Source organism: Pleuronectes platessa, chromosome 1 (assembly GCF_947347685.1).
Source record: "Pleuronectes platessa chromosome 1, fPlePla1.1, whole genome shotgun sequence".
Classification (NCBI taxonomy): domain Eukaryota; kingdom Metazoa; phylum Chordata; class Actinopteri; order Pleuronectiformes; family Pleuronectidae; genus Pleuronectes; species Pleuronectes platessa.
This window is the reverse complement of record NC_070626.1, coordinates 2,512,003-2,639,639: the sequence shown is the minus strand read 5'-3', so window position 1 is coordinate 2,639,639 and position 127,637 is coordinate 2,512,003. Positions and strand designations below refer to the sequence as shown.

General features: G+C 41.2%; 3 protein-coding genes across 9 annotated transcripts; 1 reads left to right on the top strand and 2 right to left on the bottom strand.

The window, feature by feature from the left end:
• Positions 1-7,031: 7,031 nt before the first annotated feature.
• LOC128461185 (gap junction delta-2 protein) lies at positions 7,032-9,139 on the top strand. The gene has a single exon (XM_053446034.1). The coding sequence runs from the start codon at positions 7,720-7,722 to the stop codon at positions 8,923-8,925; it is 1,206 nt and encodes a 401-aa protein (XP_053302009.1). The 5' UTR covers positions 7,032-7,719; the 3' UTR covers positions 8,926-9,139.
• A 956-nt stretch (positions 9,140-10,095) lies between these two features.
• On the bottom strand, positions 10,096-44,642 carry sh3gl3a (SH3-domain GRB2-like 3a). 7 transcript variants are annotated; one of them, XM_053446466.1, is made up of 13 exons: positions 44,439-44,642; positions 30,670-30,833; positions 30,234-30,506; positions 22,500-22,568; positions 22,115-22,187; positions 21,817-21,960; positions 21,088-21,221; positions 19,485-19,643; positions 18,764-18,867; positions 15,983-16,107; positions 15,790-15,849; positions 14,896-14,961; positions 10,096-14,514 (listed from the first exon to the last, which is right to left on the bottom strand). In XM_053446466.1, exons 4-13 carry the CDS (start codon positions 22,506-22,508, stop codon positions 14,312-14,314), a joined length of 1,077 nt encoding a protein of 358 aa, XP_053302441.1. In that variant the 5' UTR covers positions 22,509-22,568; positions 30,234-30,506; positions 30,670-30,833; positions 44,439-44,642; the 3' UTR covers positions 10,096-14,311. The 7 variants fall into 7 exon arrangements, with proteins under 7 accessions (XP_053302441.1, XP_053302359.1, XP_053302520.1 ...); XM_053446384.1 differs by lacking the exon at positions 30,670-30,833; XM_053446545.1 differs by lacking the exons at positions 22,115-22,187; positions 30,670-30,833.
• A 15,543-nt stretch (positions 44,643-60,185) lies between these two features.
• Positions 60,186-77,159, bottom strand: bnc1 (basonuclin 1). Its single transcript, XM_053423840.1, has 5 exons — positions 76,800-77,159; positions 68,151-68,253; positions 66,476-66,711; positions 62,865-64,951; positions 60,186-62,450 (listed from the first exon to the last, which is right to left on the bottom strand). The coding sequence occupies exons 1-5, from the start codon at positions 76,812-76,814 to the stop codon at positions 61,649-61,651; spliced, it is 3,243 nt and encodes a 1,080-aa protein (XP_053279815.1). The 5' UTR covers positions 76,815-77,159; the 3' UTR covers positions 60,186-61,648.
• Positions 77,160-127,637: the final 50,478 nt, after the last annotated feature.

Here is a 127,637-nt window from a genome sequence, read left to right as displayed (position 1 = left end):
TGGAGGCTGTCTGGACATCAGCTTAAGGCAGTGATTCTCAAACTGTGTGGCGCGCCCCACTGGTGGGGCATGGAGGCATAATAGATGATAATAGATTAAAGTTTTTAGCAGCATTGATGAGGGTAAACATTTTGAAGGATAACTTCAATACTAAATGTCAAGCAGTCCTGCTGCAATCATAGTCTATGGTCAGCAGCCAGCAAGATCATGATCCGCTTTCCAGATCGGATCCACTATAGTCCAGTCATTGTCCACTGCCGCTTATTAGGATCAATCATCAGCCGCCGCCTCGGTCGTGGTCCACCACCATTATATGATGCCAACGTGACACAGGATCCGCCATTACCACTACGATCAGCCCGCACGATATAGAATCCGCCATACTGGATCCACCATTGCGACCTCTGATGCGCGATCCACAAATCGTAATCCATGGTGCGGCCACAGCGGGCCCGGATCTGCGGGCGATAAAGCAAAGGGACTTGGGGAAGGGGTCAAGTCAGTAACATGTACTGATGAGATATGACTTACTTCAATGTGATAGGGATGAAGAGGAGGAAGGAGAAGCTGGAAAGAGAAGCTCTGTGTGTCATGTGTCATAAATTCCCTTTTCGTCATCTGGGGTTTTTGCCTTGTAATCAATGATACAATGATACAGGCCGAACTTCGGGGTACACTGAGGCTCAAGGTAAATCTGACTGGCTACTGGTTTGTATGGTAGTACTATGAAAACCATTAGGCCCACTCAGTAGATTAGCCATCAACAGTGATGCCGGTAACGCGTTACTTAGTACTTACTTAGTAACGCGTTACTCTAATCTGAACACTTTTTCCAGTAACGAGTAATCTAACGCGTTACTATTTCCAAACCAGTAATCAGATTAGAGTTACATGTCCAAGTCACTGTGCGTTACTATTTTGGTAGTTGTGGATAAACCGCTTGGCACGTGCCGCGGCTGGGGGAGCAGTCGCCCTGTTGCCCTCCTCTCCAAAGTAACTGTGGCAACACTGGCCATCAATACCTCTATGCCTTTTTAAACTAAACGCTTCCCATTTTATAACATAGAAAAAGTAACGTTTTGCAGCACTAATTAGCTCTAACTATAAGCTTTATCAAAAAGGAAGGTTTTGAGCCTACTCTTAAACGAACAGATGGTGTCTGCCTCCTGAACTGAAAGTGGTAGATTATTCCACAGGAGAGGGGTTTGATGGCTGAAAGCTCTGGCTCCTACTCTACTTTTAGAGACTTTAGGGACGACAAGTAGGCCTGAATTCTGGGAGAGGAGTGCTCTAGTGGGTTGATAAGGTACTAACAGCTCTTTAAGGTAAAATGGCGCCATATTATTCAGGGCCTTGAAGGTGAGGAGGAGAATTTTAAATTCTATTCTAGATTTAACTGGAAGCCAGAGTAGCGACACTAATACTGGAGAAATGTGCTCTCTTTTTTTTGTTCTCGTCAGGACACGTGCTGCGGCATTTTGGACAAGCTGTAGAGTCTTTAATGACTTACTGCTGGAGCCTGATAGTAATGAATTACAATAGTCCAGTCTCGATGTAATAAAGGCGTGGTCTAGTTTTTCTGCATCTTTTTGTGAAAGGACATGTCTAATTTTTTAGATATTACGCAAGTGGAAAAAGGCTGTCCTAGAAATTAGTTTTAGATGTGAATTAAAGGACAAATCAGGATAAAAGATGGTCAATTGTGTCGAATGCTGAACTGAGATCTAACAGAACGAGGACAGACACAAGTCCCTGATCTGAAGCTATTAGAAGGTCATTGGGGACTTTTGCTAAGGCTGTCTCTGTGCTGTGATTGGCTCTGAACTCAGACTGAAGTCTTCATATATATTATTTTCGTGGAGAAACTCACACTGATTGAATACAACTTTTTCTAAGATTTTAGACATGAAGGGGAGATTAGATATTGGTCTGTAATGGGCTAAAACCTCTGGGTATAGGGTGGGTTTAGATTAGTGTAGATTAGTGAGTTCAGAGCTTGTTCACGTGAAGCAGCAGGTCAGGGACAAACAAGAGACGGTGTTCAAAAACCAAGTTGAAAAGAAAGTACGATGAAGCCTGTCTTACTGTTGGGTTCACAGTCAATGGGGTAGGACATGAGGAGTGGATTTTATGTCTGAAAACTCTATGAGACCCAGCAAATTAAGAAGACACTTACACCACAGTCACATGCATGTGTTCTTTTTGGTTGAGGTTTATCATCTTTGTAACAAAGTTATTATAATTGAATAAATGTTTTCTCTATTATTGAAAAAGTACAGACTGATGGAGGAATGTAGTGATAAATGCTCCCAAAAGTACTTCAATTAAGTTGAATTTAAGCAAAGTTATGGCACTATTCTTTGAAAAAAGCGACAAAGGTCACAAAAAGTTGTTTGAAAATATTTTTTATTGCGCATCAGAAATTCCTGAAAATAATGTGGATTTAATGTTCATGTGTATGTTATGTAAATACACATGTTAAACTTGGCCCATTTTGTTGGGGCTGGGGAGAGGGTGGGGCATGAAAAATATTCTATACCCAAAGAGGGGCATGACAGAAAAGTTTAAGAACCACTGGCTTAAGGCTTTACCTGTACAACCTCATCATCATGATCCTGCTGGGATAATTATACCTTGTGTGTGGCACCATTAAATGGTGTGGCTTGGGCAGTCAATAAATTTGGAAGAAAATGATTTGATGTTATTTAAAATTTATATTATTAATATTAAATAATGACTTTAATTGACATTAAAGCTGCCTCGGGGCAATATAGACAATTTAATGATTACGTCTCATGAAAGTACTAACTACAAATTTGGAAAACTGATCATATTAATAATAAAATTAATAATTAACCACACAAACTAGGCGTAATTACTATATATAGATATGCAGATGTGTATTTGAGTATGAGTGTGCTGGCCACAATTAAACAAAAGACCACCTGGGCAGATGAGTGTGTGAGGTGTTGGTGCCAGCTCAGAGAAAGTAGTTAAGTGCATGCGTATTCTATGAAGAGCATAACATAATTTTTTTTTGCTTTTAAATAACATTACCAAATAGATAGATAGATGTACTTTATTGATCTGAATTTGGGAAATCACAACAACACAAATCAAACTTATAAAATATAACATGAATATAATTCAACAGTCCTGTCCATAGCCTAGTGTAATTACCCCAGTTCTGTTACCAGTTCATGAAAATGGGAAAAGGTCCTCTTTGAGGTACTGTTTGAAGTCCAGTGAAGTGGTCTTGCTGGTTGTGGCTCCTGTTGTTGTGCATCTGCTGGTCACAGACTTTGTATCGTGGCCAATTGCAACTGCTGAAGTTCTTAGGCAGGCTATCGCGTCGCAAAAGCGAGAAAAGAGCGGGAATAGGGCTTTTATTGTCCTGATGACCACATGGGTCATGGGGCCCACAGTGATCAATAGTGGTTGAAAGTTGTTACCAGCGGTAGGTTAAAACCTAGGTGTGAATTTGAAGCACCCTGGGAGACTGAGCTCTGGAAGTTCTCCTTTGTCTCCATGTGGTTGCAGGATTTGGCCCACCTACAGTTCACAAATACTAGGTCCCAACAATCCTGCAACACCTGATCCTGGGAAAGTAAACAATTTTCTAGGAGTAAAAGCAAGATATACGGTTACTTCAAATAAAGCAGTTTATATCAATCAATCAATCAAATTGTATTTGTATAGCACATATTCACGATTTGTCTCATAGGGCTTTAACAGGGTGTATATATATATGTATATACATCATGCTCTTATGTCATTTTCATCAGTATTGAGGTGAAAAGCCTTCTACCATTGCCTCCATGATCTCTCTCGAGGAACTCAGATGCAGAGATTTCATATAGATGCTAAGCACAGGATCCCTCCAGTGTATGATGCTTCTGAACTCAACTGGTTTATGAGGAGTTGCCATGTTTGTATGTTTTTTGTCAAAAAGGCTATTTTAATAGACACGAGTACGAGATGCTGTATGTTGGACACCTGATGATATGGAAACCCCTTACACTGTACTAATTATTGTCTAAAGCCCAGATCAGTTCAGATCAGTTCCTTTATCAAGATCAATTCATTAATTATTCTCTGAACCATGCCACATCCTTCCAAAAAGTTTCATGTAAATATGTTCAGTTGTTTGTGTGACATTTTGCTAAGAAACAAACAAACCAACAAACAAACGGAGAGGGGTGGAGGTAATTAATCAATAGTGAATGCTCAGAGACCAGAGTGACTACGAATTTTCTGATGTATAGGAAATGTCCAATGAAAATCGTTGGGCATCTATATCATGCACAGACGTACAATAATATCTGTGGACCCATATTCCAAACCCAACAGGAAGAAAGCCATTTTGATTAATTTAGAGGATTAATCAGATCAACTTCAAATTTCTTCGGTGCAATCTAAACACATTGATGGTTAAAAGTAGCAGTCTTCCTGAGTTTTTGTCAGAGGGCGTGTCTGTTACATGGTGTCGAATTTGAATGTTTGCCAACTTCAGTGTACATGATTTAATCTGCACCAAACTACACATGTTTGAGAGTCCTAGCCTGAACACATCTTCATGCTAATATTCAGTCATGGTCATAGCACCCCCTATTGGCAACAAGAAATTACATGTTTTATGCTGGGATGTACTCCTCGTAGCAGGTTGACCAGATCAAGCTGAAATCTGGTCAGAAGACCCTTTAGACATGGTTGATGAGAGGTAATGCATCTTGTGAGTTTTCATTGAAGCTTTCACTGTTGATCCCCGAACTTTCTGGATTCACTGACTGCGGTTGTAAATACGTTTGTGTCATAGATGTATACGAATTGTGGTTCACAGCAGAATTTCAAAGCAGATGAAAGGATCTTTCACCTGAGTTTCAAGGAATATCTGTTGAATTTATGTCACAAAATTAAATGGTTGCAAGACTTCCTGTATGCATTTCAAAATAAAAGCAACCCAATGTTTCTGTTGACCGAATCCATTCCTTTGTTTAAGAAAAGGGGTTTTATTGTGAAATATTTGCAGGAGCAGAAAATTCGTGGCTTTAATCTTAATAGTACTTATTTGAGCACAAGGGACTACTTTTATATAAGGAATATTTATGGCCATATTCAAATCAAAGCCTATATGTAAAAACATTTTGCTGCAGTGACAGCCCCTCTGCAAAACATATTGTTGAACTGTGAAGCTACATATTGTGCATTGAACAGATGCTTATAATATTCATTGATATTAATGTGAATATTGTGCATTGAATAGATAAAGTTGCATTACAATAATTATTTGTGTATATTTATGCTCGTACATTGAGACTTTAACATAAATTCCCTAAATAATAAATATGACTCTCCTAAGTGTTTTTTTTCGAAGATATCAGGGTGGTAGATCTCGCCTTACATTCAGAATTGAAAAGTGATCTTGGGCTCGAAAAGGTTGGTGACCACTGCCCTAAACCCAACAGGAAGTCAACCATTTTTAATGTAATGTACTTTTACGAAATCCTCCTAAAGGATTATTTGGATCAGCTAGAAATTTCGCCTTGACACAGGAATTTCTTCCAAATTGACTATAACATATTGTCCAAACTGCACAAAACTTCACAAGACCAGACCCTTAACAGTGGGATGAAAATATCTTGTGAATGTTGGCCATTTTTGTTGAACGCTGTTGATATGGCAACACAGCGAATGTTGATCATATTTTGTACATTTGATAGCATTATTGGGGAGGCTAAACATACATGAGAACTCATGAAACTTGGCAAACAAAGCGGAAATGACAAATTTTTAATTCCAATATGGGTTTTGCATATGATAATGGCAAAATAGTTTGATAGCGCCCACTACAAAATTTCAAAGAAAAAAGCCCCCTGGCAAGATAACTCTCATGTATCAAAATCAGTTTATATATCATGGCCAGACTTATAAAATACATAACAGGATGTGAAATTTAACTTCAAGCACTGTGCAAATGTATAACGCAATACCAAGCGGTGTCAACCAACCTCCAGCAACAACAACACAACTGCAGCACACCACGATGTGTGTAACTTGCTAGAGCAAGGCCAAAGCTGCTTACAGCTTTCATTTTTCATTTAAGTTGTAAAAGTGTATGATGTTTCCAAATTCAATGAGTAATCTATTATATTATAATGATGACAACATTGACCAAATTAAACAAATTAAACTAGATTCATGATTTTTACTATAATCGGTCAGCCTTACTGGCAGCAGTCCTGCACATTTCTTAACAAGGATAAAACTATAGTACAAATGCATCTTAACAAAAATAAACATAATTACAGCTGCTAAATGCACAACGATGCAGACAGTCTGTGGTAGTGTGAGCACATTGCTCTTACATGTTAGGTTGGTTTTGTTTGGCTCCACCAGCTGATGTAGGTTCATTATTCCCTGTGATGAGGATTTATATCTTTTGTTAGTCATTCAGTATCATTTAGCATGGTGCTAGGTTCATTATTCCCTGTGATGAGGATTTATATCTTTCGTTAGTCATTCAGTATCATTTAGCATGGTGCTTTACCCCGATATAAAGTAAACAAGCTTCTTAGGAGACTGAAAGCCCTTAAGTAAACTTGAAGTTACCGTAATAACCACAAATCCTGCTTTGTAGTACAGACCGCAAATGTCTTCAGGTTCCAGTGACTCAACAGATGAGGGTTTGGACCAGTCCAGTTTTTTTAGATTAGTAGCAATGTGATTCTGAGTAGTGATTAAGGCAGACAGATGTCGACATGTGAGAGAGAGGAGGCTAGCTGGGTAAAAAACTTTTTTATTTCACGCTGCACCAAACATTTCTGCTCATGTCATAAATAGAATGTGAGCAGAGCTCTGCGACAGAGAGACTCAGACGGAGCTTTCCAGGACTGTTTGATGTAAGGAAAGAGGTCACTGAGTGTTTTATCTTAGGGACAGGATGATTTGATGCTAGTAGACCTTTCAAGGGTCTTTTTTTAAAACAAAGATAAGAGGACTGGCAAGTGGTTGGAGAGGAGCAGTCAAAACAAGCCCCTGGAACAGAAAACCTCATGAGACACCAGACTGAACTGCCTTCTTCTCAGTTGTCTAAACTTCAGTTGTGTATCCAGAGTTGATCTATTTTTGTGTAAAATAATGTCTGTTGTCCTGAACGCTATATTAAGTAGTACTGCTCATCATCCAAAATATGCGTCTCCATTAAAGGAAGAGCCCATTTGCTTTCAGCGGACTAATCATTGAAGAATGCTCTATCAGTCAACACTATCAGCAGGTCCTGTGGTACAGGATGGCTGATGTCTCTCAGTTTTAAAATGGATCCTAAACGCAAGAGAGAAGTGGACACGCCAAGTGACTCATGTCAAGTGGACATCCTTATCTGTAAAAGATGGGATGGCTTTTCTTTGCAATGGCTCAACTGCTTGCAAGGCAGGAAGGCAGGGCTGGCAAACACTCAGTCAGAGAGGACTGCTGGCTTCAGCTGAGGAAGGAAGGTGCTTTAATTGTAGATCCTTTAGTTTAAGAATTGAGAAAAAAATGAAAAACAGAGAGTAATGTAGGTTAAATTGGACAGTTCTCAGGGTGTCTGTAGTATAGTTTAAGTTTGAAGCAGGACCACGATAGGGCTTCAGGAGAAGGAGGGGTGGATCAGTAGAGAGCAGACTGTTCTACTCCAGGCAGCTTGTCCCTCCACGAGGCAGCCATCAGCCACAGGCCACCATGACGGAGTGGACCCTGCTCAAACGTCTCCTGGATGCTGTCCACCAGCACTCCACCATGATTGGTCGTTTGTGGCTCACCGTTATGGTCATCTTCAGGCTGCTCATTGTGGCCGTGGCAACTGAGGACGTGTACACCGATGAGCAGGAGATGTTTGTGTGCAACACCATTCAGCCAGGATGCTCCACTGTCTGCTATGACGCGTTTGCGCCCATCTCGCAACCTCGTTTCTGGGTGTTTCACATTATCAGCGTCTCTACGCCGTCCCTCTGCTTCATCATCTACACCTGGCACAACCTGTCCAAAGGGCCCCAAAACACCACCCTAAGGTTGGGGCAGGGAACAGGGGATAACCCAGGGCAGGGACGCCCAGATGTATGGCGGGACAGCGGACTGGAGGCATATGATCGGAGCTGTGACTCAGATAGCTGCTCCGTTCGCTCCCATAAGCATTTAGGACACAGCCTGGCAGATGTGCTGGAGGGAATACCCACCCAGAACCTCCAGAGGGGAGACCCCAAGATCATAGTGACCTTAAGCCAGGCCCGAGCTTGCCCATTTAGAGAAGGGAACGCAGCTGGTCATGTCGTCCCTGGAGGGGTTCTCTCCAAATGTTACATCTTCCATGTGTGTTTACGTGCTATTCTGGAGGTGGGCTTTGTCGTGGCCCAGTGGAAGCTGTTTGGCTTCCAGGTGCCGGTCCATTTCCTCTGCACCTCAGCCCCCTGCAGCCAGCCGGTGGACTGCTATGTCTCTAGACCCACAGAGAAGACCATCTTTTTGTGCTTCATGTTTTGTGTGGGAGTTTTCTGTATCCTTCTCAACCTGCTGGAGCTCAACCACCTGGGCTGGAAGAAGATCCGCCAGGTGTTAAAGATGAGGGAGAGGACAACCTGGGGAGGTTGCCAAGGTATGAGGGGGGGATATGAAACCTTTCCCCCAGACAGTCACTCTCTCACATCCTCTTTAGGCTTCAGAGATGTGACCAGCACCACCTCTCTCCCCACATTAGACCTGGTGGTGGGACACCAGCCGGACTGGACTTGTGCTATGAACTGTAGCAGTATAAGGGAGCCTGAAGAGGTCAGAGAGACTAAATTGGAGCAGCCAAAGAGACAAGACTCCCATAAAGGAGAGAGGCAGCCTCTGAAGAGTATAAGGCAGAGCAGGGGGTCCAAGCAAAGGAGTGCTCAGGTCTGGATTTAGTCTATGACTGAGTGGAAGACTGTTGCTGCAATCATTTGTTTAAAATCATGGATCTTACTGTAGAATTCAAGGTAATTTATTGTAATGGATCACCCAAATTTCTTACTTGCCCATAGATAACTGAAACCGTGGAGATAGACTACTTTGATAAAAAATATTGTGGAGGTAAATGAAATCGAATATGTGTTGTTCACAACAACGAAATATCACAGACCTGTTCAACAGTAACGTGTCTTTTGAAAAATAAGCTCTTTTAACAAGGACAATCCAGGGACAGTGCTTTCAACTGTTTTATAGATTTAAAAGTCGGGAGAACTAACCCTGTATTTTATGTAAAAACTGGCAGACTTAAAGCAGACCTATTTAAACAACTTACTATATCAACCACACAAAAAAGTGGCTGTCCATTAGGTCTTTCATTCCCGAGAGACAACCTGAATTGGACACTATCCTGTAAACAGATATTTAATTTAACATTTCAAAAGGGACATTGTGGAAATACCAGAGTGCTGCTGGGATACTTGTTTGCTGGGATGCTGGGTGAGTCTTAAAGCCTCAACATAACAAAATGTGTGACTGTTTGTGTTGACCATAGTGTGTACAGACTCCCTTTAGAGGATTATCAATGATGAGAAGGTTTATCATTTAAGACTATGTATCCCAAAGTTCCCTTTTTTGCAACCTCCTAATACAATGAAAATGTATTATACCTCATCACAGGTTCCATGATTTTGGGGCAGGTGTATCTTTTTCAGATTGTTTAATTTAAATTGGTTTCAGAGACATCAGGTTATGAAATTCAGTTTCGAATCACACAGAAATGAAAACACACACATCTGAGAATTGTCCAATAACTGAATAAAGTTTTGTCTCTGAGTATTTTGCTTTTGCTTTTTTTGTACACCAGCAATTGTCTCAAGATTCACTTTGGAGTTTGATTTAAGGTACATTTTATGGCCACAAATATGTGGACACCACATACATAAACCCTGGGTTTTAATCTGATACTATATCAGGCCACATTTATCTGGTTTTAGCATCCCCACCAGATATTGGGATGTGGCTGTAGGGAACTCTCATTCCAACATTATGGGTGTGTCCACATCATTTTCGCCATATAGGTAAATTTATGGATAAATATGCATGTAAACAAAGAGCACATGCGCTGAATACTTGCTTGTCATTTATTTACTCAATATACATATTAATATATTAATTTACAACATCTATAAAACACTATTTGCATTAATTATGCTACTGAAAAAAAATATAAAGCAGAACTGCGCAGCCATTTTCCTTCACCTACAAGTTGGTTGTAAAATGAGACTCTTGTGGAAAGGCTATCAGAGGTACAGTGTTCTTGTTTTAGGGTATAAACAAGTAATTCATAGAGAAACTGTAAAACAAATAATACTTTAAAACAGTGTAATCTTGCTTCCAGTCTCAATTCTAAAAAAGTCAAACACTTTGGAAATGAAGCTCATATGGATTCTACCAGTTGTTCTATAGAAGCTACATTTATAGAAAAAATCTCTTCAAACAAGTTTTCCCCTGTTATATTCTAGAGACTGGATGCAGGATTAAATAATCTGATGACCTTTCTTTTCTGTGAAGTACTGTGACTGTGATGCAGACAGCACCTTGTGCTAGGAGCTGCCCAGTATCCACAATCCATGATAACAATCTTTAGAAAGTAAAGAAGTAATTATCATGCAACACGTTGAACATTTTAGCAATTGCAAGCCAACAGTAAGTATCCAATACATCTTATTTATTTTCTTTCCATTAAATATAAACTAACATTTTTCCATTTACAATAGAAGATGAAATTATATCACATAGAATAAGAATGTAGTCCATCGAGTGCATACTGGGACAAACACCCAAACCTGAGTTTAGGTCTGAAGTTGTGTCTTTTCACATAGTAAGTATGTAAAGTAAGTAAATCAAAACTATGGAGAGGCACACAAGTCTGGAGGGAAAAGAAGGGCTCTGTCATAATAATATTCTGAGTACTATTCAATCTCAAATCGAAGCTGGTATTCAAATAAGAGTTGAATAAATAAAGGCTGCTCACTAGTAAAAGAAGCTAAAAGTTAAAGTGTGGTCAAAATACCTGTGCTGAGATGAAGCAATAAATACACCAGTAACACAAAAGAGTAATGTCACACCCACTACTCAGCTGAAAAGTTGTTTTTTTAACAGAAATACTTTTCATTTACCGGTACTCATTAATCCCATTCCCCTCTGCTTTGCTAGTTTTGAGAATGGACTGTCTTTGCTGCTCAAAACATTGAATGTTTCAAAGCAGGGAGTCGACAGTGCTCTCTACACACGACTCTCTGAGATAATACAATGGTTATAACTTAGGCAAGACTCTCTCATGTTGTTTTGTGCTGGTGCTCTGTGGCATGTTCTGGGTGGCTCCAAATACTACAACACCCATGAGCCTTTGCTGCTGTCGATTGTTGGTCAGAGTCAAAATGATAAATTGATCAATAAATGAGCCAAAATCTAAACAAACTGATATAAGCTGTAAATTATAGAATTCTGAACAGAGTGATTTTTAAGGACTGTGATAGTAATGCAGTTTTTGCACAAATACAAGGGAGTCGCACATTTTTGAAAATAAATTGTACAAAGTCCTTTCTAATGGCAGTTGTTAAACTTAGTATAGGAGAAAATAAACTATGAACTTTGAGCAGCTGGACAGTTTTTAATGTAAACCTGCTGAGAGAAGCTAGCAGCAGACTTCACTTTGATATATCACTAATAGAGTTATTGCTACAGATTATCCTACAGATAAACATTGTAAACTTTGAATACAGGAACATATAACAAAACAAGAAATGTTCTTCCTAAAATATGATTGAAAAAAAAGAAACATATGAAACAGGATACCATAGATAAAGAGCTGTCATTTTCTGCAGCAGAGGTAAATAAAAGCTTCCTTTCCTCCTTTGAGAGCTGACGTTAATTAAGCTCTTGCACCTTCATGTCTGATAGCATTTAACTCACCACATCTATTAAAGGAGAGATGACTGCTGGTTATCAAGTGTTTTACCAATGTATGCCACGATGGGACTTCCTAAATTAACAGCTTTATCAGCATGGCCACGCAGTTACTGTAGGCCTTTACTTATCTACTGCTTATCACTGGCTAACAAGAGCTGGACTGAGTCTCACAAGGTAACTGGCTCATCTACTTCCACAATTTGTATATGTCAGATTTAAGAGTTTTTCTACATTACAATGATTGAAATGGTAGATTTATTATAGAATACAAAAAAAAACTGTTATTATAGAAATCTAAGTATCTTCCATTTGGACATCACTTATATATCTGAGAGTGATTTTAACCACATCGAGATCAACACAGAGTGCAATGCTGAATAAGTGTAAAAACTTCAAACAAACAACAAAAAGGTGCATGTACATATATCTTTTGTAGAGAGAGAGAGAGAGAGAGAGAGAGAGAGAGAGAGAGAGAGAGAGAGAGAAATAAGAGCACAGATGGCGAACAGACAGTCAGATAAAGACAGAAGACGTGAACAGTAAGGTAAAGAGTTACAACAATAGAGGAGAACTAATATACACCATCCTGCTGGAGTGTGAGGTGATTGGTGCAAATGTTCACAAAACTATAAAAAAAAATCTTAAATAAATAGCAATGGAGTTTTGAGTGTACATATAGAGCCAGCTAAAGACAGCACACATCCATAAGTTTTAAATCCACATTTTACAGGATAATTTTGGTTCAGAACTATTTGGATGCTATATTCATGATTGTTGATCTTTTCTCTCATTTAAACTTACATGTAACTTTGTAGCTACTCAGATCGGGGAGCATGGAAACACCGCTGCCACTAAGTCCGAGGTCAAGAATTAGCTATCAGACGCTGAGACGGGCCGTAAAACAAGATGCTGATTATTTGGAGGTAAAATGTCATGCTCCAAAACTGCAAGTCAAAGTTTACAACTGAGAGTGTGGATGATTATTCTACCCGAATCCTTCATTTTTTTCTTCCTAGAATGTTTGGTTATCCTATTTGGTTATATATTTGTTTAACACAGCATTGAACCAATTTTATTTGGCTACTTGAGAAGAAAACTCAACTTATCGAGCTGAAGGGAGCTGCAAGTGATGGTGATAATTCTCTGTGGGGTCATGAGTTGTCGTTTGACCAATTGTTGATATAAAAATATCGATTGGATATTTAAAACCTGTTTGATCATCGGTCCTGCTCTCACAGTAGACTGATTTAAAGCAGTGTCAACGCATTCCTGATCTCACCAACTAGCTAGAATAGGTAACTCAGCCATGTGTCTGCCAAGTGCTCACAAAGCATCCTGAACAGTTAAAGTAGTCTTGTGTATGGAACATAATACTGAACATAAAATGCTTCTCAAAATGCAAAACAACTTCAGGGAAATGTGGGACTCTGGCAGCCATACTGGTGTCTCAATGGGCACTGGGTTGCAATGTATATATTTATTTGTATCTATTGTTTTTCACTCTTTTTTTACATACAGGGCAGCCTTCGACTCACATCCCCTTTTTAAAGGGCCTTGTTCACCCACATTAAAACAAATCATATCTGCTTAATATCTTTTATTTGTGATATTCACGTTCTTCATTGTATATGGAAGATGGCATAAATCTCAGAAACTAAAATATATCAAGATGTAGACAAATACAACAATCTGGGTAATTGTGATGATCAAACTGATTTGATCTGTCTAACCGCTTCATTCATTGGGCTAAATCTGTACTGTAGGCTGTAAGCTGTGTGTGTCCACGACACTTCACACTGTCACTATGAGTGGATTTGTAATGCAAACACCAACCTTTTAAAATTGGATAACTAAAATGGGATTAAAATCCTGGAATGTATATGATGTTCCTAATGTGACTATAACACAAAAGTAAATAAAGCCTTTCATGTAGTGGTTAAACGATAGTCATATTTTCCACTGGTGCACGTCAAGCAAAGGCAGGCAGACAGCCTAGTGCGATAAACTTCTCTCACCTGAGGGAATCATGGGAGGGACGACAGGGTCTGACAACAGCTTGACATCTTGACCTTGGTCCGACCTGAAGGATACAACGGATCCCACCAGGCAGAGTGTCGCACTTAATGGCTTGAATTTCACTTGGTTTCAGTTTCGTGAATGTTAAAAACTAAAATATTTAACGTCATCTGATCTTACGTTGGCTTGGGACAGACCTACTAGCTCTCCCGCTCCGAATGAAAATCAGCAGACCAAATATTCCCTTCAGCTTCAGGTTGATCCAGCTTTGTACATTTTCTGGTCAGAGTTGAGCTGAGGACGGAGGCTGAACATGATGAGGCAAGACAGAGTCGGTAAAGGACTCGGGGGTGAGTCACTGAGGGAGGGAGACGATGACCTCTACGTAGTTGATGGGAAAGAAGCCAGATTCGCCACAGATCATGCCCTCATACCAGTTCTCATCTATCTGGTTGGTGAGGATGATGATGTCACCCTCTTTGAAGCCAAGCTCGCCCTCATTCTCTGGCTTGAAGTCGTAGAGGGCGCGACAGCACGGCTGGTCAAGCACCTCCGACTCTGCACCCAAACAAAGGAAGAAGATAAGATTATGCAATAACCTTTTCACTCGTGCATAATGATGAGTAAAAACTTCTTCCTTAGAATGTAAGTATTGAGGAGGCTGCAAATAAGGATGTCTTTCACTATTGAGATATACATGTATATTCGTATTTATTCAAATGATTAGTCTCAATTACAGTGTCTGATAAGATGTCTTTCAATTGTTAAAACAAATGACTTTGAGTTTCATCATTCCTGTTTGACAGTTGAAAACCCCGAAACCTTGGGACCAGCTGAGACTAATCAATTATCAAAAGTGCTGCTGGGTAACTTTCTGCTTATTCATGTTACTAACCGATACACATGTGTGTCAGTGCTGAGTCAGGGTGTGTTACTCACGCTGCAGGTTGCCATTGGTAGTGGGGCTCTCAGGCCATGACAGTACTACAGTGGTTATATGATCAACTGGGTGAGATGAAAAGACAAATGGAGATGGTGTTGAGCATGTGACAATACGAAACAAAGTACAAACTCAGGGCTGGATGAAGAAATCGTCTCTTATAATCTGTAGTGCAGTTGTTCCTTCTGACTTTTACCAGTGGAGGGCAGCAACATTTTATAAATACTGCCATGAGATAGGAGACAATGAGCCCATCGATGTTTTTCCAAGACAAAGAAAAATAATCTTGTGGTGTCTGAAGACCAATGTTGACAGGGCTTTTGACAGGGCCCAAACCCTTTCAAATTGTTTAATTGAGGATCTCAGACTTAATACATTTAGTGTCCGTTTTTAAACCATCCATCAAAATGTACTTTTTCCAAATGATGTTTACTTAGCTGTAGTTCTTATTTATATTTCTTTTACCCTTTTCTTTTGCCATTACTTTAAAAGTATGTATTATTTTATCTGCTGTCATTGATTTAGATATTGTAATATATCAATTGCTGTCTTTGATGACATGTTTTGTATTCTCGTTTTTTTTTTTACTTGTCCTCTATATAAAGCCCTTTGTATCTGTTGCTTTATAAAGTTTGTCAGGAACTGGTGTGAGTGGAGCAGACAAGATGTTATTTGTCAGTTTGCAAAGATGAAAATATTGTTTAGTGTACGTTTTTATGTACATTTAGTGAGTGAAGAAAAACACAGCTAATGCATGTGTTGTTGATTTGATATATGATCCAGCCACTTTAAATCTGGATATAAGTATTATCAATGCCAGTTGGAGGGAAGCACATGATGTAGAATAAGAGCCCAGAGGTTAAAGCCCTGGAAATTAATGAGAGGGATCACACCTGAACACTGTCTAAAAGTACACCTACTTTTCCCATTAACTGTTTGGTTGATCTGGATATCTGAAAGGGACAACAGAAAAAAAGTCCACAAAAGTCCACACAAAGTACACAATGGGGATAGTGATGAAATTTACAGTTACAGAAAGGAAAAGAAAACACAAATAAAACAGAGACAGATATGTGGCAGCTGTACCGGTGGATTTAAGTGAGGAGCTGTATGCCAGGCCGTTGTGCTGACTGTTGTCCAGAGTGTTTGTGTTGCTCCTTATCGCATTTGGCTTGAATTCTCTCTTGGGACGGCAGTTGGCTGTTGATATCCTATGGGGAGATGATAGCAGAGTGAAAGAAATAAAGAGCTTCAGGCAAAACAAAGACAATGAAGAGATGCTTTCCTGATTCACAGGATTATGTTTTTCTTTTAGGAGGCTCCAGAATTTTCAGAGGTTCTTGAATGAGCTCAGAAGAACTCAAAGATCATCTGGACCTTTCTAATGTAGGGGTGTGAAATCTGATGTTTTTAAATTGTGATCTATCTTTTTCTATTTTATAAGCCCATTGTAAGATCATGATTTTTCAGCACAGAGCATTATACAACATGGATCCATGATGAATGATCGCTTGCTAGTGGGCTGTGCTGATTGACCAATGATATCTATCATAGGGTCTCTTTCATGTGAAATGTATTTTAAAATAAATTCAGCGTAAGTGAGAAACATATTGAACCACCATAACATTAATGTAGGGACATAAGAAAGCGAAAACAATAAAAAATATGATTTTCTGCCCTTTGGTTTGTAATTTTTTTTTTATGGGAAAATAAACGACACGTGAAGTTTAAAATGTTTTGCAAGAGGTATTAGGATATTGAATGTTTGGTCAACTGGTTGTAATGAGCAGAGCCAAAAAGCCAATCGTGGGGCGGTGTGGCCTAGGTGGTAGAGTGGTGGTTCTTCAACAAGAAGGTTGCCGGTTCAAATCCCACTATTCCCCATCTGCATGCCGAAGTGTCCTTGGCAAGATACTGAACCCCTAAATGGCCCCTCATAAATGTTGAGTGTAATAATTGTAAGTCGCTTTGGACAAAAGCGTCAGCCAAATGACATGTAATGTAATGTGTGGCTCTGTACAACCACATCGTGGATCGTGATGATGGATCGTAGACAGTGATCCCCTCAATTCGGTTGAGTTCTCAGTTACATGTGGCATCTATTGCACTTCTGTCCATCCTGGGAGAGGGATCTCTCACTTTTTTAGTATTTCCTTACTCTTATTGAGGGTTAAGGGCAGAGGATGTTAAAAGCCATATGAGACAAATTGTAATATGTGAATAAGGGCTATTCAAATACAATTTGATTGATTGATTTATTGAAAACAACTCCAAGTTATGACCATAAACATAACATATTAAAATCAATAACTAAAATGTTCAGTCCCACAAAGTGTCAAAGAATCAATAAATAAAATCAATGCAACATGTAAGTGTCAGCATTTAACACTGATTATAATTTTGTTCCAACAAATTACTTGGCAGCTTGCTAATAAATCACAGACTGAAGCTCTGTCTCTCCATGACAGAGCAGTCCACCCATACTTTCATCATGAGCAGTCATGTTGACGACTGTCATCAGACTTTTTACTCTCTCCCACATGAACTTTGCCAAAGGGGTTTACTGACAGACTGGGATATGAGAGCAGGGCCTGATCTGATTCTAAGTCCTGAAGAACAGTTTCAGTACTTGAGAACATAATCAGACATTTTGATAAACTACTGTTGGGTTACTGACGTCTAAGTACAGTATGTCAATGTGAGTTGCCTTAAACAAAAGATGAAATGAAAGGATTATTTGCAACATACCACATATATTTGAATAGCTTTTTCTGGGCAGCAGATGGGTTTTCCCATGAAAGGACACAGTGAGAGTTAATGTTGAAGCTCTACATCTGAACCTGATTAACAAAGTGACAGGAATCTGGTCTGTTCCAAATAAGGGTAATCTGAATTCATACATCGAGTTGAAATGACTTATTTTAGTCCATTAGTTGTCATCCGTTTCAATAAACATAAATGTGCCATTAGAAAGAGAGCACTGCTTCTGAAGGAAGCTGATCAGAATGGACAAATCTTGAGCCGTGTATGGAGTCTCTTCACTTCAGCGGCAGCCAAACTGGTTACTAAGCAGTAAAAAGGAAAACTGAAAGTCACTTTTTTCACAGCAGTGAACGAATATACTGTCATGATACTTTTTGAATATTCTGCCTCCTCTTCGTCATTACAAGCAGGTCCTCTGAATGGGACACAGATAAACACCTCCCACTAACATTATATGGACTATCCAGTGATGTATCGAAAACCACCATAACACTCTTGAGTTGATATAAGAGAAGATACTGAACTATATGATGACTGAAACTACAGCTAAATGTGAATTTCTTTTGCAAAATGTTTAGGTGTACATGTAGCAGACTTAAGCAAATTGTATGCTTGGTTTTGATTGAATTTAAATGGCAGCAGTATACATAAAATATTAAAGAGACTTTGAGTGAACAATGTGCAAAGAAATATGTGTAACCATATGTGAAAATAAAAAGAATAAACAAAAAGGTTTTTGATGAAAAAAAAAGCTCATTTGGGTTGGCAGCAATACCCAGCACTGGTCATAGCTGCTCTCAGGTCAGTCCCACACATTGATACAAAAAAACAACAGCAGTCAGTGTGGGTCCTTTATATTTGTAAAATGGTGAGTGGTATCTTGTGAGATGGTGCCATAAACCTTGTAACACATTCATTTGAGGTTATTGGCTGTAGCAGTGCTGCCCACACACCTGCTGTCACCATTGGCATTCATGTCTCAACCATTCTGAGTGAAATAAACTTTTTGCAAAGCAGCAGCTGAGTTTGATGGCAGTTTTGTCACAGAGTCAGTACTGACAACACAGTTAAGTTTGTCTTTATAACAGCACACCACCCCCTTACCGCTTCTGCAGCTTTCCACTCAGCTCCTCCAGGATTTCACATGACTTCCGGTGGTACGCTAAGGCCGACTCGATCAGTGCTGACAGCTGGCTCACCTGCTCCACCTGAGCACAGCCAAAACACACACATTAACTTCAACATCCATTCAAATCACATCTGTGACCGTCTGTTCACATTTTCTACATTTCTACTTCTGATAATATACACCATAATTGTTAAGGGGACAAATCTGACGCAAAATGATAAAGTCCTGATTGCAGCGGAAACATGACCCTATCTGCAGTGACTTTTTTGTAACTGGGAGTAATGTCAGATAATCCGGACCCATATTTATCAAGCTTTTAAAAATCAAGGTGAGCATGAGAAACTCCTCCTATCTGTTCGTCCACTGCTGGAAGCTTCACAGCAGGGCTCTCCTCGCAGTTTTAAACATTTACAATAAAAAGAAAGGAAAACAAAAGAAAAGGACATATCATGTGTTGGTTTTGTTTAAATGCAAATACAAAAATGCATAGTTATTCCGTTTTTTATGAAAAAATATGATACCATTTCTAATAATCAGCATGGCTTAAACAATCAATGTATTCATATATTAAATCTTCCCATTGAAGAGTTTTATTTTAAATCTGCCTGCTATTGTGCCGGATGTTGAAACCCTCTCATGTTTGTCAAGTCTCTTGTATTAGCTTTTGGTCCAATCTTCACGTAGTGGTCCTCTTACATCATTCTCCAGGAAGTTGAACATGCTCCTCTCAGCCAGCTCTTTGCTCTCATCAAACTTCTCCATAGCCTGGCGGACCTCCTCATCAGGGATTTTCCCCCGACGCTTCTTCTTATAGTCAAAGTCTAACCGGCGGCCCTCCAGCTTCTTCAGGTGGTGCTGCGGACACAAACAACAACTATAAATGATGATCTCTACACACTAACTGACATGTACCTACAGACTGACAACAAGTCCCACATCCTGCACACGCAGAGAGTGCTGTATTGTCGCATTTGTTTTGAAGTGTATACTTTTTGAAACCTAATGTCATATTTTCTTACTTCTTTTTGCCTCAATGTGATATTGTATAAAACATTGTATGCATTTCATCACACAGCATGCAGTTTCCTATTAATAGTGTCCACAATGCACCAAAGGTCGGTTATTTTAAGGCTTGAGGTTTATGACTGATGAGCTGAAAACAGGAGCACAGTGTGAACACCTGACTTCTTTGGCTCAGTTCAGACAAATTGTGCTGTGAAAGCTATAGTCCACACAGTGCTGCAGTTCAAACAATCACACACAGACTCTTGATCCAGACATTTCTACGTGGACTGTGCTGTTGTTTGTCTTTCGTGAAAGCAGAAGCATTTTAAGACAGCAGATTTTAGCAGCAACTACTATTATCTGTTAACTATTATAACTATTCTATATCCATTTCTATTCACTAACAACTACTGCTATTATCATTTATTGATTAAATAATTATCTTAAGAATGTATATGTATGTAATAATGAAACATTATTTGGTAACAAGTAAGTTCTGGTACATTGAATCAATAATTCAATAATGTAAGGTGCCAACTTTACTATGTGGTGCTGTGAGATAACGTGTGTAGGGATTTGACGCTGTAAAAATAAAAGTGAATTGAATTGAATGCGCTGATAATTCAGCTGAAGCTGATTGGTTATGGTCCAGTTTGTTGGATATTGCCATTAGCAAAAAGTTACATATTAATGCAGTCAAAGTGAGCTGTCAACTAGATTTTATTGCAAAACAAACAAAAGCTATACCCATGTTACTATCAATTAAAATTACTCCAGTGAGTTCAACACAGTTTGACAGATACCAGGGAGAACAAGTTGGATAGGTGGATGATCCTTAGTAATGCAGGTAAGAAATATAGTTGATGTATTAGAAAATAGAAACGTAGTTAAAGCAAGGTCCTTATAGACCAAACTATCCAGCTGTTTATGAAGCGACTAAAAATAAATCTAATCGCAGTTGGTTGATGATATTTCTGTGCTTTTACTTAAGTGAGGTTTAGAATGCAGTTTATGGTATGGGGAAACACACTGTATGCACTCTACATGACATGACAGTGTCATTAAGGCGCTAAATGTTGACACTGATCTAATGGCAGATTTCAAACAGCATTGCAAATGTGCTGCAGTAATCTCTGCCAACCTAAAGTGTTGTCAAACTTCTCCTGTGTTGCAAACACTGGCAGCATTATTAGAACGTTAAGGTAACGTTTTGAACTTTGGACGAAAATCAATAACCTGCCACATGTTATTCAAAAATGTCACCTCATTTCATTTAATTTATATTAAAATGTACCGTGATCTCTTTGAGGTCCTTGTCCTGTAGATTCTGCAAGGGGTCAATAAAGTTTTGTTTGACGTTTATGTCCAGGGAGTCCTTCACATCTGCCATCTGTCTCATGGCCTCACCTATGTCCAGCAGCGCACAGCCTACAGGACAGAAAGACAAACCACAACGTTTCTGATAGCCTGTATTTTTTGTAGCAGGAAAATGTAACACACAAATCATGTCTCAAATCAACCGAAACAATTGAAAGTGGAATTAATGAATAGTGAATGACACCAGAATGTAACAGAGCAGCAGATTGGTGAGCAGGACATGTGTTGTGGAAATGCAGTAAAAACACATATATATATAAACTATAAACAAAAGGTCAGAGTTTGTATCAAAAACAATATGGAAAATATTAGTTTATGTAAAACTAAGTTGAATATTACATTACATTACATTTCATTTAGCTGACGCTTTTATCCAAAGCTACTTACAACCCTTTCAACCCTGAGGGTGCAAACCCAGAACAACAAGAATCAAGAAAGTACAATTTCTTCCAAAATAAAGCAAAACTACAAAGTGCTATAAGTAAGTGCCATTTAAGTGCTACTAAATTGTTAGTTTTTTTTTTTTTTTATTGAATATGACTTATACATGATACTGTTGATGATCATTGTAACAAGCCTTGTTAGTTATAGGAAGACCAGTTTATAAATAGTTATATGAGAAGTTCTGAAACATAAGAATCGGTACCAAAGACGGAGTCCTCTCCCAGTTCATGACCATAGCGCAGCATGCAGTCTCCCAGCAGGCCTTCAGTCTGAGGGTAGCCGGTGGTCTTCACCTGCCCTCGGATCTTAGACACTGTTGTCAGCATGTTGAGTTTGGCTCGAGAAGCTATAGAGAAAAAAAGATGAATATTCCACATGCCATTATTGGGTTTCTTTTTCAAACATTTTTTGTAATAGAGTAGTTAAAAAAAAGAAGAAAATTATGTATTTAACAAAATAATACACAATATGGTTCATGATTGTCTTTTCTTTTCTTTAACCTGGGTTAGGCTGGAGGTACTCTGTTGTTTTGGACAAGATGTCAAACACTGACTTGTTGGTCACCTCAATTTTCTATAGAGATGAAGACAATAAAAATAATTAATATATGTAAATATTGCAGATATTTTTGTCATTTTGAAAGATATTTAGAATATTACATTAATTCAAATCTTCAAATACGTATATATGTTTGTCCGGTGTTTATTTGTGTGTCTGTATCATTTATGTGAGAGCAGAGTAACAAAGCAACAAAGCGGCAAACATTGCAAAACTCCATTTCCATCACTTCTATCTACTTCCATCAGTTAGTTCTGCAGTTACATGTTTTCAACACAGGATGTCACTACCAAATGCAAAACAACACATCCGTCACAGAAAACTCACCCTTTCCATCTCAATGAAGTCATCATCCAGTTTAGTCCCCTCTGCCCCACTGATCTTCTCACTTAGTAGCTGCGAAGAGAGAGCACCAAGAGAATGGTTGAATTGAATAAATATTAATGATTAAAATGAACCCGAGACTGTGAGATGTTCAAATGTCTTGACACTGTCCTTTTTGACCATGACATATGGTCGATATATTGAGAAGAGTACGAGAGTAAGCCTCTAGATTCTGATGCAGTGTCAATCGTTTTCCTAACTTTTGGATAACAACATAAAATAAAATCTCTCTCTGAACCATGCCTTCAAAGAGTAATGCAGAGGTGGCACAGGTTCATGTTCTATTCTAGAAACCAAAGGATTATACTAACCACTATATGCAACCCCCACCCCACAAACACACAATTTAGCAGGGTGATAAAACATACTCCAACAGGATTTTGTTAAAACAACTAAGTTAATCTAAGATACAACCTCACTCCTGTGTACAGGTAAGCAGATACGTCTGCATGTAGTGAATGTTGGGCATGGAAACATGTTCTGGTGATTCAATCCAACCGTTCACAAGTGAGCAATACGCTATCTGAAAGTGAAGCTGAATCCAGCATCCATCAGTTTCTAAATAAATAAATCCAGATGAGTGAGAGAGTTTGGTACTGGTAATTCAGGTCTAGTTGTTAAGGTTAATGTTTGTTGTGGTTAAAGAACTGGTAATATACCACAGTCAACAATTGTTCCATAACAGCATTAACTGTAGTGAGTTGCAGAGTTTTCAAATGTGTGTCACATAGAGTAATGGGACCACTGGGAGAGACCATTCCCTGGCAGTTCTAAGGAGGATTAAAATTCTGTGTGCACAAATACTTTACTAATACTTGGAGATTTGGGGCAGTTGGCCAGTTAGGAAGAAAACTGATTTGCAGTCAGTCACTGATAAACAATTCATGAAATTGACCATGTAACTATCATGGATGCAAGGAAAAACTAATAGAACCACAAGGCAGTTATGCTACTCAGTCATGCAGAATGATGGCTATGCTTTAAGGAGCAGTTTAGTAAACTAGCAGATTAAAAATAGAGTGATGAAGTGATGATGGGGGTTTCACCACAGACTCAGTCCGACTAAAGGTCCAATTAGTAGCTCCCCGAACAGCACAACATTTACAGGAAGCTACAAAGTGGGAGAACCTCAAAATCAATCCAGAATAAAAGACAGTTGAGCAATCACGGGTAGTGCTGAGTGGAAGAGTCAGATGGGACATTAGGCGCCATATCTGTAAAACTGGGATTAATAGAACTGAATTGGAGGGTCTTTAAATTAGCAGCCAGCGTAAAAACAAAGATTCTAAAGTCAAAGTACAACTTAAACGACAACAACTTCAATCTGAGTAGGACTTGTGTAGTCTGCCCCAGAGCAGCTCACCTTTAAGTTATCCCAAAATCAAATCAGACAAAAACATTCTATGCTGGAATCTGAGTGGGATGGCTATAATTTAGATTGTATTGTATCAGGTTAGTATTCCAGCATTTCCTCCAGGATTGTGTATGCGTATAAGTTTGTTTGTTTGACTGCTCACCTCTGTCGCCCTTCAAACGGAAAGTGTCAGTCACATGTATTTAGTAATTAGGATAGGATCATGGATCTGAATTGTTGTGTCCTGGCTCTGCATGTCTCATGTTGTGTGTAGCAGGTGAACTGAGTACCCACAGACTTTTTTCACTGTGTTAAAATGTGTCCCCCATTAACTCTTGAGCAAATCAAACAAACAGATAGTAATTCCTCCAAGTATTGTAGCGGTCCTACTAACTTATGACAACCTGACAGCATCAGGGGTAATAATGAATGTGGTGGAAACCCTGTATTTCCAAATTCGACATACTGCCTTGTTGACATTTATGATGTCTCCTGTCTCATCCAGCTTAAACCATTATGGTTTCAATTCATCTCATCTCTGCTTTCGTTTCTATTTCTCCTCGTGTGAGTCAGTGTGGGCCGGGCCGGATCGAGGCATTTGTGTCAGTGTAAACTCTTCCTCGCTCTCAGACACAGAAGAATGGAGAGACGGAGCACAACTACCAACTCTCTGTTGCTGACATTCTTTTATAAATAAAAAGCAACACAATGTGCAATGTATCAAGGTCAGCCAAATTATTGACTTAAAGGGGACATATTATGAAAATTCCACTTTTGTAGTGCTTCTACACGATAATTTGGGTATCTGGCATGTCTACTGTCCCAAAAACTCAGGAAAAAAACGACTCCCGCGATATGTTGTGGTTCCTCTATGTCAGAAACGATACACTAGAGTGCATCGAATGAGATTACGACCAAAATAAACGTCATAGTCACACCATGCCCATGTAGGGAGTCACGCTACATAGCCTTGGACGAGCGAGCTAATGCTAGCCGGGCTCCACCGGCCCGGTTAGCTCGCGAGCTAACGCTAGCCGGGGGGCCTAGACTAGTGGAGCCCGGCTCCCCGGCTAGCGTTAGTTCGCAAGCTAACCGGGCCGGCTAGCCCGGCTGGCTTTAGCTCGCTGCTGCTACCCGTCATACATTTTAGTGGCCGCATAAAAAAGGGACACCTCTAAACGTTGACTCAACAGTGTGGAAGGAAGCTGCTGCTGCGCCAGCTCAAGCTCCCACTGCTCCCACTGCGGGGCTGCGCTGGGGAGCTGGGGCTCTCGCAGCCAGGCTCACCGGGGGTGAGGGTGGTGGGGCACTCAAAACAGGTCAATCTGAGGAGGGCTGTTTTAGACAGGGTAAAGAGGGTGCTGTTTTAAATGATCCTTGTGGTATTTTGACCCAAACAAGTTTACAGACATTTCATTAAGACCCCAAGGAGCCATATCAACTGTGGTAAAATGGGCATAATATGTCCCCTTTAATGTTTATACATTGTACGATAAGTTGATATAGTAATAGGCCCAATCATGAGATACAATCTATGCTGCAGTCATAAGGGGTGGCCAAGGCTCAGTTCAGCTACCCTAGAAATCCAAACAGAGAACCCTACTGCCTCCATTCTAGTACAAGTGTTGTGTATACGGTATGAAGTGTACAGTGCATAGTAGTAATGCCAGGTGTAGGAGAGTTATAGGGACCAAGTGGGTCAGAGCCTTGATAAAATTAGCAAGCTAAGGGTGTAGAAATCAGACAGCCCAATCGGCTGCCAGACTCTTTCTAGGACAGTGGGTAGGGGGAGACAGTGTGCCGAGTGGAATGAACAGGAAGGTACCACTGTACACCTTTACACGTATGCTGCAAGACCTCTCATTTCACTGAGTCAGATCAGGGGATTGATCTCTATGCGTTAAGCACAGTAATGCTGTTGGTTGCCCCATGTTGCTTTGAAAAATTTCACTTTTACTATCTGGCAAATACACTGCCAGCTTAAACAAGGTATGTCACACCGAAAACACACCCATGACTATACAAGACTAATTACCACACTTCTGAATCATGTTAGATTGTTCAAATGGAGCTCTATGTTTTCCTTTCCATCCGTTCATCACCATGTCCTAAAATGGACCTATGAAAGAAGACAGAGGATTTAAAAGCACAGAGTGTAATTTAAGTTTACTTTACTGTATATATACTACCAAACTGGAATCATCTCAACATCCAAGAATTTGCAGATGCTTTGCAAAAATTACATATTAAAGTAGATTTTTTTGTTTTTGTCAAATTTATTGTTCTGCCACTGTGTAGATTTCTAGATGAAAATTAAACCATGATTCACATTACTATGTACTGTGGAGTAAGAATGGTTGCCTGCTGTTGCATTGAAAGGAGAAAGGGGGAAGCAGCAGTGCTCACTGTGACAATGATATGTGCGTTGGTACATGCTGCAGCAGCAGGTGACAGCTGGGGCAAATAAATGTGCCGTTGGCCCCACTTTTAATCCAGTGATGTCATCTTATCTACACATTAGAGCTGCAATTATCCTGAGCAGCGAATTGAGAGTGAATACAGGGCTCAATAAACTTTGCAAGTATCATTGTAAGTAAAACCATTCCGATCAACAGGGTCTTTGGTATGAAGACTCAGTGCTAACTGTCCTGATCTTTTAAGTCAGATCAAAGAAGCCACAAGCATGGTGCATTCATTCATTGTTTGTGTGACTCCGGTGATAGATCTATGTTTCCTCTCCCTGCACTCTGAACACATGTCTCAGGTCCAACCCGAACCCAGGGTCTGGGGGAGCGGAAGGGATGTTTGCTCCTTCCTTCGGAGAGAACACACAAACACCCATAGAAGAACAATATCTTTGTCTATTTGCTAACAAGGCTAAGTCTAAACAAACAAAATAAGTACCCAGCAGCCAGACCAAGGCTGTTGTTACTTTGTATGTTAAAGGCTAATTTCCATTTATTAAACTCAGTTATTATTCTCAAAGGTTTGGCCATAATTTCAAATTATCATTATTATTAACAGCAACTGTCATAGGTTCAGAGCTATATCTTGCAATTGCAGGTCTGTCAATCTTAAGATTTCTCAAACTAGTGTTAGGAACCGTACTAACTACTCTGAGTATTGATGATGGTCCCTCTTGCAGCCTTTCCAAATTATAAAAACTGAGGAAATAATTTCTTACACAACAGTGATTTTAAGCTTGCTGCACAGGGATGACTGCCCTGCAATGCACCTTGATGAGATTGACACCTTTAAAGACTGGTTTGAGAGTCATTATCAAAAAGAAGGAGATGATACTTGACCCCAGGGATGTGAGAGTCCATCAGTTATAAACTTATTGAGGGGGTGAGCCCTTTTAAATATCTGGGCAAACAGCGGGACTGTGATCTTAAATCGAAATAGAAAGGGCCCATGGAGACCTTCTGGGTTGAGAGCTAGCTCAAAGGCTGCATTTCCTACGCAGACTTAGACTGTTCGGTGTGACCACGGCATCATGTCAATACTTTACGCTGCTGTGTTAGAAAGTATAATTAGATACAGAATGCTAGCACGGTTCGGAACTCTAACAGTCCAGCAAAAAATCCCAAAACGAGAACAAAGTAAAACCGGCTATGAAGGTGATGGGCAAAAAGACCATCTACAAAGATTGTTACGTTTACTTTCAGGCAGACGTTACAGAGCCAATAAGTGTAAGACCAACCACCTCAAGCTCCCATTCATCCCAACGTCTATCTGACTACTCAATAAGTAAATATCTTGCTTCAGCCATGCATCTCAATAACCTTTACACTCTGGTTTTTAGGTATTAATGTCATTTTTTGTTATTTCATCTTTTAATTAGTTATTTTTGTTATGGATGTTTTTTGGAAGCTGGTGAAAGGAAAACTCAGGCAGCAGCTGATGTCTTATGCAAAAGATTTTAATGTAAGTAAGTAATTAAGTAAGTTTATTTACATAGCACCTTTCAAGAGCAAATATCTCACAAAGTGCTTTACAGTGTAAAATAAGCATTTACATGCATACAATTAAGAAACACAAGAAGAACACACAATTAAAACTTGATGCATCAAAATGACCAGAAGGCACAACAATAAAGAAATGCTAGTAACATGAGCAATTGTCGCCCCCAAGTCTGAAGATGTCTCCGACGGCATCTCCATACAGTATATCTCCCTATAGTTGCGTCAGTCATTCTAACTGCTGTTACTCTCTATGTTACATGTAGGTGTTCACATCCTAGTGGATAGTTAAGCTGGTGTCTGTCTGTCTGGAGCATCTGAGTTAGATATGAAAGTTCATGAGCCTAGACACTACAATTTACTGTTGGTTGGCCCTTTATCTTTAGCCTAACCCTGGGTACTGATGGAGAGAAGAGAGTATCTGTGGAATTAGACAGACACTATTCTCCTGTACAGTGTAATTTCTTGAGAGGTCGGAATCGGCTCGTGAGGCGTGGGTGCACAAAGGAAGATGACAAGTGGTGGTTTCTAACTCAAATAATGTATTCAGGTTTTTCAGCAAAAGGTTAACTAAATTCCAGCAGACAGCAGCTAAACAAAACAAACACAGGTGTTTTCAGTTGAACCTCTCTCTCTCTCTCCAGGGCATCAGAGCGATCTCTTACAGCTGGGCAGCAGCCTTGGCCCTGGTTATCCTCCTGACTATGGGAAATGGAGTCACTTAACTGGATGCCATGAAGGGTTGTGGTCTCTGCCGAACTGTATCTCCCCTCAATGACACTCCCGCTCATGACATCACAACAGATTTAATATAATATTACATTATATACATCATTTATAGTGACATATACAGTAATGTTTGAGGATGGCAAAATATATTTTTAGTGTTTTATCATTTTAAGTGTTTTTGGGTCAGGTGTAATATTCAACCCACTTTTAGTCTGCATTATTATTCTGGGTCTTACAGGATATGTCCTTGTGTACTGTTTTTTGTTGTTCGTTGTACAATGCCCTGTACTGCAGCTGCAGACATACTAGGGGCTGGCCAGAGAATCTCCCCAGATTAAATTTGAGGTATTGGTGCCCCTAAGATGATATATCAGTGGTTTGAAGTAAAAAAAACTGCTGCAATGTGTATTTCCATGTTCTCTCTTCTGCCTCTCTCTGGAGCTGCGTCTTGAGCCCCTCCTCTGATTGGTTGACTGTACCTTGATTGACACGTGACCAGGCCTAGCACCTGTCTCATACTGGCGCATTCACTCTGGTTTGGATCACTCCTCAACTTTGCCCAAATTGGCAGGCACCGCACAGCCTTAAAGGTGCTCAGATTGTGATGACATTGATAGGGAGTTGCTGCAGCAACAAAAAAATCTGTCTGCAGTAGGAATGGGACTTTACAGGAGTTTTCATGTTCGACTCTTAATAACGTTATTGAACAATTAATCGATTATTTGCTAAGGCCACCCCATGATTTCCCCCCCACAAATCACCCCCACACGCATTAAGTTCAGACACGCAAGTTTAGTTTTCACAGCGCATTATGCCAATCCGACGGATTTTAACAGGTAGCGATTGCAACGCATCAGTGCCTGGTTACAGAATAGACTTTTGAAAAATGAATAAATAACAATAACATTGGAAAATAATTTTAAAAAGAAATAAACACGGTCTAATGACTTACATCCATCCTTTTAAACGTCAGGCTTCTCGACGCTGGCGGCACTGTAATGTAGCTCTCCGTTGTCAAGGCAGTCCAGCAGTCAGTGGTTAAAGTGACGACAACAGTAGCTAGCTTCCTTTTTAACTCAGCCTTCTTCTCAGCAAACTGTTGCTCCAAACGGTTGGTCAATGTTTTTCTGAATAGAATATGATATCCTGGCTCAATAAAAACCATTAGTATTCGGAAACCCTCGCCGTCAGCCAGACTTAAAGGCAACACGTCTTTGACAATCATATTAACTATGCGTTTGGTAATTTCGTTACCTCGCTTGTCATCACACGTTCTCCTAGCTAGTGTAGCCTGAATGGTTTGCTGCTGGTGCGCTTCGCTGGAATTTACGTTCGGATGTTTATTTCTTAAATAATATATTAGAGGAGATGTTGTACTATGGTAAGTAAATACAGCGTCACAGTAACTGCAGTGGACTTTATCATCTTTTCTTGAGAAATGGTCCCACACTGCACTTCTCCAAGCCCGCTTCATCTTTGCTCATCTGCTGTAGGAAGTCGCGCTCACGCAAGATACCGGAAGATGTTGTTCTCATAATACGCGGGACTAGAACGATTATTCATTAGACTTGGATTTTTATTCGAATGAATTCTTAATGACGAATAATCGATCATCGATTATTCATTACCCACCCTAGTCTGCAGCAATATGGATTGCCATCCATTGCACAGGAGGTGAGAGCTGTTTCCTCCGTGGCAGGAGCGCTCAGGCGTGACACTCGGGCCATTGTAGCTCACACCAGGCAGCTGTCACCAGTGTATCTGGCCCTTGCAAGAGGGATCGAAGATGGGGTATAGGCAGTGGTGAGGTCTCTCAATACAAGCAGTCCCACAACGGAGCAGTCGGGGAATGGAGAGGGAGGAGAGCGCACTGGAGGAGAAGAATGCACTGGAGACAAGCGCAACCTGTGAAAAAGAAAAACCCCAGTTAAAAATGTAAAGTTGGCAAAAAGAAGGAAATAAGAAGACTGAATAAGACTAATGAATGACAACTTAAATTTTCTTTAGGCTTGAAGTACATTTTCTCATAGTTAAAGAGTATTGCATGAAAATAAAAAGAAAGTCATACCTCAACAGCTCATGAGGAATGACTTTGAATTACATTGATGCATGCTTGCAATCCTGAAGCAATGGGTTGTTGCCCAACATGCAGCCAATGGTATTGTGTGATTGCTTCTTGTGGGTGGCTCCAAATCAGCCTTTAGCTCATCCAAAAGCTCCAAAATGGCATTGCTGGATAGGCGATAGGTCTGGATTATTTTTGCTTCTGTCGATCCAAACATGTTAACACAAGCAGAAAAATTCTTCCATGCCTTCTCCTCCTCACGACAATAACTGCAGACATCTGTGCACAATGCTGTGCCGATTAGCATCTACCTTTCAAACATATTAAATATAGACGCAGTCACGATCCCAGCATTTGTTTTCCATCACAACACGTGTGCTAAATGAAAGTATTTGTACTCCTGTGTTATACTAGAAACGCCCGATAAAGCATATTCATTAAGCACACACACCGCGTGTTATTCTTCACACATCCTCAGTGCGCACCGCTAGTAAATCAGCATGCATGTTTTTTGCGGGTGAAATCAAGTTTGCACACGTTTTTACACGTGCAAACCTTTTATTGGATCAGGCCCTAAATCAAAACGGAGATTGTTTTATGAACTTAAGCTTCTAACAAATTAAATAATTAATGGACTGCAAAGATAAGCAGTCTTCTGTTTAGCTTTACTGGTAGGTCTTGTGTAAAATTATTCCGGTCAGGTTATCAGGCATATTTGCCTGTGGACTGTGTAGGTTACAGATTAGAGCTGTCAAAAAGGGATGTTTGATTATGACTTCTTAGTAAAACTGCATTTCATCCATAAGAGAGCAACATGATAATGAATCCTTAATATAGGTAAGTCTCTTCAAAGTTGCAAACAAAAGACCATGCTTGTGAGGATGCGATCAATGAAAGTGACGTTTTGTCATGCAGTGCATTCAGCGGCTCAGGCTCAGATGAGAGCCATATTTGCTGGCAGCAAGATAGTCCAAATGTCATAAAAAAGAAAAAACAAGGTGTGATGCTTTTGAGTGTTCAGTGGTCTGTCAGTCACTGTCAGTTTGTCACAGGTCACAGTCAGGGTGGATAGGAGGGAAAGTGACACTCAATCAAACCACATTGGAGTAAACAGCTGTTTCCCCTCAAAACAATGTGGAATCTCTCTAGGATGTGAATCGGCAGCCAACACATGTATACAGGGACTCTGTTGTTGGGGTTGTCTGTGTTAGCAGAGCCTGTTATTTAACTGAGTATCCCAAAGGTGGTGTACTGAGAAGGAAAGAGGAGGGGACAGATTATCATTGATTCTATAACAATTAAAGAGAAGTAATCCATACAAACCACTTAGAATTTTGTTTGTAATTTTTTTTATTTGACAGATAATTCAGACATTTAGAAGTGAGTTCATCAAAGCTCAAAATTACTGAAATATATTCATAACAATGCATTTTGGAAGGATTTATGACCTTTCATCTGTGTTGATGGAGAGTCTGTTCAGTGGTGAGTGGAATGAGAAATTACAGTCACCCAGTCAATTCCAGCTGATATCATAGAAGTGAATAAGTTCAACAGTATTTTGGTATTAAAGCACAAATATCTTTTGTTAAGGTTCCTCACTTTTTGAGCATTATACATCACCTAAAGCACATTGATATTTCTAATATTGTAAGAGGATGAATTAGTATCACAGCATATCAACCTGAAGTCTCTGTTTGGGTATTTCCCATGGCAGCAGCTGAGTGACAACCTAGGGCTGGTGTTGCTAGGAGACAGACCAGCGATTCCTGTGTTAGCCTACACTACCAACAGGAGGTTATCAAAATATTTATCATACTAACATTGATGTAATAATTTTGATGAGTTATCAAAATTTGCACATTTTAGCAATTGGCCTTTAGTGTTTTAGGCCATTTTTTTCTTGGGTACGGTCAATAAAAGGCTGTACACTTGGCTCAAAAACACACACTTTAGTGTTGTCCAGGTAGCTTTACTGGTTCCCCAATAGTGTGATTGATAATGTCCAGGATTTCCCACATAATTAGATTCCATCTTTGTTCCCGGTGAGAGAGTTTTTAACCTTCCTCAGCAGGCAGAGGCAGGCAGGAAGAACTGCATAACACTGACTCTCCCGGTGAATCTGTCATTGAGGGAGTGCATATGATGGTGGCCTGAACAATCTTTGATTTGTCCAGAATTGAGGTGTGCAGGTCGACCCAAAAATGCAGGAGCAAGTTCAGTAGCAAAACAAAAAGAGTCCCTTTAATAAAAGGCAAATGTTCTTACAAAAACATTCAAAAAATTCACTAACAGAAAAACCCTGGAACCAGACAGATTGCCAAAAGACAACAAGGGGACAGGATCTACAGGAACGCGAGGATTGACAAAAAACTCACAAGCGAAAGATGTGAGGCCAATGACGACGACGACGACGAACTGAAAAAGACTAAGGGAAACACAGAGACTTATATACACAGGGGAAGCATAGAGGATTGACCACAGTTGAAACACATAAGGAACAGGTGCAGGAGATCACAAGGGCGGGAAACAGAACAAAGGCAGGAAATAAAGCTACAGACACACAAGGAGCTACAGGAAACACAGAACTCAGGGGGTAAAACTACTGAACACAAAACTAAACATAAGGAAACACAGGTAATAGTCAATAAAACAAACACAAGCAAAAGGTCCACGATGAAAAGTGTCCAAAACCCCCCCCAAAACGAGTCATCTCAGAGTCCAAAGTCATGAGAGATTGGGCGGTTGTAAGGGTGTTTGTGGAAAAGAGAGACAAGAAAAAAGTAAAAAGCCATATACAATACAGTCTTGACTTCCATCCCCAAAAGGTTTTACTACAATTCACAAAGTACCCCACAAACGACTCCAGTGAAACCAACAGTTGGGTGGTTCCAGCCTCTCAGGTAACCTAAACGACTCCTAATGATCCTACACATTAAATACCTAGGACTCCCAGCAGTCACCTAGAAATGAAGAAGCCTATTGGATGAGAGGTGAAACGTCTTCAAGAAACTCCACCAATTCCAGTTCACCGTTTTTTTTGCACTTGGACATACCTTGACCTAGATGACTGAGACACTGTTAATAGAGCCTTTCATTCAAGATTTACTGTACATAGTTATCTACCCAACTTCACCTGCTTCGCAGCTGTGGCTCAGGACGAAGAGCACGTCAGAAGAGGCAGACTAGAAGACATTGTGTTGTTCGTGTTTCTCGGTCCCAGTCAGGTACGCGTTATGGAAACCACTGCTCTGTTACAGGAAACTGAAGCTGCTGTTGTTGCAGAAAATGTAAATGACTTAAAATAAAAACAGCCCATCAGACAGGATGGCACCACAGTATTGGATTAATCCTGTTCTTCATCATGCTTGGGTTAAACGTGTCATTCCAGGTTATTGCCTCATTAGAGGCCTGTCCTGAGCAGGGACACACCTGTGTATTACGATAATGTCGTTAGATACCAAGTCCTGGCCAGAACTAATGTAATACCTGGTTCTTTCAGTCACGCTGCATGGTATGAATAAAACAAGAAATCAGAATGACAGCTGGTAAACTAGAAGGCAGGATACCACTGCCAGAGGTTGTTTCGGTTAAAATATTAACCATCTCCTGTTTAAATGAGCAACAATGTTTATGATCAATTAATTGTGGTGTACAGGTATCAGACTACAGAATAGTTAAGATTAAACAGACAGCTGCCATGTGTGTTATAAGCTCAATTAAATTTTATTGAAATTATGGATTTACAATTAATTAGCAATAGATGATAATTTGGAGGCATAATAGCACATTGTTTTGTTGCAAGCTACCAATTACAAAATATTAGAGAATGATGAAGCTGATAAGTTAAATTAGTTAGCTCAAAGTTAAGTCACCAACGTCAAAATAGAACTGCAATGCCCATATTCTGTCTCCTGCCTTATTCCTATACCCATTTACCTTCCTAAAGAGCAATGGAAATACTTTTCTATCAGGAACTCTCAGCCAGAAACAAATAAGGTCGGATTTTGCTTCCTCACTCTATTGTCCTATTACTTAAAGGGGACATATTATGAAAATTCCACTTTTGTAGTGCTTCTATATGTTAATTTGGGTATCTGGCATGTCTACCGTCCCAAGAACTCTGGAAAAAAACAACTCTGCCCCAGCCCCCAAGCACTGGGGCACTGGGGCTGTCGCAGGCAGGCTCTGGCCCACCTGACTCTGGTTCAAAACGATATGGTTGCAAGATTGTATCTTTGTCTCCAGTAGCCATATTTCTACAGAGGTAATGGATAGCTAAAAATCTGGGCGCTTCTATCTTGTGAAGGAGGGAGGAGGGGAGTATTGGCATCGCTACACTGGCTTCCAGTTAAATCTAGAATAGAATTTAAAATCCTCCTCCTCACCTTCAAGGCCCTTAATAATATAGCGCCTTTTTACCTTAACGAGCTATTAGTACCTTATCAACCCACTAGAGCACTCCGCTCCCAGAATTCAGGCCTACTTGTCGTCCCTAAAGTCTCTAAAAGTAGAGTAGGAGCCAGAGCTTTTAGCCATCAAGCAACCCTTCTGAGGAATAATCTCTCACTTTCAGTTCGGGAGGCAGACACCATTTGTTCCTTTAAGAGTAGGCTCAAAACCTTCCTTTTTGATAAAGCTTATAGTTAGAGCTAATTGGTGCGGCAGAACGTAACTTGTTCTATTTTCTAAAATAGGAGGCGTTTAGTCTAAAAAGGCATAGAGGTATTGATGGCTGATCTACTGAGTGGGCCACATGGTTTTCATCATACTACCATACAAAACAGTAGCCAGTCAGATTTACCTTGAGCCTCAGTGTAGCCTCAAGTTCGGCCTGTATCATTGTATCATTGATTACAAGGCAAAAAACCCTGATGACGCTAAGACGCAAAGGGAATTTATGACACACGGAGCTTCTCTTTCCAGCTTCTCCTTCCTCTTCTCCATCCATATCCCCCTTCCCCGGAATCCCTTTGCTTTATCACCCGCAGATCCAGGGCCTCTGTGGACGCACCATGGATTAAGATATGTGGATCGTGCATCACAGGTCGCAATGGTGGTTCCAGTATGGTGGATTCTATATCGTGTTGGCTGATCATAGTGGTATTGGCGAATCCTGTGTCGCATTGGCATCAGATACAGGTGGTGGACCAGGAACGCTGCGGCGGCTCATGATGGATCCTAAGCGGCAGTGGACAATGACTGTGGACTAAAGTGGCATCTGATCTGGATGGTGGATCATGATCTTGCTGGCTGCTGACCATAGACTATGATTGCAGCTGGACTGCTTGACATATCATATTGAAGTTATCCTTCAAGATCTTTACCCTCATCAATGCTGCTAACAACTTTAATCTTGATGATGTTTTCCTACACGTGGCATCTATTGCACTTCTGTCCGTCCTGGGAGAGGGATCCCTCACATGTGGCTCTCTCTGAGGTTTCTACGTATTTTTAACCCGTTAAAAGGGTTTTTAGTAGTTTTTCCTTACTCTTGCTGAGGGTTAATGACAGAGGATGTCACACCATGTTAAAGCCCTATGAGACGAATTGTGATTTGTGAATATGGGCTATACAAATAAAATTTGATTGATTGATTGATTGAGGATTGACTCAAAACTGGTCAATCTGAGGAGGGCTGTTTTAGACAGGGTAAAAAGGTGCTGTTTTAAATGATCCTTGTGGTATTTTGACAAAAGTATGTTACAGACATTTCATTAAGACCCCAAGGAACCATATCAACTTGTGGTAAAAATGGCATACGATGAGTCCTTTAATGTATTTAATGCTCGCTGTAAGCTCAACTTATTATTTCTATAAAAAATTCCACAAATGCAATTTCAATGTGACAAAATACAGTAGTAACCATTGTCACAAATATGGACAAATGGCAGAATTGTGCAAGTGTCAACAACAGCAGCAAGACATTTGCTTGAATATGATGTGTTGTAAAATACAAGTGTGAAAAGTATATTAATCTAAGAAAGTAAAGATAATATCCTTGGATAAATACAAAAATATGTATTAATTTAATTTAGTTTTTTCCTCCTAAAAATGGTGAAACTCCCAGAAAACTTAACTCAAAACAATACTAGAGCTTCTGGTATTATATTTCTCTGTTGGGAAATCCTCCATGAGAACACCCCGTTTCTGTGTTTCATGTAACAGGCTCTCATCTTGCACCACAAACATAAGGTGATCCACGTCACCATGAAGACACACACAATGATGATGAGCTGCTGAAATGTTAATGAGCTGAAGAGCTGCCTGCCAGACAACCAGGCGACTGTGGCTCAGTCTCTCAATCACGCTGTCATTAAAGATGGATGGATTATTTTCACTGAGGTGTTGGCTACATTACTATCATTTTTCTGTATCTGGTACAGGGTGCTTGCATCCACAGGTTTTTACTGACGACATGTTAATACAGCAGAACAAGGACAACCAATATTGCAGATGTGCATGCACTTGCAGTGCACCCGGACCTATGGTGATGACATGGTCTGACCTTAGCTTACACTGTACCACATAGAGGGAGTTTGGATTTCTGTATGCTGCCAATTTTAAGCCTCCAATGTTTAAAGTAATACTTGTCAAGTACGAGTAACACCGATTACAAAACTTTCCAACTGGCCCCACCATCTATTTATCTTTTTTTCTAGAAATAAAACCTATTTGGATCATTTTAATGCATCAGTGACTGCCCCCACGTTCATCAAATAAAAGACATATTGTAAAACATAAAAGACATAATGTAAAACAATGTCTCTGGAGTTGGGGGCAATAATCCAGCCAATCCTGTGCTTTGTGTAGATCACAAGACAACGTCATCTCTCTGGAGTACATATACAAAATGATGGAGAAAAACAAAACAAAAACTGCTAACAATACAACGGAGCCAAGTCGTCAAAAGTATGGGATTAGGTTTCAGCATTAAAACGTCCAAGTTAGCTCCCAAAATATACAACGCTGATTTCAAATGACACAGCGGCAGAACATCACTGTGGTACGAACCTGAAGAGAAAACATGTCGGAGCATGTGAAATCAACTTGCAGAAGTCTTCTTTAAGGTTTAAATGTTAAATGTTCACACACTTTCAGAAAGCAAGAGAGAGGGAGACCATTCAGTTGAATTAACACTATCTCTGACTTTAGTTTCAGATATATACACTTTAATTCTGACCAGCCATAATTCAAAGTCATGATATCTACAAAACCAACAGACAATGCGCAAATCACATAGACCATACAATAACTGGTTAGGTGTGTAAATAGTTTTCACACAACTACCTCAGTCTCTGTGTGTGTACCTTACAAACTGCACGTTTGTCCACTTAAACCGCATGTTTTATGTTTCTCACTGAATAAAATCTACCCGATGATTGTAATATTACAACACTGTTTTCTAGCCAATTGCCCTTCATCAACCTTGTTAGATAAAATAAGATGAGATAGGATAAGACCTAGTTTGTTTGCTTAGTCTTTCAAAACAAACCCAAGTGCAATTTGTATCTTGTTTTAGAAAAATATATGAATGTGAAGTTAATCTTTTGTAAGAGTGCTTGCTGGGAGCGCTACACGGAATTATCCATCTATCTATTATCTATAGAGCTTTACAACTTAGATTGCAATTATCAAGATCTGAACCTACATTTCATAACAGTCATTGGACAAGTGTCTAAACCAACACTGGGTAAAGACAACAGAATTTGTAACCTTAGTCAATGTATGGAGAGCCGGAGGAGATGGCAAGGCCCGCTCGGTTGGGCTAGATTCAGTTGGCAGTGCGTAGGGCGAATGAGAGAGACACAGAGAGCAGCAGTAAATTATCGACAGAGACGGTGCAAACTGTTAAAAAAAAAAAGCTTTTTTAAGGTCTAAACATATGAAAAAAAACTAAATGAATACTGTAACAGAATTATTTAAACAGCATTTGTATAGAAACAATTCTGTCTCAAGCTTTTTGATCCATGTAAACGGTTGCAGACACCTGTTGCTAATATTGTTCTCAAACTGCTCCTCCTTCCATTGAAAATCAGTGGAGGAGCAGACATCGGGTCACGCAGGCTTTATTGACTACCTCGACTTCAGGAGTATTAGTCATAAAACAACACAGACAGTGGTGGGCTCCACCTGTACAAATGACTGTGAACTTTGAACATGACACTGAGCCGTGGATACAAGGACAACAACAACAGTGCTGTTATCAAGTAACAGATAGAGGAAGGAGAGGACTGTTTTCTCTCTTTTCTAACTGAAGATTGTTACGTTTTGAAAAGTTGGTTTGAAAAACCAGACATCTGACCAGAGCTTGAAAAATTATCAGCACATCAATAATTAATGAAAATAACCAGAACTGAAGCCCTAGCTAAAAGGTACAACTCAGCCGTCGTTTTCTGCTTCATGCTTGAGTTAAAGCATGAACTCATCTTGACATTGTGTGTACACATACACACACCAATGTATCTAACCTGGCCATACATGATGTTCCACTATCCCTCTAGCCCCCTCTCCACTAATAGTTTAAAAGATTCAGATATGGCTGAAATAAACAGGAAAAGACAATGTTTCCCTCCCCACTTATCTTCCGCTGGTCGAGGGCCATTTATTTATCTGGTCTCATTTCAGGGGGGACTTCCCCTTCAGGAAGCAGGTGAAACACCAAACAATATTTTCACATGCAGTATATGGCAAACAGAATTCGAGAAACGGATCCATTATTAGTTTTTTTGGCAGGTATGAAAAGTCTGATTGATAGTCATAGCTTGTCAGGTCTCGCACCTTGTTTCCACTAGCAGAAAACAGAATTGGCTTTGACGGCTCCACTGCATGACTCAGAGGAGATAACACTGTCCATGAGTGAATATAGAAAGCCCTTCCCACTAAAGGAAAAGCCTGTACATAAATGTGTCCATATAATGAGTACAAGAAAGTGGACAACATCCCATGTTAGACCAACATAGACACCTCCATGTTATCTATTGAAATTACATACAAATATGTTATAATTAATTGTAGTTAATTATATATAATTTCTATTATAAAAAAGAAGAAAACCTGCACGTCTAGGTCCATGTCAAATTACACTGATCAAAGCATGGAGGGAATGACACCACAACAACAGTGCGGAGCAGACAGACACAAAACGGAAGGTGGCAGGTTGACATTTGTCTCATGCACATGGGACTAATTTCACATGTAATCAGATTTTCTCTCTACTGTGAGGGGACAAGAAAGTCATACCCTGAATTAGACAGTAAATCTCTAATGTCTGGCCTGATCTATGATTCAGTCAGATGCTGGTCTAAGGTTGTCAAGGTTGGCAAATTAGCAATTAGAAATTATTTCAAGGGCTTGATTTAAAACCATGCATCAGCTTTACGGGTGTATTTTTTTTGCAGTGTTTCCCTAAGAATTGAAATGCCAATGGCAGGGGCTGCCTGAAGGGTCCATTGAAATGATTCGGCAGTACAACATGAGTATTTGACAGTTGTTCCTTTTCACATATTGACGATGAAACAAAACTAAATACCGCCAGACTTTGGAACAGGGTTCAGCTGAGGTGTTCAGGGTCCTCATATACTGTACATGGGTAACATGGAGCAGCTGCTGCTCAGGGGTTAGAGCGGTCTAACCAGAACGTCTGCGGTTCAATCCTGTCTTCCCCATTCCGCATGTAGAAGTGTCCTAGGGCAAGATACTGAAGTCCACAAATTTGCCACCTCTTCTAGAGAAAATGCTGCAGATAGATTCATTGTCAGATGTTTGTGTACATGGCAAAAAGCGTACGATACAGAGCTTTACGAGACTATAAAAGCGATACAAATAAACCATTTAATCAAATCTAGTTGTCTCTCCAAGCTAATATGTGTTAACTATGCTCACGGTCACAGATCAAAAATGTCCAGCAACCGTTTTTTGCAGACAATAGTTCAGAAGCCAGAGTCTATATCAGGGGTGTCCAAACTTTTTATCCCGAGGGCCACATACAGAAAGAAATTCGAAGGACTGGGCCACTCACGCCACGCCCCCCTGCCCCCGAGCGGACTGTTGACAGTGCGCCTCAATCGCGTCGCTTAGGGCGGGGGGGCGTGGCAGCGTTCTGAGGGTACAGCTGGCAGGTCAGGGGTGAGGTGAGTGCCACCTAGTGTCAAAACTGAGAAGTACAATACAGTGGGCCATAGTCCATTACATTAGAATTAATTTAGCTGACACTTTTATCCAAAGCGATTTACAATCAGTGCATTCAAGGGTAGGGGAGAGCGGGGTAATGTGAGACATCGGGTAATGTCAGACACCCCCTGTATCTAGGCAACGGAACACATTTGTGGTCATGTGATCATTATGTTTCGATCCCCTCCCATTCCCCCCTTGCCATGAAGGATAAGTTGGTGCTGGTGCGGTGGTTAGAATGTTTTTTCACAAAAATTTGATTTTTGCATGTAAAAGTAAATTATCTTGCATCAACTGTTTTGTCAAAACAAATTGATTCAGGTAGAAAAACTTATATCATACATGTTGATGAACTTCCAACATATAAAACCATGTGATTGATGCTAGCTGAAGATTAGCCTGAATTGATAAGAGATGTTGTTTTTTCTAATATGTTGGCTGTGGGGTAAAGTGAGACAAATGCTGTGGGGTAAAGTGAGAAATGTAGCACGAGTTAAGTTTAGTCTTAAACATATTTTAGTGGAATATTACATTACATATGTTTTAATGCCATAAACATTGTAGAAAAGCCGTCATGCCAAGAAACTATACACCAGGAAGACAACCTGGAGCCAAACACCCCTCGCAGAGATGGAGAGTGAAGACGCTGAGGTCATGCAAGGAAAGAAGTCCTGAAGAAAAGCTGGAAGGGATAGAAATATTGACAAGACAACCCTCAAAAGATTCATAAAGAAAAAAGAGAAAGGGCAAGTAAAATCAGTAGCCTGGGGTGCAGTAGCTGAGGCAAAGAGAATATTCACAGATGAGATGGAGGAGGAGCTTGCCAAACACTTGAAACAACTAGCTGACCAGTACCATGGCCTTGCTCCAGTTAAGTGCCGTGAACTGGCATTTGAATACGCAGAGAAAAACAATATCCCTGTCCCTGCCAATTGGACAGAGAAACAATGTGCAGGTAAGCTAGGGTGTGCAAGAGATCACATGAATCATAATAATCATAAATGTGCTTAATTTACCTATTACAACATGTGTTGTTATGGTAGTTTTAAAGTGGAAAAAGTAAGTGGATCACCTTACCCCCTTGATTTCTCTGGTCTGTCTCACTTTACCCCTAAGCTGGGGTAAAGTGAGACACAAGAACCACTTTTTTACAAACAATCATATTTTAACTGCCCTTTGTCCTGAAGACATTCTGATCATTTCCATTGCTAGGAAACATCCTGAATTAATGGAAAATGAGTACATTTTACTGATATATGATTTTAGCTCGCCTAGAGGGGAGCAAATGTAAAAAATGTCTCACATTACTCCGCTCTCCCCTACCCGAGGGTTCTAAAATCACATGATAACAGATGTTATAAGGATTATCTTATTGAAATTGTCTACATTTTGCAATTTTAAGTGAGAACATATGGGGAAAACACCTGTTTTTTAAATTAATATTTGACAAAAAATGTAAAATTGTTATTAAATACAATAGAGGATAACATTATATTCTACATGAATTGCCTTATATATGATTATCTATGAAAGATCCTGGTTCTGACAAGCAGTTACATCATCTGGTCATGTCATTTCTACAGTAGGAATTTGTTGAATAAATTCAGTGAATAATAAAAGTCAACAGGGTCAGTGAGGCTTTATTAAATTGTATTAATTATGAAATAACCTAAGCTTAATAAATTATATTTTACACAAGTTCAATCAATTATCAATTAAAATTACACACAGGTACACATTGTGTCTTAAAATGTGTTATCATGGTGACAACAACTTTACATTAAAGGGGACATATTATGCCCATTTTACCACAGTTGATATGGTTCCTTGGAGTCTTAATGAAATGCCTGTAATATATTTTGGTCAAAATACCACAAGGATCATTTAAAACGGCACCTTTTTACCCTGTCTAAAACAAGCCCTCCTAAGATTGATCTGTTTTGAGTGCCCCGCCCCCCCTCATTCCCGGTGAGTCTGGCTGCGAGAGCCCCAACTCCCCAGCGCAGCCCCGTAGTGGGAGCAGTGGGAGCAGTGGGATCCTGAGCTGGCGCAGCAGCAGCATCCTTCCACACTGTTGAGTCAACGTTTAGAGGTGTCCCGGGGGTCCCTTGCTTAAGCGGCCACTTAAATGTCTGACTGGTAGCAGCAGCGAGCTAACGCTAGCCCGTCTGAGGCCATGTAGCGAGACTCCTTACATGGGCACGGTGTGACTATGACGTTTATTTCGGTCGTAATCCCATTCGACGCACTCTAGCGTATAGTTTCTGACATAGAGGAACCAAAATAAATCGCAGTAGTTTGTTTTTTTCCAGAGTTTTTGGGACGGTAGACATGCCAGATACCCAAAGTAACGTGTAGAAGCACTACAAAAGTGGATTTTCATAATATGTCCCCTTTAATGGAGGGTAAGGGTTACAGTCTCCAGAGCTTCTGGAGACTGTAGCTACTACAAAAAGACTTTGTAGTAGCTCATTTGAAGTCATTCAAATGAGCATTTGTTGACAAAATCAAACTACAGGCTCTAGTCTGTGTGTGCCATTCAGATTAAAGTGTAAAATGGAAAAAACATAGATAATGTAAAAATATTATTTTCATAGGAAGGCTCAACAGAGTTTCCTAAAAGTGACTACAATAAATTACAGTATTTCACGGATATTAGAGAAACACTATTTACTGAGCTTGTCGCTTAACACAAAAGAATGAAACCAAAACCAAACTCAGCAGGCTCCATGTGTTTTAAGGGAGCACCTAGAAAGCCTGTAAGGAAGCCCTCATGCCAAACTTAAGTCTAATCCAATCCATTTCCATCTGTAAAGGAGCTATTGACTAATTTAAAAATGTTCTTAAATATATAATCAAAGCTTGAGTAATGTATGAATCACCAAGAGCCACTGCTCATTTAGACCAGCAGATGATCCAAATTTTATTTTCCAAAAACACATACTAAATGTTACAAGTGGTTCATAGTTAATCACAGCCACCCACCACAGTGTATTTTGGTGGGAGGAGGCTTTAAGAAAAACGAAAAAAAGTTGTCAGGTTTAACAGATGACACCTGTACAACTTAGAACTATTGTGTAACTATCCCACGACAAGTCAACACATTAGACACGGATGATCTGACATCTGGACAGAACAGAGCGAGCAACTGTAATGCATTATACAAAATATACACCTGTCAATGGTCCGGGCAACGAGAACCAGGTCAAACATTTGGTGTGCTACGAGATGGAGACGTGATACATCGATAGCAGAGCCGAACGATCCCCTGGACTTCATTGTGTCGTAAACGCTCTTGAATCACGTTAAACCGCGAAGGTGTGTTCGAGAATATATAAAAATTGTCATATATGTCTAAAGATTTTGGTGTGACGATGTCTTCGTTTAACATGAACTTATCAGGATGAGAAGGATGTGACACACAACACGCACAATTCATCGAAACCTCACCTGAGCCGGTGTAACAGTCCACAACGACCGGATGTAATAATTCACTATTTGATTTGTATTATTATTAATATTATGAAGCCGGGTTCCGTTTGTCGCTCACCGTTAACATCCGATCAATTGTTTTGAACGAGCAGTGAGAGGCGTCTCCTTACCTGACTGGCTTTGTGGAACTGTTTCTTCAGCCCAGCCACAGACATCGTGGACCGTGTAACGTTCACCTCCGGGGGAAATGTTCCGTGGAACCACCGAACCCCAAACAGAGGAAATCTACGTCAAAGAGCCAAGCGAGTGCACTGCTCCGCACTTGTCAGTCAACACTGCAGTCAGACCTGGGGAATCAAGTCCACACCCGGAAAGACGACAACACCGGAACAGGCCTCGTTGTCATAGAAATAAAAGTGCCAAGTCCAGGACAGATTTTGTTTTTCTTTTATGGTATTCATTGGACTGTTTAACTGGTTTTAATTTCAAATTCTCTATATATGGGTAGAAGTTTCCAATCATAGTTCACCTTAACACTGTCTCACCAACAGAGGAGACATCTCCTTAATACACATTCCCCTTCACCATTCACAATTTTAAACATAAAGTACCTTTATATATCTTATTAGATCATCCAAATGTTAAATACATAGACTTTCTTATACAATATATAAGAGATATTGTAATGTTCACTGCAACTTGTAATGTGTTGAAAGATTGCGTACTGCTGTTCCGTCTCTTTTATTCTGAAAGTATATACCGGAAATATGGTTTACGTAGTCTTGCCTCTCTTTTCGAGCGGAGCGGGTTTCCTGAATCGCAGAGATGTCGCCACTTCTCAAAGCCCATTGGCTGACAGGTGCTCGTGCGGAGGAAACGGCGGAAGAGAGAAACGATGACTTCACGAGCGTCACAAATATCTTGACAAACAACTAATGACAAAAAATAACAGGATTAGCGGACCTCTGTGGCTGATATATCAGTTTGACATATGCAGTCTATTTGTCAGTGAAATAGGAGACAGATAGTGACCTAACAAATTTTCAATTTTCAAAATTTCACTGATTATGGATTGTATCACTAATGGTGAACTTGGTATTTAGCAAACCTCTCTATTTGATTGAATATTCTTCAAAGTGCTTGAACACCTACCATTGTCCAGCTTCATATAGATACAGAAGTGTATGTTTGCACACATAATCCTGCCCTGAGAGCCAATAAATAAAATTACTCAAAATATCAGATGGTCGACCCTCCCCTATCTCTCTTGCTAACATGAGCTCCCTCTCACTGACTCACTGACTGGGATGCTAGGCACAGAGGCAACAGCAATATTTCATTAATTCAATAATTTATTTTTCTTTATTGTTGTAGGGTGTTCTCATCCTGTCCAGCTCTTTTTTTTCAAATCTGCTTGAAGTGGTGCTGCACTTTTGGTGGGGCATGCACCGGGGATTTGGTATCACTTTTCAGATGGATTTCACAGATGTTTATGGTGGAATTGGTTCAGGAGTTAGAGTGCGTTGTCCACAAACACAAGGTTGGAGGTTTGATGCCCAGCTCCACAAGTCTAAATGCCTAATGTGAGCAAGACCGTGAACCGTAAGTTGTGTAATTCGTGTGTAAGAGTTATGCTGTATGAATGTGTTTGTGAGAATTAAGACTTGAAAAGGACTATAGTAAGGAGTCAATTCAGAGACAGCACGTAACATCCCATGTCCTCTGCATAATTGCAGAGGACATGGGATGTTACGTGCTTAAATGCATGATTCTTATTGAACAAAAAGCATGTTAACTTGCACTATCCTTATGCTATGGCTAATGAATGTAATCTGCAAGGAATGTCATTACAGACTTTATATGCAGTCCAACAAATGCGTAATGTCACAGTGGGTTGCCACTTTTGTCACACAAAAATCATATCTTTTAGTTCTAAACGCCCACTTAACAACCTGAAATTAGGATTTTTAACTGACTCAGTGAAATACTGTGATTATAAGAGTTTGCATATGAGGAGCTATTGTGTAATGCAATATCATACTAAAAGAGCGGCATTCATAGAACAAGCTCATATATTTGGTGAAAGGTGCACTGAACAGATCAGTTTGCAGTTTATTATAAATGTATGATGTCAGAAAGTGAAAATAATCTCCTTTCCTATCCACTTTTCCTTGACCCCAAAGGAAAATGTCTCAAGGTCAAGGAGAGCTATAATGGGGTATCTGAAAGTAGCAAGGAGAGGAGAACTGTGGAATAAACTACCACTTTCAGTTCGGGAGGCAGACACCATCTGTTTGTTTAAGAGTAGGCTCAAAACCTTCCTTTTTGATAAAGCTTATAGTTAGAGCTAATTAGTGCGGCAGAACGTTACTTGTTCTATTTTATGACACATGACACACGGAGCTTCTTTTTCCAGCTTCTCCTTCCTCTTCTCCATCCCTATCCCCCTTCCCCGGAATCCCTTTGCTTTATCACCCGCAGATCCAGGGCCTCTGTCGCCGCACCATGGATTGTGGTTTGTTGATCGCGCACCGGGGGTCGCGGAGGTGGATCCAGTGTGGCGGATTCTGTGTCGTGTGGGCTGATCGTGGTGGTGGTGGCGGACCCTGTGTCGCGTTGGCATCGGCTCCGGGCATTGGACCAGGACCGCGGCGGCGGCTCGTGGTGGGTGGCGGTGGACGGTGACTGAGGACTGGAGTGGTATTCTGGTCTGGATGGTGCATGGTCCTGCTGGTTGCTGACCATGGACTGTGATTGCAGCGGGACTGCTTGGCATGTCATGTTGGGGTTGTCCTTCGGGATGCTTACCCTCATCAAATGCTGCTAGAGACTTTAATCTTTAATCTTGAAGATGTTTTCCTGCACGTGACATCTATTGCACTTCTGTCCGTCCTGGGAGAGGGATCCCTCACATGTGGCTCTCTCTGAGGTTTCTACGTATTTTTACCCTGTTAAAAGGGTTTTTAGTAGTTTTTCCTTACTCTTGCTGAGGGTTAAGGACAGAGGATGTCACACCCTGTTAAAGCCCTATGAGATGAATTGTAATTTGTGAATATGGGCTATACAAATACAATTTGATTGATTGATTGATTGAACTGTGGTGCTGATACAATCCAACTCCACTAACAAGGGGCATTTATAAAAAACAACAACTTGCTCAGACACATATATGCATTTTTCTCTCTCCACTACTGCTTTGGGCCTGGTGAGCAGACTTTGGAAGGGTCCACTCCATTCGGGCTGATGCCAGTACCTACATATCAGTTACTTAACCAGGACGAAATCCCTGGTTTGCAGTTGATGAAGGGATCCACTAGTTGGCTCCAGCAGGTTGGCTCTGACCAACATGCCTGCAGGTGAGAGTGTGCGCCGCTACTCTCACCAATATGCTCTCTTCTGGTAGTTACGACATGCAACAGTGAGACACCATCATGTCTGTAGTGAGTACAGAGGTGCATTTGCAAAATGGGGGAGACAGGAGAGAGACCTGCGGCCACTCACTCATTTCCTACAGAAATTAGATTTTTTGCTTACATGTGCGAAGACCAATTACACACAAGTTACTGATAGTGGAAGCAGCAAAGCATCCAGGACGATGTTTTTGTAAGGTGTAGTGCGACATTGCCTATCTGTAGCATTGCTTTTCCCACAGTGTATAAACAATGTGGCACCAACACATGGAATCATGGTTCTTTCCTTGACGTAAATACAAGCTTTTGATAGTCCAAACAGCTCAGCCATCGGGCAGAAAGATCTGAATCTACAAAGAGAATGAGATCAGGATAAGACAAAGGTGTATCATGTAGGTTCGGCCATGGTTTTGAGGCAATTTCTACCACTTGAGCTCAGGAATGGGGCTCTCTGTCCCTTTCCGAAGGGAGGAAAATGGAGGGAAGTTGGATAGGCCCTAAAGGAGGACCGCTTATTTATAATGGGTGTCTATGGGGATCTGGTGACATGATACAGACAATACTAAAGGACATTTTTATCGTGGAGGTATTCAACCATTTTCAACCTTAATTAAAAAAAATATATACCTCCAGATCATAACATGCATTATCTCATTGCACTTTACAAAGTAAAGTTAAGACCTTAACAATTATAGAGAAACACAATAGTTCCAACAACGAGCAGCACTGACAACTTTAAAAAAAAAATCTAAATCTGTTTATTGAAGGATTTTCAAAATATATAAATGCTGAATGGACATTACAGAGACAGGAGGCAAACATGAGTACAACAATCAACACCAATGTGTCCAGACAGACATGAATTGGGCAATATAACTTCAGAAAAAAAAGATACAAGGTAGCAACAGAAAAATAAAAACTGAAAAAAAATGCAACGTTATACAGAGAAGAAAGAATATATCAAATAAAATCTTCAAATGGAAAATAATCCCTTCCCAGTCACTGCCAATACACTACAATAATATGAGCACATTGTCACATCTAGAGCCTGCGCTAAAAATAAGCATGAGCAAAGAGTACATAGCGTTGTTAAGCTGCACCTAATGGCCAGGTTTTCACAAAGTCTGGAATGCATTAAGAAAAGGACCCTACACCTTCTGAAATCTCCCACTTGATTGCTTAAGCGAGTATCTAACCTTCTCCAATTTTAAGCAGGACATGATTTCTTCTTGCCATTGTGCGTGAGTGGGGGGGGAAGCATCCCTCCACCTGAGCAGGATCAGTCGCCTAGCTAGCAGGGAGACAAAGGATATAGTACGTCGTTTTTCTGTGGACAACTCGACCTCCGCCTCCATGAGCCCAAAAAGAGCAATCAAAGGGCTTGGTTCCAAACTGATGCCTGACACCCGAGAGAGTGTATTGAAAATTTCTCTCCAGTAGTTGGTAAGGCTCGAACAGGACCAGTACATGTGGATGAGTGAAGCTTCAGCAAAACCACATTTGATACAGTGTGGGCTAATATCAGGGTACATAGATGCTAGTTTTACTTTGGAGATATGAGCCCTGTGCACCACCTTGAACGGAATTAAACTGTGACGTGCACAGAGGGAGGTCAAGCTAACCAGTTTAAGTATGGAAGTCCAGTGTCTTCTGATAGAGAGAGACCCAAGTCTTCCTCCCATGCTGTTCTAAGCCTATCTGTGGAGGCACGTCCTTGTTCGTCGACTTAGGAAGAATTTTTCACTTAGCTGCTCAAAAGATGCCAGGCTGTTGCCTATGAACAGGTCTTTAAAGCGTATGATACCCTTCCTGTGCCATTCACGAAAAGCAGAATCCTGGCAGGACGGTTTAAAAAGATGGTTTGATGCGATGGGGCTCAGAAGAGAGAAGCTGTGAAATCCAAAATATTTCCTAAACTGTGCCCAAATTTTTTAAGAATGTTTAACCACCGGATTTTTTTATTAAGATTAAGATTAGTTAGTCCCAAACACATGCAAAGGCACACTCATGCAGGTAGGGAAATTTAATCTCTGCTTTTGACCCATCTGGTGCAGGACACACAGAGCAGTGAGCGACCATGTACGGTGCTCGGGGAGCAGATGTTGGGGGAGTAAGTTGCCTTGCTCAGGGGCACTAGACAGGGTAGGGAGAGTCTTGGATTTTTGGACAGATCAATCCAGGTTTGTATTTTTTTGTCTTTCTGTGGAGTCGAACCAGAGACAAACCAGAGACCTTCTCTGCCCATAGTCCAAGTTTCTGCCACTAGACCACCGCCTCTCCCCAAAAAATGGATCTGAGTGAGGGAAGTGGGAGTGGGGATCCGAGAAGTGCAAGAATTGACATATTATCATCCGACTGCAGCTCCATCTCTACCCAGTCAGGGCAGTCAGGTCGGCTGTAGTAAAAAGACCAAAACGCAAGACAGCGCAAGTTAGCAGCCCAGTAATAGAAACGAAAATTTGGGAGAGCAAGACCACCAGTAGCCTTGGTTTTCTGCAGGTGGTTCTTGTTCAAACGTGGTCGTTTATCTTGCCATAAATATGAAGAAATAACTGAATCAAGGAGTTGAAAAAAGTATCCAGGGATAAAGAGAGGTAAGGCCTGGAAAAGGTACAAAAAATTTGGTAAAATTGTCATTTTTACAGAGTTAATACGTCCGACAAGAGATAATGACAAGGGTGACCACTGTGTTAATATTTGTTTAGTCTGTTTCAATAACGTGGTAAAGTTGTCTTGGAATAGATATTTGTGCTTTCTTGTAACTGAGATACCTAGATAGGAAAACTTCTTATTCTCAATTCTAAAAGGCAAATTGGCAAGGTCTAAAGCTTGTGCGTTGTTGTTGATAGGAAACAGCTCGCTTTTGTTAAGGTTTAACTTATAGCTTGAAAATTTACCAAACCGACTGAGCAGCGAAAGAGCGGGAGGTAGTGAGAGGGTCGGATAAGAAATAAAAAGCAAAAGATCGTCAGCATATAATGAAACTCTATGCTCCGTGCTATCTCTCCAGATGCCAGATATGTCCTTGCAAGTAGGGAGTGCTGTAGCAAGCGGCTCAATGGCCATATCGAAAAGCATGGGAATCAGGGGGCATCCCTGGCGGGTTCCGCGATGCAAATTGAATGGTCTTGACCGCTGTGAGTTCGTGCGAATTGTGGCTGTGGGGTGTGAATAAAGTAACTTAATCCATGAAGTAAATTTTGGGCCAAAGCCAAATTTGTCAAGCACAGCAAATAAGTACCCCCACTCAATCCGGTCGAATGCCTTCTCTGCATCGAGAGAGACAACGCATTCTGGGATATCTTCAGAGGGAGAGTAGATAATGTCAAGCAGTCGTCTAATATTAAAATAGGATTGCCTGCCTTTAACAAAGCCAGTTTGGTCTTTGGATATGATTGTGGGGAGGGCAGTCTCAAATCTATGGGCTAGGACCTTGGCTACAATTTTAGCATCCGTGTTAAGGAGAGAAATAGGCCTGTAGGAGGCACATTCAGTCGGATCTTTACCCTTCTTAGCAATAAGGGTAATACAGGCCTCAGTAAATGATGGAGGAAGTGAGCCTTCCCTGCAAGATTCAGAGAGGACTGAGCATAACAGTGGGGAAAGCAGAGGAGAGAATTTCTTAAAAAATTCTGCCGGGAAGCCATTGGGGCCTGGGCCCTTGCCTGACTGCATTGAAGAAATGGTTGAAGCTATTTCTGTCTGGGATATAGGTTCTTCCAATCTTTTCGTTATGTCTGATGAAAGACTAGGGATGTTAAGACCACTTAGAAAGTCAGAAATTGCATTAGAATCACTCTGACAATCTGAGGTATAAAGCTGGGTGTAAAAGCTCCTGAATGCTTCATTAATCTGTAGGCGATCTGCAGTTATAAGGCCATTTGGTAACTGGATCTTAGAAATATTTTGTTTTGCTTTGTGACCTTTGAGTTGATTGGCTAATAATTTGTCAGATTTGTCTCCATATATGTAAAACATGGTTTTTACTCCTTAAAAGTGATTGTTCAATTGAGTAGGCGGTGTGCAGATCGAATCTGGTCTTAAGTTCCAACCATTTTTTATACAAATCTGGACACTTAGTCTTAGCGTATTGTTTGTCAATCTCTCTGATGTAGTGGGCAAGGTCTGATGGTTCTTGGTGAGATTTTCGCTTCACTTGTGTGATGTAGGCTATAATCTGCCCCCGAAGGTAGGCCTTAAGAGCATCCCACACAATTAAACAAGAAATGTCTGGAGACATATTTGTAGTAAGAAAAAAGGCTATTTCCTCCTGCATGAATTTGACGAAGTTATCATCCGACAGCAAAGTTGAATTGAATCGCCACTGTCTGTTCCTCTGAGGGAGGCCAGGGAAAGACATGGTCAGCACAATAGGTGCATGATCCGAGATGACAATACTCTGATAAGCGCACGAATGAACCAGTGGAATAAATTCGTTATCAATAAAGAAATAATCGATCCTTGAGTACGTTTGATGGACGTGTGAAAAAAAAGAGTATTCTCTGTCATATGGATGCAAAGAACGCCATATATCACAAGCACCATAGTTAGAGAGAAAATCTTGAATAGAACGGGCTGACCTACTCGCTGTGCTGGGTTTAGTAGAAGATCGGTCCAAAACAGGGTCTAACCAGCAGTTAAAATCACCTCCGAGGAAAAAAGAATATGTATTAAGATCTGGGAGCAATGAAAACAATCGTTCAAAAAAACCTACGTAATCCACATTAGGAGTATAAATGTTTACGAATACTACAAGTGTGTTACATAGTTTACCTGAGACAATCACATACCGACCGAACCTATCAGAGATCACATCATATTGCACAAAGGGAATATCTTGACTGATGAGAATTGAAACTCCCCGGGCTTTTGCTTGGTAAGAGGAGTGAAATCCCTGTCCCGACCATCGTGGGGTGGGAACGGAGGACCCTGTAGCGCCTCCCTGAAGGGAGGAGGGCAAACAGTCTGTGGCTGGGGTGTGAGCTTTCCTTGACAATGCTGCGTGCTCTCCGCAGACATCTCTTGCTCTGGACAGCTGCAATGTGTCACCTTTCTTCCTGTAGTCCACAATGAGCTCTTTGGTCTTCTTGGTGTTGAGAGCCAGGTTGTTGTCCGTGCACCACTCCACCAGGTGCTGGACCTCTTCTCTGTAGGCCGACTCATGGTTGTTGCTGATGTGGCCAATCACTGTAGTACCGTCTGCAAACTTGACAAAGGTACTAGATACATGTACAGGTATGCAGTCATACCTAAAGAGGGAGTAGAGGAGAGGACTTAGCACACAGCCCTGTGGCCAGCGGTGTTCAGGATGAGGGTTGAGGAGGTGTGGTTCTCTAACCTAACAGACTGGGGTCTGTTAGGTTCGAGAACCACACCTCAGTGTGGTGCCTATGTCACTGAGTTTCGTGATCAGTTGCAGAGGGGAGAATTGTGTTGAAAGCTGAACTGGAGTCTATGAACAGCCTTCTTACATAGGAGTTGCTATTGTCCAGGTGAGCGAGTGCGGAGTGAAGTGCTCTGGAGATGGCATCTTCCGTACTCCTGTTCTGGAGGTAGGCGAATTTGAAGGGGTCCAGTGTGGGTGGTAAACTGGTTTTGAGGTGAGCCAGGACCATCCTCTTGAAGCACTTCATAATTGTGGGGGTGAGTGCAACAGGGCGGAAGTCGTTGAGGCTCGCTGCAGTTGACTGTTTGGGCACCGGCATGATGGAGGTGGTTTTAAAGCACGTGGGGACAGCTGCTTGGGCCAGTGACAGGTTGAATATGTCAGTCAAGACCTCAGCTAGCTGCCCAGCACAGGCCCTGAGCACGCGTCCGGGGATGCCATCAGGGCCAGCAGCCTTACGTGCGTTGATCCTGCTCAGTGCACACGTCGATGGAGGAGAGTGTGAGGGGCTGGTGGTCTTTAGTGAGCACAGCCTTGATGGCCGCTTCCTGGTTGTCCCTGTCAAAGCGAGAATAAAGGCTGTTAAGCTCGTCAGGGAAGGAGACATCGCTGTTTTGGGGGGTGGTGTTGGTGGGTTTATAGTCAGTTAAAGCCTGGATGCCTTGCCACATACTTCTCGGGTCGGAGTCGTTCTTGAAGTGCTCCTCGATCCTTAGCGTGTGGCAGTGCTTGGCCTTCTTGATGCCCCTCTTCAGGTCAGCCCTGGATGAGCTGTAGGCCAGAGAATCACCTGATCTGAAAGCGGTGTCTCATGCCTTCAGCAGTAGGCGGACCTCTCTGTTCATCCATGGCTTCTGGTTAGGGAATGTAGTGATTTGTTTGAGGCTGGTGACACTATTGATGTTGGTGCTGATGAAGTCCAGAATGGAAGAGGCATAGGAGTCGATGTCCGTGTGGGACCAGTGTGGCCTGAACGGCAAACGCCCTCCAGTCTGTGTGTTCGAACCGGAGCTGGAGTGCAGTGTCTGCTCCCTCTGGCCACACTTTAACTGTCCTCACTGTGGGTTTCACACGTTTGATGAGTGGTGTGTATTTGGGGAGTAGGAACATAGAGAGGTGATCACACTGTCCTAGGTGGGGGAGGGGGATGGCTTTGTAAGCACCAGCCATGCTGGTGTAAACATGGTCCAAAGTCTTGACTCCTCTCGTTGGAGACATGTTGGTGGAATTTGGGGAGTACAGTCTTCAGGCTGGAGTAGTTCTAGTCACCCGCGACAATAAAGGCTGTCTCCGGGTGTGAAGTCTGTCGTTTGCTAATGGCAGCATGCAGTTCTTTCATTGCCAGCTTAGCATTAGCATCAGGGGGGATATAGGCTGCAGTCACAAATGTAGATGTAAACTCGCTGGGCAGATAGAACGGTCTGCACTTAACCATGATATATTCCAGGTTAGGAGAGCAGTGACTCTCAATGGTGACAGTGTCCATGCACCAAGCCTTGTTCACATAGATGCACAGGCCCCCACCTCTGGTCTTACCGGAGTCATCAGCTGTTCTATCCGCCCGGAGGAGGTAGCGCCCCGTTAGCTCGACCGCGCTATCGTAAATGCTGCTGTTGAGCCATGTTTCTGTGAAAATCATGATGTTGCAGTCCATAATCCATTTGTGTGTGGTGAGCCGCAGCCACAGCTCGTCCATTTTGTTCGCCAGAGACCGAACATTGGCGAGGAAAAGTCTCGGTCTCGGTGAGGAGTTAGCTTTAGCTTAGCTCTTAGCCCACCTCTCAACCCCCGTCTTTGTTTACGATCTCGACGCCGCCTGTGACCACTTCCGGTCGGCGCCGCCGGGTTCGTAGCCTCGACGATCTCGAGATTGAGCCTTGGAAAAGTGGGTAGAAGAACAAGATCCGATGTCTAAAAGATCCTGTTGGCTGTAGACAGTATTCGCAAGACTGTTCTGAGTGAACAGACTTGAAATGGGTAGGCAGATAATAACTATTTTGTTAAATCTGGGGAGACGCTGAGCCTTGCGTTGTGCACGCGCCGCCATCTTGGTATGGCCACTAAATCTAAAATGGCGGGCTTCCTGTTGCGTTTTTCTTAATGCTCCTTGAGGCTTTTTTGTGCATCTGATCATGATACACAACTGTCCTCATTTTCTTGAGGATCGGTGAAGCTAAATTAGTTTTTTTTTAATTTAAATTTTTTATTTTGCCACGCCCATTTCCAAATAATTTACTGCAAAGTTAAGAAACTTTTTGAGCACGTTGAAGCCCTCAAAAAGCCAGTTCACTATGCTCAGAATAATCCTTACAATTTCAATAGGGCCTCCCACCATTCGGGGCTCGGGCCCTAATAATAATAAGAGGTAAATGTTTTTCCTGATATTTTCAATTTATGTTGTAAAGAAGCTTATGAAATCATTACTGCTCAGAGTTCAAGGAATAGACGGATCAGTAGAGCTGTGACTCTCTGTCACCCTGACTACAGCGCTGAGGAGGAACCTGGGGTTGTTGTTATTTTCTTCTATTAATGATGAATAATAGGAGGGTATTAATAGGTAATAGGTTAATAGGATAAATAATAGGCATTTTGTAGGGCTTTCTTATAAACTGTCAGTACAGGCTAGTTAAAAAGCATCTTGGTTGGTGAGATGCACCTTCCTTTCCAGCTTCCGTGATGTCCGTTTTAAAGCTTGTGTCGAATTATACCATGGCTAATCTCCTCTGATTTACTTTTTTCTTTTGTACTATTTAGAAAGGCATCAACTTGTGTGGGGGTGAAGTTTTGATAACTTTCCTGTATTGTTCTGACACATCGCTCTAGAGTTAATATTATATAATTATTTCGTTAAACTAAAGAGTTATGCATAATTCAAATTTCAAAAATTCAGAGTAAGGAGCAGGTGGACAATATATTATAACTAGATGAACTGGTTTGTGGGATTTCCGAGGATGAGGATGAAGTCCCCTTAAAGTCGAGGGTTGAAAGTCAGATTTAAAGGTTGCTGCTCCCCCTCCACCTCTACCTGTGCTTCAAGGAATATGAGTATATATAGGGGAGGGGGGCGTCACTTCATTTAAACCTACCTATTCAGCATTTTGCAAACAGGTTTCAGTCAGACAGAATAAATCAAATTGATGTTCAGTTATCAGTAATATAAGTGCAGATTTAGATCTGAGTGATTTAACATTTAATTTAATAGACTACATTTTATCATTCAATTTTGTGGTTCTGATATAGTGCTTGTGTTACCTTTATTATGTTTGAAATGATTACCCCTCAACTGTTTACTTTTGACTTAATGAATTTATGTGGTCGTGGGGCAGACACAGTTCTATCTAAACTAGAGGCATATCTCTTATCTTTTAAAAACAACAATGGCTAATGCTATTGGCAAGCAGCCATCACCAACAGCTGCTACATTCAATAGTGGGAATATTACACCAGCATTTCATTAAAAAACAACTGTTCAAATGTCTAAACTTTTAAAGGTCTTGCACACTCACAGCAAAATGAGTAACTGCTTGGCCTTTTGGAGGCAACAGAAAATGGCCAAACTCTATATTATTTGTCTGTTTCACAGTTTGTATTTGAAAGCCCTCGTCTGATCCACAAATCGTCCTTCCCATTGCTGGGGTGAAAGAAAAAGATGGGCAGCATTTCCAGATGTTAACCTCCCCCACAATTTTAAAGGTTATGAGACACTTGGGCTAAATCATGTGTACTTTCTGTCCTTCTTGATCCTATGACAGAAATGTTCTGTGCCACAATTTCAGTATTTGATTGTGTATTTTTTATTTCAAAATAATACGTGTGCTGTCAAACAGCATGCTGTATTTATTTCTGCTTTGGCTTTCGAACAAGAAGTCCTTTAAAAGACGACTTAGTTACTTTATTTTTACATTTTAAAATTATTTTTTTTGCAACAATTTGACATACTAACTTGTTATATATCGTTAAATGTACATATTCATAAGGAATATTCTGATGACCAGGATCAACATTTCATCTAATGAACATTCATTGAGGTGAAGTGTTGAGATAAAAACATCAACAGAGGATTGTGGGTGCTTTTGTCCACCATCAGATGGCGGTAGAGGCCTGCAGAGGAGAAGATATTTCCAACAGGAGGGGGCAGTTCCCATTCCTGCGCTGGTGGACCCACTGTGGTGACACTGGTGCATTATAAGATTTTAATTTGTGAACACAGATCAATTAAAGCTGTAGGACATTATTCTAGGCTACAATCCGATTTAATATTTCATGCTGTCTTTCTTAATTGTATAGAACTTCATAGTTTAGGATGTAATAACTGTGAGTAATGTATAAATGGATTTCGTGACAGAACATATTGCGGCACACAGATGATTTTGATGAACATGTCATGGTCAAGAGAAGGAGAAAACTGCCTTGTAAAGTTGAAAACTTGTACTTGTTTTTTCCCTCTGCTTTTACTTCTCTCTACCTCCACCTCCTCTTCCTTTGGTAGAACAAAAGTCATCTGCTGTCCATCTGGCTGCTGTGCAGGACGGTAATACCCCCTTATATTCCTCAGCTTCCCAAGCACCCGTGGACAATCTATTCTGTCCCCCCACCACCCCCCTCTGACTTAACCCAGCTAGCCCCCCCATCCCAGGACCTCGAAGTAGGATCCGGTGTCAGTGCCCCAGAAAGACCCCTCTCTCTGGAACATGTGGCAGGATCAGCAACATTGTTGTTCAGGGGGCTCAGTTTCACTGTTTGGGATTTTCACAGTAATGTGCACATGTCTGCTGATTCCCAGGTGCTGGCTCACGGCAGTAGCTTTTAAGATTGCAACAAGCTAATGTATTCTCACAAAAAGTATAGACGATATTTTGTATTCATGTTTGAATTTTTGGTAATTTTGACTTTGTCAGTTATGATAACAATGCACACACCACCAACAACTACAAGAAAAAGCCACAGAAAAAACCACGGTAAAAACTCACAGCTCTAGATTTTTAGCACCCTTCATTTAATTATTTTGGCTGCTGTAGCAGCTGTTATCTAGTGGAAAAGCTCTGACAATCCCAATATATGCTACCTGCCCAGCACCGAACAACTAACCCTTTCATACTGGACCAAAGACCCAGTAACATCTGGATTTAGTCTTTTGCGTGAAAGGGTGCAGTTTCCAATATGTTTGGTAATTTGAAGTATTTTATTTTTTGCTTTCTCTTTTAAACTGACAGTTTGAAACTGTTTGATGAACTAATCTTATCTAAAGAAAATGTTTTGGGAATTGGAGTGTTATGTATTTGGACTTTAGTTTGTGTCACAGATGTTAATCCTTCCAGTCAGAACACAGTTAAGGGGTTAAGCAGAATCAAAAAAGATCAAGACGAGTCAGTTTCTGGTGATAAATGCATTCAGGCTTCACTGTTCCTATTCTATCATCTTAGACGGGAGGTTTAGCACTTATTCTGTTAGTCAGTGGTCAAAATAAATCTGTCTTGTACACTGCGAGTTTATTTCATCAAACAAATGCAGGGAAGGATGCATGCTCTTTAAAAATAGCCCGAAAGATTCAAATCGCTCCATATACAGATACAGCTCTGTGGAGGAAGTTGAGCAAGTGCACCACCTCTACAGATCAACTGGGTTTTCTGCTGAATATTGTCGCCTACATACAACGTACAGGTGGGACTCAAATAATCCATTGTGCCCTCTGTGAGTGGTACTAGATTTCTGCAACGTATCAGAGAAAGGATGGGGCCACTTGTCAGAACCGTGTTTTTCAGCTCCTAAGTGATGAGGAACAGCTCTGCAAGCTTGCTAATGTACAGTAAATGTGATGGGTGGGTTGAATTGTTGAGTTATGCAAGGCTTTCAGCCCTCTGTAATAGTGCAATACTTTGGCATGTTGCGTAACAGATTTGTCCTCCTCGCTTTTTCAATGTAGGCCCAGCAGTACTTCCACTGTCCTTGGTCCATTTCCATCCATGCCCTTTAACTTTGCATAGCAGCATTACAGCGATTAATACACCTCTTCAGTAACCGTGAGAGCTTTTTTTCAGATCATGTAGTGTAAGCCGTTTTGAGCGAATGTAAATTTGAATAACTGCTGAATGTGACTACCTCGGTGTCTTTTGTTTTCGTGCCGGAATAAAAAAATTAGTAAAATCAAAACAACTATTAAAAACTGTTAATTGCTGTTACTTCACTTCTGTGTCAACATATTTGTTTCAGTGCCCGAGCTCTCTGTCTGATCCGGGCCAGGATATCAGCTGCGGTTCACTTGGACTCAGTCATTCTGTTGACAACTCCCATCCTCATCCTGTTGGCAGTTAACTTATGGCAGGATAACTTGTGCATTTTTTTGTCTCTCAATTAGTTTCTTCATTTCTTAATCTTTATTTGTGTTAGAACTGGATACATCAATTTCAAAACTTTAGGTTAAATTGTGTTTTCAGTGGAATATGACTGGAAAGAAATATTGGTAGGCCTACCTTAAATTAGACGAAATAAGGTAGATTGCTCCAGTAATAGAGAGATAATCTTTATGGAGAGATAATATTTTAAATGTAGTCTGTCAGTGCCACAAAGAACATAAATTAACTTCTGTTCACTACTACTACTGGAGAGAAATAAAATTAAAACTATCTGATGGCTAGATGCAAGTGGCAAGTGAGAGCATATGTTGTTTGTCATTTTAGTGAAAAATAACTTTTAGCTATTTTTTAATCGACTTGATAAGGATATCTTTGGCAGAGAAGCCTGTCTATACAGGCGTAGCTGTCCTGTCAGCAGTCCATTGCTTAATGTGTCCGTTGGAGACTCATCAGTGTTGATCAGCCTTACTGAGTTGTGCAAGGCCTCAAGAGAGTTAGCCTGGATCAGATAATCCTGCTGCCATTATGACTAAGACAACTTAATTTTTCTGCTTTAAGTTAAGGACACACATAATATTGTGTAGCTGTGAGTGTATATATATATATACACACTCACACAGATACACATATATATATATATACATATATATATATATATATATATTGTGTATCTGTGTGTGTGTATATAGATGTATATATGTGCTGAAGCAATGAGCATTACACTTCATTCATAATTATAAACATATAGAAGATTGAAAAGAATGAGGCTTGCAAACATATGGCTTTTTATTTAATTCGAATGAATATTGTAACATTAAATCAAAGGAAACATGAACACCTATCAACATGGGTGGGTTTTTCGCTCCTTTTTTAAACTAATCCAAACAACCAACAAACAGGATCTTAAATTGGGTCCACTGCATTTAAATACAGAATGAAACAAAAAATGCAGAATATAGAGAAAAACCAGAACGGTAAACCGTGGTGAAGTAATCATACAAATACAACACAATTTCTTGTTCACTCATTTTTTATTTTTTTAAAGGGAAAACGTATAATATTAATGGTGAACCTTACCTATTTTATACAGTATATTTTTTTTGGTTTCTTTCAAATAACAAATTACTCTATTCACAGAATATACAATTTAATAAACATTTTGTTCACCCGTTCCTTTAACAGTGTGATCATCATTAAAAATTACATTTTTCCATTGTTATTTCTCAGTGTCTGACTCATTCATAGTATATGCTTCTGTAGTCTCCAAATACAGCATTACTTCCGTCTGTTTGTTTAGTCAGTCAAGATACTGCAAGAAACCCCAAAGACAATACAAGAGCACTGCCTTAATCAAGTCTAGTCCCATGAGCACGTTTCATAATGAAACATCAGCAATATCCAGATTTCTTTCACCCTGATCAGTCAAAGGTTTTTGTTAATATGTTGGTTTATTTTGTGAATATCATTGTATGTTACAATAGAGCCCAAGTCTAAATACTGCTGATAATCACAAAGTAGACGAGAGAAGACTGGCTGGCCTCCTTTTAATACTGAACACCCCTCACACAATATGAGGAACCTTATATACACACCTGTGGTCGGAAAAAATCTTTGGTAAACATTAGCAGTGTGGAACAACTAAAACAGTAAAGACAGATAAGGTCAACACCATACAATAACTTATTGGTCAAGTTCACAACATGAAAGCTTTTTAACAAAGACTCTTTTGAAGACCATTGTCCACACGAATGAAACATCAGATGAAGACGTCACTTCACTACTGCGTTTGATCAATGCATAATGCACAGCTTCACAGGGACAATGTGGACATCTGACGACAAAAAAAACTGGAAAAACAAACGTCTCAGGGTACAGTGACATGATTCAACTCTTATTTGGACAATACAGCCATTTTTTTATGTATAAACTGGGCTATAAGGAAAAGGAATAGGTATAAATCAGTACTGCGTTACAATGAAATATTGAGATTCGCAGACAAAGGTGATTGTTCCAAAAGGAGATTGTGTTTGCTGCAACAAATAAAATTCTGATTGGACTTTCTTTTTTTTGCTCTTGGTTTTTACAAAATATTACATCATGATATTACAGACTCTAAAAAGTGCTAATTGGTTAGCCTTTTTAGGCGCCCCAAAAGAAAACAACAACATCAACAACAACAACAAGACAAATAGAACAAAGGAAATCAGTCATGTGGGAATGATCTTAAGACCCTACTCCTGGTCCATTAGGGCACCTGAACTGACAGCAAGGTTCCTGTGCAGGTTCGGGTTCTGGCTGTGCCTGTTTCTGCTTCTCACAGAGGAGAAAGAAGTATCACAGCCAGGGACTTTACACTTGTGAAGCAGTCGTAGATGGACAGTCTTGTAATGGGCTCTGAATGTGCCCTTGTTGCTATAGACCTTTTGGCAGATGTGGCAGGTTATTGGAGATCCACCCCCACTTCCCTGAAGCCCGCCTTGTCCTCCCACAATACTGCTGAGGGTCCTCTCCCCCCCGAATGACAACTCTTCGCCCCCAGGCCTTCCCATACCAATCCCATCGCAGCTTTCATCACTGTCCTCCATGGGGAGAATTTCCTCATTCTCCCCAATCCCTTCCCTTTCCTCACTGCCGGCTCCATCGGAATCCCAGGAAGATCTTGCACTGCTGCTGCCACGGGGTGGGGCAGAAGAAGAGGTGCTTAGGTCCAGGACAGCCCCATCCTCCCCACTTCCACCCCCTCCCCCTCCTAATCCGTCCATCTCTCCTAAGGGCAATGTCTCTGCACTGTCTGGTGCAGTACACATTTTGCTCATAGGGAAGACCAGACCCATTCGGTTGTGTCCTCGGAAGATGACAGAGGTGTGGCTGGTTGGGTCTCGATGGGGTAGGTCTCTATCCCGGTCCTGGCTGTAGTCCAGGCAAACAGACTCTCTGTCTCTACTGTGGGATGAGGGCAGGTATAGTGTGCTGGCTGGGCTAAAGGATTCTTTGGTCAGTAGCTTGTGGTGCAAGTTCAAATTTGCACTGTGTCTGCAAATAAAACAATATGTGCTTTAAATATATATAATATATAGTATCACAAACCACATAGTGAATGACTTTAATCCAATACATATACAACTCAAGTCATGCTCAACTGAATCTCAACATGCCTTAGGGTTAGGGTTACACACTAGAATATCCAAGAAACTGTTTTTAAGACACACCGGGCACTGAACTACTGTAGATTAATTGATTTCAGTTCCTCCTTCTTGTCAGCACACTCACATGTTTTAGTGACACAATGATTAGAACTGAACTGATGTGATATGACTGATATCCAGTGTCTTCTAGGTGGAACCAAACAGAACTTTCCTAATGATGAGCTAAATAGTAAATCATTTGAGAAGTTTTTAATTCTGAAAATCTTTGCAGGAACAAATAGAATATATGGTTGCTTCTCACCTGTCTCGGCTCCTGCGTGAGGGGAAGGTAGCATTGCAGCCATCCACTGTGCACATATGCATCTCCTTCAGGTGGACATTTTGGTAGTGCATCTTGACACTGTAGGGGTTCTTAAAGGTCTTACTGCAAATTTCACAGTGGTGTGGCAGGTCAGCATCGGGTTCATAGTGAGATAACCCTGAGTCACTATAATCATCAACACACCCATCAGCCTCTTCCCTGACTTGGTCTATGAGCTGGAGAGTGCCCCCATTTTTCACCCTATGCTCACCCTCGTCCCACTTGAGCTCTGAAAATGTGTCAGGTGCATGTAGTGAGTTTGCATGTTCCCTGTCTACCCTTTCTTCATTGGCTTCATGACATAGTAAATTGTTTTCACAGTGGTTCTCCATCAGTCTGTTTTCAAAGGGGGAGGATGCACGGGTGACTACCTGTGTTTCAGCTTGCCTTGGCCTATCATCTTGGTTGTTCCTCTCTTTCATTTCTCTATCTAAGGTATGGTCCAACAGGTTTTTGGGGATGTCCCTCTCCTTTACTTCACAAGTGTAAGCCCCGCTCAACTCCTTCTCCTCTCCACCTGCTCTTGTACACATAGGCCCTTCAGCTTTGATACTCTCACACTCTTCCTGGTCCCTGCTATGTAAGGGAATGTCATCCTCAGAGCTGCTCTCCTTATCTATCCGATCATCTCTTTCGACTGCCTCCTTTTCTATCTTTATTGGCATGCTCGACTTCCGTGACTTTTTCTTTGGTATCGGGTCTGTAATGCAGGGTTCAAGGGCTGTGATGGGTTTGACTGGTACAGAGGAGGACAAAATAGGAAGAGAGGGTAATGTTCCTGGGGTGTTGGCAAGCTCTGCTGGAGTAACTAGACTGCGGTAGAAAGGCAGAACTGGCTGCACTGTTTTCAAGTTGGGAAAGAGGATGCCACTCTGGCCCATGCTGGGGAATGAGCTACTGTGGAGCTTTGAGCCAATATCTACATGGCTCACCATGTAGCTGGACACAGATTTATGGCTTTCTGCAGAGCAGACAGGGATGGGTGTGCCATATTCAGACCTCTTTTCTCCTTGAGAGCTTTCATCAGGTGATATGCTGCCCCGCAGGTCTTTATCACGGTTGTTGCGATTCATGGGCATATGAAGCCGTGGGTTTGGGTTAGCACTATGGCGATTGCGACTGCGCAAGGAGCTGAACACCATATTGCAGCCCTCAATTGTACACTTGTGCTTAATCTTTAGGTGCACTGCATTGTAATGGATTTTCAGTGTGCCTTTATCATAAAACGTTTTCTCACAGGCATTACAATATACACGACCCTTCTTCAGGGAGCCTATACACCCACCACTCCCTGAGACCCCCACACAATTGCTCCCGTTCCTGTCCAAGCAGCGCAGTTTCCCCTCAGGTGACATTTGTGTTACATCAGAGCTCATGGAAGGTGTGCATGGCGTGGAGGGTCCGTCAGAGTAGTTGTCGCTAGTGGAGAAGTCTTCTGCCTCAATCTTTGTGGTGGTGGAGAGGTTGTTGATAAGTTTGTCTCCACCTCTTTCTCGATCAGTTGTGAATGAGAGAGAGCTGGAACATCGCAGACTGCTTTCTGGATGTCGTGAAAGAGTGTTGTCCTTCCCTAGGTCATCCTGCTCTAGATCATCTCGTCTTTGACTCTGCTGCTCCAAGGACCCACAGCATGGCTGCTGGTGTTGTTGGTGTTGCTGCTGCTGCAGTGGCCCTGTTGGTGAGCCTAGAAATGGTGCAGGAACAGAGCCTAATAGTTGGAATGGCAGCATGAAGGCCATGCTATTGATAAAGTTCTCAAAGTGGTGCATGCTGTTACTGCTTAATTTATTGGCTTTGGATGTGGAGAGGCTGGCAACAGTGCGTGGGGTGTTGCGCTCAATGAAAGTGCGGATATCTGAGTTGGTGCGGGTGCTTGGAACCAACACAGCCTGGCCTTCCTTGTCCTGCAGAGCCATCAACTCTACAATGGACTTGGTCTCACCAAAACGCAAAAACTGTTGTAGGGTGGCGATTTCCTCCTCGAACGTCATGATAGCCCACCTGTCTAGTACCTTTCCCGCGACATCCTACAGACAGGGCAGAAAGAAAGGCGACAGCACCAGGGTGTAGGAAAGGGGAGAGGGCAAGGTGATGAAGGAGGAGGAGAGGATGGAGCAGGACAGTGATAAAAAGAAGAAAGAAGAGAGAGCAATTTCATCATTATCATTATAAGTGTCTGTTGGGTTGCTCATACATATTCACAGAGTAGGTTAGATGACACACACTATAAGACAGACTGGCAGAGCAGCTAAATAAAGGAATCAGATAGAGGGTTAATATAAGCAGGCAGTGCAGAACCCTGAGAACCCTCATTAAACAGACACTCAGTGTTTCATCTTGCAGGTCATTTCTCTTCATATAAATCATGTGTGTTTGCCCACTCTGTATCAGTAGAAGCCCATAGAGAACACACACACATCTCAATAAGAACAAGCATAGTATCAGACTTGTAACTCATATGCACACTCCCAAAGGCATACAAAAATAAATATGTACACAAACATACCAGACACATATAGACACACAAGTAAGGGAAGGGTGATCATGAGGCACCTCGCATTGATCAAGTGGGTCCTCTCCCACTTAAGCCAGCAGCAATCACATGTGAGTTCAGATGTCTTTGAAAGTGAGGAGTGGCTTCGTGCCATAACCGTGATTAATATTTCATCACAGAGCATTCATTGGGCGCCTGTCGAGGATTCTGACTCTAGATTTGCCATTAGTTGAGCTAACATGAATTAAACGCAGTCCAACTTGAATACTTGATGATGTACTAATCGAAGTGAGAGCTCATGTTGACATATTGCCTGCAGCTGGCTTGGCTCTGGCTTGAAATGAAATCTGAAGCAAACGACATAATGTTTACAAATCTACTCAGAACACCTAGATGGTGGCACGACAGAAACAGGCAGGCCACACCAGCAGCAAAATAAGACAGTTTGTGGCATAAGTTGCTATATCGAATCCCTACTTTCTCCTGTTTTCATCTATGCTTTCATGATTCCTCTCTTCCCTGGTCCTTCCTTATCTTCCCCAGAAAGTCCCTGTGTTGCTTCCATGATATACTCTCAGTCACTGGGTTCTGTAGTCCAGGACAGACTCATCCTTCCCACTTCCACCCCTCCTCCTAACCCCTCCATCTCTCTTTCTCAAGACCACCCTGACAACGATAGAGCTAAAACACAATGAACTGTTATAATATTCAAATTAATAGCTCGGCATTTTGGTAATCCTTACAAGATTCAGACGATATAATTTACATCAGTTGCTACATGTTCTACATGATCATGTTCTACATGATGTATCTGAAACCCATATATGCACAGAAATAACACAAAGACTAATGTTGCAATTGTTGGGGTTCTTATGTGTTAAAAATTCGATGAAGAACAGTGTCTGAGGTCTGTAGTACTTTTGCGAAGCATCTCTAGCCATGGTGCATGTTGCCTGATTTTTAGTGTTGGGCTTTGTACAGGGACAATGGCCAGTGTACCCGGATGTTGTTTACCTAAAAATTACTTTGAGCACATATCTTTAGAGCTGCTGCATACCTGGAGCACGTATCCTCGAATGTAGTCCTGCAGGGTCCAGTCAAGGGCATTGAGGATCTGGATGACCTCCTCCTGCTTTAGAACAGAGAAGAGCCGGTCCAGGAGGATCTTGAGGCGAATGGGGATGGCTTGGGTTCCAAACAGCATCAGGCTGCAGATGTCGAACACCACGTTGGAGTGCACAATCTCCACCTGGCTGCTCTGGTACATGTGGTGCACCTTAAGTTTGCTCAAGGCTAGAATACGCACATTAAAATTGATAGGATTAGATCACATGAAACTATATCTATCTCTGCACTTACATAAATAGAAGACACAGAAAAAAGATATAAAACAGTTTTTAAGTGTGTGTGGGTGTTCAGAAGAAAAATACAGTTTGTAAATGTAAGAGTAGCCAAGTCATCTGAGCCATCACCCAACAAGTATGAAAACATTGAGTAAGTACTCCCTCAGGTATTATGGGCCATTGGTACTCCATTGTGGCTTATTAGAGAAAGTGCAGTGAGAGTGAGGGTTAGGTTACCCCTTGATAAAAGTATTTGATGTCAAATATTCTTTAGCTGCTAACTAATAAATCAGAATTTCCTTTTTTTAATGTTTGCTGCCCATCATAAAATAGCCACATATATTCATAGAACCAGTGGTACTCTGTAATATGAATGCTTGGAGAATCATTAATTAAGGTAAAGAAAATTCACAAATGTTGGAGTCATAAGTATAATTATAATAATAAGAGATATCTCTTTTGCAGTCTAGTAACAGAATACTTACTTACTAATTAAAAAAACTTTTCTACCTCTCTCTCCCTTTCTCTCTCTCTTTGCGACTAGAAGTGACTGGTTAGAAGATTAATTGTTGTCACACAGAACTACACAAAGTCTTGGTTCAGATATTTAAAAAATATATTTATGTATTTGTCCATGTTTTGATGCGTATGTCTTCTTCTCACACACACACATATATATATAGGACATATATATATATATAGGGCAACAGATGTGGTTCACAAAAAACGGCAACATGCAAAACATTCAGACATGACTGTGTTACAAGAGTACACCAAGATGGAGCCTGATATTTTGATTTTAAACTTAATGTCTACCTGAAATGAATAAATTACATATTTTAAACAGCCCCCACACCTGGTAAATATCTACTATTAATACAAATGTTTTTTTAAATGCCATTACTTTTTGCAAATGCACAATGACCTTATATTTGTATTAAGAGTGTAACAAATTCATGGCTTCATTCAGATCATATCCATCTTGAGTTAATCAAACCAGCCCTACTTATACCATGGGGTGTGATCACTTCATCAATACTGGAACCAAATAGTCACACCACTCAGGAAGTTGGAAGACCATAAAATAGGTGCAGTGTGTATTTGTAAAAAATATATTGATCTTTCCCAAACTTAAAAAAAAATTAGAATTTTGTGTGTAAATTTTGATTGTAATTGTAAAACGTACAATGAGTTTTGTTTCAGTAGTAATGATAGCTCAGCAGGCTACACATTCAGCCATGGTTATAGGTTGGGATGTTGTGGTTCCATTCTCTTGCATCACAATTTGAGATTGTAGATTTATGAATCACAGATTTTAGTCTCAGGTTAATTTAACAGACAGTTAAAAACTTGGGCCATGAAAGTAGAAATTTAGCTGTGAGCTCTCACCGTGTGCTACCCAGCCATGCTTGCAGTTTTCGCACTGCCTTCTTTTCAGCTTTCCGGGCTTAAAGCTGTCACAGTTACAGTTCACCAAAGTGCAGCAGATAGCCTGTAAAAAAATAAACAGAGGACGAAAATTCATTCCCTTTTCATGTAACTGGAAAACAACATAAAAAATCCTCCTATTTTCTTCTTAGATACATTTTTAAATTTTTTAAATTTAAACTAAGACACTGTTATTCTATTGATGTCCATTTCATTTAAATAAGAATATTGTAGATGTTTCATATCATAATGTCAACATTGTGCCAAAAGTCTGCCAGAATACCATGTTGTTGGAGCTGGCAAGTATAAAAGGCCGAAGTTCTAATAAGGAAGAGCACATTTCTACATTTCTGACATTTGAGACTTTAGAGACATTATTAGCCACATTTGATTTTTTTAACAAATTCATATGTTTCATATTTGTAAGGAAAGCTACATGGTAGCTATAATATAAAATCTGCCATTCTGTCCTTCTGTGACTGTGCAGTAAAAGTGGTTGTAGTTCTGCTAATCTAACACAGCTACATGAAAAACGTACGACAGTCAGTTTAGTTGTCCATGGAACTGAGAGTGTGATTGCCTGAAGTATTTTTGCTCTCCCTGTGTATCACTTACTGGCCTGTTGACCCTGTGACAGTAGCTCTAGCATATGCATGTGGATGTGAGTGTGTGTCTGTCTGTCTCTGTGTGTGTGTGTGTGTGTGTGTGTGTGTGTGTGTGTGTGTGTGTGTGTGTGTGTGTGTGTGTGTGTGTGTGTGTGTGTGTGTGTGTGTGTGTTTGTGTGTGTGTGTGTATGTGTGTGTGCGCAAATGTGCATGTGAAATGTGCATGTGAAAATGTGGATGTGTGTCAGTATAGCGAGAACGAGAGGTCTCAGACACACCTAGAAAAGCAAAGCCATCTCAATCAATCAGTGCCTTAGGCACACACACACACACACACACACACACACAGGTCAGAGTACTCTGACTATTGGCTAATGGCCTTTTTCTTTTCCGGAAAAACATGTAGAGAAGCACACTGAAGCATAGCGTGTAGACTGACAGATGGAGACTTGAAGTGAGGAGTTAACAGCAGCATAATAAGTCACATTTTCTGGGTAGCTGCTGACTTGGCACCAACTGCAGTCAAGATTCCAGTGCACTAATACAGTAAAATGACCCCGCTTCCCCCCTCTCTCTCTCTGCCTAAGGACAAAAAAAATCATTCACACACCAGGAACCAGGGGAGAAGCATCATCAGATTTATGATCAAAGCCAGTGTTGTTAGTGTTACATGCTGAAAACCTTGGAGTGGCTGCGCTAAGGCATCTCTTTCCCTCTGCATCTATGATGCATGATCAGTGGGGTTTTAGTATACATGAGCGGCATGCGTAGCTCCTTGCTGGAGCTCACTCCCTCTCCACAGGCGGAATAGGAGAAAGAGTGTGGGTGGGTGGGTAGGGGGCCTCCTCTTTCTCATTTAGTCATTCGCTTGGTTCTGTGCTCGAGGCTGGGCTTGTCCTTGAGATCTGGCATCACATTATTTAACCTTACAATAACCTCTCATCATTAGGACGGATAAACTGACCTGAGATGAAGGTGGTGGCAACTACCTGGCCTTGTAACGTATGGTAGCTCTGGCGTTCAGTCCCATGACATCCGTCTGCATCGCTTTCTCTCTATCGCCCTCTCTATTGGGTGTTATCTCTGACTGGGCAGCTCTGCCTGCTCCGGACAGCCGGGAGGGGTAAAAACCCTTTTGCTCATCTCTCAGCGACATAATCCCATCATTATAGAGCACCAAGAACCAACATGGCCCAATTAGGCTAATCCCATCCCACTGTGGGTACATAAACTGCTGCTACTCCCCTTATGTACATCTCAGGCAGCTTGATCTCACATATATACACATACACACACACACACACACACACATATAGAAGAAGAAGAAAAGATAAGGCAACGCCGGGCAGACCAACAGTACGCTGGCTTTTGGTAATCGAGCCCGCCCATCCCCCCCACCACCACCACCATTCCTCTCTTTACTGTTGTCACAACAAAGCTACGGCTGTTCACACGCATCAGTGAAATCGATGACAAGAAGACTAATTGCACAAAATGATGCGGCTGTGTCAGTCTTTTTGAAGACAAAGCTAACGCTAACACACTGTTGCTTCCTATATTTCATTGATGTATAACAGAGTTGCTAAATGTCCTCCCCACCATCCCCGCCACCAGTACACACCCTCTGATTAGCATTTTGGAAGTACATGTTAAAGAAATTACAAAAAGTGTATGCGGCGGAAAGGTCATCAGTTGATAAGCCATTATTTAACATAATACAATGACTAATATAATATAATTACTTAATATACAATTTATGACTATGTCCCTTTACAGTATCAGCGCAACAAACAAACTGAGATATGGTATGTCAAATTCGATCACTTAGAGCAGAATAAAAATCCATCTCTTTTCTGCTGCTGGTAAAGTTTTTTCCTGATAGACTATATTTTCATGATAATTAAAGGCATGCCGATGAACAGGTAAACACTTTCAGAAACGTCGATCCCCTCTCACCTTTGAGTACATTCTTGACCTCGAGACTAATAATCGGACAGAAATAAAACTAAAATTCCACTTACTGTACAAATATGTCACATGATGAGAACTAAACAGAAAACATGACAACTGAGCATCTTACAAGAAAATATGTGACGCTGAAAAGTGGAGAGAGGAATCCAATGCTGCTCAAAACATTTCAATCAATATCACTGAATAAAAAATACATTTTATATCTGACTGCGTCTGCTCCTAACATCATGAACCTATGCAGCCTTGTCTCTCTCTGAATCTATTTATGTGTATAGTTTCTTTTTGTGTATGAATTCCATGGAACCGGCAGCACTCCTTTGACGAATCTTAAACTTTCTCTTTCTTTATTGTGAATTTCATGTATTCAGTCTCCTTGCGTATGCCTTGATTCTGCCACCGCTCCTCAGTTCCTAAGTGTCTGTCTATCTGTTGCTGTTAAAGGCAACTTAATTGAGAATGTGAACTCACAGGTCACTCTGCAGGATGTATGGAGGAGACTGAAGGCAGGTTAGAGGGAGGAGGTGAGCTCAAGGAAAAGAAGTGAGGTGAACTGAAGGCAGCATTCCAATATCATGACGACCCAATCAGCTAGTGTGCATGAATTAGCCTACCTATCCACACAGCATGGAAATCATACACAGGAGTGAAACATCAACAATGTAACAACTGGCTTCAGTAACAGGTTCGCCATCATAAAAAAGTAAGCTGATGCTGAAATCCCAGTGACAGCTTAAAAGTTTGTATTTATGTGGTGATGTATAAAACACACAGTTGGCAATATGAGTCAAAATCTGAAAGAAAGTTAGAAAAAATTCTATTCACTTTCTAGTCAAAGTGGAACATCATCTCCATCCCATTGCTGGGATAAACACACACACACACACACACACACACACACACACACACACACACACACAATAGAATGAAATAGTCTTGTCTGGCTGTTAAAATAACATTTTGCAATGGGTCTCGAAGAGTCACGGGGCTTCCGAGATTGAGCAGAAATGAACAGCTGCTTAGACAGGGACCGCTCAGGGATCGACAAGGACTTGTTGGCCTAATGCAGTGGAAATTTAATAAATTAGCAACAACCCGGCACTAACTGACACTCAATGGGGAAACAAGCAGTGCTGGTGCCAAAAAGTGAGTAACAACAGTGCTATCAGCAGCTCTGAGGAAGACGGAGATTGATGGCCAAGGGAGGGCGGATCCGATTTTACTAGCTGCCATTAATCAGTTAACAAGACAATTATGGCACAGGGGAAATAAAAGAAGGGAGAGTTTTCCTGTCAGAGAAATATAGATCACTGAACTCCATCACACATGCTATTACCATTTACATTTTTGTACAATTTAAAACTTTAAAAATGTTTTGTTGGAAACAGCTTGATTCCCTAAAAGCACCCATGGGCTGGGATTTCTGCTTGTAACTATTGTCACACCTCATCTAGAACAATTTTGAGTAATTTTTTTCCTTGTCAAACCATTATTGTCCCCGGTCGTAGTTTGAAATACTATTATTTGTAAATAACCTCATGAATGTCTTTTACACATACATACATTTTGCTGATACCATTTTTCTATTAAGGCACCGTTTATTGGGGGGGTTAATTAATTGCAACGTATGTATTTATGAATGATTAATAAATAATTTGTCAATGTTTTGTGAATCAGTTATAAGACATTCATTAGAAAAAAATATTTTCAAAGGTGGTGGATGTTGATTCTGCTAACAGCCTAACTCATTGATTAAGCATCTAGAAATTATTTATAAGCCAAGAATAAAGCCAATTGCTACATTTTATAAATGGCTATTTTATTTTCAACAAAGACACAAAGAAACAGTTATTCATTGAACTTATTTATCAAAAATAAATAAATACATTTTTTAAATACACGCACGGGTTCCAGGTTCTCAAATGTGTAAAGTTTAAATTATTTAATATATTTATATTGCTCAATATAATTTTGGTGTTCATGTCTTTAAAACCCTTTTTAAAAAGTAACCTTAGATTGAGGGAAAATGTAATTGACAAAATTTATTTTTCTGCTGGCTTTTCAATGACAAACCAACAGATAATGAATTGTTACTTTAAACACAATTAACAGAATAACAGCGAAGATAATCACTCTATAAAATACAACAGTTTTTAAATGAGCATGAAATGTTTGTGAACCTAACTTTTCATTCAATTGACTTAGAATTAAAAATGTTATCTTTTTGTTTTTTTGCACATTGCAGCTGTTGAATCAGCACCTTAGTGTTGGTTGACTACAGCGTCATATTCAAAATAAAAGGGAAATACATTTAAAAGAATGAATTCAACAAAAATAAAAAGAGCAGCACAGCAATCAAGAAAATGTTTCACTCTGACACACATTCACACACACACACAGACACACACAGAATAAATAAATATTTTAACCCAGCCAGCACACATAGAAAATACTGAGGAATTTAGTGGGAGGACAGTTCTCCTGGTACCACTCAGATCCTGCTAATAATGTGGACTTCCACCAAAAAAAGCCCCTCAGCAGCAAAACTACACCTGGCCCTGCCGCCGACCACAGGCTGCGTCTGCACCGTGTCTGTGTGTGCATGGTACAAGCAGAGAACAGTCTCATGAATAAATCTAGCCGTGGACCAAGTTCTTTATGTGACAGCGAGGTAGTAAAATGTTAATTGATGACAAGTGTTAGTTAAAGTGAGGTTACAAAACATGAGCTGCTCAGCAGAAAATGTGATTCTGCCTCAGTTTATGATTCAATGCCACTCCACATTGAAAGAGGAAGCACTTAAACACAGAACCAGATAAAAATCATTCACTTGTGATATTGTCTTAAATGAATACATTAAGTTTTACATGAACTATTCAACTTTTTATACACAAAGTCTCAGCTGCAAAGACGTCCAGCCTATGTGTTATTTAACAGCTTCCTTTAGAGTAGGCTACACTGCACGCCAGTACTAGTAGTTCATAAAATTAATTTAAATTAAAAAAGAAAAAGAAAAAGAGAACTAAAACCATGAGCATTCCTTTAACACTGCACTGAACCTGAAAGGAGAAGACAAGCCCAGGAAAGCCTGGGCGAGTGCAAGTAGTGACAGGCTGTGTTTGAGCCTATTAGGAGTCCATACAGCCCAAAGACAGTGTGAAAAACTCATTATTCCAAACTCATCCAGCAGTCAATCACAACCAAGCACACACACACACATGCAAACACACACACACACACACACACACACACACACACAAACACACACACACACACACACACACACATACACACACACACACACATATACACACACTACATGCTTCAACACTCAAGCAGACAAGAATATGTAGCAAATCTTTACCTGAATATCCATGAGAAAATAGTTGGCTTCTTTAAGGAAATTAAAAAAAAATCTTAAAAGACAAAGAGATGAGCTTGTGGGAAAATGGGTGGTGGTGGAGGGGGGAAGAGGCAAGCCAAAGTTTGGTTGGCTTCCTGGTGTATGCGGCTCCCCGTTAGGAACTCTGAGGGAGTGTTTGGCTCAGAGAGGGAGTAAATGAGGGGAACATGTTAGTACACTGAGTCTGAGAGAGTTTGGCTCCCAGCTACGCTCTGATTAATATCAGATCTCCCTCTTTCCTCGCCTGCCTCCTGACAATCTTGTCACATCTGGCTGACAAATCCTCACAAGCCTTTGTGTGGCAGCGCAAAGCAGACGTAAGGGGTGGCTGTTGAGTGTGTGTGTGTGTGTGTGTGTGTGTATGCGTGTGTGTGTGTACGTGTAGAGGTTGGGGGGTATTAGGGGGTAGGCTGGGGCCAGGAGGGGCGGATCACAGCTCAAGGAGACGCTGAAGGGGGTAAAAAGGCTGGAGCAGACACACGCATACACACCCACCCATCCTCTCACGGATGGACCATCATGAACCTAATGAAGCTGACGAGGTTGCAGTCTTCGTCGCCACTGTCAAAACACTACCACATACAAAGTGAATTATAACTCTGTAAAAGATGAGCAAGGGCCCATTTTCTTTTTCTATGTGTTTGTGTGTGTGTGTGTGTGTGTGTGTGTGTGTGTGTGTGTGTGTGTTTTGTGCCCTGGGGCCCTGTAGCAGAGATGAAGAACAGAGAAACACCCATAGAAAGAGATGGAGGTAGAAAGAGGAAACAAAAGATGGAGAGAATAAGATGCGGCAGGAATAGACAGGACATGAGTGTGTTACAGGAACCCACAGAGGGCCATTCAACTCACAACTTATTTCTGTCAGACACACAGACACAGACACACACACACATGCACACAAACACGTGTTTATACATAATGTTAAATCACTGTCATGGATTAATTTCCTTTCACACATCAGAAAATGGAAAAGGCCTGTTTGAAGAACATTAACTGTGTGAGGAAGAAAATACAAACTCACATGGTAAACCTATGGCAGTACTTGATCCGAATTCAATACATGAATTTTCATAGAATAAAAAAAAACGTATTATCATTATGATATATGTAAAAAACTGATTGAAAACCAATATAAAATAGTGTCTATTTGACATATCAAGTTACTGATAATATATCTTTTTTTTAACAACCAAAGAAACATATTAATGATTTTTTCATTCTTCGTTGTGATTATGTAAAAGTTTATGAATAAAATCAAATTCAAAGTCTGTAAGAGAGTAATTCCAAATACCTTTTCCAATTAACTTTAAAAGGAAGATGGGCATTTTCTAAATCAAAAATAACTACATGCAACTTTACAGCTCAGTCACCTTCAGTGAGAATCTCTTCACTTGCTTCATTCATTAAATTTATTTTCAGCACATGTTGTGGAAGTTAAACTGTTTGGATTCTGCACTCTGACATGCAGGGTATTAAACCACAATTGTTTCTCTTCCAACTGTTTAACACACACACACACACACACACACACACACACACACACACACACATTGAGAGATTGTTTGCCTCCACCGACGCCACCACCACCAGCTAATTGTTACATTATGGCTGTAACAAAACATTAAGCTCCTGTTAAATTACATTCCAAAAGACTGCAGCCAGGAGGCTGCGTGAGTGCAGGCTGCTCTGATACTACAGATGGTTATATATACAGAAGGAAAGAGGGACAGACGAGGGGCTGGCAGGATGGAGGACTGACACGCAGGTAAGAAATGGGGGCTGATTTTCAAAAGTAAAAGTACACAATTTAACTTAAAAGGGCGATGAAATAGAATAGAGAGTTTTTACTGATATGCATGCATTGAAGTAACTGTCTTTGTTTATGAGAGTTGTCTGATGGATTCTTGGAAGGCATGTAAGGACATCTCTGTCAACACTGACTGGGGCAAAGACGCCTTCATTGTGTCTTCCTCATCAGTCACACAAGGACTTCAAGTGTCTGAGCTAGACTCAAAGTTATTGAAATGTGAGCACTTTGGATGACTTTAGAAAACTTTTACAAAATCACAAGCTTCATAAAAGGTCATTGACCAACTGTGGCATCAAAGATTCTGAATTCTTGCATTCAGGTATTCTTTGACTGTTCCAAATTGAAATTTAAACTTGGCAAAAATCTTGTAGAGCTGCTTGAAGTGAGGGGACATTTCACATTCGTGAGCTCTAGCCACTTTCTTTATTAATCAAAAGTGTTGTAGAAAAAATGATGATCCTTAAAACTAAGAATCTTAAAAAAAGAATAAGGCCAATAAATCCCAACAAAACAACTTGTAACAACAAATCCTACAATAATTATAGATAAATCACAGAATGACAGAGCAACTAAAGTCAATATGTTTTTTACTCATGAAATGTACAAATCAGATGCACTCAATTATGAAATTAAACACATTGAAAAAAAATTCTAATCTACACAATTTAGAATAAAAGTCTGCACTGCTCCTGCCTGTCACTCCAGTCGACATGGACTGCGTCCAATTTGTCTTTGTTAAGCGTGTCCTGATCATGTTTGCAGGGAGTGTGTGTGAGAAGAGCCCGAGCAGACAGAGAATAGCAGTAAAAAGCCACCTCTCTTACCTCAGCCATTATCATTTAGTCGGATGTTTCCAAGGATACCGTGGAGTTTGCCATTCCTTGCGATTCCCACAAAACAACGGTCTCCAACTCTCCTGTCCGCACAAGTACTAATGCAAAAGAGCCATCACACCCAGCAGCGTCTTGTTCAACAACATAGACACACATCTACTCTGCTTCTCTCTCCTCTCTCACGCAGACACACTCAGCCACCAGCCCTCACCAAAAAACAGAAGTCACTTTGCTTTAACTCTCATTACACACTCATACGCACACACACATCCTCTGCTTTCACTCCTCTCATGTTGTCGTGGACTGGCTCTAAACTACTCAAGATGTTGAGTGTGTGTGTGTGTGTGTTGAAACTGGGCACAGGGGATTGGAATGAGATCCTCCCACTCGGCATTCTCACCTCAGGAGCTGCTTGCTCCCTCCCTAGCATGTGCACACAATACACACACACACACACACATAGAGGTGCGCATGTGCTTACTCTCGCTCTCTCTCTCTCTCACACACACACACACACACACACACAGACTCACGCACACACACACACACACACACACACACACACACACACACACACACACACACACACACACACACACACACAAATACACACACGTCTGCCCCCTCAGAGTCACAGGGCAGTCCCCTCACAGCTGGCTGGAAGAGGGCATGACACTCATCTTTCACAGAGATTTGATCAAAAGGAATCACAAAGGCTGGAGGCTCTCCTAATGCAGTCAGGGGAGACTCTCCCTCTTTTCCCCTCTCTCTCTCGCTCTCTGTCTGAGTAATGCCCTAAATCAACGCTGCCCCTCTTGGTTCACACAGCCCAGTGTGTGTGTCTGGATTCACCTTAACACAGTCCTGTGAACAGCCTCCATAACAAGTTATGCCTTGTGCCGTCAGGAATGTGTCAGTGTCTGTGTTGAGTGTTCCTCAGGAAGAGTGGGACTTCACACATGACAAAAAAACAAATCGCTGTTACCTTTAACCTAAGGTATCAAACCTCCACACCTTTTTTGGCACCATGCAAAATGTTAATATAAAAGCTTTTTGAAGTATCAAAGCATATTAAGCTGGCTAAAATTGACCAGGTCTTGTAATGAATTAAACATTTTTATTTTATTTACATTTGAAAACTTAATCTTCGATTGCTTTTGCAGAAAATAAAAGTCATATATCTTATGTATAATGAGTAATACATTTGTGGCAGGTGTGAAAAGAGAAATTGCAATCAGGTGTGGACTGAAACAACGGCACTGAGCCCCTTTAGAGGAGGTGGTCTCACTCAGGTAGGAGAAGATAGTTTGTACAGGACTGACCAGCTTGATCAAGTTTGATTTGACCCCAGGAACCAGGTGACTTCTGCAGGTATGAACCAAACAGCTCCTGTAGCAGCATATGCTTTCCACAGAGCAAAACTGGAGCTGTGCTTTGTTAAATTGAATGGTAAATTATCACTCAATAGTCTAGATTCCATTCGTTTTCAACTTGAGGTAGGCAATGACTTGTGGCTACCCTGCCTCTGATAGGTTATTTATTTCCTTTGTTGGTTGGGTAGGGTAGCTTTCGGCAATAAGATTGACAACTGGCTTGGAATAGGGAATGAATATTGTGGTGAGCCAATCAGAGGCAGGGTAGGAGTGGTTCTTATGTTCAGAACACAGGAACTTGCTGCTGAAATTCGTGACATTTTTACTCCTTCAAATCGATATTAAAACACAAAGGATTAATTGCAACATTCAGGTCATTGAGGACAGCGATGTTCATCAGACAATGCCTTAAAATGCAGAGATGCTTGTTTATACTCTGTGTACTGTGCATTGACAAGTGCAGTATATTTTTCAAATGGATGTCCATGGATCCAAAGAGACCAATATTCTCACATTCACATGAAAAAAATTGAAGAATGATTATTACTCATTTCAGATTTAGGTTTCCTCATGTTAATGTGTAGACTGTCACAAATAAATCAGATTTTTACATCTTGTCCTTTACTCTTACTTTTGTGTCTTTTTTTCTTTCCACGCTCCCACACACACCTCCCTTTCCTCCATGTGGCAGAAGGAAAGCTCTGATGATTTTCGCCATTAGAGGCATATACTAATCCACAAATTACACAGCAAGTTTAAACAGGTACACCTGGTGTGCTCTATCTGTTACAGCTTAAGGGAGAAAGGGGTGGGGGTGGTGGGATGCCACCAGGTGGAGACACACTTAAAGGTTCACTCAAAAGAAAGTGCAAAACAAACTTAACTTTTCTTTTTTTTCTGAAAAACTCATTTAGCCAGAGAGTATCCACTGACCACTTTTCACACAACCACATTTATATTATTCAACAGATTAATATATAATCAAATTTTCCCCACTTTCTTTCTTTTTAAGGCCGTTGGGGGTTCGATGTCTTGCTCAAAGGTAGCTCAACTGAAACGAAGTGCTGTAGGGAGGGAAGAGTGTTATTTATCCGTTTTCCCCACCCACATTTTCCCTATACGGAACTCAACCTGACAACCCTCCAATCATAAAGCTGCTTCTCTCACCTCTAGGCTAACAACACCCCCTGACTTGACATTCAGAAATTTGCCAAGCAGCCTTGCTAACTGATAAAAATGCAGCAAATGGCCCTTGAAGTTGAACATTAAAACTGCATTACTTTCCACAGGAGATCAAAGCTGTTCTTATTTGTGAAAAGCTCAGAGTGTTATGAGGTTACATATATGGATAAGAGACATCCCGGCAAGGCATATAACGCAAGGTTGGAAAGCCCTCCACTCTCCTGCAGTTGTCCAGGCCAAGCAGATCTGCTTACCAGCCTTGTATTTATTCCATACCTAAGGGATGCATACCAAACACTGCCCCAGACCTGGCCTGGATTAGGTCTGCACTGCTTGTCAGATTGCTGCTCCCTGGGCTGGAGCAGCGCAGACGTATTTGTGCCCCCAGCAAATAAACTCCATGTGCAGCAGAACAGGTCACGCTGCCTACTTACATGTCTGTCATTAGCCTTCCTGCAGGGGAGAGCGAAAGGGGCTTGAGTACTTGAGCAGATGAGCAGCTTTGGGAGAGCAGTACAAACTCTTTACACTGTCTTTATTTGAGAAATACAGCAAGTTTGCACACTTGAAATCTGTCATCTTGCTTTTAATGAGACACTTGGCTGACAGGGACTTTGTTTAACACGAGCTGTGTCACCTCAACCCTATCTCCTAGAATTTATAATTCTTCACTAATTAACAGTGTTTCATTGTGTTAACGACAAAGGTTCCTGAATTGTATTTTGTGTTGAAGTGCTAAGAATATGTTGTTGATTTATGTATTTGACAAATTGCAAACACAGTGACTCTGAACATACAGGTATTATAGTAGTATTATTAGACATCATATCCATGTAGTAGTGTCTATAGAAGTATCCCGGTTCTATTCAGACACTCACAGCTCTTGGTTAATTTAGTGAAAAATCCTAGTCAGGTTTAATACATAAGATCAACCTGTTTATTTACATTTAAATAATACCAACATCTTTAACTGACCTTAAAGAATTAATTATCCACTTTGAGGACCATGCTTTTTTTGCACATATGATCAATTTGTAGTTTTGCATTGTCTAGCTCTGATTTGAGATGATTTAACTATTATCTCTCCTTGGTGACTGTTGTTCAGAACCTTCCCCAACATACACTTGCATGTCTTCACGTGTGTGTGTGTGTGTGTGTGTGTGTGGGTGGGTCCAAGCGGCCTGCCTTTCCTCACTTAAGCTGACAAAAGGCCAAAAGGGGAGCTATCGCCTCCCCTCTCCCAGCAAACGGTCCGTACCATGCTCCAGTCACCACGCCACAGTTTACTTGTCATTCCTCGCTATTATTCAATGCAGATGCTCTCACTGCACTGTAAATCACATAGAGGGCAGATGGCCCCCGGTGTCCTCTTTAAACTGAGAGGAGAAGGATCTAAACTAATGAAGGTTTTTGGTGTGTGACGTGGCTTATTACAACATAGGACTCAATTGTTTACTCACGCGCATGTGGATATTCAGAACGTGATCTAGTCATTTACCAGTGTGTATGTGATTATGCGTGAAGGAGATGGAAAACCAACGAGAACAAAATTGACGAGAGCGCTTTTACCATGTAACAAGAGGGGAGGTCAGGACTGTTCATGTGTGGGAGGTGCAGGGCTTTCATAGAGATTGTTTTTTATATAAAACAGCATTAGTGAAAGCAGCGCTAGGCACGGAGTGCACTTCAAGTGATACCACAAGATCATAGGATATGAGTGCTTACTATGAATATATTCTTCTCTCTGTAGTCAGGAGCAAAGTGTGGAGGACATAAGGGAGCCATAGTGATGGTATCAAGCTCAGTGAACACATGGCATATTGAACATAAAGACATGTTAATTAAGGTTTGTGGATGTCAGTTTTGAAGCAACTACTGATTAGATTTTAGAGGCAGAATCCTTTTCTGTTTCTTTTAAGTCTTACTGCTGAGGTGTTCTTACATTCCATTTTCCATAAATCACTTGACAGTCATTGCCAGTATCTACACCTGAATTACAATGTTTTTGTTGTTCAGATTACCATCAGACAGAGCTTGACCAAATGAGAGTACAGGTTGAAATGTGCCCAAGAGTCATTGAGAACAGATTCTGATCCAATCATGAGCCAAACCACCTCTGGAGGTTATAAGAGATGTATTGTAACTATATGAACACAAAGGTAAATTAAATTGTGTTTTTCTTCACCCACAACAATGAGCAGAAATACACAATTCAAGTGCCTCTGTTCCAAACCAGAGGAGGTAACAGCTAGCAGCTTTTAGCCATTAAATAAATCTATACTTCTGTCTGTTGTTTTTTGTGATTTTGTGGAGGACTTGACGTAAGCTAGACAAATGGATCTGATCTCAATCAAATTAATTTTGACCAGTAAACCAAAAATAACAACAAAAAAACTATACATAATTAGGGTTTGAAAGGCATGTCAATGCCAACTGCAATTTGAGTGTATGTGCACAGTATTTTGTTTTATGAATTTTGTTTGTGCTGGTGGAGCTTGGCTGTGTACGCTTTGTTCTTCATCAAATGAAAGAAACGGAGCAGATGACATAGCACATGACTGTAGCTCCACAGCAGCTCCATATACATCAGAGAATTTGCTTTTTTTTAAATAGTAAATTACTCACAAGAAGTAACAGCAAAATAGATTTTATCGAAAATAAAAGTAACAGACATGACTGAAATTATATAAATAATATAACAAGAGGAATATACAAGTTAAGAAAGTAGAGAAATTTAAATAATTGAATATTATGATATAATACCCTACTAAATCACTTTTTTGTAATTGGTTAAGATGATAATATTGTGAAGTTCAATATGCTTGTTGTTGTTCAACATGACACTGGACAGAGAAGAGATCAGGAGCTCAGATGATCATATAAGGATTTACATCAGTTCTGGACCATGTGACAAAAACAGCTGTTCAGTTTTTTTCTATATTTACATGGATCTAGCCAGGAGCAACTATGGTGCATGTCTCTTCAAATGTTGCCACCACAATGAATTGTGGGATGACATCATAAAGGATGGTTTGATGTTTCCTATGCTAAAGGAGATTAGATAAGAGGTCAAATGTAAAGCTCATTTTCTTATTATTTACAAAACTCCAATTGCTCTCATTAAGGCTGCCACTGAAATACTTCCATGTAAGTTCACTAAATTAGGAAACTTTCTAAGCCAAAAGGTCTATTCCAACCAACCCTAAGTCTCTGACAAGCTAGTGAGCAAATGGGATTGAATTGAAAAGTAGTGGGCAAGTAAAATGACCTGCTGTTTTTCCTTTTCCCAGCTATGTGTCCTTTAGGTTAGGTTAGCCTGAACCCCATATCACTCACCATTATGTGTGAAAAGAAAGAAAGTACACAAGATCCACTTTTAGACAAGTATTACTAGTCTGTGCTTATGTATGTGGCTCTATAAAGATAAACACCAGTTGTCTCTGGAAAGATGACATGTATAATAAAACCATGTGCATGTCTGCTCAAAGTGCCACTGACGTGGTGTGAGGACATCCTTCCACATGGGACGCACCTGCAGGTAAAGGCATTACCAGGAACAAATACACCGCAGCTGTAGGACACATGTGGACACACACATCAGGCTATATTTTCAGATTGAGCTCATGAGGCTTGCTTCAGATGTGAAGTAAATAAACATGCATCATACTGATTTATTGATCTTTGAAATGTGATGAAGAGTCATATGGTTATCAATGGATTATTTAATTCAACCAACAATTCAGCAAATCTTGGTACATTTATTGTTTTTCTATTGATTTGCTTTCCATTAACTAGTCAAACCATTGTTAAATTATTTCAGTACATTTATAAAATCTGAAAAGTTAGTAGCATTCATCTTAACGTAATATATTTTTGACCACCATAACTTAGTATTTAAAAGCAACATTTTAACATTGTGGTTTACAACACACACACATCTTACTGGTTGAGAATAGTGTCTATTAATTGGTCTGTGAACAGTTATTACTATTTTCTAAGGCATCCACAGCTGATACATAACCCTTATTTAGCATTAGCACCACACAAAAAAGAAAATCTTTACGCTATGTAATTTGGTCAACACAAATAATGATAAAAACATTCGTTGACAATATTTCATCCCTAATAAAAGGTGACCAAATTTGAAAATTAAACAAAGAATAAAAGTGTTTGAAACAGAAGAAAGATTCAGCTTAAATGCAGTAAACATACAGGCATGAAGAATCACACTTTTAGCGGCTGATTTGTAAAACAGTAACCTTAATCTCTTAATGTCTCCAGGCCAGTGAATCTAACAGAGACATAATGCAATAGAACATTAACATAGTATGACTGGCCTAGTATGACTATGACTAGTATGAGAAGGCTAATATATAGGTTATAAAATAAAAGAGGCTATGACAAGAACTAAGCTAGGTCAGAAGCACAATGCTATTTATAGCTAGCATATTGTAAAGCAGTAAATAGTAAAATATTAAATTTGCCTACCAGGAGACTAATAGCTTTTTCGCACCTGATAGACAATTTTACAAACCAAGGATCATGTGTAAGGTCTAGACCAAATTAGGTGTGGAAGCGCCTTCAGTATGGTCGAGATAGATGTCCTGGTAGGTATCCTTGGGCAAGATACTGGACCCCAAGTTGTTTGATAGAGAAAGTGCTGCACATAGAAGCATTGTATAAACATGTATGTCAATGGGTGAATAGCGAAAAGTATACTGTAAAGCGCTTATCAAGACTAGACAAGCTTTACTATATAAAAACAGACCTGTGCAGTCTATGGCAAGCAGAGCGGATATATATATTTCGTTTATTTAATGTCTTTGGGTCCCTTTAATTCTGGTGGTTTGTAAAAAAAAATCCCAAGATGTCTGTTTATAAATGTGCTCAAAACGCCAATTATACTAGAATGCTATATTGTAGTCTTTAGCACTCATCCTGTTTATACTAAAGTTTTTGCTTTTTTAGAGGAAATAAAATGTCAGTTAATGATTTTTTTAAATGATAAATCCATAAATACTTTATATTGGTTCAAATTGTGGTTGTGGGATTACCATAATGTAATGTTTGAATGCGTATTGTCAAATGAATCAAATTTTGCATCAGAAAAAGTGTCCTTCCCACTACTCTGGCCATCCCGGCTATCCCATGTTGTTGCGACAGAGCATTCAGCTGGTAGATAGATTGATAAAACTACTCCCTTTTCTCTGATGCTTCATCTGTTCATTCCCTCCCTGGAGTCTGGTATTGATCAGACATGTCCACATTAGAGGGAGCGGAGACGCTTTTATGATAATCCACCAACCCTCCCCGCCAATCGTAATAGCTGCATTAGAAGCTCATCCCCTCTGCACCCGACACCTGGCCCTCGCTCTCTTTGGACTTACTGTTTGCATTACAATGCTGTTTAATGGGCTCTTTAGAGGGGCTGAGGGGGCTGGGGGCAGGGGAGGGCAGGAAACTTTCCAAGAGTTTCCAGTAGATGAGGACCTAGCAAGGAGCCACTAAGAAGGTCCGGTGCTATAGTGATAGATGGCACCAAGTTGAAGTGGAGGGCGGAGGGAGCTGAAAGTGGGGGTCCATTACCTATTTCTGAATGCCCTCTCTGTCTAGCCACGCCGCTCGGCTGTCTGTCTGATGGCTAACAAACTGGGAAGTGGAGCTTTGGATGACCGGACCCAGAAGAGGGGCAATCAATAGCTTTCTCTCTCGCATTACTTTCCAGTCAAGACAATCCAAATACTTTGTAACGCAAATGTAAAGGGTTATTTTACGAATGTGCCAGAGCTTTTACAGGAGTTCCAGGCGGGACACTTGTGCTGGTCGCACCAATGACAGGAATAGTATTAGCAAACCAATAGCATGAGGATCTATACTATCGCTCAACCTCTGCATTATTCACAAGGCTGAGTGCAGCAGAAAGAGGTGGGACTCTCAAGATGCCTCGCTCAAGAAAAAAAAAAAACTCAAGACCGAAAAACCAAAGGAAAAAAAGAAGGACAGAAAGAGCCACCTGGACACCATCAGTCTCAGTGAAGGTAAACATCGCCGACATTCCTCCCGGCACATTGGCCTACAGGGGTCATAGGTCATGATGACAAACGAGTGACCCAGGAGCCCTGAGAGGCCAAGAGAGAAGCCTCTGGAATCTCTCAGCAGGGGGACGAGGGACACAGAGACACATTCACTGGCCAAGGGGCCATGAATAAAAGGGTAGGGGCCTGCAATGTCTCAGGGCCACGATGCAAGACTCAACCTGTGGCTTTTCAAGAAAAGGGACCATTATTTGAACAAATGCTTCAAGAGAACAGCAAATATGTTGGACTCATCCCCAGATCTACACCTCAACCCCCTGTATTCCCCCTTTGACCCATATGGAAGCTAATATTTAGCCATCATATCTTTCAAAGGTCCCCACTTGTTGGCTTCAACAGTGGGCCATTATCGAAGAAAAAGAAGTCTAGGAGTTAATCACCTCAGATGAGAAGAAAGGATAGGAAATGGGTTACTACAACCCCTTAGACAATTTCTAGGCTTAGCCTCTGGGTGTAGTAGGAAGTCAGTTGTAACTTAGGAATGTGGAATGACAATATTTCATGTGTATGGTATGAAGGGCATGTGTGTGTGTGTGTGTGTGTGTGTGTGTGTGTGTGGTGATGGTGATGAGACACAACTGGAAGCTGTGCTAAACTCCCCCCATGTGCCAGCCATCTATACTATAAGCATTCATGTTTGTATTATGCTTAATGTCTGTGAGTCTATTTAAATATATATATAAAAAACATAATTTATAGTGTTGCAGCACAAGCTTCCTCTCACAGAGCTTGAATTGGGGAAAGGAGTTTGTAAACACATTTGTTAACTCATGAAGTATTTTTGAATGATCTTTCTTGCAAAAAGCAGGTAAAACAAATGCAGAAATTCACCTCCTGCAGTCTTATTTAAAGTTACCCTGTTTTGACCTTTGGTAGCAGAATTGGGCTCTTTTGCTTGTCAAATGCCTGTGCTGTATTTATTATCAAATATTTTTTGCATTTATAACAAAAATTATTCCAAAGCTTGATTTGTTGAAGTAGATGCATGTATGTTGTTCTCTTAGTTCATCTGCTATTTGTAAATCAACCCTACACAGAACACGTACACACAGCTGGCAGGACAAATGTGTTGCTAAACACTTAGATTAGCCAGAACTATAACAGCAAGTTAATCCACACTGAGTAACAAGGTATGAACCCTCAGAATATCCAGATGTAAGTGCAACAAGAAGATCATTATCGTAGCAAAATATGGATCAATACATCTTTGCTCTGAGCACCCTTTGTAATGTTTTGCCTTTTGTAGACTATTCCTTCGTCCAAATAACAGCATTTGGCAAAATGTTAAGCCCTGACGGATGCTTGAGACTTTTTCTGACATGAACTTTGGAGGAAGTCAGGAGAATTCGATGCAGACTTTCTGCGGAGATTGTTCTTTACATGTTGGCTCCTGCGGACTTTTTGTGGACCAGCTGGAGGCTTTCAGTTGAACATTTGCATTCACACATATAGCCTCTCTGAAGAAGGTTTGAAGGATCTCTAGAGTTCAGTGCATGGCATAAAGCAACTTTTTATTAGTAGAGTCTAATGACAAACATCATCATACCCACAACGTGTCAGAAAAACAAGATGTATCATACTTTGAATACGCACATAATAAATAGTTGTAGGATCCTTTCATTGTTTGCTTCTGCATGGGGGATTTGTTAACAATAAGACAAATACAAAAGGTTTTGAGCAGCAATTATTGTCTTGGATTTGACACATACTGTATCAGTTCCTGTCAGTACAAAATTTAGCTGTCAAGGACACTGATTTTTGAAAAGAACACCATGACAATGAATCCCTTTTCAGACATTACCGGTGGGTAAAATCCATGGATTGGATGCAGCAGGCAGAGGAAGGAAGTGACATACTAACTCCGCTGCGGAGATTAAGTGATCATGTTTACAGCACCCTGACACCTTCGTCCTCTCTTTTCACCATAAACTATCCAGATATCTTTCTCTGTGTCTTCTTCATAAATGACACTGTTTTTTTACAGGGAGATTTTGGTTTTCTTTTAGTTTTTTCATTATTGCGACAGTAGCGATGTCATTAAACCCCACTCGCTTGCTGTGAGTTCAGAGGAGGATCCCCCTTCTTTGTTCACACATCGAATTCAGAGTTTCTACTGACTTTATACCAGGAAGCCAGGAGGAGAAAGTCTGCAGAAATTGCGGAGCCTTTCACTTGACATTTGCGTTAACACATGCACCTCCTCTGGAGAAAACACGGAGGATCTGCAGCGTTCGGTTGATGTCTTAAAGCAGGTTTAGTAAGCACCTAACTTGTTAATAGTGTGTTAGGAAGGGCACATATAGTGTCTATGTTAAGCATAGCATATAGTCAGCTAATAACACTCTTATCACATTTAACAGTATTTGTTTTTTCTTAATGACCCAGGTTCAGATGAAGTTTTATAGTTATAAAGCCCAAAGGGAGTGCCTCTACCCCACAGAAAAACCTCCTGAAACATCTGTCAGAAATCTGGCCAATACTTCTGCATTATTGTGATGACAGGCCCCCTAACAAAGCCAGGTAAAGAGAGAGAGCATAGGCTGGCATTTCCGATACTTGCTGGAAGCAATTGACCATTCACAACAGAGTGGGCCAGCTGGCCAATCAGAGCAGATTGGTTTTACCTTAAAGAGACAGGATCTACAATCAATTGATTTAGACAGAGGATGAAAAGAGGTGCCACAGCAATGGAAAGTATGAGGAAAGTGAAACCTAAACCCAAATTAAGATTATGAATCCGATTATCACCATAATTTGTCTAAATCAACTGTCCTTGAGTAAAGGCACAACCAGTTCCAAGTCTGTCTCTGTTTAGCTGAGCCTCAGTCTGACCTCTAGCCTCTAACATTAAAAGCCTCCTTTTTACTGGTACTGTCATTCAATGTTATCTGATTGTGCAAACAGATGGCAGAAGCTCGTAACACTTTTAAAAAGGGTACACAAAAATATCAGTAGTTACCAAGGACAACCACATAGAAGCTAATGATGAGTAACAAGGACGGATTAGACCATCATTTTTTGTCAATTTGTTATTGTTGCTAGCCTACTTACCTCCAGTGACTCATTGTATGAGTTCCATTTCTAAATTCCACTTTGATTACTTTGATTATTCATGAATATTTAAAAAATAAATTAATCTTGCTCTAAGTATTGCTGTTTGAATAAAGAATACTGTTTTAAGACCTACGTTGTTCATTTCATCTTAATTTACAAGCTGTAGTCTATGCCTCTCCATCTATTTTCAGTTTTTAACCTTTGTTTGTGGGTGCGGTACCCTGCCAAACCCCAGTAATATGTTGCTTTATCACACTGGTGAGAAAAAATCCATATCGTCCCAGCTGTTATCGAAGCAGTGGTTAATTGATGAAAACAACCATGAAAACAGAAGAAGATTCAGACTCAGAAGATGTACCTGCTGACCCGCTGACCAAAGCAAGTTTGCTCATTAGGAAGTACTCAGTGACTACTCTGTATGGTGTGTCACTTCTACTAACTATCATATAAAGGGTGGAAACCTCAAAAGCTGTTATTAAAATGTGACATGTGTTACGTGAGATGGGGTGTTGCCCCTGGTGCCGGGATGTAGGATTAAGCAATAGTAATCCCTGTCTGTGATTCTGTCTGGGCATTGGTGTTTGAGTGCTGGTGATGGATGGAGGAGGCTTCATTGAAAAATAAGAACTCTGAGTAGTTAAATTAAAATACGGTATGAAAGTGAAAGATATGAAGCTCGTTTTTGAAACGTGAATCAGTTAATTTATGAAATGAAGCTCTTTTTAAGGGTGAACTTGCCCAACACAGGTTATTATTCAAGTTAATGCATTGGATCATGTTTTTACATTGAAATGTTACAGCAATGTCATTTCCAGTTAATTCCCAGTGCCTTGTCAATACCCAATTCACCTTTAACCTCTAGGGCGGAAAATGTAAGTGTGGAACCTTACAAAATAAATATATGTTTTTATTTTTTTTAATCCAGCGGGATATCTTATTTTAATCCAGTAGCAAATGAAAATGGATCTGAATCTCTGTGACAAGTGTTTTAGGGAACACTATTCACTCCATTGAAACAAATATGTAAACAGTCTGAGTGAGTGTAGCAAGTAACCTTCGTTACCGTTTCTAATATATGAAGTTTGAAAAATTGTCAAGCTGTGATTTTGCAAACTTCCCATTCTTTTATAAAATTTTGAATGCAGGGCAGACATTTCTATAGACAGGACGAACGTTACATTGAAATAACCAATGTAAACATGCTTACTGGCTGTGTATTGATCAATAGATCAATTTGTCCTGTCTGACCTTTAGTTGTCAGACATGTCACTATTATTATGTTGGTTGATAACGGTTGATAACGGTTCAAAAATTTACCTGATGGTTTCACTGGAACAAAGGGCAAGGTCATACAGAGAAGCTATATAACTAAATAATCTATCTCTTAGGTGCTTAGGGCCAAGAATGACAACTTCTGGTTTGTCTGAGCATAATAAGGAGAAAATTGCAGGCCATCCAGGTTTGTATTTCCTTAAAACATTCAACACTTCTGGTTTCATAGAGAAGGATAACTGGGTATTGTTCACATAGCAATTCAAGTTAGTTTCTTCATAATGATTCCTATTGTAAGCATATATAAGGTAAATAAAATGTATCCAAGCACAGAACCCTGAGGAACCCCGTGATTTACTGTTGTGCGCACAGATGACTCAAAGTTGATTTGCAGAAATTGGAATCAATCTGATAAACAAGGGCTCAAGCCAGTCTGTAGTTGGCAAGAACCTCCATGTCTAGAGTTGTTTTTTTGAGGAAAGGATTGTGAAACATATCCTGCTAAAAATGATAGATTGATTGTTTTCAGTAAAGTACTATTTATTAAGGGTGGAATTTCTTTGAGTAGCTTTGGTGGAATGGGGTCTACAATACAAGTAGAACTGCTGGTTTAGCCAATGAGATGATTAAGGTTAGCTGATCAAGTTTGATCTGAAAGAAGCTATTTAGATAAATAACAGGATTCCCAGCTGCTCCTGAGAGTGAGTGGAAATGTGAGTCAGGCTGAGATCACGGGAGTCGGTGTGTGCTGTGACTAGACACTCCATCCCTGCTTGACCTGTGAACTCCATCCCAGCTCTCTTACACACCCTTACAAACACACTCATATTTCCATCCACATTAGTAAGGAAAGCTCATGATAATGCATAGTCAGTTACTCAGGGACATGTTTTAACAGAAAGTAGCAAAAATGAAGGAGAAGGGTCATGAACTATTTAAAGCCCCTGTAGCTCTAAACAAAGAAGGAATTTTCAGAAACTGTGACCTCATGAGCTCACATCTCAAATTCTACCTTTATTGATTAGAGTTATCCATTTATTTTAATCTTTTCTTAGGGGATATATACTGTAGATGCTGCTCATTCACTTCAGGAGACAGTTCAGGATGTTTGTGCGTCTTATATGGAAGACTCCAAGGTGCCTTTCATCCAAGGTTTTCTGGCTACACCTAACCTAGAGGTGACTAGGGGTCCACCCAGAACTTGCTGGAATAATTTATTTATGATTTACTTAATATTTAAAGATAATATTTATCCCAATTGGCCTGGTAGCCCCTCAGGAATCCCCAGGCAGACCTGCAATTCCTTGCTGGGGAGTGGAATGTCAGGACATCCTGCTCAGCCTGCTGCTACAACATCCAACCTTGGATAAGTGACACATATACACACACACAAATATACTATATATATTTGTTTGTGTGTGTGTACGTACGTACTTAATTTATGTGAAATCATGTCCAACATGTTCTTAAGTGTTCCTCTCTTTACTGTTCCAAATCTTGGTGATTCAATAAAATCCAGAATTTTCTCCCCTTTTTCTTACGCACACAACACATCTCCAGCCCCTCAAAAAAAATCTTATAAACGAGGAATGAACTAAACCATTGTTCAGAAACTGATGTCTGAACCCAGTATTAATAAAGCCAAAATTTCAGAACTAAATCAATGGGTCCAAAATTAAATGTGAAAGTAAATAAACATCCTATCAATTCAACTCCTGTGTTATGGACTGTAAACATATTTTAGAATAGCTAATATATAATGTCTGTGGATGCCTGTGTGGTATTAAATAATATTTCAACATTGCCTTGTTTAACATCCATGCTGCACTGTTGCTGTTCCTGTGGCTCTGTGGTACTATCAAAGGTACATATGGCCTACCCAGCCCTGACCACGGGGGAAGATCAGGTTTGACAAGTAGCACCGTCCTTCAAAAAGGGGAGTCTGGCTTTTGATGGGGAACCATCTCATTCATGTCTGTCCCCACCTCTTACAGCTATGTGATCTCAGCTAACTAAATTAGCAGACACGCTTACAGCTGGCTAATGCTGTCACAAAGCAACTCACAAAGGGAATCATTTTAATATAAGCAGCACTTTTCGTAATCTTTCACCTGGGGTCATCACATCAAACTGGGGCAATGGTGTCACTACAGTGGGCAGAGGTTGATTGAATGAATTCACATTCACATAAACTTTACATTTTGATATAGGGTCAGTCTTGGTTCAGTGTTATTTACCACTGATATGATGTTCTTCAATTACACAAGTCTGTCTCAAGTGTAACTAATCCACCCATCCATTATCAATTCCTGCTTATCCTTTGCAGGGTTGTGGGTTCTACAGCCTTTCCAAGCCAGTACTGGGCAAGTGGCAGGTTTATACAACTAATATTTGATCAGATCACTACAGAAAGTTGTGGAGGTAGCAAGACAGCTAGAGTGAATTGTTTGTCATAAAAACTAAACAAAATGTCAGCTACCAAAAGCTTCAATCAATAGCCTTAATATGGACCTTTAAAGGAACTCAGTTTTTGCCAGCAGTTTCATCTCATTCACTCAACATTTGAGGAGAGTAGCACAGACAGAAATGTAGCACGACATGAGTAAAAGTAACAAAAACAAAGACTGAAATTACACAAAGCATGATTAAAAATATGAGCCGAGCCCTTGGGGATACACACTATGCATTTTGGGGAGAAACAGTGAATGTTAATCTTCCTTGGATCATTTACAAGAAAACTCTACAGGTCAGCTTAAAGCAGAACAAGAAAAGCAAACACATGATCTACATAGTTCACTTTGCATCACTCAAGCAACTAGGCTAAAAGTTTTGTGCCTAAATCACACAAGCTAACAAGCCAGTAAAGACAGCTGCTCTGATTATGATAATGAATATGAATCCTTTCAGCCAGTCAATTGTGAAGTAGATGACTTGAAAAAGGGTGATTTAATATCTGGTGTATGTATGTTTCAGGTAGTTCTTCCATATCCAGATCAAGGATAAAAGGATAGAGGATGTCATACTGTAAAGCAATTGGGATTTTTTTGTGTTAAATCTGTCACAATTAAACCACAATAAAAATGATAGAAAACACAAAAATATGAATTGTAAATCTGTTTTTGGAATTTCTTAAAACACAGACCCTCAACGTCTTTACTGTTCAGATACAATAAGAGAAAGAAATGCTCATTTTGTTAATCAATGTTATATGAATATTTAGTAGTTGCAGTTTTATAAATTCTACTGTTACGGAGTTGCTGGGTGTAAATGACAATTTTCCTTTTTTCTGAAAAGCCCAGTTATCAGTCTTTATTTAAACTCCCACTATCCTGTCAGAACATGGCAAGGCCTTCTCAGTGATAGTTGTACAGGAAACACTAAGAAAATTGTATCTATAATAGATATAATGGGACATTGCCTGGACCACAGTTTGGATTTGTTTTCAAATCCAACATTTTAGTAAACGCTTCCTGCAGATAAATCCTAGTTTGACGCTTAATAATACAGAACAAAGATAAAAATGCACTGTCAGTATTGGAGTGTTGACGGTGTTGCCTCAGTCAGCAGACCAGCTGAACATATGCATAGCTTTGTGTTTGACTGCTTTATTGATACAGAACTAGAGGAGAGTAAGGATGAACTCAAAGATGAAATTGGTTGGAAAGAAAAATCAAAGTAAAAACATCCTCTTTTCATGATCATCTCTGCTCTTGCTTGATCTTGAATGCCTCAGGTCATACAGGCCTCCAGGGTATTTTTAGAGGTAGAAGGTGGTGCAGAGAGGTTAGATGTGGGGGGTGCTTACCAACAGGTTCATCTGCAGGCCTTTGCTGCTGTGACACATTGTGACCTCCCCTGGGCTTTGGGCACAGTGAGAGCTTGGAGAAAGGGAGGATCAGAGTGGCAAAGAAGAAGAGAGGGTCTGTGCGTGTCCTGATAGTGTTTAGTTGTGATTAGATTTAGCAGCATCTCTGCGGTGGCTGTACATCCATCTGGCACTCAGGGCTGAGCAGTGTGTTCCTGTTGCCACCTTCATGACCTCAGACCTAAACACACCAATTAACCACCACTGGACTTTCCACTTTTCCTCAAACTCTGGTCCAAACAAACACACCACTACATCTAACCCCCCTGCCTCTGTTCATCTTTGATCTGCTGGCTCTCATTCTGACCCACATCAGAGAACATCACCCTCTTTTAGCAAAAAGGAGATGCAAGCCAGGAAGCACATTCACTTGTACCTGTAAAAACAGTCTCTAAAATACAGAACAAGTATCATGTGTTCAGGATTTATTTTCAATTGTATGTTTATTATGGGCTGATACATTTAATAAAAATAAATGATGTTCACAACTTGTGCATTTGTAACCTAAGATTTACATTTTATACTATACAGTTATATTTTATATAAACTGTCGGGGTTATATTCACTGGCAATGCTTTTTTTCAGCACAGGAAGAATTACATCCTTTTACCTTGTGGAGACAGTAAGGATGGGTTGGGTGGGGGTGGGGGGGCATCCAAAGTGCAAGACTCTTAAGTGCTTTTAACCATGCTAATGGTGTGGTGCTAGAAATGCTAATGCTGGCGGGTCCACAATTTGGTCCAGACTGAAATATCATCATAAAAATATATTATTTTAGATGGATTGTCATGACATTAATGTTCCCTGGGAAGCCTCTTGTTCCTCGGATCATGAGACCGACATTTGTGTTTTTTTATTTGAATATATTCATAGCTTATGTATGGATGGATTGGTTCATGGTGCCCAGAGGATATACTTAAACTAAATTTAGATTATATATATAACACTACAAGTATACACAAATACATAGAAACGGGAGTTTGCATGTGGCCTGGCCATTATAATACAAATTCCCCCATGATAATTGGGAAACCCTTTTTCTGAGTCAAACTGGCAAAAAACGGGATTCTACGGTGGCCCTGAAAGCTCAACGAACGGCAACTTAAGAAAACACATGCAAGTTGACAAAACACCAGCAAAGTAAAAAAACATCTTCATCAATTTCACAACACAACACAACACAACACATTACAGCAACGCGCTGCAAAAAGAGAAAAGCGCTGCAAATACCGGAACGCGTTGCAAAAAGCCAAACGCGCAGCAAGAAGAGGCCACAACACAACGGAAGTGTTTCCATGGGACAGCTAAAAGTGATGGACACTGCTGCCACAAAAACGTCCAATACACCATAGAAATTCGGTTCCACACAGGGTTCGGCCAACCGCGGCTCTTCGGCCCCTCTGCAGTGGCTGTACATTACAATGTTGTGCATATGTTTAGCGAACGCTGAATTTAACGAATCAGTTTTCATAGTATTAACGTGAACGTAACGATGAACGTGAGTGAACGTCACGTACATTTTTTAAATCATCACCGTATCAGGCCATCATGAAATACCAGGAGCGGGCGAGTGTGTGTGTGTGTGTGTGTGTGTGTGTGTGTGCGTGTAGCGAGTGCTCCGGTCCCGGGCATAAACTGTATATAGGTCCCGGGTCCCGGGGCTCCGACCCCGCCCACTCGCTCTTTTGATAGTAAAGGTTTCCTACCCCTGCACACTATGGACAATATATTGCCTCACAAACAGGGGCTTGCTTGTTAGCGCTGTTTATTCAGTTTAACAGGAGAAGACGACATGTCTCTAGATCGAACATCTTCCGTGATCAGAGCTCACTGTGGCTCTCTCCGAGTGAGTGGGCGGGGTCGGAGCGCCGGGGGACACACGTACACACACACACACACACACACACACACACACACACACACACACACACACAAACACACACACACGCACACACACAGACTCGCCCGCTCCTGGTATTTCATGATGGCCTGATACGGTGATGATTTAAAAAATGTACGTGACGTTCACTCACGTTCATCGTTACGTTCACGTTAATAATATGAAAACTGATTCGTTAAGTTCAGCGTTCGCTAAACATATGCACAACATTGTACTGTACAGCCACTGCAGAGGGGCCGAAGAGCCGTGGGTGGCCGAACCCTGTGTGGAACCGAATTTCTATGGTGTATTGGACGTTTTTGTGGCAGCAGTGTCCATCACTTTTAGCTGTCCCCTGGAAACACTTCCGTTGTGTTGTGGCCTCTTCTTGCTGCGCGTTTGGCTTTTTGCAACGCGTTCCGGTATTTGCAGCGCTTTTCTCTTTTTGCAGCGCGTTGCTGTAATGTGTTGTGTTGTGAAATTGATGAAGATGTTTTTTTACTTTGCTGGTGTTTTGTCAACTTGCATGTGTTTTCTTAAGTTGCCGTTCGTTGAGCTTTCAGGGCCACCGTAGGATTCACACACATCCTACATGCACTTGTGGCATACACTTTAGACCAGGGTTGTCCAAACTTTTTGTCCCGAGGGCCACATTAAAAAAAAAATCCGAAGGACTGGGCCACTCACGTCGCCACGCCCCCTGCCCTGGAGCGGATTGTTGACAGTGGGACTCAACCGCGTCGCTCGGGGGGGGGGGGGGGCGTGGTGGCGTTCTGAGGGACGTGGCAGCGTTCTGAGGGACAGCTGGCAAGTCAGGGCTGAGAAGTGCAATACAGTGGGCCATAGTCCATTATATTACATTTCATTTAGCTGACACCTTTATCCAAAGCGACTTACAATAAAGGCCGGCACATGGTTCTGCAACTACGGCTGCAACTTTTCACGTAGTTGTGTTGATGGACTCGTTTTAATGGTTCTCCAAGGGTTGCGCGTATTGCAAAGCAATTCACCGCCAGAACACTAGGTGGGGTAACTTTTTTGTCGAAGACGACGTTAGAGATGCCTTGTTTGTGTGTGGCAGTCGTCTTTGACTGTTTATTACTTTATTACTTTTTCTGGAGAACTAATTTGTCCCTGATCTTTCTCCACAGCTTCTTACCTTCTTCGACCTGCAAACCGACGTTAGCCGAGATGTCCTTTCAGGAATTGCAGGCCATCTGCGTGTCCTTGTATTCCGTCAATGACGGGTTATACAAGTGGTCATACTTTCGGACCTCTTCTGCGAAACGCTCTTCTATTTGGTCCATATTCGTTCTTCTCAATCTTCCATGGTTTCTGCCGGTATTATGAGGCATGAAACCGGAAATGTGACTCCGGAAAGGAAGTAGTTAGCGGTGTCTGCTGTGGCAGCAGTGTCCATCACTTTTAGCTGTCCTCTGGAAACACTTCCGTTGTCGTTTCTTCTCTATTTGCAGCGCGTTTCTCTATTTGCAGCGCGTGTGTCTATTTGCAGCGCATGTGTCTATTAGCTGCGCGTTTCTGTAATGTGTTGTGTTGTGTTGTGAACTTGATGAAGATGTTTTCTTACTTTACTTGTGTTTTGTCAACTTGCATGTGTTTTCTTAAGTTGCTGTTCGTTGAGATCTCAGGGCCACCGTTGCTTCATGATTCAAGTTAAAGTTTTTAGAAGTCTGTGAGCATGTGGAAGCAGAGAGACAGATTACCTTAGGGCCTGTGTTGTGGCATGGCTGGGTCAGGGTTGTGTTGGGACTTGTAGCAGTAGAGTCTTGACACTGAGCCCAGCAGCACCCAAGGGCCCCTAAGCATGCTACGGTGGCCTGCGTCAGGGCTGACGCGATGAGATGACAGCGCCATTCATCACTTTGTTTGCAGGGACTGAGAAAGACATTTGTTCTAAGGGCTGGTAAAAGATAGTTTGGTACAAAGGACACCACTGAGATACAAATGTAGGTGGTAAAAAAATAGAATTGTCACTCTGCAAATTTGAGAACTGAGATAGCCAACCACTATTGAGATAGATATTTCTACCTCCATCCTGAGACATAGGAGTTGAGTCAAGCTGTGTTTGCAATACTCATAGTTTTCATGGTGAATATTTCTTTCTTCTTATAATATTATCAATCAAATTCACATTTTTGGCTGCAAGAATTTCAGTAATAGATTTGTCAAAATCTGGATGAAAACAACAGATAGGTCAACATAGTTACCTAGAAATGTGCCCACACTATGTTGATGGTTTGGTTTGGTCTTTTCATTTGATTTAATATTTAAAATGAACAACAACCATGTTGACAGAAGCTGATAGATGACAAACAAATAGCAGTGTATTGTGTGTTAATGTCATGTTTTCACCCATCCATCCAGACGAATACGTCACTGTTCAGATCAAAACTACATATTCATACAAAAAAATTAATAAAAAATTATGCTGTAGTTAGAATGCGCAGGAAGAAGCACAAGGGTTCACAGCATTGGTTCACAGGTACTTGCTTTTCTTCCAAAACAAGCTTGACCCAAGATGGCATCAGTGTGGCATTTAACATGAATACAGCAAGGTAGAAAATTGGATTTTGGAGGCTGTTTTAATAGTCTGGACTGATCGATGCTCACATGGCGCATGCACATAAAATCTTCTTTGAGGCTATCATTTCAACAGAAGAGACAAGAGGTGCCTCATTAGGAGGGATGCCATTGCAGAACTAAAGACATAACATAAACTGATCAGTAAACAAGACCCATTTCAAGGGTTTTTTATCGAGGACTCAACACAGCCAATTTTGACTTTGTTTCTTCTCAGTAAATGTCAGGGCAAATGTGTTTCAGGCCCTCTTCATGAACAGACAAAGAGGTAATCCCAGGAGCGTGGGCTGGATTGTTTACTACACTGCCATTCTCTCTACTTGACACTGTCACTCACAGGGTCCAGAAAGCAGATCTGTACGGCACACACACACACACAAACACACACATACACCAGTCTCACCCCAGTATGCAACACTCAGTGAATTAGAACTAAATTAAAGAGCTAATTGATTGTTCTTAATGACATTCATTAGCACATGCACTACAGCATTTTAAATAGTAAAACAATGGTAAAATGCCACATATAATAACACATACATTCACATGATTACACATGCATCAACCTCATGGACTAATATGAGTCCCACTTCATTTTTTTTACTTTTTTCCTCAATTTCAATGTTGCTCCCTTTCTCCATCTTTTTTGCTTCTTTTGTGAAATGTGACACTCCAGCATGCAGCATTCCTCTCTAAATATCCTAGGAGAGAGAGAGAGAGAGAGAGAGAGAGAGAGAGAGAGAGAGAGAGAGAGAGAGAGAGAGAGAGAGAGAGAGAGAGAGAGAGAGAGAGAGAGAGAGAAAAGACTGTACATTTTCACTTATCCATTCTAGATCTCCAATTAGACACCTAGAAAACAGAAAGAATAAATGGTTGCCCACTTGATTAGCCTACAGTCTGACACTCATGCTTTGCAGCTGCAGCATGGCTCACCAGTTTCTAAACAGGAACACATTTATGTTAAACCTAAATCTGAACACACATATGTGTGGCCTCAGCGTGGTGTGTCAGCGGTATAGCTGACAAGTCCACCGGGACTGCTGCCGTTAATCAGAGCAAGATGTTTATTTTCATCTCTTTAATGATCAGGATAGACCCATTCCACACGGACACCAACATGTTTTCCACCAACATACATCTGTTTGTGTCATGATCAATCCACTCTGCCACATGCAACTCCCATCAGTCGACCCCCTCTCCTCCTCAGGGCAACACACACACACACACACACACACACACACACACACACACACACACACACACACAGCTGGGCCTCCCTAACAGCCATTAGGCTAAGGGACATAATTACCCAGACTGCTTGTGACATTCCTGTTTAAGGGTTAGGGGGGTCCCTTCCACCCCTTATTCCCTCCTCTTTGCACACATGCATGTGCATGTGCACACACATTCATGGCTACCTGAAAAATGATTCCCTTTCTCATACAGATTATCTCTGAAAGACATATGGACTGCAATGTAAAAATCGGACTTAACAGTAGGTTTTGTTTGGGTTTCTTGCCATCTTTAACTAATTAGTATTTAAGTTGCCATTCTCCCAGATCTCAGCAATCAATATATTGATCACAGCGTTCTTATTTCTTTCCTTAATACTCCACAAAATAAATTACAATTCATACTAATTTGACCTGTAATCCTGTCTGTACATATCTTCAGGGGTGTTGTCAATTTCGGTCATCTGTCTTTCTAAACCATGTCACCCGGAGTGCAGAGGTGGGGGTGTTTGGGGCACAGCAGGGGTCAGTGAGTGGTCGGGGGCCGCAGAGGTGGTGGTGGGGGTTGATGAAATTGGAAAAGCATGTGGAGATAGATGTGACTAGGAGACAGATTCAGACACTTCCAGATGCCCAGGCGCTGAGGGACTAAGGACCGCAGCAGAGCCACTCTCCCGGGGGATGTGACTCACCTGGAAGGAGGGCCAAGCGCTGCCAGATGTGGAGGAAGCTGCCTGAGTCCCTCACGCCAAGCCTGTCTAACACTGTCTCGATTGTGCTACAGCATATGCTTCCAGTCAAGAGTGAAAAATGCAGGCACCAGCACATGCCAGAAGTCTTTCAAGCATAGCCCAGCAGTCAGCCTCCAGCCTTACACCCACACTGATCCCCACAAGCATATGCATAGACACAGAGACACACACATCGTGTCTCTATTAGTTCAGAAGACATTACATTGACTTAACATATTAACATACGCCTAACCCTGTCCAAACATTAAAAGACATTTAAAATGTAATGATTCATGTCATGGGGACTTGCTTTTTGTCCCCAAAAGGAACATAAGTGCCCATAATGTGGCTATGTTAACAGATTTAGGTCCCCACAACATGAGTAATACCTGGACTACACACACACACACACACACACACACATATACAAAAACACACACAAGGAGCAGATCCTCCCAGTCATCCCATCAGTGTAGTGCAGACATGTCACCACACAGCAAGTCAAGGCTGGTTAAACTGTAAAGCAGCTTCAAGGGACTCAGTCCAGACACCCAACCCTGGAGATAGCACTAGACACCACTCAGACCAACACACACACACACACACACACACACACAAACACAAACACACACACACACACACACACACACACACACACACACACACACACACACACACACACAAACACACACATACAAACACACACACACGCACACACACACAGAGCATGCTCCACCTCATCTTACCTCTAGAAATAAGTAGTAAGTAAGCACGTGCTATGTCTCATTATGTTAATACTAGGAAGCTGAAGAGTCAACCAGGAAGCAAACAAACACAGATGCCACTGAATGAGCTGCCTGAGTCAGACCAGATGACTTCATCACCGTAGTAACATCAATAATGTACTAATGGACCCCAGGGTCCAGCAGAACCAGCGAAGCCTTGATTGTATCTGAAACAAGAGTGACAAGGTCGGAGAAAACCCAGCCTGCCCCACTTAACCTGATGCCCACTCTCACACACACAAGACGCTGATTTTGCAACTCTGGAGAATCGTCACTGTGCCCATCTGTGTCTTTCTCTTGCTGTGTGTGTGTCTGAGCCTTGGAGGTGTTTCTGAGAGTGTGTAGGGACACGCATCTAGTGAGCACATCCCTTTCATAGAGCAAATCTCCTCCAAATCCCCCTCACCTGCAGCAACACACACACACACACACACTTTTACACACCCACTCTCTCACACACACAGATGGCTACCTCCCGCCTGTAAAAATCAGAGGGCCCTGTACTGGAATGTGTGTGTTGCACAATGACCTCATTGTGCTGTGATATGGCTTGTCTGAGCCGTGCTCTGTGGCAGAGTCACACCTGTTCCACCTATGCCAAAGGGCTGACAAAGCCAGAGATACATCAGTCAGCATTTAGAGCACATAGACACACACGTACACGCACAGATGAGAGATGCAGGCACACACATGCAGAGACACACGCAGTGCTGATGTGGCAGTGTCTACGTCTGAAGTAGGGTGGCTCCCCCTGAGCATTATATTGAATGAGCTGGGATTTGATATAATGCTTTAACATGTTTCTAAAGGCTTCATTTGCTTTGACTTGTTGGTTTTTTAAATAAGATCACGATAGACAACACAGCGGGCAAAAACATTTGTTTCTCATGACAGCATGTCAGTCTAGTAATTTCCTTCTTAAAATGAACTTCCACGTTCAAATAACCATAATTTGTTTTCTGTGGATGTTCACCGGATACACAAGAAATTGTGCGGCAGTATCCAGGTTTCATTTTAGCTCAGAGTATGTGACAAAGGTTGGCATTTAAAACTTCTGCTATTGTGATTTTTCACTATTTCACAACTCAATTAGTTAATAACAATCATAATTATAAAAAATTAGTAATTTTTAATCGCATGTGGTCTGACAATGAGAGGTTATGAAATTGGGGTCTGATAGAAGGATTATGTGGAAGTACTATTATGTTCAATTATGACACCATATGATCTAATGTCAAAATAAATGCGACACTAATGCTGTCATTTTTATTGTCAACATGAACATATGCAGCAATACACCACGCAAACATGAAACAATGTAGTTTTTAAGTTTGTGTTTGCACAATGTAGACCGTTGTGCAAACACAAACTCATGGAGCCGGTGCATTTAGAATGTGCCCGAATCCACTTTTGTTAGTTTAACAGCATGAACAAATACTTTGCTGCTCCAGTAGCATTGTTAAAAAAGGGTTGTGTATATAGTGTCTTAATAAATCATGGGTGTGATTGAATATAGCATGCAATTAACCAATCCTAATGTCATCTCCAATTCCCTCCCAGATGAGTTTACACCTAGGTGGATATATATAATATTATGTCAATATTTGTATAATATTGATAACAATATGATGGACTTGTTGTGTATCTACAATATTATTATTTGTGGCAGAATAGTGTATTCATATAAGCAGGTCCGTATAGTTTTGCTCCCTTGATTACTCAGCCATCATTAGCCAATCACGTTATGTAGTCACTCTATAAAAACTCGTGGTTGTCTTCTGAGCTCCCCCTTGGCACACCTGTTTCCTGTCCATCTGATTACCAGAATTGTTATATAGCTTGCTAATGTTGATCCCCCTCTGCGAAAGTGAACCCTCTTGCGGACCACTGTTGGTGATAGTAGCGAGCTGGGCACCATCAGCTCTCTCCTCCTCCCTCCCCTGAGCTATCAGACGCTGACTGATCTGGACTGTGGGCCTGAGATGTCTAACTGGCGTTTGGCAGCTTCACTGGGGGTGTTCTTTTTTTTTATTTTAACATTGAGCCTCTAGTAAGTCTAATTGGTTAGTCAGGTGTTGGCTCCTCCCACCTGGTGCTCCTGTGTGTGGCGTTATTTCATTCATAAATTTGTTTAGTGACACCCATGTGGCTGCCCAGTTTGTTTGGTTTATCTTATTTTGTGTATATTGTTTAAATTGGCTTTCTATGTGGCTTTCTACTTCATGTACAGTAAATAATATAGTTTCTGTACCTATATTTTGTGTACTTTGCGTATGTCTGGTACATGGTCATCTACCGTATGTAAATAATATTTTTTGTGTATATTAGTTAGTTTGTTTAAAAATGTAATTCTAACATTAATTTGTAGTTTATTTTGTTTTTGGTTTCTAATTTCTAAATTAGTTCTCTATCATCAATCAATCAATCAAATTTTATTTGTCAATATCATCTAATACCAAATTAATCAGTTTTAGCAGGTTTTCTGTAGACCTATCAGAACGTGTCCTCCTTGCCTTTCAGAAGCTGAGAGCCTAAAGTGGTGGAGGTATCTCCTTCCTCTGTGTTGTCAGTGTGCATATCTGAGATACCTCCTCTACTCTGTTAGCCTTCCTCTACGCTGGTAAGCCTCAGCTCTGAATAATTCCCCCTGTGCATGTCTTTTTGGTAATATTGTTAAATGAAGAATTATTTTTGGATGGAGACATGACTTGTCCTCATAATTATAATGAACCTGAATGCCTCTCGCATTACTAGTACTGGCCTTTGATAAACATTGCTCCCCGGGTTAGACCCTGCAGGGTGGCATTGTTGGATTCTCATAGCTTATACTGATTTATGCCCACCGAACCAACCACCACAACTTTGCCACATATTATATATATTACTACAATGAATGTGCCTAGTTAAAGTTAGTCCATCTCCTTCAAATGCCTCATGATAGCAATGCACCGCACTTCTTTCTAAGACCAACATGTCCAGGGATGTTCAGAAAGAATCTTCTATTTAGACAGGAGGCTCTGTGAGCAAATGTTGTTGGTCTGAAACTAGCAGAGACATCATAGTTGATCATCTCTTTCTGTGGAACTGAAGGCCGAAAACATTCTACTGTGAATCTCAGTCTCCTATACTGCTTGTTTCCTCTCTTTCTAATCCCTGACCATGACACAGAGTCATTAAGGCAGTTGCCACAGTGTCATTTGATCCACTGGCTCAGTGGTCTGACAGGTCCCCAGTGCCGGAAGAGAGCTTCCAGGAAGCCTCTGATACGCTTTGTGATAAAGGCTTCACTAGTGGACCAAAGTGATGTTTCAGTGGAAATGACTGCTGTTTGTCACATTATCACCACCACTCTGAGAAGAATCAATCAATACCCATCTTGTAAAGGTCCATCTGGGAGGGTTGCTGCTTCTGCTGATGATATTGATGATGCACACTAAAGCAGATGAGAGCACTCACTCATCCCACCTTCAAAATGAACACATTAAATAAGAGTAGAGATCAAATAATTTGAATAATAAGCTCCTGAGAACTAGCCAGTGACTCTTTTTATAATTCAACCAGTTGTTTGTTTCCATATTTATTAATCATTTTTATCGGAAAAGCTATAACAGATCCCGAAAGTGCTGAAACTGTTCACCTCATCACCAAAACCTGGCAAATGTGATTAGTCAACAACTGTTTACAACACTACAATTAAATAAATCTCTGAGAAATGAATAAGCTCCTTTGCATCACTGAAGCCTCCATTGCCCAACTTCCCCACATGAAGGGAACATTCACTCCTGCCCCGACTCTGAAAGATGCCAAGGGGTGTACACTGTGCTCTACCAACTCATTCAACAGTATTAAATACTGTGCTGACCAGTTTTCACGCACACATACTCACACACACTCACACACACACTAACACACACACTGGTGGTCGGTCTCTCAGTCCAGTCATCATAATATTTTAATTTACAAGAAGACCCTCACTAAGCAGCCTGAACTCTTGACATTAAGGACAGTGAATTTTACAGTATTGGATGTTTTGCAGGAGCAACATCGCTAAACTGATGATTTTTTCAAATGAAAATGTTCATTGATTTAAGAAGTAGAAACGGAATACTCCGTTTTCCCTTCTTTGTGCTGCGATGGGAGCAGAAAGCTTAGATACAGAAAAATAAAACCCAAACTATCTGCATGCCAAGATACCACTAGGGGGAAATGAGAAAATATAACCGACCCTTAAATTACATTGGTGAGTCTTTGTGGACACAGGTACTGTCACTGATTAATTGGATCTGGCAACCACGATATTTCAATATGGTGTAACTGTAAAACAACACACATGTCTAGGCTCCCTTCCACCAAAGTGCAGTACAGTTGAGTGAGCTGGAGCAGCTTTGCAGACGCTGAGAGTGGCCAGATTCTGAAACAGTGATCTGGGTGGTTATGAGAGCACAGTGGGTTAGCACTGGTGCTGTGGAGGCTGCAGCTGAGAGCTCAGAGCTGTGGGATTGTGGGATTGTGGGATTGTGTAAGGCTGAAAGGGGATCCAGCACAGGCCAGAGAAACACAGCAGCTCCTCCTCACTGCTGGAGCACTCGGTTGTCACACTGCCAAGTTCTCAGGGCTACAAACACACACACACACACACACACACACACACACACAGTGCAAAAGTGCACGCACAAGTGTAAAAAGTATATATTCATACAGTCACAGGGCAGTCAAACATACACAATATTTCACACACATCCATGGTCTTATACATTTGCATAGAAAAATGCATTAAAATATAGTATCCTCAAATACACACAGATGCCTCCTCACACCCACATGAGAACAACTATAAACAAAAAAGAACAGACTCACACTTCAAACTACAGCTTTGCTGAGTTACAAAAAGCACAAATAATATCCTTTATTACTACAGAGAGATGGGAAGGAAAAATCACCACCTAAATGGATTTCCTTTGTTTCTGATCATCACCATACTGCATCACATGTTGCAGTATGGTATTACTTCAGTATACTAACAAATTCTGATTTGAAAAGTAGTAGCAATTTTTAAACCAAGTTTCTTATGAGCTATGCCGAGTTGAGGTTAGTCAAGTTATTATAATGTGGGCAGCAATTGAATATATTTTTGTAATAGGAAGTGTAATATTGAGCCCCATGGTGGAAGGAGACATGACTCAAAATCTTCACCTGGTGCTTTAATTGTATTGTTGTTACCAGTCAGATGTGCAAGCGTGCAGAGTTGAAACATTTTTCTGGGGGAAATACTAAAAGGGTTAGGGTTAGGGTAAACCTGTCAAAGAAATATCACAATGCTATATTATTGGCACTTAAAGAGCATTTCTGTCATTGCTGTTAAACACCTCTCTGGTATGGCTTTCATGAGGTACACTACAGATTAGTAAATCTGTGTTTTAAAGTTTATTTCCAACTATTGGTTGTGGACTCTGTGTAAGTACAGTTTAGTAAGAATAAATGGTTTATGTGAGTTTATGTTAGTGCTAGCTTAACATGCTACCATGCTGGCTAATGCTACAGCCATGCTAATGCTATTGATACTGAGCTTCTGCAACCAGTGTTGTTAACATAGCACAAGACAAGTATAACTGTATGTCCCTCATTTGTGTATGTTAGGTGTTTGCCATCTTATATCTTACAGGGTATGGGGTAACACCTGACAGGAAGTATACTTTCTCTTCCGAGCTCATAATAAGACTAGACAATCAGTAAACCCCAGTACTCACTTCCATACAACATTAAATGCACCAACATTTCAGTTGTTGTTTGCTCCCATTCTAATCATTATCGTCACTAGGTCACCTAACATTAAAACGTAACTCCAGGTCGGGTAAGCTGCTCGGCAAGAAAGTCTTTATTGAACCTTCATTGTTTTCTTTTACGTTTTCCTTTTGCATCTGACAGTTAAAGTTCAACTGAACTCCTTCAGAAGTAATTTATGTTCATAACTCCAGTATACTCTATGAATGTTAGTAGTTAATGACCTCAGTCAGTTGAAAGGAATGACAGATTCAGTAAATATGAACTTTCATGGCTTTGTTTGGACAAAGTCATGCACTTGGCTAAGTTAGGAATGATCATGGTTTTTTTGGTGCATTTTAAATACAATTAAAGAGAGACATCAATCGTGCGGGCCACACAGTGATGCCTGGTGTGCAGTGTTGTGATGGCCTACTCAGAAGGAGTGGAGGAGATTGATAGACAGACAGACAGAACAAGTCTTTTGGTTTGGTTCATTAGCCTTCTTGCTTTATATGGTTCTAAGAAGAACTTTCAGGGCTAATTCCAATTTTATCCCATGTACCTGATCCTAGGCAAAGGGGAGCGATTGTGAAGAAGTGAAGAGTCAACGAGATTGTGAGGGAGCTGCAAGCCATAAACAGCTGTTTCTGCCGATTTTGAGTGATTAATATGAATGCTCTGATTATTAAATCCAAATTAATAATTAGTGTAGATTTGTTTAGTTTTTAGTTATTGTCCAATGTCCTCCAGTCCCTGAATTCTTGAATTCTTTGTTTCTCCCCTGACCTGCCAGAGCGACACCCTTTGTGTTCCAAAACCTACAGATCTACTGACGGACAAGACACAAATTCCACAGAGAGAGATTTTTGAGTGTATGATGTCAAGTTTTTAACTCAGGAGAAGACCACAGTTGCTCCTTAACCCTTACCACTTGTATATTCCTGTAACCTTGATGACAAAGGCCTCAAATCTTAATCTTAGAACTATTTTCAGCTCAAGCCATCTGTCCTTTCCTAACCGATGTGGGTTTGTGCCTAAACCATTCAACAATCATTTATGGTAATGTTAATAATGAATCTAGTCTGAGACATCCACCATCCACCCCAACCTCTTACATATGGTTTCATGCATTAGAAATAACTATCCCAGTACATTTTTTCCACACAATTACATTTCCTCGGACATCTATAAGGTAAACATATTTATGACATACACTAAATATTGTTTTATCGACACAAGTAGGATGTGAATTTTAAATACACAAATGACAAAATCTTCACAAGACTGAATTTGTTAAAAGATGAGAGGGGGAAAAATGTAGTGGGTTGGGTTTGAGTGTGACCTGTCCGGGTGAACCATCGGCCGTCCAGTCAATCCAGTTCACGTGATGAGTTCCAGACTGGGTTTTGCTCTTGTCAAGCCCCCTCACCCACCCCCCCAAAAAAGCCTGCAGATCTGGAATGGACTGCCTCCCTTTCTTTACTGCCTTGTGTCCCATCGCCGCACATCATCAATACCACTCAACTTCTATGTCACACACACACAAACACACACACACACACACACACAGACACACACACACACACACACATACACACACAGGGACACACACACACGTCACCCCTTCAGCACCCCTCTGTAAACTCCTCACTTCAAAAGCCTGCCAGCTTAACATGTCATTGATTACAGCAGGAGGGTTCTGCAGTCTGGGGGTAGGGGGACTTTTCTTCAAGCTATTTATCACTACTGGGTAATCACAGACACCATCAGACAATCAAAAAAGCACTCAGGTTTCAAACACATATCTATCATGGCCTGACTGTCTTCTCCAGTGCACAACATTCACAACATCCCACTTTTATTCAATTATCAGTCCCAGAAACAGATAGAATGCAAACACTGATACAAGCTAAATTTGCAGTAAGTCATCACATTGTGCTGAGCATCATCTATCATTGGATAGTTTTTCAAGTGGAACTGGAAATGGTTGCTCCTCTCTGCCCATGTGTAGGTGTTAGTAGTGGGGTGGCTGAGGGAGTTTAAAGGGAGGAGGTTGTCGTGGTGAGTAACACCCTGGGGTGGTCTGCTAAACGTTAGTACACCTGCACACATATAGTCACGGTCATGGACAAAGGTATGCTCACACACACACATACACACACACACACACACACACACACACACACACACAGTGTAAATACACATGTGCCAAATCAGCCAGGGCTCCTGCTCCTCTTCTTTTAAGGCACATCTGGAAACTCCATTAACACAGCATAGGAGAGAGTTCCTCCCTCTGTCTCTGCCAAATCTGTGCTTGCCCTCTCCATCTAGACCACACTACCTCAACGAAGGGGATAATTGGTCAAATGAGATGTTTGTGCACAGCCCACAGTGTATGTCAACAACCTATTTAACAGCGATTATGCCTTGAGCAATGATGTTTTAGCACAGGTTTTCCCTGGCTGCACTCTTCTCTACCGCACTCTCTGTCATACACAGACACAGTCTCTTAGTTCTGTTTAGGCTCTGGATCAGTTTAGCTGTGTTCTAGAGCAGGGGTTTTCAACCAGGGGTCCGCGACGGCATTGCAGGGGGTCCACGAAATTTGCTTTGATATTTCAACACATTTCCAGATTACTCTTGAATATCTAAATAAATAAATATCTAAAATAAGAAAAATATGTCTAGAATAATATAAAGGTGATGAGGGTAACCTTGAAACCGGCTTGGGTTTGGAAACTGACAGTAGTTTTCCCCTGTGCATGCGTGTTAAAGGTAGATGTAGAGGAGCAGTTGAGCTAGGTAGAAAAACTCTCTGGAGGTCTTGGAGAAGTAGTTTGTATGATGGGAATTTTTATTTTCCCAAAAAGAAGGCCCAAAAGGGCAGAATTAATAATGAAAATATTAAATAAAACAAAAGAAAAATAAATTGGAATAACTTTCTTAGGAGAGCTCTAAGACTTACGTCTATCCAGTAGCAGTTCTCCCGACAGAATGAATAGACACGCTTAGACGGGCCTAATCATGCCCCTAAAATTAGCACAAATCAAGATACCACAATAAACAGGGGTGTCCCAGGTACGTGAAACCAAGAAGCTTTAACAGCTATGGTTAGGGTTAGGATCTTTAAAGCACTTGACGATTTTTTCAAAGATCACAATATCTCATGGCAGAAGTGCGTGGCATTATGTAGCGATGGGGCCAGAGCCATGAGTGGCAACCAGACTGGACTGCACATGTAAGGAGGAGGGCTCCGGGGAGAATCTGGACACACTGCCTGATTCATAGAGAGTCTCTGGACTCCAAAGATCTCAGTGTTGAGCTCAGTGATGTGTTTGGTGTCGTGGTCAAGACTGTTAACTTCATTAAATGTAATGCATTGAATACACGCCTGTTTTCATCCCTATGTCAAGACTTGGGAAGTGAACACAGCTCTCTCCTTTATCACTCAGAGTTGCGATGGCTGTCTCGCGGCGCGATGCTGCCCCTGTGTTTGAACTGCGTGGCACTATCTATGATTTCTTGTGTGGGAAGAAATGTACTGATCTGGCCTCTAAGTTCAATGATAGCCACTGGTTAACTAAGCTGGCGTACCTCACAGATGTTTTTGCGGAGCTTAACAAGTTGAACAGCTCCCTAAAAGGGAGAGATGCAATCGTCATGCAGCTCTACGAAAAGCTTGACGCATTCGTCAAAAAAATGTCAAGGTGGATAGAACGAGTGGAGAGTGGTAACTTGGCGAAGTTTTCTTGTGCGTCAATTCCAAAAGTATTTATTTGTTTCAATTCTTAAGCACTGAAAATTTACAGTTTTTTTGTTTTTTAACACAGATTTTTCTAGATTTGTTTGAGGTTTTTAAATAAAACCAACATGGAAAACCAAATGTTAAAACTTCCCTCTATCCACATGTACGCACGCACACACACACGTAGGCGCGCACGCGTAGGCACATCAGTGGGCCGTGGATACTTTCTAGTCAGAATGGTGGTCCCTGGGACAAAACCAGTTGAAAACCCCTGTTCTAGAGTACACATTAAGGAATGGAGGCTGTTGCTCCCAGGCTCTGCTTTTTTAGACATGTAGATCTGTATGTGGAGTGTGTATCATGTTCATGAGGCAAAGTATAAGCTACTTGAATGCGCCTAAACAAAGTCTGTTTATGCATAAAACACTAGCAACCACAAAAGTCCACAACACTTCCACTGAGTTATCTGTTTCAATCATTGTCACAATCCCATCTGTGCAGATCAAATTGAGTTTAAATTCAGGCGGCTTGTCTTGTAACAGTCTATTCTATGCTAGGCAAGAGGTGTTAAGTGAAAATATTTTCCCACAAACTGATCCTGATGACATTTAAAGTATGCTGACACCGTCTGTTTTGGTAAAATTTTGTATTTTTCTTTTCTTAAATAAGTAGTGCAAAAGGAAACACGGTCAAGCACTGGGCCGGTTGAGAGAACCAAAGGCAGAGTTGGTAACTCCTACATGATTTCATCTCGGTAAGTACAGTCAAAATAACAAGAGGATATTTTGAACCGCAGTAATATTTATCTTCAAAAATACCCAAAACACTAAGCACAGAGTGATTTACGTTGCCACTGATTTCCCTTCCCACAGTATAGTTAAAACTGATTTTAAGTTGTGGAAAAGTCTGCTCATAGCAATGATATAATACATTAAAGCAGAATACATATTTATCGAATCAATTAGCGCACAGTAGAGATGTACATTAGAGCCTACAGGTCCTGATCTTAAAGGTTCAGTGTGTAGAATTTAGTTACATCTAGTGGTGAAGTTGCATGTGGCAGCTAAATATCCCTCATCTCACCCTCCCCTTCCAAACATGAAAGAGAACATTTGGCAGCCTTAAGTTGTCATAACAACTCAAAAGGTGTTAAGTTTGTCTAGTTTGGGCTACTGTAAAAAACATTGGCGGCCTCCATAGAGAAGACCCCCTCCATATGTAAATATAACGTTTTTAAATATAAAGGGCCCATTCTAGGGTAAAAAAAAAACAATTTGTACAATTTAGACAATTACCGACTAATGAAAACATCACTCAGGGTATTGATGTTCAGTTTCCCTTTAACCTTAATCTTACACACTGAACCTTTAAAGGTAGAATGTCTCATGCATAAAGAAAATCTATTACTGACATTCCAGCGTTGAGCTCCTGAATGTAAAAAAAGTAGCATAACCTTTACCTTTAGTTTTTATTATTGCCCAAAAATACACATATGTTACATATATTAATTGCTTTTGCTGTAATTTCTTCAGCAAATACCTGTCTATTTACACATCTGGCAGACTAATATTCACAGTCACATTTTGGTTTCCACCACCGTGTCTGTCTGCAACTGGATGCCTTTAATCTAAGGCATGTTACATAGTTTTATCAGAGATTTTCCACTGAAACAGCTTCCTGGTTCTGGTAAAGCTGTGTGCAGTTAATTAAAAACAATGGGCTAAAATGGCAGTAAAGCGCCATACGTTAAAGGAACTGCAAAGTTGTTGATTCTCTGTGGGTCCATCAGTATGAGAGATTTCTGTCACATTACATGAGCGTTAAATCCATTGTTTATTAGAAAATATTGACTATTGCAATTTTAAGATTTCAAATCGTGATGGTCTACACTTTTTAAAAGCAGAAATTACAACTACGTTACTAAAACTGTGATGTCAAAGGTTCACTATGGATGCATCGAAAATGGGTGCTATTTTAGGAAACACTCCTTTCGATTGGGAAAAATGATCTATATTGCTATTCCAGTCTGAAAACATATTGTTTTAAACAACTACTATTTTTTTTTTTTTTTTAATTCCAATTTTTTTTGGACTATCCTGATGACTTTTACACAAACCTAGCCAAAGCAATTTATGCTCAGTAAAGCTGTTGAGCCTGTAGTTACTTCTTAGAGAAGTTCCTCAGGATTCTAGTTTACATTCACAATGCACCTTATTTGCCAAGGAACTCCAGCCAAGTTCCCCAAAGAGCAGTGTGGAGCTAGAGGAGCGTATGGATAGAGCATGTCTCTGGGCTAAGCCATCAGAGATGTTCACCACTCCCTTCAGTGAAAGCGCTCCAGGTCAGTGAAACCAAAGGGGAGAGAGAGAGTCAAGCTGACCAGACCCTGAGCAACTTTCATCTCTGATTACACAGCTTCTCTCTCTGGAGTGTACACTTCTCCACCCCGGCATACTGATCAGCTCGATTCAGCCCTCCATGATCACTGCAGCTCACAGACTGACTGACAAGTGAGGCCCCCACCCCCTCCCATCTCTATCCTTCTTCCTCCAGCCCTCTCCTACAACACCTAGGGTTCTCGTCAGAAGTCTATAGCCCCTGCGAAGTCTCAGTAGAAATCAGCCAGGCTGGATCAGTGAGAGGGCCCGGGCCAGAGAAGGCCTAGGAGGGGAGAGGAGGTGCTCTGGCTCTTCAGAGACTCCCCTCCCGGCTTTTTGAAGGGGGAGGGAAAACGGAAGGAAAATCAATAGGCAAGGATCAGGAGGCCTGTGATGGGATGGCTAATCGGGTTTCTGCATTAATGTTTCAGATGCTGCGAAAACGCGTTGCCCGGCTTGCTGTACTCTGGGCCTCCGAGCCTTACACAATAAGCAGACAACACATGCACAGAAAAGACAGCTGTGTAGCCTGTAGGGTCACACACATTCACTCAAGAATGGTAAAGAAAAGGACGTAACAACAAGTACCCCAACTTTGTGTTTCCTATAATATTTTTGACAGCAAGTACCAAAAACTTTTTGCTGAATGCTGACTTTGAACCATTCCCATGAACACAGTCACAAAACACATAATTTGGGCGTTGTGACATCAGTTGGGTTTTGCATGATTTATGTAGCATTTCACACAAAGAGCAGAACAACATGCTAGAGATCTATAACCATCACCTGAACCAGAAAGAAAGAGGCGAGGGAATAGTAAAAAAATATGCTAACTGTAGGTCACTGTTGAGATAAACCCTCACAACAGGAGATTGCGGGTGTGTGTCAGCACATGTGTGTGTGTGTGTGTGTGTGTGAGAGAGAGAGAGAGAGAGAGAGAGAGAGAGAGAGAGAGAGAGAGAGAGAGAGAGAGAGAGAGAGAGAGAGAGAGAGAGAGAGAGAGAGAGAGAGAGAGAGAGCAGGCATAGCTGTGTTGGAGGAGCAGTCCTCCCAGACACAAAATGATAATCTCTAAGCTCTGCTGGTATTCAGTGTTTATGCCACAGTTTCCACATTGCTTTCCTCTGACATTAGCCGTGTATAAATCAGCCTGCGACAGCTCCCTTCTGGAGGCTGGTACCGAAAGGGGAGCTGCCACAGGCAACTTAAACAATGATCTTTCAGAAATTAAAACTAGTTTGGGTTCAATGTTGTGGCAGATTAGTGTACATTGATTGAGTCCAACATGGGGAGATTTATGTCCAACCTGCTTTACAAGGTTGACTTGACTATGATATGGTCAAACGTGCTTAGGACTGCTCAAAAAAAGTTTGACTGAAACCACTTTCACAGGCTTAAGTATCTACGGCACCTGACTCCTTCAAATTAAATGCCTGTTAAAGATATAAAGAGAAACATGACATATATCACCCACAAAGTTTTTGCAGGGGGTAGCTCTGGTATTACGCAACTGCAGCTCAGGTGACAGTTGAATCTCCACCTTTATAACTGAGGTGTCGCTGGACGGATACAAGCTTTCTACTATCTGTTTCGAAAATACTGTTCCAATGTAAACATATGACAACATTGTTGTTTAAAAATACATAACTGCTTCAAAAATAATGATCTTAGCAACATAGCATGTATATAGCATAATATCTATTATTATGCTTCATTCATTTTTCTGGCCTTCTTTTTTATCTCTTTTATCCTGAATACTGTATCCACCAAATAGTCTTTTATAAATTAATTTTCTTATCTCTCGCTATGCCAGCAACACTTGTCTCTTTGGAAAGTCCACCACACTGATTCACATGAAATACACTATTTAACTTCTGGATTTACTGCTGTGAACACAGTTATTTTTTTGTTCCTATAATAGTAGTTTACCATGTGGTATGTTGGTGTCCAGATGGGCAGTATATGGGAGGTACAGACTATTAATTTAACAATTTTAATTTATACCCTCTGCAACCAATGTTGAATTAGCATCATAAATGTACACCAATCAGCATTAAAAACACTGTTAGGTGAAGTTAGTCACAGTGATTACCTCATTATGTGGCCTGTACCAAGGAGTGGGTTGGTTTAGGTAGCAAGTTAACATTTGATTCTTGAAGTTATTGTGTTGGGAAAATGGCAAATGGGCAAGAGAAAAGATCTGAGTGACTTTGACTAGGTCCAAATTATGATGCTTAGATGGTTAGAGCATCTCCAAAACAGAAGGTTAGTACCTACAAAAAGTCTAAAAGGGAGGACAACCCGTGAACAACCTGCCACAGGGTCATTGACACCCAAGGCTCAGTGATGCAGGTAGAGGAGCTTGTGTCCACTGTGACTTCCCCCGTCTACCACCGAAAGTGCCAACAATTGACATGTCAGTATCTGAACAGGATGCTGTGGCAATGGCAGAAGATGGTCTGGTCTGATGCTTCAGGTTTGCTTTCATTTCATGTGCACGACTGGTTTTGTTCACATCGCTTACCTGGGAAAGAGATGCACCATGGGGAAAGAGATGAACCATGGGAAAAGGCAACCATCTAATCCCTGTGAAAGTAATGAATTTGCCGGATGTCAGTGGCAGGATAATCGGCACCACCACACAGCAAGAAATGTTAAGTGATGGTTTGAGGAGTATGACAAAGACTTCAAGGTGCCTCCTAGCGTCTGACCAGGTATCTATGAGATGTGCTGGAAACAAAAATGTCAATCCTTTACGAACCCACCTTGCAACTTACAGTTAAGTATCTGATGCTAATATAAAATAACAATTTGTCCATGTTGCATGACACCTTTATGTCCTGCTGCATAAGTAAATCACAAAATGTGTATATTGGTGCTTTTTTCTTTTATCTGTTGACAAATTCTGCATTGTGAAAAAAATCCCTGAAGCCATCTGAACTCAGCAGGAGAGTTATGCTGATAAATCTGCAACCTCTGACTTTCAGTAACCCCTACTGTGTTCCCTGATCACCACACTGAGCAGGTTCGTTTTTGATTTTTAAATCCCTACAATACCCGTTGGTTTTGGGGTATCCCAGGCTCAAGACCCACAACCACCGCATTGACTGGGAGACAGGTCAGATGGCCCAGTGGGGAACTAAGTGTGCCAAGAACTGTTTTGTTACTCATGCCGAGCCTGAATCCATTCTATGAGCCATGTCTATTACATTACATTACATTTCATTTAGCTGACGCTTTTATCCAAAGCGACTTACAATAAGTGCATTCAACCATGAGGGTACAAACCAGAACAACAAGAATCAAGAAAGTACAATTTCTTCAAAAAAAGCCAAACAACAAAGTGCTTTAAGTAAGTGGCATTAAGTCCTACTAAGTTGTTAATTTAAACTTTTATTCAAGGTATAGTCAGAAGAGGTGTGTGTTTTAGTTTGCGGTGTGTCTTAAGAACATGAAAACCTGGATGACCCGCAATTTTCTCTTATCAGAATCAGAATCAGAATTATTTTATTTGACAAGTATGTTTGCACATACAGGAAATTGCTTTGGTGTCGTTCGTTGGTGCACTCAACATAAAACAACAATATAAAAACAACAATATAGAACAAAATACCAGTACCAGAGTTATGGTGCTAAGGTGCAGAGATTAGTGATAGTGCCAATAATATATCAAGTATAAATTATGTGCGGGGGGGGGGGCAGAGTCAGTGTGATGCAGAGTCAGTGTGATGCAGGGGGCTTGTTTGTGAGCCCCACTGCTATGGGGAAAAAATGTTCGGATGGCGCAAGGTTTTAGTCCTGATGGCCTGGAACCTTTTTCCGGATGGGAGTCTCTGGAAAAGCTGGTGACCGGGATGGGAAGGATCAGCAATGATCTTGCCTGCTCTCTTACTGGTCCTGGAGTGGAACAGGTCTAGGAGAGCCGGCAGGTCACAGCCGATGACCTTCTCGGCTGACCGAATGATCCGCTGCAGTCTGCCCTTGTCCTTGGCAGTGGAGGCAGCAAACCAGACGGTGATAGATGCGGTGAGGATTGACTCAATGATGGCTGTGTAGAACTCAACCATCACTTTCCGCGGCATGTTGAATTTCTTCAGTTGCCGCAGGAAGAACATCCTCTGCTGGGCCTTGTTGATGGTGGAGGTGATGTTCTCCACCCACCTCATGTCCTGTGCAATTATAGTCCCCAGGAATCTGAAAGACTCCACTGTTTTAACTGGGGAGTCGCACGTAGTGAGGGGGGCTGTTTGGGCTGGACTCCTCCTGAAGTCTGCAACCATCTCTACAGTTTTCAAAGTGTTCAGCTCCAGGTGGTTCTGGCTGCACCAGGAAGCCAGGCTGTTAACTTCCTCTCTGTAGGCGGCCTCGTCCCCATTGGAAATTAATCCAATAAGGGTGGTGTCGTCAGCAAACTTCAGGAGTTTGACAGAGGGGTGGCTGGAAGTGCAGTTGTTGGTGTAGAGGGAGAAGAGTATAGGGGAGAGCACACAACCTTGTGGGGCTCCAGTGCTGATGGTCCGGGGCTCAGAGACAAGCTTGCCCAGCCTCACGCGCTGCTTCCTGTCGGTCAGGAAGTTAGTGATCCACCTGCAGGTGGGCTCAGGCACGCTCAGCTGTGTCAGCTTGTCCCGGAGAAGAGCTGGGGAGATGGTGTTGAATGCGGAGCTGAAGTCCACAAATAGGATCCTGGCGTAGGTGCTGGGGGAGTCGAGGTGCTGGAGGATGAAGTGGAGTCCCATGTTGACTGCGTCGTCTACTGACCTGTTGGCTCTGTTTGCTCTGTAGGCAAACTGCAGTGGGTCGAGGAGGTGGTTGGTTGTGGCCTTGAGGTGGGTCAGCACGAGGCGCTCAAAGGTCTTCATTACTACAGAGGTCAGGGCGACTGGTCTATAGTCATTAAGGCCTGTGATCCTCTGCTTCTTGGGAACTGGGATGATGGTGGATGTTTTGAGGCAGGCGCGTACAACACATTCAGCCAGTGAGGTGTTGAAGATGTCCATGAACACTGGAGAAAGCTGATCTGCACAGTGCCTTAGTGTGGAGGGGGAGACAGCGTCTGGTCCAGCTGCCTTGCAGGGATTCAGTTTCTTCAGGAGCTTGTTGACATCTCTCTCATGAATTGATAGAGGTGTAATGGGGGGGGATGGGGCAGTCTGGGGCCATTTTGTGGGGGGGCTAGTGTCTTTGTCCAGGCTGGAAAAGACCACCCCCCCCCCCACATAGATGTGTGTGGGGGTTTGAGAATGTCTTTTGAATCTACAGTAAAAGTCATTCAGTTCGTTTGCAAGCTTCAAGTCTTCCAAAGAGTGTAGGCCGTAAGGTGAACCCTGTTATCGTTTCATCCCTCTCCACAGTCTGGCATCTACACAATCTTTAGCTCATAAAAAAGATCGAGATCGTCGCTGAAATTCCAGTCAGCAGTTTTTGTCAACAGAGTGGCAAGATGGCAGCTCCCATAGTTAGATTCAACGTTACCGATAAAGAGGAAATCACCCGAACATCCTCAAAAATGGGCCTAATGGATTCTAAACAGTGCTGTATACATAGCCGTGTCCAAGAAGAACAATGAGGCAAATATACGATTATGTTATTTTTTATGTTAAGTCATTTAGATCAAGTTTGAAATACCGAGGAATACACCTTACTGACGATCTACCATGGACTGTGAACACCCAGCTCACACTGAAGAAATCAAGGCAAAGACTGTACTTCCTACGTCAGCTGAGGAAGTTCAAAGTATCATCACCCATCAGCTGTGGACAGTGTCCTGACATGACCAGGGACTTTTCAAAAAACTGAGGTCAGGAAAACGTCTCTGCTGCTACAAGACCAGAACAGAGAGACTGAGGAGGAGCTTCTTTCTTCAAGCATTCTGTATTCTGAACACATACAATGACTATATAAACTGCAATTACACTTTTTTTTATACTTGCACATGGACTGTACACACGCTGCACTTTATACTCCCTCTTGCTGTTTAAGAAAAATATTTCTTGATCTTTCTTTCTTCACACTCGCACAGAAAAAGCTTAACACTAAATGAAATTTCACTAAATGCGTAACGTTAGTATTTCTATGTATGTGACAAATAAACCTCCTTCCTTGTATCAATAAAAGGCAGTAATTGTACTTATACCAATGACCATTTGTTTGTTCATTTATTCATTCATTTAGTCATCCATTCATTCTTCCACAAATGAAAACAACACTGGTCAACCATAAAAACAATCTTTATTAAAAAAATGAAATATGATATATAAAACTGTACAAAACAGAATAAAGAATAACAGACTAAGGACACTCAGTGCTCACTGTCAGTGTCAGGACAGTTATCTTCCAGTTCCTCAGTTTCTTTTGTGTTGGCACATTTACAACAACGACATAAGTCTGTGCAACACAGTCCTGCAGAAAAAGAGGAACATCTGCCTGTCTCCCAGGCACTTTTGCAGCTGCAGTGTATCACATGCAAAACACTGTCAGGGGCCGGATTTCTGGTCATCCAGGTGACGTGCAAGGTCCCATCCTCTATTTGCCCTGGAAGCAAGGTACACAATATCTTGACAAACAGACAACACTTTCAAATGCACGTCATCAGCAATGTTGACATAATGACCCAGTGTTGGCTCCTCAGTGGCGCCTATAATCCAGCCAACTAGATTGTATAGTGCAAGGGGAATAACAGTTTGTGCTTCAGTGACATTCAAATTTTCAGAAGTTGGAGGCCATGGGCATGACATGCCAGGAGTCTCACTAAGATGTATTTTAAGAACAACGCTGCTGTATATAGTGTCCTTACGTCCTCTTGTGTTGTTTGGCACTTTGTTGTCCCTTTTTCAGTCTCGCTGTCTGTGTGGCTCAACTCACTAGACAGTGTGGTTTCCCCACCTGATGGATAAGGTAGCATGTCCATGAGTCTATCTGTTGACAGAGTCTCTGCAAAAACCATCCTGAAGACGTTGCGCTTGGTGGGGATGTGAAACACCAGCTGGGGGAAATCGCGAGTCAGCCTCATCTTCAACATATCCTGTCTGCAACACAACAAAACAGTGACAATTAAGAGTCACAGGAGTGGTGGTGGTACAAGACATTACAGGCTAGAACCTATCGGCCATACATCACATTTAACAAAAAAGATGCCCAAGAAAGGCACACAACATCACAAACCACACCACACACACACTATACATCAGCTGTTCTCCTCGTTGCCAACTGGTACATGTCTGTGCAAACAGCAAGACTTAAAAACTGTTTCTCCAAACAGGCCTGTCACACACATTTTGCGTAAAGCTGGCCTTGCACATGACAAATAATAAGACTTGAGAGAAAAATGCATTGCAGTTACCTGTAGTTTGAAGCATCAAGACCTTCATTTGCTTTCACCAGTTCAATGAAGGCCTTCCTCAGCTGGCCCATTCTTAGAACCTCTTGGTTGACAAGCATCCTGTGGCGAATGATCCTCTCACAGAATATCTTATAGCTGACATCAAACATGGGCTCATTCCTTAAACACATATGAATGAGAAGTAAAGAAATTAATAAGTGTTGTGATTGTGTGCACATACAACAGAATGCAGATTGAATGTTTACTTATATAATGTTAGGGTAGTAGCTCCTTGAAATGCAATATAATAAATAACTTACTGTTCTTTCTCTGGTTTTTCAGGCCTCGTCAAAAACCTGGTGTACTGACTGTAACAGCCTTTGTGGTACTGCACCTCCAGAGTCACACAGTCTTTGTCTTTTATATGTATCATAATACTTTGGTCTTCCTTCAACTCGGCAGCTTTCTGCAATTGGCCTTAACGAAACAAAAAGGATATAGCTCAATGACATATCGCTCACACATAATTGTACCTTTCAGTCACTCTACCACAGTGTAAGTGTGTGTGCGTGTGTGTGTGTGTTTGTTTACCTGCTGTTAATGTTTCAGCCTTTGAGAGAGGATCCCTTTGTCGTTTGCCTGCTCGGTTGATTAACTTCTCCTTCTTTTTGCAAATTATGCACAGGGCAGGAAGGACGGGGCCAGAGCCTGCGATTGGCAGCCCTGAACTGGATCGCAGTTTCTTTGTTGGAGTTGTGCTGCTAGAAGTCGATGGAATGGCCTTGTGGTCTTCCGTAGCTTCTTGTCTCTCACGTGCGAGACGTCTTTCCACCTTTGCGATGGCGTTTCTGTCTGTAAATCTACGGTAGCACGTGAGATGGTAGCCAGCGGAATATTGTCAAACTCCACATCAACACAGTGTTTGAAGTTCTCAGCCACGTCCCGACACTGCCCCTTCAACCCGAGCCACTTTTGTAGGCTTGTCCTGTACGTATTCCATCGAGTAGTGGTGAAATAATTTACCTCCTCGTGCTTGACTGAAGTAATATGCATATAACAATGTTTGCTTTTTGATTTATTACACTCTGGTGTATTTTCTTCGTCCTCCGTACTGCTTGATAAAGTCATGGTGGCCGCCATCTTGCCAGTCTGTTGACAAAGAGCAGCTACCTCATTGGTGTAGCATGATCACGTGTCGAACCGTGCCACAACTCGCGGCCCAAATCTTATTAAGCTCTGAAGAAACTAGTTCTGCATAAAAACATAGACACATGGACAATCGACTGGAATTTCAGCGACAATCTTTTTTTGGGTAGCTTTGCACGACTCTTTCTTTTTTATGAACTAAATATTGTGTAGATGCCAGACTATGGAGCGGGAATCATTTTCTAAAATACTTTTCCTGGTTCACCTTGCGGCCTAGTGGGGGGATTTGGTTTTGCAACCGGTGATCACCCGAAGGCCTTTCCAGACTGACGAGGAGTCGTCAGTCTGATACTGTCGTTTGGCCTCCTTAATCTCCTTGCCAAACGAGTATTTAATCAGTCTGAACCTATCCATGTTCCCACTCTTGAAGGCCACCTCCTTATCCAAACGAAGTTGTTTGAGCTTTGCTGTGAACCAGGGCTTGTCGTTGTTATAGTTCACCCTGGTGCGTGTCGGAATACATCTGTCCTCACAGAAGCTGATGTAGGACGTCACAGCATCTGTGTATTCATCCAGACTGTTAGAAGTAGTTCTGAAAATGTCCCAGTCAGTGTTTTCCAGGCAGTCACGCAGCTCCTCCACAGCTTCTCTGCTGCTCCAGTTCTTTTATCTCAGCACAGCAGGTTTAGAAAGTTTTAGTTTCTGTCTGTAAGCCGGGATCAGGTGAATGAGAGCGTGGTCGGATAGTCCCAGGGCAGCTCGGGAAACTGCATGATACGCCTTGCTGATGGTGCTGTAACAGTGGTCCAGAGTATTCTCCCCCCTGGTCGGGCATTTGATTAACTGTTTGTATTTTGGGAGTTCCTGAGATAAGTTCCCCTTATTAAAGTCCCCAAGGACAATAACGAGGGAATACGTGTTCTCTCTCCTTCTCTCCACTCCCAGTATGCTCTGCGAGTTGTCGTTGAGCCTCGCGCACGTCAGCTTGCGGGGGGATGTACACTCGGTAGAGTAGAACAGTCTGCAGGTGAAAAGTGTCCAGGTCCGGAGAACAGGATTGTAAATTTACTTTCACGTCGTTGCACCAGCCATAGTTTATATAAAAACAAATCCCTCCGCCTTTTGCCTTGCGTGAGAGGATTGGGTCGCTGTCCACGCGTAACAGCTGAAAGCCGGTCAGCTGTGCGGCGGAGTCCGGTGTAGTTTCGGTCAGCCACGATTCCGTGAAACAAAAGACAGAAGAAAGGGAAAAGTCTCTATTTGTCCAGAGGAGAAGGCACACTTCGTCCATCTAATTGCAAAGCGAGCGAACATTGGAGAGGAGAATGCTTGGAAGAGGTGAGTGTAATCCCTTCTCCCTGAAGCGCACCAGAGCCCCTGCGCGCTTACCTCTCCGTCTCCGCCTCAGTCTCGCTGCGTGACCGGGGAACACCGCACCTTTGATCAGTAAATAAACTAAATCCACGGAAGAGGCAAGGAAGTTGGGACATAAATCGGATGGTGTTGTGTCCCTGATGGTAAGAAGCTCGTCCATTGTGAAAGTAATCCGAGTAGGGTCGCAGTAAACAGAATTAAATACTAAAAACAAACACAGAAGTGCGCACCAAAACACCGTAGCAGCCGTACGTGGTGCCATCTTGTTGTATTATTAAACTCAGATAAAACAGAGGTTATAATACTTGGCCCTGAACACCTTAGAGATACATTATCTAATGATATAGCTGTGCTAGACGACATTGCCCTTGCTTCCAATGAAACAGTCAGGAACTTGGGAGTGATCTTCGATCCTGATTTTACCTTTAATTCTCACCTAAAACACATTTCTAGGACGGCCTTTTTCCACTTGTGTAATATCAAAAAAATCAGACATGTCCTTTCGCAAAAAGATGCAGAAAAACGAGTCCACGCCTTTGTTACATCCAGACTGGAAGTAAATGATTATTATCAGGCTCCAGCAGTAAGTCGTTAAAGACTCTGCAGCTTGTCTAAAATGCCGCAGCACGTGTCCTGACGAGAACCAAGAAAAGAGAGCACATTTCTCCAGTATTAGCATCGCTACACTGGCTTCCGGTTAAATATAGAATATAATTTAAAATTCTCCTCCTCATCTTCAAGGCCCTTAATAATATAGTGCCATTTTACCTTAAAGAACTGTTAGTACCTTATGAACCCACTAGGGCACTCCGCTACCAGAATTCAGGCTTACTTGTCGTCCCTAAAGTCTCTAAAAGTAGAGTAGGAGCCAGAGCTTTCAGCCATCAAACCCTCTCCTGTGGAATAATCTCTAGCTTAAAGTTTGGGAAGCAGACACCATCTGTACGTTTAAAAGTAGGCTTAAAACCTTCCTTTTTGATAAAGCTTATAGTTAGAGTTGGTCCAGGCTTGTCTTAGACCTGCTCGTACTTATGCTGCTATAGGTTAAGAAGGATGATAACATCAACTGGCGGTATGCATTAATGAGTGCGGCAGAACGTAACTTAACCTACGTTCTAAAATAGAAAGAGTTTAGTTCAAAAAGGCATAGAGGTATTGATGTCTGATCTACTGAGTGGGCCACATGGTTTTCATAGTACTGCCATAAAAAAACAGTAGCCAGTCAGATTTACCTTGAGCCTCAGTGTACCCTCAAGTTCAGCCTGTATCATTGTATCATTAATTACAAGGCAAAAACACCTGATGACGCCAAGGTGCAAAGGGAATTTATGACACATGACACAAGGAGCTTCTCTTTCCAGCTTTTCCTTCCTCTTCTCCATCCTTATCACATCAAAGTAATTCATATCACATCACTACATGTTTATGACCCTTGTTCTCCTTCCCCGGAGTCCCTTTGCCTTGTCGCCCGCAGCTGTCTTCCAGGGCCGCAGCTGTGGCCACATCATCATGGATTGCGATTTGTGGATCGAGTGTCGGAGGTCGCGGTGGTGGATCCAGTGTGGTGGATTCTATGTCGTGCCTGCTGATCGTAGTGGGAATGGCGGAACCTTTGTTGCGTTTCGCGTCAGATAATGGTGGTGGACCACGGCCGAGGTGGCAGCTGATGATGGATCCTAACTGGCGGTAGTGGACAATGACTGTGGACTATAGTGGCATCAGATCTTGATGGTGGATCATGATCTTGCAGGCTGCTGACCATAGACTATGATTGCAGCAGGTCTGCTTGACATATAGTATTGAAGTTATCTTTCAAAATGTTACCCTCATCATTGCTGCTAAAACCTTTATCCTGATGATGTTTTCCTAAAATTGACCTCTATTGCACTTCTGCCGTCCTGGGAGAGGGATCCCTCACCTCTCTGAGGTTTCTACGTATTTTTACCCTGTTAAAAGTTATTTTTTGTAGTTTTTCCTTATTCTTGCTGAAGGTTAAGGACAGAGGATGTCACACCATGTTAAAGCCCTATGAGACAAATTGTGATTTGTGAATATGGGCTATAACAATACAATTTGGTTGATTGATTGATAGACTTCCTGCTGTCCTGATGTCATTGGTGAGCGGTGTTGCAGTAATGTTCGCAGTAAGGGATAGTCAACTGTCGAGTGTCACACCAAGGTTCCTAGCATTCTTGGTGGGGGCTAACACAGTTGTCAAAAGTAATAGTCAGGTCGTGGGTGGGAAAGCCTTTCCCTGGAAGGAAAAGTAGCTCAGTCTTGTGAAGGTAAATTTTCAGTTGGTGGGCAGACATCCAGTGAGAGATATCAGTCAGATACGCAGAGATTCGTGCTAGTAATACAGTTCGGGGAAAAGAGAAGAATAGTTGGGTGTCATCGGCATAGCTATGGTAGAAAAAGCCATGTGAGTGAATGACAGAGCGGAGAGAGTTGGTGTACAGAGAGAAGAGAAGGGGACCCAAGACGAAACCTTGGGGGACACCAGTAGTGAGAGGACAAGGTTCAGACACAGATCCTCTCCTAGTTACCCGATAAGTGCAGTCGTTGAGGTAGGATGAGAGCAGGGCGAGATTGGAGCCTGGGACACCCAGGTCCTGAAGGGAGGAAATAAGGATCTGGGGGTTCACTGTGTTAAATGCAGCAGAAAAGTCTAGAAGGATAAGGACAGAGGAGAGAGAGGCTGCTCTAGCAGTGTGAAGTTGCTCAGAGACATCAAGAAGGGCCGTCTCAATTGAGTGGCCTGCCTTTAAACCAGACTGGTGAGGGTCAAGAAGGTTATTAAGGTGGAGATAGGAGGAGAGTTGATTAAAGATAGTTTTGGAAAGAAAGGGAAGAAGAGAGACAGGTCTGTAGTTGTTTACTTTAGATGGGTTGAGGGTTGGTTTCTTCAGGAGAGGATTTACTCTTGACACCTTCAGAGAGTTAGGGAAACAGCCAGTTGACAGGGAAGTGTTGATAAGATGGGTGAGTAAAGGAAAAAGGTCAGGTGCGATATACTGGAGAATGTGAGATGGGTTGGGGTCAAGGGGGCAGATGGTCAGGCGGACGGAGGTTAGCAAGGTAAGAACTTGATTGGGAGATGGGGGGGTGAAAGAGGAAAGGGAAGGGGATGAATATGAAGTTGATGGAAAGGTAGTTATAGAAGGAGGATTAGAAAATGAGGAGCGTATGTAATCGATCTTTTTTGTAAAGTAGTTGACTAAGTGGCTTGGTAGAAATTACTAATCATGTTAATGACTCTGTGTATCTGAACATTACTCAAGTCCCTAAAAACTATCCAGACCTTAACCCTTGTGTTGTCCCTGCTTCCCCCGGCTGTTACACTAGGCGAAAAGCAGAATTAGTGTCATGGGAAATCTTATGGAAGTTACCTGATCCCCTGAAGTTAGTGTCTATTTACAGCACGTTAGCACCGCGTTCTTCCGCGACATTAATCTAAGGGAAGCGGAGTAAACGTACCTCGGAGAGGGGGTCTGGAGAACAAAGGGAGAGAGCAGCGGGGGGGGGGAAGCGAAGGTGTTATCTAATTAGCATATGACTCAAGGCAAGCCGCTGCTGAGCCTCTCTCGATTCCCCATTGGAGGAAACCAACCCGGAAAGTCACTCGTGATTGACTGGTAGAAGTGTTGCCATTGGTCACCCTGGATCATTGCAGCACACACGTGGGGTAAACCCCTCCCACACAATATTAATAATACAAATTTATATATATATATAATAATTCATTATTTATTAGTAAGCCTTTACCAAAAGCAATGCAGTTAATTAAGACTATACATTCATTCATGTGATGCTTGATGTTATATGTGAACATATTGTACAGGGAAGAAAAAACATGAACAGTTCAATGACAACATACACCTACACATATATCTGAAAAATGAATCTTTCTTCTCTGCCGACTCGTGAACTCCTCAATGCTGATGCAAGGTCCGTATGGATGAACTGGAAGGTCCTTCATACTGGCTCATAGTGGGTCTTAGTAAGTCATAGTACAGTCAGCTGGAAAACAACATGAGTAATATGAGTTTATTATTAATAAACGGAAATAGCCTTGCTGCATCACCGTTGGAAGATCCGAAGAAAAATTCCTAAAAAAATCCTAAACAGATACTTACGTACAATGGCGTCGTTTTTCCGCACTGCAAATGCGGACTTTCAGCGAGTCTCGGCGTAATGTGCAGTGAGTCATTGTGCACAGGAATCCGGCTGTGAAAACACAACGATGAAAAAGATCAGATAAAGTAAAGCTGGAGGATGTATTTTAAACAGCACAGCACATCTTTATTCATACCCTCGCTCGGCCGGCCATTTTCATCAGAGCTGTGAAGAGACAGAGAGCTTCCTACATAAATAAAAAAAACGAGAAAAGTCAAGTTTTTGAAAAAACTTACAGAGAACAAACTGTTCGATTTAATTAGTTCATACCTATTTAAACATGCACTAGCTCCGCTATACCACTCGATGCTTTATTCTACTTTTAGCAACTGTCGCGCTAATCCCACAGTGGTTCACACGTGTTTCAAATCTGAGAGTTAGCTTAGCAGTTAGCAATAGCTTCGCCTCACCTTAATTCAGGGCCTGTGCGCCTGTCTTCTCCGCGTCGACTCCTCCACACCGGGCCCGCGGCTTTGCTTCCCACGCACTCATCTTCTCCTCCAGGGAAACAGTGTTGTATCGACTTCAGCAAGTTATTTATCCCGAAAACAGAGTCACTCGCACGGGACACACTTCACACGATCCTCTCAAGTCTGCGGCAGACGCACTCTGCATTCACGAGGCTCTGATTGGACATGCACATCAGGTGATGACGAAAACGACTGACGTCACTTCTTCAGAGTAAAGCTTCACAACTGTCCTTTTCATCTTAAACAGCGGTTAAAACAGCTTTTAAATTTAAATTTGATATGGGATGAGTATGTGACTGAGGACCCGTTTTTTCTTTCTGGTTTTAAGTTATTGTACTTACCTGATTCGTGCTGTTCTGTGTTTCTACCCTCATAGTTGAATGCACA

Bases quoted from the DNA above. Each gene is read 5' to 3' on its own strand.
- LOC128461185 (XM_053446034.1), top strand. From the start codon at position 7,720: ATGACGGAGTGGACCCTGCTCAAACGTCTCCTGGATGCTGTCCACCAG.
- sh3gl3a (XM_053446149.1), bottom strand. From the start codon at position 44,483: ATGTCTGTGGCTGGGCTGAAGAAACAGTTCCACAAAGCCAGTCAG. The intron at 18,868-19,484 runs GTAAGAGGACCA...GGCTGTGCTCAG, and splicing joins TCAACTTCCTGGAGAATGAT to GTGGAGCAGGTGAGCCAGCT. The intron at 14,515-14,895 runs GTGAGTAACACA...GTTTGGGTGCAG, and splicing joins TACCAATGGCAACCTGCAGC to AGTCGGAGGTGCTTGACCAG.
- bnc1 (XM_053423840.1), bottom strand. The intron at 66,712-68,150 runs GTGAGAGCTCAC...TGCGTATTCTAG, and splicing joins GCATGGCTGGGTAGCACACG to CCTTGAGCAAACTTAAGGTG. The intron at 64,952-66,475 runs GTATGCAGCAGC...CCCTGTCTGTAG, and splicing joins TTCGAGGATACGTGCTCCAG to GATGTCGCGGGAAAGGTACT.